The sequence below is a fragment of the Esox lucius genome, chromosome 14, assembly GCF_011004845.1.
Source record: "Esox lucius isolate fEsoLuc1 chromosome 14, fEsoLuc1.pri, whole genome shotgun sequence".
NCBI lineage: Eukaryota > Metazoa > Chordata > Actinopteri > Esociformes > Esocidae > Esox > Esox lucius.
In genome coordinates, this window is record NC_047582.1 from 12,384,414 (window position 1) to 12,528,592 (window position 144,179).

At 39.5% G+C, this 144,179-nt stretch overlaps 5 protein-coding genes across 6 annotated transcripts; 2 read left to right on the forward strand and 3 right to left on the reverse strand.

The window, feature by feature from the left end:
• Window positions 1–7,456: 7,456 nt before the first annotated feature.
• On the reverse strand, window positions 7,457–21,238 carry prodha (proline dehydrogenase (oxidase) 1a). The gene is made up of 14 exons (XM_010898955.5): window positions 20,675–21,238; window positions 19,886–20,094; window positions 17,242–17,276; window positions 14,594–14,743; window positions 14,366–14,430; window positions 14,161–14,277; window positions 13,738–13,817; window positions 13,549–13,630; window positions 12,799–12,891; window positions 12,018–12,164; window positions 10,478–10,653; window positions 10,176–10,274; window positions 9,863–9,951; window positions 7,457–9,425 (listed from the first exon to the last, which is right to left on the reverse strand). Exons 1-14 carry the CDS (start codon window positions 21,059–21,061, stop codon window positions 9,235–9,237), a joined length of 1,920 nt encoding a protein of 639 aa, XP_010897257.1. The 5' UTR covers window positions 21,062–21,238; the 3' UTR covers window positions 7,457–9,234.
• Window positions 21,239–24,171: 2,933 nt separating this feature from the next.
• Window positions 24,172–36,520, forward strand: LOC105027068 (scavenger receptor class F member 2; the record flags this gene model as incomplete). The annotated part of the gene is made up of 11 exons (XM_020053197.2): window positions 24,172–24,266; window positions 26,500–26,558; window positions 26,660–26,761; window positions 31,502–32,021; window positions 32,387–32,605; window positions 32,716–32,844; window positions 32,959–33,062; window positions 33,216–33,327; window positions 33,455–33,558; window positions 34,160–34,309; window positions 34,931–36,520. Coding segments are annotated over 11 exons (2,673 nt in total), but the record flags the coding sequence as incomplete, so codon positions are not given.
• Window positions 36,521–42,232: 5,712 nt separating this feature from the next.
• LOC105027066 (cytochrome b-c1 complex subunit 9) lies at window positions 42,233–43,090 on the reverse strand. Its single transcript, XM_010898957.5, has 2 exons — window positions 42,903–43,090; window positions 42,233–42,545 (listed from the first exon to the last, which is right to left on the reverse strand). Exons 1-2 carry the CDS (start codon window positions 43,041–43,043, stop codon window positions 42,498–42,500), a joined length of 189 nt encoding a protein of 62 aa, XP_010897259.1. The 5' UTR covers window positions 43,044–43,090; the 3' UTR covers window positions 42,233–42,497.
• Window positions 42,637–54,085, forward strand: zmat5 (zinc finger, matrin-type 5). 2 transcript variants are annotated; one of them, XM_020053004.2, is made up of 6 exons: window positions 42,637–42,743; window positions 51,026–51,187; window positions 52,688–52,750; window positions 52,839–52,919; window positions 53,214–53,322; window positions 53,432–53,860. In XM_020053004.2, the coding sequence occupies exons 2-6, from the start codon at window positions 51,061–51,063 to the stop codon at window positions 53,580–53,582; spliced, it is 531 nt and encodes a 176-aa protein (XP_019908563.1). In that variant the 5' UTR covers window positions 42,637–42,743; window positions 51,026–51,060; the 3' UTR covers window positions 53,583–53,860.
• A 15,223-nt stretch (window positions 54,086–69,308) lies between these two features.
• cabp7b (calcium binding protein 7b) lies at window positions 69,309–88,112 on the reverse strand. The gene is made up of 5 exons (XM_010898961.3): window positions 86,976–88,112; window positions 73,806–73,949; window positions 73,570–73,682; window positions 71,555–71,702; window positions 69,309–71,431 (listed from the first exon to the last, which is right to left on the reverse strand). The coding sequence occupies exons 1-5, from the start codon at window positions 87,088–87,090 to the stop codon at window positions 71,304–71,306; spliced, it is 648 nt and encodes a 215-aa protein (XP_010897263.1). The 5' UTR covers window positions 87,091–88,112; the 3' UTR covers window positions 69,309–71,303.
• Between the last annotated feature and the right edge of the window lie 56,067 nt (window positions 88,113–144,179).

Here is a 144,179-nt window from a genome sequence, read left to right on the forward strand (position 1 = left end):
AGTGCTGATGACAACTTGGGTTGTCCTTGTCCTCTTTAGTCCGGATGACATGGCGTCCCAGTTTTCCAAAATGAACTTCGTCTGACCATAGAACACTTTTCCACTTTGCCACAGTCCATTTTAAATTATCCTTGGCCGAGATAAAACGCCTGCGCTTCTGGATCCTGTTTAGATACACCTTCTTTTTTTGACCTATAGAGTATTAGCCGGCAACGGCGAATGGCACGGTGGATTGTGTTCACCGACAATGTTTTCTGGAAGTATTCCTGAGCCCATGTTGTGATTTCCATTACAGTATCATTCCTGTATGTGATGCAGTGCCGTCTAAGGGCCCGAAGATCACGGGCATCCAATATGTTTTTCCGGCCTTGACCCTTAAGCACAGAGATTGTTCCAGATTCTCTGAATCTTTGGATGATATTTTGCACTGTAGATGATGTTAACTTCAAACTCTTTGCAATTTATCTCTGAGAAACTCATTTCTGATATTGCTCCACTATTTTTCGCTGCAGCATTGGGGGAATTGGTGATCCACTGCCCATCTTGACTTCTAAGAGACACTGCCACTCTGAGAGGCTCTTTTTATACCCAATCATGTTGCCAATTGACATAATAAGTTGCAAATTGGTCCTCCAGCTGTTCCTTATCTGTACATTAAACTTTTCCGGCCTCTTATTGCTACCTGTCCCAACTTTTTTGGAATGTGTAGCTCTCATTAAATCCAAAATGAGCCAATATTTGGCATGACATTACAAAATGTCTCACTTTCAACATTCGATATTTTATCTATATTCTATTGTGAATTAAATATAAGTTCATGAGATTTGTAAATTATTCCATTCCTTTTTTACTCACAATTTGTACAGTGTCCGAATGTTTTTGGAATCGGGTTTGTAATATGTTGATTGGCCATGAAGCAAGTCTGAGTCTCATATATAATTTTCTTAAGGCAATGTTTCAAATGTGTAGCATAAACCTTGTAATCCACATTTAGAAGGGTTACAGGTCTCCAGTTTTCAACAACTAAATTATTATTTTTTTGGTATTAAGGTAATGAACCCTAGCTTCTCTGTAGTAGTTATTTCTTTTCTCTCTGTACATATTTTAAACAATTCTAATAGCAGGGTTTCAATAATGTCCCAAAAACATTAACTTAGTGTTCTATTTCTAATAGCCATGAATATTGTTATAATTTTCTTTTTAGCCAGTCATTCTAAGGGTCATGATCTTATAATCAGAAAAGGGGGAGTAACAATGTACGATCTCTGAGACATATTGCAAACAAACAGAGGAGATCAACCAAAGGTTAATTCTAGATTGAAGAGATTTGTTAGCGTTACTCCAAGTCCAATCCATCTGGGTAAAATAATTGTATCCATAAATAAATAAAAGTATCCAATAACATCAGCTCGTCACCTATGAACAAAGAAGCCTTGAAATGATGCTGTCGAGATGCTCTTGGTGGCAAGCAGCCCCTTAATATTTAGGTCCCCTCTAAAAAATCAAATATGCTTGTCTATATTTATCCTGGACATTTTTCAGTTTACTAATAGTCCATTAAACAGAGTATGGGCATGTATAATACCATTGGGTCCAAATACATTAAAAGCAATAAAATGGGAGTTGTCCAATTAAAACACAACAACGACACATCTACCCCTCCTCTGAAAAGAAAGAATCCAAAATATTACCTTTAAATCTATCTAAATAATATTGCAACACCTGCTAAATGATGTGAAGAATGTGGGAAATCTGCCTGATCACCCCATTGTGCTCTCCAGAATGTAACATAACTTTTACAAGAATTCATCTTCTGTATAAAATAGAGTGTTTGTTCCAACAGGAGGGGGCATAGATTGGGAGGAGGTCAGCTAGGTAGGGGGGTGCAAGGTTGTGGAGGGTTTGGAATGTGAGGAGGAGAGTCTTGAATGTGATCCGATATATCACAGAGAGCTAATGAAGTTGATCTGGTGTAGGTGAGAATTCTTGCTGCAGATTTCTGGACGAGTTGGAGTCGGGTAGATGACTATGGTTGGAATACCGGTAAGAAGAGTGTTGCAGTAATCTAGGCGGGAAGTGACAAATGCATGAATGAGAGCTTCAGTGGATGTGAGAGCGAGGGTCGGAGGCTTGAGATATTGTAGAGGTGTAAAAAAGCTGCCCGGGTGATGGTTTTTATGTGGGATTCAAAGGAAAGTATGTTGTCCAGGGTGACACCGAGGCCTTTTACTTTAGAAGTCAGGGAGACTGCAGAGCCTTCGATGGAAATGCTGAGGTTTTGCTGTTTGGAGTGTCGATTTGGAGCCAATAAGAATGACCTCCATCTTGTTGCTGTTTAGTTTAAGGAGGTTCATGTCCTTGAGGACAGTTAATAAGGGAGATGGGAGGCAGTTAATAAGGGAGATGGGAGGGAGGATGCGGCTTTGTTGGAGAGGTAGAGCTGGGTGTCATCAGCATAGCAGTGAAAGTGTTGGGGTGTCGCATGATCATCCCCAGCGGTAGGAGGTATATAATGAAGAGGAGAGGTCCGAGTACTGACCCCTGGGGGACACATTGAGTGACAGCTGCACACTGTGATCTATGACTTTTGATATGGACATATTGTTGATGGTCATTGAGGTAGGAGGAGAACCAGGAGAGAGCAACACCCATGACACCAACACCAACTAGATGTTCCAGGAGGAGTGGATGTGACATGGTATCATGCACTCAGGTCTGGGAGGCCGAGGATGGATAGCATGTCAGCTGCGCACAGGAGGTCGTTGGTGATTTTGACTAGGGCTATTTCAGTGCTGTGTTTGGAGGAGAAACCAGACTGGAATGGTTCATGGAGGTTATTGGAATTAAGATGGTTTTGTAGTTGAATGGCCATCACCCTCTCCAAGGTTTTGGAGATATAGGGCAAGTTGGAGATGGGTCGGTAGTTCCAACATGGGGGTGACAGCAGCAATCTTCAGGGAGGGCAGTACAATAGCAATGGAGAGAAAGGAGTTGATAAGGGGAGTGAGTAGGGGTGAGATGGAAGGAAGGCACACTTTAACAAGGCTGGTGGGGATGGAGTCAAGTTGGCAGATGGATGATTTTGAATTGCAGAGTTCTATAAAGTGTTTTCAGTGGTTGGTATGAAGTCGGAGAGGCAGGTGGTATTGACTGATCCTCCTGACATTTCATCCAAGACAGGCTATCTGAGGAGGTAATGGTTGTAAGTACAACCATTACTTATGGTTGTACTTACAACCTGTTGTTGGATGTTGAGATTTTTTTGTGTTGAATTGTAAGGAACTTGTTGGATTGTTCTGGGGAGGGGCCTGCAGGTAGGTTGAAAGGGGGCTGAAGGAGATGGTCGACTGTGGAGAAGAGGACTGTAGACTTTGCTCCAGAGTTGATGATGTCAGAGTAGAAGGATGTTTTAGTAGCTGAGAAGAGATTTTTATAGCTGATAAGGTGATACATGGTGAATATATCTTGGTCGGTGGAAAATGTCACTGTTAGCAAACAGGACTGGGGGAGCGGTTTTGCTCTGGGATGTAGCAGCTCTGCTATTGAGAATTTCAGCAAGGCATTTCAAGTAGACAGTAATCCACCAGAGAAATACATGGATCTACACAATGTTGTTGAGAAGCCAGGCTGGTAGCTTGAAAACACAACCTTGAGGCAGACTTTCAGTTAGGTAGTACACAGACCTTCCAAGGAGTTATCACCACATCAGAGACGAACAGAATCCCAGACTTGCTTCTTTGTTCTGTACCAGACCGAGATTGGAGTCGAGGCCTGTGGCGAAAAATGGAATTAGAGAATTAAGAGATCTGGTAGGAGATCAGACTCCATAGCGATTGTTTGTTTGTTTATTTCAGAAAAGAAAAAGACAGTACACGCACCAACATATAACTAAGAAAGTTTGACATTGCCGGGAAGGAAGAAGAGGCAGCCTGCTGCGCCAGCATTCTCTCCACTTGCGTGTGATTGTTCCAGATACAGCAGGACCATGGATGATGGTCTTATATATGCGTTTGATCCTCTGTATCCAGCTTTTTTCCCTTCCTTACGTGCATTACTAATCAGTGTTGGTCTCATCAGACCAGGTAATCTTTTTCCTCATGCTGTTAGAGTCTTTCAGTTGGCATGTCATATGCCTTTAAATCAGGAGTGGCTTCCAGCTAGCCACTACACCAGTGAAACTGGAGAGAAACACTTAAGCTCTGTTAGAGTAGCCATTGGGTCACTTCCTTGACCAAGACCCTTCTTGCGTGGTTACTTAGTTTGGCCGGGTGTCCAAAGTGTTAGTGGTTCAAAATATCTTACATTTCACGATAATGGAGGCCACTGTGCTCCAGCAGACTTTCAAAACTCGTTAGCAATAATTTATACCATTTCCCAGATGTGTGACTCAACACAATTCTTTCTCTGAGAGGTATGGAGACTTCTTTGGACTCCGCTTGGTTTCTGCTTCGACATGCACTGTGAAGTGTGACCATACACATGGTCATGTGTGTGCCTTTCATGAATCATGTCCAAATAATGGAATTTGCCAAAAGTGGACTCCAAACAAGTTCAAACAAGTTCCAAACAAGTAAATAAATTGGCACACGTCTAAAAATGTGTTTCTCATTTGTTATTACGTGGTATTGTGTGTAGACTGATAGCGAACATTCATGAAAAATATGTCTATGAGAAAGTGAAAATGAATACTTTCTGAATTGCCAGCTGGTTTTGTTGCACAGCCATAAGAGAATCTACGATTAATGACCATGAACTCACAATCCTATGGCAGTTGGTTGACTTCGAAATCCACAATGAATCAACATTTGTGTGTGTGGTCAAGGTGTTTGTGTACATGTGGGGATCTGAAGGTTTTAATATTTCTGAATTATTTCCATCTTAGAGGTAAGATTTAGGAAAAATGCAGTTAAGCATGACAATGTTAGGATTGGGGTTCTTTTTAGGTTTAAGTATTACCAGGTATGTCTTGGGTTAGGTTTCAGAGCTAAGTTTGTTACCTTTAGGCATAAAGGTTATGGTTAGATTAAAGTTAAGTTTTGGGTCAGGGGATATTGTGTTTCAGGTCAACACAAGGATGAAAAAACAAATGTGTGTGTGTGTGTGCTGAATCCACTAGCTTCTAGTTTGACTTGACTGACATCTTGTGGTTGTATAGCACCATACCAGAAAATGAATAAATAAATAAAATACAGTAACTTGCCATTATAATTTACATAATCTCAATTAATGTCTAATTGGATCTCAAGAATATGCTCATTATGAAGGGAACAGAAATATTGTGTTTGGGGAACATAGGGTATTCTAGGCCTTCATCTTTCTGGTCAATGTCTGAGATACAAATGCCAAATTCCTTGTGAAGTAACCTGGTTTCAGCCAGAGAAATCTCACAGTAAAATTTGTGCAATTTGCTTTACACTTTACATTTTCCTCACAGCTATCTATGTTGTTTTTTGTTGCTGTTCTGCCCAAGCATGTGGTCTGTTTTTTGACACTTCTATTATAGCCGGTCTCAGACAGTGTACCATCATCTTGCCAAGTACAATACAACTACAGAACGTTACAAGCTCAAAAACACATTTGTTAGCGCATCTGCAAATCATAAGGCGAATCCCATTTTACCCTCATTCATCACTCAGATGGCCCTGTCTGCCTTGTTTAATCTGTCATAATCTGTCGCCCCTGAAACCTACCATCTCCTAATCAATCTATATACTGCAGATTTAGTATAGAGAAATGAGTTGAACCACAGGGGTACGCAACACCTTTGCCATGGCTGAGTGTGCAGTCTTACCAAGGACACCTTGCCCATTAAGGTTGCCATATGATGATACAGCAGAACTGGAGATGATTCGAATTGGTATCCCCCCATGCGCTTCACTGAAACTATTATGACAAAGCTGTGCCAGTGCATGTTTGGTGCCATATTGTTTAAATGCTTGAATGCCATAGAACATCTAGTAATGCCGTGCGGACGTAGAATAATGTCTCTTTGTACTGTTTCTACCATCTGATGCTGTCCTTGGCAGATGTATTATGTCTGCCCTGTTTGGTCTAATGTCTGAAGCCTAGAACCACATCTAGAAAAGTAGCTTAAACAAATAAATCTGATTACAGAGAAGGAAAATATCTGGCAGGTGTATATTTTTGTCAGCTCCAAATCGCTAGATGTCATACAAACGTTTTGGTGTGAGACAGCCTAAAGTTTTGACCACGCGGGAGCGTCATAAGCCAAAGATGACAACATCACATGCATCCTGTAATGTTTTGCATGAATGGTTGCCTGGGCAAATCATCATTTTAGCTAGCCCAAACATGGTATGTGTACTCTTCACACTAATTGGTTCCAGTAACCAGTTACATAATCAGACTTATTTTATCTTATATAACAATCTCCATAAAGGGTCTAGAGGGAAAAACATGTTGTAACAGAACACAAGGGAGAACTCAAAATATCTGTTTCATTAAGTCAGCACTCATTATGTAAACTACAAGTGACCAGGTTAGACACTTTTGTATAATGCTTCAGTGCTGTTGATAATTTATCAGTGTTTCTTGCTTGTTATCAATTTTTATTTTATTTATTTATTACTTTATTTATAGTTACAGTTTTTTTTGTGACTTTGGTACTACTCACACAAGTCTGTGGTAATATTTCACCACTCTGAGTATAAAAAATATAATAGATCATCAATCCTTTTTCAAAACTCTAAACCCATTTGACATTGACTGAATACAACAAACAAGATCAAACATTGGTGTGTCATCTAGAAAGACATGTTTCACATTCAAATACATTGTTACACGCATAACATTTGATGGGATTTCATTCATTGTTCATTATCACTAAGCTCATTGTTCCTAATTGATCATCACTCAATCATTTGGTGAATATACTGTATATATTTTAGATTGTTTCCCCTACTACGTGTAGTTTGAAAAGTACACAATCACACAGGGTTAAAATTAAGAGACCACCGCAAATTGAACGCTTCTGTTCCTCACTCAAAACTTTCCTTTTCAACTTTTAGGAAAAGAAAGAAAAAGGTAGTGGTCAAAAATCTTTCCGGAGCTATAAATCATGAACACTGGCAATGTCTTTCAAAATGGAACAAGACAGACATCAAGGCAGAAGAGTAAATCAGATGCCCCTGGTCAGGGTCATAACTACAAACTGAGTATCTGTGAACCATCACAAGAACATCTGTCGATAAATCAGGTGCAAGAGTTGGTGCAATATCATTGACCAATGAGCAACTGTCCATGTGCCTGGACAACATAGGGGAAACAATGTGAAAACAGGGAAATAAACTGTAACAGATAACCTTCAGCACTTCAAATAGTCATTTTGAATGTGTCTGACATTGTTTGGTCATTGACAAACTGATTGTTGCACTGTTGTGTTTTGATGACATAACCAACTTCGTATTAAACCAAACACTTACTGGTAGAATTAATGTTCTTGTGGTGAAAGACATTAAGTATTTAATGGGTTACACATGTGATCAGTTTGATAACAGCATCAAAGCAACAAAAAAAATCACATGAGCAAATTATTTACAAAATGCCTTTAAAAAGGCCACCAACTATCCAGAGTTCAGAAAAACAGAAAGGGCAACTCTTCCCATAGTTAATAAAGACAGGTCCCAAAGCAGCAATAAATTAAAGCAGCAGTCAGTAGCTGCACAACCCATTTCAGTAAAAAGCTAAAGGACAAAATAAACCTCTGAAATTCAGAGCTATGGATGAGAAGACTGACCATCCATGATATCAAGTTCAGGTTTTAACAATTTTTTAAGCAATAAAATGCTTGTTTACATTTACTGTGTACAAGCACTGGAGTGAAATAACCTTGTACTTTTAGTTCTGATGAAGTCTGAGAGGTAAACTAAACTAAGGCGGCATTTATAAATTATGTTCCTGAAGAATCGATGGTCCAAACGTGAACTGTCGTTTTAAGATTTTAGTCAAGATTTTAATTTAACAGTTCACAGATTGAAACGAACGGTTACATATTGTATGTATAACAGTTATGAAGAAACAAATCTCAAGCGCACCAAGTTGAGGCAGTGAACACATTCTTGGTTTAAATCGTTTAAGCTCTAGAGCAGGGGCTGGCAACAAAACAGTTGTTTTCTTAGGGCCTGCGAGCCTGCCCCTACTGGCTCTCCAACACCACTTCCAGCAGACCAACAAGGACCAACACTGCTAAGCTTCAGAGGCAAGCAAACAGTGGGATGCCAGGTGCTAATTATGTTCCGGGCCCCCAGCCATCCACTCAAACTAAAATCACCCTGTGGCTCATTACTAGAAATAACAAGACTATGACATCCTGCTGTTCCTGTGCGCCCTTTATCCTATGGTCCTTATGGCGTCCTCTCCACTCTGCCCAGTGGGTACTTCTAAAACAGGAAGAACTTTTGACGGAGTTGGAGAAGAACATACTTTTTTGTGGGTAAGTACCAAGGTGGAACATCCCTGTTAGGCAAATAGTTCATGCTAATGTATAACGCAGTTGGGTAGAGGAACCACAGTAAAGACAAGTAAAAGCAGTCTCAGTAAAGACTTGAGCTAGCGTACAAACTCCCATACATACAGGTTGGGTGCATTCAGAAAGTATTGAACTCCCTTGACTTTTTCACATGTTTATGTGTGTCTTAGTCTGAATTTTAAATGGATTAAGTTGGCAAGAACATAATCTTAAAAAACTCAAAAACTAAATGGCGAGCTAGCAATGATCAACACATCTTGACAGAGCTTAAAGAGTGTTTAAGACAATAGGCAAATATTGTTCAATCCAGGTGTGCGAAGCTCTTAGAGATGTTCGTAAATAGTCTCACAGTGGTCATTGCCGACAAATGTGCATGGAACATGTTGACTTGGTGTGGAATAATTTTGTAATCAAGTTATCTGTTTTATTTGTTATTCATTTCAGAAAATACAAGTGTACACTGTGTAGACGGCCGACAAGTAATGACAATCAAATCCAACTTAAAGATCTAATGCAACAAAATGTGGACAAAGCCAAGGGGGATCATTACGTTCTGAAGGCACTGAATATAATGAGGACATTTTCAGCAGCAATGAATAGAGAAGAGAGCAGAGGTGAATATCTCTAGATACACCTACCTACTGTCCATTCTAAAGACATGGGGATTTGACCCACTGTGTCCAGGCCAGGTTCGGCCTGGATATTGGAATGTTTCAGAGGGGCATGGTGCCACATTGTCAGGGAGCTCAATAGACAGGCTTGTAGAGGATCTGTCCATTAAGGAACCTGCGTTTGAGTTCCTTCCATAGCAGGCTCCGCTCCCTCTGGGACCCCTTCATTATGCCCCGGTTCTCCAGGGCCCGGCGAGACAGGTAGGGGATAACCTCGTTGACTGGTCCGTACGGGACGTATTTGTACACTGGGAACCCAGCCTGGCCTGTTCTCAGACACAGAGAGGGAATGTGAGACATGGTACATGACTGGAGAAGCCAAAACAACAACAACTGGGAAATTTGTCTCACACGAGCACATGATAACATCGGAAGTATTGATTTATTAGTCTCTCCATTTTTTCCATTATGTACAAAGGACAATGTATAAGTAGAGCGGTGTGAGACCCAATTGACCTACACACTACAGATGATGTGGTAAGATATCAGGTGACTGATGAGAATGTTTGGGACCTTGAGGTTGATTTGTTTGAAAGCTATCTATGGAGACGGGCAGTTGTTATGGAGGCCTAGGGCAGTTATGGCTGTAAAAATCCTCATAAGAAATCTAATCGAAACGGTAAACAACATTCATTATCTTGGACTACAATCAACCCGCTGACTAAGTAACTGTCTATAATACCAGGTGTTGATATTACTGTACCTAGTGGGAAACTGATTTGGTCACACATGCCAAGCAGCTGTCCAAAGTAGACCTTGTTCTCTGTGGGGCACAGCCCCATCTCGTTCATCCTGCAGAGACAAAACACAGATGGGATGATGAAAATATTTAAAAATAACACTGTTCAATAATAAACATCACTGATGAAAGGATCTGTATTTATAATACATTTGGTTCCTAAAAAATCCATATAATACATTGTTTTCTTGTAAATTGTTGCATGTGTTATACACGTTTTACCCTAAACCAGTCTAGCTTGTTCGTGATATGAAAAAAGCCCAGAGGGTGGTCTTACTTTTCCAGGGTGAATTTAACCGTGTCCTCATTGTGAGATGCCACCATGACATTAGCCTTTCGGTTTTGGTTGATCTCCTCCAACACAAACTCTAAACACCTACAGAGGTTCAAGTGGGAATAATCCATTATATAATCCATTTAACTGATCTAATAACGTAATAATGCGTCCATATTCAGGCAAATAGATACTAAAAGTAAAGCTTACAATAGGTCAGTTTAGCAATTTCCACAGTGCTGATGGCTAGGATTAGGGGCGGAGACAACATGGAAACATCCCCGGGAGCAAAGAAGGGGCCTTACTTGTGGTACATCCGGTTAGTGGCTTCGTAGTCTGGGTTAATGGGGTCCTCATAGCCGATCTCCTTCGCCCTGCTCCGCTCCTGGTACATATAAGCTCCACGCACCAGCTTGGCCCCAAAGTACCATCCCTCACGCCGGGACAGCTCCACGTCCACTGACACGTTGTCATAGGCTTCCTGTGGTCGTAACACGTCACTGACCGTTACATCATGCACTGTTTTGAACCAGTCATGTGTTGCTATACATACAAACAAACCTTTTCAGGAAACCTCTAAAACTATCACTGCTTTTGGGAACGAAGGCTTGCAGTTTCCACTGTTATTTGTTATTCTCTCCCTTCCAGCACTGCTTTTCCTGAGCAAGGTATATTTACTACAGTTGAATTGCGTGGTTGTTTCACCCAGCTATCTTCAATGATTAGAGTATCTGCTAAATGACATGAATGTGAAATGTGATATTACTTTCCAAGGTTGGATTTGTAAACAAGATTTGTTCATGGACTAAATCCTTGTAAATAGGTTTTTCCAAGATGGTTAAGTGTGGCCTCAGTTATCTATATACTGTACCACCTTTACTGATACCCAATAAGGTAACAACAAATCATATTTTACATAATGGTGTTGCATTTTATGACTGAACCATTTGGCTTCATGACCCATTGAATCATGAAGCAAGACTGTTATCACATGTAAATTAACCTGTAACTGTTCCCTGACAACATGTTATTATGAGGAAATATTGCATCCAAAATATGGCCTAAGTTGGCCCCGCAGTCAAAGCCTGCTAGACCAATAATGCACACAAAAGTGCTTAAAAATGCATTTTATAATGGTTTGCATTATACATCTCATTAAAACACAAATACATGCTGTGACTCAGTTACTAAGCAGATTTTTTTTTACATGAAAGACTATTTGAGCAATTCATTGGCAAAGAATAACTAAAACATACGTAGCACTTTGATCCTGATTCGGAAAAGATATGGCCTTTTATATTGAGGAAGTGTGACTGTTAGCATGTGACCTAGCCCTACGGCCAACCAAACATATATTGCCATTCAAGCCACTTGGTACATAACACTTAAAGGGTCTATATGTTTGTCACAAGAACGTGTGATATTCGTGTGTGAGAAAATCCAATAAAATCCATATCGTGGTAGATAAGTAACACAATCACACTCTTATTTTTCGTTTTATGAATGTGTTTTTCTCCTAAATGGTTACTGCTTTGGACCTGACTGTTTCCTTAGGCCTGTGTGAAACTAATATGGATTTAAAAGACTAGGAATGCATTTGTAATATTCAGCCAAGAAGAGTACATAAGGCATATCTCTTAACAGATATTCTCATTCCAAGTTTTGTGTTCTCATAAAAACACACATGGCTGAAAGTCATATATTCTAGGTTGGGCTAGGTTACAGGTTGAATACGGGAAGCTTGGAAAACCTCTTTAAGATTATAAGCCCCAGGTTCTATAATCGTTATGAAAGGTGTTACATAAAAAGCTGTCATGATTACAGTTGGTTTCGTTGAGGCCTGACCTTGAGGTAGCACTGGTAGGTGTTGAAGATGATGGGTTTCTCCCTGTTAAAAATCCTCTGCATCTCCAGGGTCAGTCTGCTGATGGCCGGCTGGAAATATGTCTGCTCAGCATCCACCATCAGCCGCACCCCATTTCCCACTGCATGCTGGTATAAAATGATCAAAAACAACTGAATCGCCGCTAACAGTCAGTTATAACCCAGCGAACCTCCAGGGTTAACCTTTGTGTTGAAGGTTGTCTTTGTCAGACATTTGTCTGGATATCCGGAATCATTCCAGTGGATAAGTTGTCTTCTTTCAGTGCATTTTGTCATATTTGGTCATTGCCAATTGACCACAACCCATCCATTGTTGCTATGTAGTCCAGCCAAGCTAATGCAATCTCTAGGGAGCAAGGTATTTTTTATCTATAGAGACTCACTTAAGAGCAAACAGACTTTGGATACAGTTTGTTCCTGTTGAAGGGCAACTACAATTCAAACAGGGAGTTGAAACCGTTCCCAGCTATGATGACACATTGCTGAAAATGCAAAAAAAATACATCAATGGGAAAATGTGTAAAAACAAACACAACGACAGAAAAAAGGGTTATCTCAAATGAACTCAGTTATGGCCGGCTCACTGAGCAAAGGCTCAGAGTAAGAGATGTTTCCTGTAAAATGTTCCAGTGAATGAATGATTCCATTCATTTGTAAGGGTCAATATGCTGTTGAAAACAAACTTAATTGTAAAACAAAGTTAGCTAACATTACCATGTATTGATTTCAAGTAAATTCCTACCTTGGCGAGAACATCCACTCTCTGCAGCATTCTTTTCATCTGTTTCTCCTCTTCAACTGTGAATTTACTCAACAAAGGCTCCAGTTGACCAGTCTATAAGAAACGAATAATAAACTTTTAGCTGAACAACAAAATAAATGTATACATAAAACAATTGCATTTTCCCCATACATTGTAGTGGGATACAACAATTACTGGCACCTCTAGAAAATCTTATGAACAAAATGGAATTGACATATTTTCCAAAAAGTTTACAGGAACTCGTAGGTGGTCGTCTATGATGTCTTGTTGCACGGGGGTATAAATATGAGGTAACACACAGGCTAAACTCCAAAGGCCCTGGAAAACTTGTAAGACTCACGGCAACATTGACTCCATCAATCACCAGGATACTGATGGCAAAATCTGTCTGTATCTGGCTAAAACTGGGGTCTTCCAGCAGGACAACGTTCCAAAGAATACCTCCAAATGAAAATAGTAACTTTTGCAATGGCCATCACAGTCCCCTAACCTAAATTCCACTGAAAGCACTTGGGATGAGCTGACAAAAGATCAGAAGTCAGGACCAAGGACTCTGAAGTGCAGCAGTTCCAATAATTGTTAACTAAATGTTTTAACAATTTTTAATCAAAGAGATTCATAGAATTCTTTTTTGATTATAAGATCAAGATGATGAACAACTACATATTTTCAAGGGCTTTTGTGTTAATATTTACGTTGGGTGGAGAGCATTATAATTAACCAGATCACCTCATAGTTGGGAATGACGAGCAGGTTTGAGATGGATGTCCTGTCGTTGATCAAGCTATTCCAGTCCAGAAGGTCTATTGTTCTGGGGAACAACATGAAAGTCAAATCTAGTCCTGTACATACATACTATTCATTGTGTGTGACGTTATCTGTGTGCTAATGAAGCATTGCAGGCAAGTTGTATTTTACCCCGATGAGCCCAATTTTTCTCCAGTAAACCAGTTCTCGATGTCGTCTTTATTACCAACCCCCAGCTTGGTTAAACTCTCCTACAGAAAACAAAAGGTGTTCAAGAAAAAAACAATTAACGACTAAACATTTTAAAATGGAAATCACTAGCGGGGAAAATAATTAAAACATATTACACCATTTTGCTGAAGTCACAACTTCTCATGCGCTACTAACGTCAAAATAAGCACCTATAAAGTATATTCACTCATTGCGTTTTAGGGAATGTGATTTAATTAATAAATAGCTAAATTATATACAAACTTCATGATAGCTGGGATAGTAAATATTATGTTCACGCCAGTAGTCTTTTGGCCAACTGTCCCATCCTTGACATCAGTCACACTCATTTCCACTTGGTTTGCTGCTTCTGTCAACTCCCACCTTCAGCTGTCCCAGTTCCAGTTTCTGCTCCAGTGCATCCATGCCAGACTTCCCCTGATGTGCTGCCAGCAGGTTGAAGAACCTCCTCCATTTCACCAGTACCTCTGAGAACTGGAGCTGTATAGCGGAGAAGGAGGAAGGTCACAAAACCTGCACTGTCGTGTTCACAAAATGTAGGGGCTAAGAGTCTGACAGTTTATCTCACCAGGAACTGGGGGCGTCCCAGGGCCGTCATCTTAATGGCAGAAAATCCATCTACTGAGGCCCCCCCTGATAGGCATAACGAAGACAGAACATTACATTTAGTGCAGCAGTAACCACTGTGTTAATCTAATAATGTTTGTTTTATTCAATCTTCAAAAGAGACTGCCCTTTCAAGGAATAATTTGAAAATGCATTGAATTGTTGGATTCATCGATTTTTCCGTGCTTACCTGAGGCTTTGATGCAATTCAGGAAGGTCTCCATCTGGTTGTCACACTTGGCCTCATCAGCATAGAAGTATGTCCTGGCACTGATCACACCCCCTCGGCGATCCCCAAACTGACGGTGAGCCTTGTACTTCTTCTCGCGGTGGTCAATGCCTACAGTCAGAATAACAAAATGTTGTTATACAGTGAGGGAAAAAATTATTTGATCCCCTGCTGATTTTGTACATTTGCCCACTGACAAATAAATGGTCAGTCTATAATTTTAATGTTAGGTATACTTGAACAGTTAGAGACAGAATAACAACAAACAAATCCAGAAAAACGCATGTGAAAAATGTTATAAATTGATTTGCATTTTAATGAGTGAAATAAGTATTCGACCCTTCTGCAAAACATGACTTAGTACTCTGTGGCAAACCCCTTGTTGGCAATCACAGAGGTCAGACGTTTCTTGTAGTTGTCCACCAGGTTTGGACACACCTCAGGAGGGATTTTGTCCCACTCCTCTTTGCAGATCTTCTCCAATTCATTAAGGTTTCGAGGCTGATGTTTGGCAACTTGAACCTTCAGCTCCCTCCACAGATTTTCTATGGGATTAAGGTCTGTAGACTGGCTAGGCCACTCCAGGACCTTAATGTGCTTCTTCTTGAGCCCCTCTTTTGTTGCCTTGGCTGTGTGTTTTGGGTCATTGTCATGCTGCAATACCCATCCACGACCCATTTTCAATGCCCTGGCTGAGGGAAAGTTCTCACCCAAGATTTGACGGTACATGGCCCCGTCCATTGTCCCTTTGATGCGGTGAAGTTGTCCTGTCCCCCAAAGAAAAACACCCCCAAAGAATAATGTTTCCACCTCCATGTTTGACGATGGGGATGGTGTTCTTGGGGTCATAGACAGCATTCCGCCTCCTCCAAACATGGCGAGTTAAGTTGATGCCAAAGAACTCGATTTTGGTCTCATCTGACCACAACAGTCTCACCCAGTTCTCCTCTGAATCATTCAGATGTTCATTGGCAAACTTCAGACGGGCCTGTACATGTACTTTCTTGAGCAGGGGGACCTTGCGGGCGCTGCAGGATTTCACTCCTTCATGGCGTAGTGTTTTACCAATTGTTTTCTTGGTGACTATAGTCCCAGCTGCCTTGAGATTATTGACAAGATCCTCCTGTGTAGTTCTGGGCTGATTACTCACCATTCTCATGATCACTGCAATTCCACGAGGTGAAATCTTGCATGGAGCCCCAGACCGAGGGACCATTTACGAATAATCGCATCAAATGTTGTCACCTTCTCACCAACCTGCTTGGCGAAGGTCTTGTAGCCCATTTCAGCCTTGTGTAGGTCTAAAATCTTTGGACAGCTCTTTGGTCTTGGCCATGGTGGAGAGTTTGGAATCTGATTGATTAATTGTTTCTGTGGACAGGTGTCTTTCATACAGGAAAAAAGATGAGATTAGGAGCACTCCCTTTAAGAGCGTGCTCCTAATATCAGATTTTTACCTGTATAAAAGAAATCTTTCTGATTGACAGGGGATGAAATACTTATTTCACTCGTTAAAATGCAAATCAATTTATAATATTTATGCATTTTTCTGAATTTTTTTGTTGTTATTCTGTCTCTCCCTGTTCAAATAAACCTTCAATTAAAATTATAGACTGATCATTTCTTTGTCAGTGGGCAAACATACAAAATCAGCAAGGGATAACATTTTCCCCCTAGGTTGTACCCTCACAGAACACTTGATGTTTCTCTAGGTTGTACCCTCACAGAACACTTGATGTTTCTCTAGGTTGTACCCTCACAGAACACTTGATGTTTCTCTAGGTTATACCCTCACAGAACACTTGATGTTTCTCTAGGTTATACCCTCACAGAACACTTGATGTTTCTCTAGGTTATACCCTCACAGAACACTTGATGTTTCTCTAGGTTATACCCTCACAGAACACTTGATGTTTCTCTAGGTTATACCCTCACAGAACACTTGATGTTTCTCTAGGTTATACCCTCACAGAACACTTGATAGTTCTCTAGATAATTCCCCTGGTCGTCAACACCACTACCTAAACATTTTGACCAATATTTAAAAAAAAAAAGAACAATAGTGACAGCAGTATAATTTTACAAGTACAAGCCAAACATGTGCCTCTTGGTAACAAATAAGCTTATTAGGCTATGGAAAGCCCATACGCACTTGATTTAAGATGATGCATGCGAAGAACCCTGAGGCCCAGAACATGCAGTACCAAGGGTCAGCTGCTCTGTGGTTTAGTTAACATGCATACCAACTCCTCTCCCAGCCTCTAGACTAAATCCAGATCTAACCAGTTCCTTTAACCATGCAACTATTATGAAACTAACCTCATGTTACAGATATGTTGGCAATGCAACCCCACTGCTTTAACACACACGTTAAAATGTTATGTGAAAGGGTTTCCCCCTGACTACCTCCAACCAGATGGTTTCATACATAATTTCTGTCAAGTAAGATTACCGTGGTTGCACTCTTGCATTTCAAAGTGTTCTGTAGCTGGCAATTTAACAAATGTATGAAAAACAAACTGATCAAAACAAAATGCAAAATCAAAACCAAGCAAATTAATTAAAACAAATGTTTTGTTGTTATTCTGTTTCAGTCAACAAATACACACCTGGGCTTTCCTTTTCAGCTTCGGACACACAGGCGCTATAAGAAAAGAAACACTAAATGAACATGACATCAGAGATAATTTATTCCAACCACCACTACATAAACATATAACCTAATAACTGAAAGTGTCCAGATGTTCAGTACCATACATGATGTTGGAAACCATTTCAATGCATGCTGAATGGTAAGGGGAATACTGGAGTCCCAGTATTGAACTTCACTATGACTCATAAATTCATGGCTCACGATCATCCACTAAAGACTATCACCAGAAGCTGTTAATATCAAGTCGAGGTCAGTGTTTCACAACCTTTTTCAGGGTATGAGCCATGTTGACCGTACTATTTATGGTATTGCCACCGCACAGCGTGACGGGGGAGGCTGTCGTTTGTAGAAGTGCAAATGTCCGGCTATTTGATCTCTTGTGCAGTCGTGGACTTCAGATAACGGAGTGCTGACTGAGTCACAAGGAGGCTGTTTCAAAACATCAGTCCATCACACATGGTCTAGGTTAATCCAGCAAGATCCTGTCTAGAACTGCAGCAACCCTGAATGACATTAAAGAATCGGGCTTGTCTTAGCTCAATGCTTTTGATCTTTCTGTGCTGTTGGTTGTTACTGCGATTACAATAATGCTATCAATAGTTTAATATATACACTGGCTAACTGCTTAATTTAAATGGAAGTTTGAACATCCTTCAGTTGATTCCAAAGGTTTGAAAAAACATGGACTTCAGAAACGTAATCAAAACATGTCCTTTGTAACACATGAGGATGACAGGTGAATTACAACATTATACCCTATTAAATTATGTTAATGGATTATTGTGCTTGACCTTTTATTTTCTGTTTACTGACCAGTTCTAAAAAGCTAAAAATACACCATTTGTAAATAGATGTTTATGTTTAGGTGATTTGTATGGTCAAATGATTTTGCACTACTAGTTCTCAGAATCTCAATGGGCTCCACCATTGTAAAGTGTAAGAAGAATGTAACCACCAAGATTATTTTGTAGAGTTTGGTATATGGCTAAACAACGTAACCGGGCAAGAAGGGCTTTGTTTAGGAAGGTGACTAAGAAACCAATGGCCTCCCTAACAGAGATTCAGAGTTTCTCAGCAGAGATGGGAGAACTATTTCTGCAGCAATACATCAATCGGGCCTTAACATAAAATCCACTCCTGAGTAAAAGGCATATGATATGCCATCTGAAGAACTGAGAGAATGAGGAAAAAGCTAATCTGGTCTGACGAGATCAAAATTGAACTATTAGGTCTGAATGCCAAGCGCCACATTGGATGAAAACAAGGCACCTGTCATGACCTGGCTAATACCATCCCTAGAGTGAAGCATGGTGGTTGGAGCATTATGCTATGGGGATCCTTAGCAACAGTGAAGGGGAAGGATTGAGGGAATAATGAACAGAAAAAACAACAAAGAGGTGCTTGTAGATAGTACAACAACCTGAAGCACACAGCCAAGACAACACTGGAGTGGCTTTGGGACAAGTCTGTGAATGTCCTTGAGTGGCCCAGTCAAAGCCCAGACATGAATCAATAGAAAATCTGTGGGCAGACCGGGAGATTGCAGTTCACTAACACTCCTCATCCAATCTGACAGAGCTTGAAAGGATCTACAAGCATCAATGGGATTCAGGTTTGCAGGTGCGATAGAGGCATACCTAAAAAGACTCAAAGCTGGGATCGCAGCCAAATGCACCTCTACAAATACTCTTATGTGTGAGATATTTCGTTTTTTTTATTTTTATTAATTGACAAACATTTCTAAAAACATGTTTTGGCTTTGTCATTATGGAGTATTGTGTGCAGAGTGATGGCAAAAATAAGTAATCAATTATAAAGTCTATATAACAACAAAATGTGGACAAAGTGCGGGGTTCTGAATACCTTCTGAAGGCATTGTAAAGAGCTGCTAAAACAGAGTTATTTGTTGTGTAATTTTTTTGACGATCAGAACTTGTTAGTAGTAGTTTGTGTTGCACTATGATTTAACTTTTGTAAAGGAACTTTCCAGTTAGGAATTTTAAACAGTTCAACATTAAAATATTCAAGCTAAGTTCATGCACAACTGATCAGTTAACATTTATTTATATCAGAGCACCAATCAATCCCCTTCTTGAAATGTACACTTTAATTGGGATATTCATTGGAGCTTCTTCAGTGTTCCACCATGCTTGAATGAGTGTATAGTTAGTCTGTAAGAAAATCCCTAACCATAGAAGGGAAGGGTTTTTTCCTGAAACATATTGCATAACACTCCCTGGGTGCCCATTGAAAGAGTACATCAAGTAACCCAACAGGACTGGCTTTTCTCAATCCACCTCATGTGACCACATTCTCAAAAGGGACTGGAAAACTGTGGCTGAATGAGCTCCATTAGCACAACCAATCAGACGAGAGGGGTCTGTCTAAACTGACCAATGGTGGGCGGTGTTGGGCAACATCAGATGCTTAAAGTGACGCATTGTTTACAATCCATTCGAGGCCATTAAAAATGGAACAGACATGTATTCTCTATAGCACATGGTAACAAATAATGTATTTTCCCCAGTCAATAATGTATGGATGTAGAAGATGTGGGCCCAAAGTAGTGTGATCAGACTGGGATGACAGAGACTACTCACTCCATCTCCTTCTTCTCTGCCTCTTCTTGGGTCAGGTCCTCCTCCACACTGTAGTCTAGGACCGAACCAACGCCAAAGGCCTGGTTCTTATGGATCAGAGGCTTAATGGAGTTGTGGTCCTCACCAGCAACAAACTGTCCGTAGAATGTCATTTTCATAAGACTTTCAAACAGTTGCTGGCCAAAGACCTTCTTACTGAGGTCCATCAACTGAGGACAGAGGAAATTATGAACTCAATTAAATCCACAACCACCCAGCTAGGTTAGTATTGCTTTTATTTGAATCCCTCTATGATCTGGTTCACAAGATTCATATTAAATGGTTTGATATTAGGCCCAGGTTACTACTGTGACAGGTGTCTCCAAATTGGGGCTCCGTAAAGAAGGACAGACATAATGATTATTACCCCGAAACAAATCGTATGCAGGGGCCCAAATAGTTAGATCCAACTTTGGTCAGGTAGCATACCAAATAGCAAAATAAATAACAGGACATTGCATTATTTGTGTATTACCATTTAAGGAAATACAAATGTAGTAGCTAAGGGTCAAATTATATTTGGGGGTCCTTGACATTTTGAAAAGGTTGTGGACAGCATTTAGTCAAGGTGCAACCACAAAATTAAAACAGCATAACGAGAAAAAGGTGCAACACTGGCTCATTATTAAAAAAAATTATTAATATTGTATAACAAAGTTAAAAGGAAAACATTATTAGTTTTTTTCCAGAGTTCTACACAAACAACACATTAACAAAAGGAATGTACCAAAGCAATATTATTTAGCCTACCTCCTTGTTCTTGTCAACGAGGAAGTCGAATGTGCAAAGCTTGAAGACCAATAGACTTCTAAGCAACTCAATGTTATCTTTACTTTTGTAAGCTTCTCGAGTATTATCAAAGTCTATTGCGATCTTCTGTGTTGGACCATCTGTGCCCTTTTCAGTTTGGCTGATCAGATCCGCCTGAACAGCTTTCACTACCTTGCAGCCATCAACGTGTTGCTCTTTCCCTCCTTCAACCTCTTTAGGTTGCGTAGATGCGACCGAAGACCGAAATCTCCCCTGAGACAAGCATATTCTTCTGATGTTATCAGAACGTGCCCTGACTATAGCTGATAATGTTGATACTTTTGTGTACGACATTAATTTAGACGTATTAAACAACGTATATTTCATTATCTTTAAAAGCGCGTGGTTTCCCCAAACAGTTCTTGGCTATAATGAGTGTCGTGTAGTTGACAGTAGAAAACTCTGTCAGAACCAGTTTTAAGATCAGGGTTGCCAGATTTAGGTAAGAGTTTCGTCAAGTCTTCAGCAGCCCTCACAGAAAACCCGCGTAAACGCAGTATTTTCTACCCAACCCTATCTATGAATTAACCCGCCCATGCCCATTCTTTGCCGGCTCACAATCGTTAACAGCAGCTCAATTGTGAAAAACCTTCGCATCTGGCAACACTATTTAAGGTCCGCCTTCTTTCACGCTTACTCTGACGAGATCTGCCAGGAACGCCGCGGTCATACGATGGTGGATGAAGCAGATTCAATTTAGTTAATACGTTTTTTTTCCAGTGAATACAACGGTCAGCATTTACCACGTTATATTTCATAAATCACAATTCATCATTAGAAATAGAACTTCATAATATATACCATATATATTATTATACCTCACTTAACAAAGAGGACATCGTTTTTAAACAAAATAAAGAACACATTTCGACAGGAGATTTAGGTTACATGCAAAACAAAAAACTTTAAAAGGGAAAACATCGAAATAATCTTGAATACATTAGAGTACCAATACTATAGTACCAATGACCTCATGTGGATTTTTCAGAGATTTCGATTTCAGTTAAATTAGGCTTACATTGAACTCCTCGGGTTTTATAAATACATGAAAACAAAGAACTCAATAGATATAGTAACTTAATTGCCGGTGGTATAATGTGGTCAACAGTGTCATGTTAGTCTCTGTGGGGCAGGTCACCAGGTGTTTAAAATCTAGGTTTAAACACCATAATTAGTTTACAAAGAGGATTTTTTATGATTTTAGGTTGAAGCATTTGCATTCATCCAGCTGGTAAACGCCAGTGTCCCACGTTGTTCGGATGTGCTTCTCTTCCTCTCCTCCACAAATACAGAAGTCCAAGGCAATGGGTTTTTGAATGGGTTATTGAATGGGTTATTGAATGGGTTATTGAATACCCAGTTCTAATGTCACATGACGACACAACATATATTTCTGCAGAATTATAAACAGCATAAAATGCCAGTACTTTTTATGTTAACAAACATTGTGACTAAAATAGAAAAAGATTGGGTTAAGCCCATTGGCATGTTCTGCTCATTTGGCTGCCTTGTTGCTGTGACCTTCAAGTATAAAAAAAAAATGGATGTATCCTTTACTTCAATACTGTCTGGGATCCAAAGTTTTATTACCATAAGTGTTTTATGACCAGCCACTGTTTAGGATAACACACCTCCCAAGTCAAAACATATGCTTTCATTGCTCAGTGAAATGGTAAACAAGCTGACATTTAAATGAAATTAAATGGTAAGGATAATGCATAAAGAATGTCAAACAAGGTGACATTTAACTGAAAATAAAAGGAAAGGATAATGCATAAAGCATGTCAAACAAGCTCACATTTAACTGAAAATAAAAGGAAAGGATAATGTATAAAGCATTTCAAACAGAACAGATCTTTGACTTTTCAACAACAGGGGGAGCTATTGGCCAACTGTTAAATGAACTCTGTAACTGCCCTCTGTTTTCAGAGGGTAATCATTTTTACTGGGGGTGGGGATTTTTCGGCACTCATTAGCCATGTAGGAAATCTAGATAGGTCCCGCAGAGGTCTACAACTTATTGCCATTACTTCACAACAAATTTGCTGACTGTTGTTCATGCATAGTCTTTCAAGAAACAGCTTATCTGTAGACTACCTCATTTACAACAACACACCCTCTGGATTAGAAACCTTTTGGACAACACAACATTTTGGGGGGGTACTTTTGGAAGAAAGTCAGACATATTTCCACTGAAAAGCCCTAGGAGGGATGCTGTTCATCAAAACATGGAAACAACTCAAAATGTCTTAGTGTTTGTATTTCTAAATGTCTTCTTTTGTTGGACTTACAGCCAAGAACTGGTTTTTAAAGGCAGAAATGTATGTGAAGCAGGGTAAGTAACTATGTTTTAAATGTAAGGTTTTAAATGTATGATTTATTTGAATGAAGGTGAATAGGCATGCATTTTTTCTTTACTTATTTAATAGTCTAAATAATAGACTAAAGCCCTTCTACAGGCACATTCCTTGGATCTATGCTGATGTAGTCTGCTGCTACGTTGTTTGTTTGTGCCAGTAATTCCCTGCATTGTGAATATTGAGATATCTTTGCATCTGAATGTGATTAGAATAATGTTAATCAACTGAATGTGGTTAGAATAATGTTAATAGATTGAATGTGATTAGGATAATGCTATTAATTTCAATGAGATTAGGGCAATTGTCATAATCTGAATGAGTTTAGGATAATGTAAAATATCTTGATTTATTGCTGGTGTAGGATCTGAACTGTTTTTACAGGAAAATAACTCAGCAGCTTTAGGAAATGTGAATTAACTACATTTTACATGATTTTAGTTGTTTTAGATTTAAATAACAGAAAATAAACAGAATATGCCTAATATCTGTATTACACATACTCAGATCTGGCAACATCTGTTGTTATTGTCTTCTGTGGAATTCATAACATGGACAGGTCTAATGGTCTTTCTATCCAGTTCTTTTTTTCATGTAGTTAACCATTAAATCAGGAAATGGGGAGAAGACGAATTTAGAATTCTTGAAGGTGGATTTTGTCATGGAATTGCCATCACAATTTCCAAGTCGATCAGTGGTTTAAGTCACTTCCTCACAGTACAGCTACGTCATTGCTGCCAAAAGTTAAAATCTTGACTATGTTTTGGGGAAAAAAGTTGAGCCATGCAGACCTCCCATTTCTCTCTTCCTTCATTAAAGCATTCCTGACTACTGGCTTGTTCCCCTCAGACTTAAAGACGCTCCCCTCCTCAACAAAAAAATAACATCCCTTCCGTCTTTCCTTCACAAAACACTTGAGCGTGCTGTCTCTGACCAACTCTCTTGCTATCACTCCCTCAGAACGATCTCAACGACCCTAACCAGTCAGGCTTCAATAGATTTTTTCCAACAGCCCCAGCTGATTCTCTCTCTGTTCTGTTATCATCGATCTAGATCCATCCGCTGCCTTTGGCAGTGTGAACCATCAGATCTTCTTCTCCACCCTCTCTGGGCTGGGTGTTTCAGGATCGGCGCACTTCGGGATTGCATCCTACCTGGCAGCCCACTCCAACCAGGTGACATAGGAGACAATCTGAGTGTGCCCCAGAGACTGGTTTTAGGCCCCACTCCTCTTCCCGCTACATGCAACGTCACTCATATTCGTGATATCTTCACATAGTCTCTCCTATCCATGTTATGCGGATGACAATCAACAATTTTTCTCCTTTCCCCCTTTGGACACCCAGGTGGTGATGCACATCTCTGTGTGTCTGGCTGACATCTCTGCTTGACAACCTCTATAGTGTTCCCAGAATGCAAAGAACGTTAGCGTGACCCTAGACGACACCTTGGAATTACCTGGAAATATCAAGGCGCGTGTTGGTATGGCTTACTGCTTGTGCCAGCGAACCCCTGCAACTAATCCAGAATGCTGCAATGTGTCATCTAGTGTTCCTTCCCAAATAGTTTCATTTCACCCTGCTCCTCTGCTCACACAACTGGCTTCCAATTGAAGCTTGCATCTTTTAAATAACCATTGTTTTTGCCTACGAAGCAAGCAAGGGCAACATCCACTCTGTACCTTCAGGCAGTGGCTAATACCCTACATCCCTACCTGAGCTCTTCACTTTGTCACTTCTGATCTCTTAGTCGTCCCACCACCCCGGGCTTGGAACTCCCGCTCAGCCCAGTTAAAGCACTCCTCTGTCCTAGCGGTCCAGTAGTGGAACCAGCTTCCCCTAGAAGCTACAAAAGCAGAGCCTCTGCTAACCATTTCAAAAAGTGTCTGGAATAACACCATGTTGCTGACATCCTACAGGCACGGCTCATTCAGATCAAATGGTTGGAGAGAAGACCAATGTCTTATAAGCCCCACCCAAATCAACCATCTAACAATCTACTATTTGCAGGGATACTGAAACCGGGAAAGTTGGACCCTGTAGGATAATTTTGCCTGTTCCAATTAGCAAAAAGGGCAAACATTTGGGCTAGGAGTTTGATTTAGGGCCTGGAGTATAATTTTTTTTTTAAACATTAGTATTAAGGCATAGGTTTAGAGGTCATGATATTAAATGGGAAAAATATATGGTGTCCCCACAAGGATAGAAAAAAAAAGAATTTTTAGCATGTGGGGCATTGATCTTTGTAGTCACTACCATAAAGAAACAGAATAATTTGATCCCTTCTGGTCTTTTGCATCTTTGGCAAATTTCTAGAGTTAAGTCCAGTAATGCCTGTCAAATCATAATATCAGAGTATGATTCATCTGTATCAGGCAATAGGAAAAAGATAGATTTTTGGAGCATATCAGCAGACACGATACTGATGAAGTGAAGTAACAAGAACCATGTGAGATATCATAGCAGAATGCGTATCTTTCAAAGGGAAAAATTGCATGATACAATAATGGGAAAGATGGGCTGATCTGTGGACAAAGGAGGGTTGGAGTTGAGATGAGTTAGGTTAATTAAGGACACCATACCAGTGGTTGGTGGACGGATGTAGATGTCTGTTTTTCAATTGGATGGAGACGGAATGGGTGGAAGGAGGATGAATCATTGAAAGGAAAAGAAAAGGAAGAGGGCGGGGGAGAAGGGCAAAGGTTTTGATGTGGTCTTGGGGATTTTTATGCACAGAGAAAAAGAGAAAAACATTTAAAATAAATTAAATAAATGGGATTAGAATCATGCATTATCATGTTGCATGATAATGTATGAATGAATTAAATTAATTAAATAATGCATGGTAAAAGTTGTCAGTATTTTAGTCAGTTAAATCCATCAGTACAAATTTAGTTTACAAAAGCAGTGGAGTCTTGGTCTTGAATTGAACTTGGGGATTTGCAGTGTTTGGTATATTGGGGGGTGGTATATTTTATAAAAAATATTGAGGTCCATTATGGCTATTATAAACATGTTACCAATACAATTAACAGTAAAGCATATTTTATATTTAACCTGTGGTTGTTATTCTGATATTCTACAGCATTCAGGGTTTGAACCACTGGGTTCTTTTCACTGGTTGTGCCAAGGTCTTCAGTGTTGCTGCTGAGATCATAATCTGAAGATTTAAAGAGTCTCTGCTTTTGTGACCCCAATAAATTCATTGATATTTTGGTAAAGGTTCAAACGTTTTTCCTTTCTGAAATGTCAATGTACAATAAAAGGATCTCATGCAACAAATTAATCACACCCCACTCTTTGTCATGGCTGACATGTAAAATGTGTTCAAAATGTGGATTACATTTGTTTCTATAAATCAATTACAGATCATTACCAAACAAATCCTATTATGTTTCTTTCTTTCCAGATCCAACAGGCTCCAATGTTGTAGTGGCTGGGCACAGCAAGGAGATGAGTGCTTAATACGTGAGTACTTGGAACTTCCTGGAAGACTTAATCATTATATCTTTCATTTCTAAATGTAAAATTATTCATTTGTAACCAGTTGCCTGTATATTTTTCAACAGCAATTTGTGAGGGTAACTTTACCTGCAAAAGTAATGAAGTTTGTGTGCGTCCCAATGAATGCCGCTGTCGTCATGGTTATTTTGGAGCCACTTGTGACACCAGTAAGTGCCCTGTTACTACCTCAATGTGTTTTGTTTTTTTACATCCACATTAGTGGCCCCCTTGGTAAAGTTGGGCAAAAAAAGGCTATGATAAATGTTATTGTTATCAGCTGGATTTTACACTAAACATGAAACAGAAATCTAACCTAAAAACGTAATGTAAACTTGTTCAAACGAAAAATCAGGATATTTTTTTTCAAAACCATGCAACAAAATTATTGGTAGCCCTAGATATTCTTATAAGCTAAATCTGATAGATATATCTTCCCATTTTATACTCAGTACCAGTAAAAGGTTGAACACACATTCTTTTTAGGGTATTTCTTTAGTTTCACTAAATTACCCACATAGGAAAAAAAATCTAAAATATGAAATAGCACATATGGAATAATGGACCATCAAAAACCTGTAAAACAGATCAGAATGTACAGGGTAAACATTTTATAAATGTTAAATAGGTTGTGTAAATAAAACCAACCCCTGCTGAAATCTATGTTCAGAGACAAATAAACACACAAATGATCACAACCCTGTTTCCAAAAAGTTTGGACGCTGAGTAAAATGCAAATAAAAACAGCATGCAATGATCTGCAAATCATTTAATCCCTATATTTACTTGATAATAGTACAAGGAAAACATATCAAATGTTGAACCAGAGGAATGTTATTATTTAAAATAAAATATATGTCCATTCTGAATTTGATGCCAACAACAGACCTAAATGTTAGGGCCAGGGGCATGTTCATTATCGTGTTGCATCTTGTCTTCTTTTAACAATTCACTCTGTAAGCATTTGGGAACTGATGAGACCAATTGTCTCTAGTTTTGTAAGTGAAATGTTTTTGTAAGTGAAAGGATTTCAGCTGCTCAACAGTTCGGGGTCTCCTTTGTCATATTTTTCATATCATAATGCTGCAAATTTTATCAGTGTGACTCTTTTACTACAGAGCCATTCTGTTGTAATATGTGCAGAATATGGATTGGCATTGTCTTGCTGAAATAAGCAAAGCCCTCCCTGAATTTTTTTTTATCTGGATGGCAGCATACAGTGGGGAGAAGGTTTTCCTACTTACAAAGCATGAAGAGGTCCAGAAAATCACATTGTATGATTTTTAAATAATTAATTTGCATTTTATTGCTACCTACCAACCAGTAAGAATTGTAAAATTGTAGACCTACACAAGGCTGGGATGGGCTACAGGACTATAGGCAAGCAGCTTGGTGAGAAGGCAACAACTGTTGGCGCAATTATTACAAAATGGAAGAAGTTCAAGATGACAGTCAATCTCCCTCGGTCTGAGGCTCCATGCAAGATCTCACCTTGTGGGGCATCAATGATCATGAGGAAGGTGAAGGATCAGACCAGAACTACACGGCAGGACCTGGTCAATGACCTGAAGAGAGCTGGGACCACAGTCTCAAAGGAAGCCATTAGTAACACACTATGCCGTCATGGATTAAAATCCTGCAGCGCATGCAAGGTCCCCCTGCTCAAGCCAGCGCATGGCCAGGCCAGTCTGAAGTTTGCCAATGACCATCTGGATGTTCCAAAGGAGGAATGGGAGAAGGTTATGTGGTCTGATGAGACAAAAATTGAGCTTTTTGGTCTAAGCTCCACTCGCCGTATTTGGAGGAACAAGAAGGATGAGTACAACCCCAAGAGCATCATCCGAACCATGAAGCATGGAGGTGGAAACATCATTCTTTGGGGATGCTTTTATGCAAAGGGAACAGGAAGACTGCACCATATTGAGGGGAGGATGGATGGGGCCATCTATCGCGAGATCTCGGCCAACAACCTCCTTCCCACTGTAAGCGCATTGAAGATGGGTCATGGCTGGGTCTTCCAGCATGACAACGACCCGAAACACACAGCCAGGGCAACTAAGGAGTGGCTCCATAAGAAGCATTTCAAGGTCCTGGAGTGGCCTAGCCAGTCCCCAGACCTGAACTCAATAGAAAATCTTTGGAGGGAGCTGAAAGTCTGTATTGCCTAGCGACAGCCCCGAAACCTGAAGGATCTGGAGAAGGTCTGTATGGAGGAGTGGGCCAAAATCCCTGCTGCAGTGTGTCCAAACCTGGTGAAGAACTACAGGAAACGTATGATCTCTGTAATTGCAAACAAAGGTTTCTGTACCAAATATTAAGTTCTGCTTTTCTGATGTATCAAATACTTATGTCATGCAATAAAATGCAAATTAATTACTTAAAAATCATTAATCGGCAGTGTATCAAATACTTATTCTCCCCACTGTATGTTGCTCCAAAATCTGTATAAACTATATTGTTCAGCATTAATGGTGCCTTCACAGATGTGCAAGTCAACCATGCCATGTGCACTAAAGCACCACCTACCATACCATTATGGATGCTGGCTTTGGAACTGTGTACTGATAACAAGTTGGATGGTCCCTTTCCTTTTTAGCTTGGAGGACACGGCGTCCATGATTCCCAAAAATTATTTTGATTCGTCAGACCACAGGGCAGTTTTCCACTTCTCCTCAGTCCAACTTAAATTTGCTTGGGCCCAAAGAACGCGGCAGCGTTTCTGGATTTTGTTTATAACTGGTTTCTTCTTTGCATGGTAGAGTTTTAACTTGCATTTGTGGATGCACCAACGTACTGTGTTCCCAGATGCTGGTTGTCGGAAGTGTTTCTGAGCCCATGCAATGATGCCCACTACAGAATCGTGTGTGTTTTTAATGCAGTGCCGCCTGAGGGCCCGAAGATCATGGCCATCCAATATTGGTTATCAGCCTTGTCCCTTGTGTACAGAGATTTCTCAGGATTCTTTGAGTCTTTTAATAATATTTATACAGTACTATGATTTTGCAATTTTATGTTGAGAAATTCTTAAATTGTTGCAAAAAGGGATGAACCCCTCCCCACCTTTACTTCTGAAAGACTCATCCTCTCTGGGATGCTCTTTTTATACCCAATCATGTTACTGACCTGTTGCCAATTAACCTAATTACAAACCCGATTCCAAATAAGTTTGGACACTGTACAATTGTGAATAAAAACAGAATGCAATGATGTGGAAGTTTCAAATTTCTATATTTTTTTCAGAATACAACATAGATGACATATCAAATGTTTAAACTGTGAAAATGTATCACTTTAAGGGAAACATAAGTTGATTTTAAATTTCATGGCATCAACACATCTCAAAGAAGTTGGGAGAAGTCCATGTTTACCACTGTGTGGCATCCCCTCTCCTTTTTATAACAGACTGCAAACGTTTGGGGACTGAGGAGAGAAGTTGCTCAAGTTTATGAATAGAAATGTTGTCTCATTCTTGTCTAATACAGGCTTCTAGTTGCTCAACTGTCTTAGGTCTTCTTTGTCGCACCTTCCTCTTTATGATGCGCCAAATGTTTTCTATGGGTGAAAGATCTGGACTGCAGGCTGGCCATTTCAGTACCTGGATCCTTCTTCTATGCAGCCATGACATTGTAATTGATGCAGTATGTGGTCTGGCACTGTCATGTTGGAAAATGCAAGGTCTTCCCTGAAAGAGACGACGTCTGGATGGGAGCATATGTTGTTCTAGAACTTGAATATAACTGTCAGCATTGATGGTGCCTTTCCAGATGTGTAGGCTGCCCATGCCCCCGCACTCATGCAACCCCATACCATCAGAGATGCAGGCTTCTGAACTGAGCGCTGATAACAACTTTGGTTGTCCTTGTCCTCTTTAGTCTGGATGACATGGATTCCCAGTTTTCCAAAATGAACTTCAAATTTTGATTTGTCTGACCACAGAAAACTTTTCCACTTTGCCACAGTCCATTTGAACAGATCCTTGGCCGAGTGAAAAATGCCTGCACTTCTGGATCCTGTTTAGATATGGCTTCTTTTTTGACCTATAGAGTTTTGGCCGGCAACGGCGAATGGCACGGTGGATTGTGTTCACCGACAATGTTTTCTGGAAGTATTCCTGAGACCATGTTGTAATTTCCATTACAGTATCATTCCTGTATTGATGCAGTGTCGTCTGAGGGCCCGAAGATCACGGGCATCCAGTATGGTTTTCCGGCCTTGACCCTTACGCAGAGATTGTTCCAGATTCTCTGAATCTTTGGATGATATTATGCACTGTAGATGATGATAACTTCAAACTCTTTGCAATATTTCTCTGAGAAACTCCTTTCTGATATTGCTCCACTATTTTTCGCCGCAGCATTGGGGGAATTGGTGATCCTCTGCCCATCTTGACTTCTGAGAGACACTGCCACTCTGAGAGGCTCTTTTTATACCCAATTTTTATATGCCAATTGACATAATAAGTTGCAAATTGGTCCTCCAGCTGTTCCTTATCTGTACATTTAACTTTTCCGGCCTCTTATTGCTACCTTTTTTTGAGATTTGTGAATTATTCCATTCCTTTTTTACTCACAATTTGTACAGTGTCCTAACTTTTTTGGAATCGGGTTTGTAGTTGTGTGATATTTTTTTTTAGCATTACACAACTTATCCAGTATTTTGTTGCCCCTGTCCCAGCTTTTTAGAAATGTGTTGCTGGCATCACATTCAAAGTGGGCACATATTTTTCAAGAAACAATAACTTTTCCTAGTTTCAACATTTTATGTTGTCATTGTACTATTTTCTAATGAATATAGAGTTTAAATGATTTGCACATCATTTGCACATCATTGCATTCTGTTTCTTTACATTTTACACACTGTCCCAATTATTTTGGTAGCGAGTCTGTACAGTAATCTCATCCTTCCTGTAGAATGTCCATCCCAGTTCTGGGGGCCAGACTGTAAAGGAAAGTGTGAATGCCATCCCAATGGAAGGTGCGACGATGTCACAGGAGCATGCACCTGTAACCCCAATCGCTGGGGTCCAAACTGTGAGCGAGCCTGCGGCTGCCAGAAGGGCCAGTGCAAACCGGAGACAGGTGCTTGTACATGCTACGCAGGCTTCTGGGGGGCCCTGTGCTCCAACAAGTGTTACTGCAGCTTCAACTCTGTGTGCAATGTGAGCACGGGCCAGTGCCACTGCAATCCCGGCTGGTACGGGAGGAAGTGCAGTGTCCAGTGTCCATGCAGTGGCTCTCCGTGCGACCAGCCTACCGGCACATGCAAGTGCCAAGAGAGGACCTGGGGCACTCGCTGTGAGCATGCATGCCAGTGTATCCATGGACGCTGTAACCAGGGGAATGGATCATGCACCTGCAGGCCGGGATTCAGAGGGAAGTTCTGCAGGGAGCCATGTCCAGCTGGGTTCTACGGACAGAACTGCAGAAACAGGTGCGAGACTTCTGCAGTGGAAAAATAAAGCAAATGCCTTTACACGCTCTGTCAGGAGTACTGTGCCCTTTCTGATAAACATGTGGTGACGCTGACAAATCGAATGGGTTTTACAAGCTGAGCGTGGACCTACCATCAGGGTTTGGATATCTGAAACTGTTGGCAAAACAAAAAGTCTAGTCACATGCCAGTTTTAACCCCAATGGAACTAGCCTTGGCTGAAAGCTTTTGGCAGAACTATATTGGAACCAACTGCTTGGAAACACTAGTCTAGCATTAATATCACTGTATGTGAATCATGTTATTTGATGCTATTCATATTGTGTTGTAATAGTATTGAGCAGGTGCTCTCGCTGTCCTTCCAGGTGTGGTTACTGCAAAGGTCTGCAGCCCTGCAAGGTGGCAGAGGGACGTTGTATTGCATGTGAAAGGGGTTGGAATGGCACCCGATGTGATCAAATGTGTGCGCCTGGGTTCTTTGGTGAGAACTGCAAGAATATGTGCTCACCATGCAAAGACGGACACTTCTGCAACCGCATTGATGGCAAATGCCCACACTGTAACCCTGGTTGGATAGGTGATCGGTAATAATATGATCAAACTTATTATCAATCAAATGTAGAGGACTATACAGAGAATGTGAAAAGATGAATGTGTGTCGGTCACCGAGTTTCAATTGTTGTCTTCCTCACAGATGTGAGGTAAAGTGCCCAAACGGAACCTATGGAGAGAACTGTACCAATGAATGTAACAGCTGCTTTAATGGGATGTGTCACTTCGCCACTGGAGAGTGTCTTTGTGACCCTGGCTACTCTGGAGCTTAGTGAGTAGAAAAATATGTCAGCATGTGAAAGTCAATAAAATAACATGTGAATGGTATCAAGGCTAACTGCCCAATGTTGAAATTGCCAATGTAATTTCTCCTTTTTTCCGGCAGCTGTAATGAAAGCTGTTCAGTAGGTCAGTACGGGGTTAACTGTGCCCAAACATGTTCCTGCCATGACAACAACTGCAACCCAATGACTGGAGCATGCCACTTACGTAAGAACTTTTGCTAAAACAAACACGTGTTTTTCTGAAGGTTTTATTGTTAGAATATTTAGTAGCCATAAGAATGCATTTTATGGGAAACATATTTCGACGTATTTTTCAACACTGAACCAGAGACAGATGTGTGATGTCTGCTATTGACAGAGCCAAACCAGAGGATGGGGTTGTTAGCAGCCGGGGTGCTGATGAGCGGTCTGCTCCTCCTGTTGCTAACACTGCTCTACTGCTGTATCTGCAGACAGAACCAACACAAGCAGTAAGTTAAGTGGATGGTGAATTCAAACGCATGTGCTTTGTTTTATTACATCAAACAGAGCTGTTGTCACATCGGTTGGATTTAAACACTTCCCAGCTGACGTTGTTTCTCTGTTGATTGCATTCAGCCCAGGCAAAAAATCGAAAAGACGGACTGGCGGAAGGTTCACACGAATCAGCTCAAAGCTTCCACGGATACCACTGAGACGGCAGGAACTGCCCAAAGTTGTTGGTGTGTCCTACTCGTCATTCATTTTGCATGCTCTTTAAATCCCTGTGACAGTGAGCTCAGTGCCTGTTTAAAACCATACTTAACGTCCTAAGACCTGAGCTTTAATAATGTATGCATTTGTAATATTTCTTAGCTATGTGGGATTAGGAGGACCTGATAAGTATAATATCTAAGCATTGTCTTTGAACAGGAAGTACTTTTCTGAAAATATTATGTCCTGGTATGATAACACTTATTTTACTGAAACATAGTGTCCTCATGTGGACACAGTGTCTCAGGAAGTTAAATAACGTACTGCTGCCCCCTCTCCCCTCCTCACTTCCCTACATTCCATTGAGGGCCCCTCTGGACCACCTACAGGAAGTGGCAAAAATTATCCCAAACTAAAGTTTCTGGGACTGGGGGGGAAGGGGGAGAAGATGGGGGCTGGGTTGAGAAGATGCTTGACAAATTAAACTGAGTCAGAGGAAAAGTCCCATGTATAGCACAGTTTCTTTGAAGGGACAAAATGCAGCACAAGATTCTTGTCATAAGTTTGTTCAGCTTTAGTGGGTTCAAAGGGTTGGAAGCAAAGTGTTTTCTGTTTGTTTGTTCTACACAGTGTCCCACCATGACCCTGAGAATACTTTCAACTGTAGTTTTATCGAGCCTCCTTCTGTGGTAGAGCCACCAACTCCCTCTGGATCGTCCCGAGCTTCCTGCTCTTCCACAGACACCCCGGAGGATGGACCTGTCTATGAGGTCCTTGACAGTGAGTGTCTCAGACTCTTTCCTTGAACATTTTGTGGGTGCTGCAATTACGCACCCATGTATTCTACAACCTTCATTAATTCAGTTATTAAGATACATTCCTAATTAATTCATCATGAAGAAAATATGTGAATGGTAAATGTTTCACCATGTCCTGAGATGATCACAGCAATGTCATTCCAAGAGATAATTTTGGAATGTCAAAACATTAGACCATGATGGCATGCGTTGGTATTTTTGGTATGATTACACTGTATCTTGTAATGGTTCAAGAAACCTACAGGATCTATTTTCTGCAGTGAACAGACATTTTGTTTGAAACAACGGCTGTATAATCATATCCTGTTTAGAATGCCGGGTAGGACTGTGTACACTACAGTTGTTAATACAGTGTACTTATACCGATTTGGTCTAAATATACTCCCTAATCTGCTCCCATCTTACCCAATTGAAGCCCGGGTTTTAAAAGTACACATCAGAACAACAGAAAATGTGACTAATAACGAAAACATTCTGTTTCTTCAACATCATTAGAGCTGAGATTCAGCTTTCTTTTAAATGATAAAACAAAAATGAATTCTCTATGTTTTTGTGTCTCATTCTCTGTCTTTCCAACCTGGAGCAGAGGACAAAAAGAAAGGAGACAGAATCAACACAACATTGACTACATTACTAGCAGATGAGGATATCTTTGAGGTAGACACATTGCCAGAGGGCAGGGACATGACTGAGCTGGCCTCAGTTAACGCCAGTGAGCTGCCACTCCAGAAGTCCTCAGAGTGTATAGGCCCATGGAGTGACACAGAGTCTGAAGCTAGAACCTTCGACCTCAGGGCCATCGCCCATCAGCCAGTCCAGCAGTCCAGATCGGAGCCAGAGAACAGTGGAGGGTCAGACATTGTCCAAGATAATGGAAATCCTATAGCTGCTGAGAGGGTTAAGCCACGACCACCAGACCCCTCGACCAAGCCCAAGCTCTCCTGGGTTCATACCTCCCCTGGGCAAAATCAGAATCAGATTAGTCGGGAAGAGCCTATAGCTGAGGAACAAATTTGTTCTAGAAAAAAAGCCAAAAAGAAGCAAGCTCCCCGTGCCCCTGAATCTGCTGGTACCAATGGACTAAGTTCCTTAGAGGAGAAGACAAATAAAAGCGGACCTGGTCTGTTGCAGATAGAGCATATTAACGGGACAGTGCAGAGTGTCCTCAGGAAAATGGGCAACTTCCTTGCTGACCGTAAAACTCCAATCTCCAACGAGTCCCTGGGGGAGGGCCAGAGGGAGGTAAACCATTCAAACATACACTCAGAGGCAGCCTCCCTCTTAGCTTCTCAGCTGAAGGAGAAGACTCAGAGTCTGAACAGGAGTGAGCCTGGCAGCTATGAGGAGAGCCTTCCACACTTCCAGCCCCAGAGAAAGAAGCCCACCCAACCCCTAAAGACTTTGGGCAGTGAGCCTGGAAAAGCCCTGCTTCCTACTTCGACCAACTCACAGAAATGTCTGCCAGATTCACCATCTAAAGAAGTCAAAAACCCTGAGAAACAGGACTCAATTCACCATGAAAGCACCTCAGATAAGGAGGAGACGACAGTAAAGGTGACACCAATGAAAAAGCCTCCACGTAAAATGAGAAAAGATGATGTGAACTCAAAAACAAAGACTACTCCAAAGATTGCAGTGATGCCACCAAAAGCTGCAAATTAATTAACATTGACAATTGATTACCAAGGCTAATACATAAGCATGGCTAATCTTGAGGTTTCTGAGCTCTGGGAAAACAACCATTCACATGTTGGGATACCTGAAGTGCTTTTTGTACAAGCTTCACTGTTTTGCAACAATTGAACCACTGGGATACTTTCCCTTGGGTGGATGTTTTGGATATTTCAACTTTATATATCTGTTCACTTAGTCAACATATAATTAGTAATGCTAAGAGATATATAGGCATATTTACATTAATCAACCATTATTTTTTTCTATTTGTTCATATTGAATAAACTAAACACCCCAAAATCTGGATTTTGCAACGCATAAATGTTTTAATATCAATCTCATAGGCCAGAACACATAACAACAAGAGTTGTGTTGGAAACGTCTGGTGTCTGTGTTGAGGGCCCTGGGGCTCAGTCTAAGTTGTGTGCGTGCAGTTTTTGAGGGAATGATCGACTTTAAGGCAGCTGTAAAGGTTACATAAGATCATATGGTCTTTAATTGAAACCAGGCGGTTGGTGCCAGTTGTACGGAATCCATGCTGTGGCTGACGGAGACATCTCCCCTTGCTCCCAGGACAATGCAGACACATTTAGGTGTGGCAAGGTCTTGAAAACAGTTATTAAACTTATTTTGTAATATGGTAATACTGGCAATGATTTGAAATAATAATGTATGTCCTCACAGACTAGCTTATTTGTAATATAAAGCCTAGGTTATGTGTTGATAGAAGATCCAATGGTGAACAAACATGATTTAGGACTGGGTGTATGGATGCGTATACATCTTAAACTCCCTGGAGCTTGGTCCCTGGATGAATGCCAGGGTTGTGAGTTTCCATAGGAGTAGGAATCCTTGTTCCCCATGTGCTACAGGAAGGCTATTGCAGAATTTTGTTCCAACTAGGCACTCATTTATAAATTTAATAATTCCTACTCCTATTTGATATACATTAGATTATGTTTCATGCTCAATGCTGAAATGTATCTTAACATGTACTTGAAATGTATCTTATTAGCGGTAGAAATCAACAACATGGAGCCTAAAATTATGCTGAATTGTGAAATACGTAACCATAAATCTTACTTACTACCCAACACTTTATTACCGAACCATGTCAGGGGGGCTGGCCAAGAAGAGTGAATCTCTCTTACTGAGTGAGTGTCAGACTGACTGACTATGCATGTTAAATAGCGACTGTCACACAGGCAACAGGGGTTCGATCCTCACCACAGACAAAACAAATTAGGCATTCAGATTTGTTCAGGATAGACTAGAACTGTGTGTTATATTGCGATGGACAACTTCACTAGTGACTATTCAACTGTCTATTGGTTTTCTAAAGAAACGAACCAGACATGGAGTGATTTAAGTCATTGTTTTCATTATAGGTACTGTATAGCTATTAGCTAGCCATCTGCAGTAATCTCTTTTTAATTTAATGTGTTGAATGTAGTACAGAAATCCTGTTATACCTGTTGTTTGTTTGGATGTTAACTAATGTAGGGATCCGTGGAGTTTTGACTTATTGGTTTGACAATTTAAGTAAACAGACAACACATCTCTACACCTGCTGTTTAAATAGCATAGTGGTTAAAGACAGTCTGTCACATAGTAAACCGTGGATCGAATCCAGCTAGGGCAAAAACATTCATCCCTTCTAATGGAGTTCCAGCAGAACTAGGCTTGCCTGGTTCTTTTTCTTGTTTTTACCAAGGGGCACACTCCAAGGCTGAAAAATGAAGCCTACCTGGAAGTGACAAAAACTGCAATTAATTGACTGGCCACTTGAGGCTGGCTGCAAAAGGGAGCAGTCTCCATAGATCTCTATGGCAAAATGCCCAACTTTACATCAGAAATAAATATGTTTACAGCCTGGTTCAAAAAATGGTTTTGGTGTATATTGCTTATTTCCGTCTTTTTGATTTTGATTTTTTTTATAATTCACACATTTCAATTAGACGAATTCTTATTATTGGGGCGTGGCCTATTGAGTGACAGGTGTGGTGCTGGTGCTGGCACACCTAGCGGTTTGTCTAACACCATCATGTCACATCTGTGGGAGAAATTGGAACAAGGGAGCAACACCTCAAAATATAGATAACAGTCTTTAAAAAATGTAAATTGAAAATGTATATTTTAGCTGTCAAAATCAAGTAGCCAAGTCTAGTACTTTTATATTCATTTATATTTAAGAAAGATGCTAAATAGCTACCATCATATGTAATCTAACTATAGGAATCTAATGCTGGCTTCTTAATGTTATGACAAGTAACTTTATAATCAAGTTACATCCAAATAAATGTCGCAAAATTATTATTTGTATATTAAAACTGACAAATAGGCTGTGTAAGGCCACTCACAAATGTAATGCAAGTCTCAAATGTATAGAATTCAAGTGGCAATGCTGTAACATTCACAAAAAGCATGTTTGAACATTAAAACAGTCTTACATTTATTTGCTAACCATCCTTTGTTTTTGTTAATGATTCATAATTGTTTTGGGGATTTTGATACAGCTCTGGAAAGAATTAAGAGACCACTGCAATATTCAATTTCTCTGGTTTTACTATTGATAGCTATGTGTTTGAGTAAAATGTACAGTTTTGTTTTATTCTAAACTACTGACAATATTACTCCAAAATTCCAAATAAAAATATTGTCATTTAGTATTTATTTGTAGAAAAAAAACAACTGGTCAAAATAACCAAGAAAATATGCATTGTTTTCAGACCTCAAATAATCCAAAGAAAACAAATTAATATACATTTTTCTACAACAAAATTCCAAATTTAGGAAGAGTTCAGAAATCAATATTTGGTGGAATAACCCTGGTTTTTAATCACAGCTTTCATGCGTCTTGGCATGCTCTCTACCAGTCTTTCACATTGCTGTTGGGTGACTTTATGCCACTCCTGGCACAAAAATTCAAGTAGCTTGGCTTTGTTTGATGGCTTGTGACTATCCATCTTCCTCTTGAGCAAATGCCAGAAGTTTTCAATGGGGTTCAGGTCAGGAGATTGGGCTGGTCATGACAGGGTCTTGATCTGGTGGTCCTCCATCCACACATTGATTGACCTGGCTGTGTGGCATGGAGCATTGTCCTGATGGAAAAAACTATTCTCAGAGTTGGGGAACCTCAGAGCAGAAAGAAGGATGGAAGCAGGTGTTCTTCCTAGATAACCTTGTACTTGGCTTGATTCATGTGTCCTTCACAAAGAGCAATCTACCTGATTCCAGCCTTGCTGAAGCATCCCCAGATCATCACCGATCCTCCACCAAATTTCACAGTGGGTGCAAGACACTGTAGCTTGTAGGCCTCTCCAGGTCTCCGTCTAACCATTAGATGACCAGCTGTTGGGCAAAGCTGAAAATTTGACTTGTCAGAGAAGATTACCTTATTCCATTCCTCTACGGTCCAATCATTATGGTCTTTTGCAAACTTCAGCCAGGCTCTTCTTTGCTTCTCATTGATTACATTTTTTTCTAGCTTTGCACGACTTCAGCCTTGCCCCTAGAAGCTCGTTTCGAAACGTCTTCGCCATGCACTTCACCCCAGTTGCTGTTTGCCATTCTTTTTGTAGGTCACTTCATGTCATCCTACGGTTGTTGAGTGACATTTGAATGAGTTGATGTCATCTTGGTCAGTGGACAGTCATTTTCACCCTCTGCCAGTCTGTAGCTTTGTTGTCCTCAATGTCTGTTGCTTGACCTTGTTGTTATGAACCGCCGTCTTTGAATTTTTCAGGATGGAAGCAACCTGACGCTCACTGTATCCCCCTGCCAGTAAAGCTAGAATTTAACCCTTATTTTCCTCACTCAAAGCTCATAGTTATTTTTTATTTAAGTTTCCTTTGAGGTACTACTTGCACTGTTTTTGCCATCGAGTTGGTCCTATTGCAAAAGTATAGTGATGAGCACAGCAGTGGTTTTTATACTTTTCCTCGTTAAATTAGATTTGGTTCAGGTAATCACCTAATCAGTACCTCATTATGTAAAAATGAGGTGTGCCTGTGTTGGAATTTAACAGACACTGGAATGGAATGGCTGCCATACATGTAGAGATGCTGATTTAAGAAAAATGAGTGGTCTGTTAATTTTTTCCTGAGCTGTATGTTTGTGAAACGATATGCATATATTTCTTAACAGTGATTTTTATTTGACAGTTGCAGTATGTATTTGTGACTTGCTGCATATATTTAGTTATCGCTACTTACAAGTTCACAAAGTTCTGTTAGAAATCTCCATCTCCATAGACTTTATTTTAAAATATTCTACTGTATATTGGGCAAGTTTATTTTCCTCCACTGGCAGTTTGTCTGCATCACACTGGGTATGAACCAGTGATCCACTGTTTTGCATCACACAACTGCCTTCCTTGCGACTTTCCAACCATTTCAGATATGGAACCGATTGGATAGCCCTATCGCTGGGATTTCAAATCTAGCTGGGGAGTGAACCCACGATATGTTCTGTTACTCACAGCAAGCTACCCCACCTGAACCCAACACATGGGTCCCGTTATGTCTGAGGGAAAAAATGCATTCCATATTATTGACCCTGTATTAAATCAAGCATTGTTGTAATGTGGTCTGGTGAGGATGCTTGCTGCTGCAGGACCGGGAAACATTTACATTATTGAAAGAAGCATAAATTCTGCGCTGTATGTGAAAATTGAGAGGGAGAATTTCAGGTCACCCATTTGTGGAATGAAGGTAAAGCACACCTGGGATTTGCAGCAAGACAATAATCCAAACTACATAAGCAAGTCAACATCAGAATGGCTGAAAAGCCAACATTTAACATTTGGAATTACTCAATTGAGATTTTGTGGCAGAATCTACAAAAAGCAGGTCATGCTCAGTAATTCACAAACGCTGCAGATTTAAAGCAGCTTTGTATGGAAGAGTTGGCCAACATTCCAAGTGATGTGCGAGACTGATCAACAAGAAAGCATCTGGTTGCAGACATTGCCATGAAAGATGGTACAACCTGTTATTTAATGTAACAGGGAACAGGGGGATTGTGTTCATTTTATCATTCAAATAAGTATAAAAACATTTGTTTAGTCAACTTTACGGTAATGGTTAAAGTTCTGAGTAAAAGGATGCAAAATCCCAAAGCACATGTCTTAGGGAACTGTAAATAATGGCATGCTTAATGTTTTATGTACAATATGTGAATGATTCAATAAAATCAGTGCCATTTGAACATAGAATGGAAACCGTCAAAGCAACAAAAATAAATCATAGTTAAAGTTTGTCTCTTTAAGAAAGTTTTGGATTCCTTGTGTGGTATATATTACAGGGCACTTCTGTTTTCACAGGCTTATATATTGTTATATTGTTGCATAATATCCACTAAAACAATTTAAGGGCACAAATTACTTGTTACAAAAAATGAATTTGACTTAATTCCATTTCCTTCCTATCAAGTTAGAATTCTTGTTTACCACATAAACAAGGGGTTGTTTTGGCAGACAACGGCTAAAGCTGGTCTAGATCAAGTAAGATACGTTTTCATTTGTCTCTCTATCACACAATAATGTAGAATGGTGAAATGGATTTAGAAATTGTTCATGCAATCATGATAAAAGATTATTACAATCTATATAGGCTAAAGATGTTTACACTTACACTTGTCCACTATGGCCCTTTAACCCTTCGAGTAAAATGAAATAAAGTGAAATGCACCAACCATAGAAATGTATACTTCTAGATATCGTTAATTACAAATAATGAATCATGAACCCCTTTTAACGGAGGATGTTTTATGGTTCCTGGAATGTTGACAAGTTATAGACCCGTGGCATTATGGGGACAGTAAAAAATATATATATAAATGACCATTTATTCTCGCTCATGTGCCAGATTCTAATGAGATGGCCCCATCTGCTGGAGAAGGGTTCCTTGTGTTAGCCAAAAGAGCAGTGCAGGCTGTTACAAATGTAACCACAGCTAGAACTTCTCATGGTTGAGTGAAAGGCTAACAGAGTTATTTCAAAATTAAATTGTGACACCACTAGCTCTCATAAACCACATACCCAAATAAGACCGCAAGACAAAGTAGTTACGGAATATCAAATGATATCTTCCATAATGCAATACCAATAATAATGATACCAGCCGGCCTATTAGCAGGGAAGCCAAACATACTAATTTCAAGATTGCCAGTAAACTAAGTCATTGGTCGATTCTACAAATCAAAACGTGTATAGGTTGCTGTTGAATTTATTAATACAGTTTTTAACATATCGGAACATATACAAATGTTGAGGGACAGGACAGTGTTAGATCGACAGTAGCCAAGAAACCCTTCCGTGGTGTTCTGACCAGTCTTTGTCTAACTGCCATGGAGTTTCTGGTAACCAGCATTCATCTTCGTTGTGACAAATCCATGTCAATGCAGGTGTAGACTCAAGAGGGAATGGAACATTGAAGTCATGCGTTAGCTTCAATACTGCCGAAGCTGCCATCAGGTCACTCGTCCTCTTTTTCGTATTGGTGTTTTATGTGTTTCCAGAGTTTCTACGAATAGATCACAACAATGACGTTCAATGACACATAATGACGGTACTGTACTGTACAGTAGTTCTAACGATTTTTTTAGCTACGTTCAACCGAATTAAAAGAGTAATTAGCTTAGCTCCAGTTGTTGCGAAACGTCACATAGGCTAACAAAGACGTTAATAATATCGAAAATCATCATACCTCGGCAAAACTAAGGTAAGCTACTACTACCTCTATAGATGGCTAGCCAATGTTACCTACTGCTGTCACTAGTAAGGTAGCAAATATCAGTTAGCTAACCGCTAGCGGTGGTTTGTCCTTAGCAAGAAGGTCAGGCTAAAGCCAGAATACTACCGGAATCTGTAAAGGACTTACCCCCCGATTCAGTTGCTCAAATATGGCATCTCCCCCTTGGTCAAATACTCTTTCAAAAAACACTGCTCCGACCATGATCGTGACAGCAAATGTAGATGTTCTCTTGAAGAGTAAACTGTACACACTTTTCGCGAGCGACATGTTGGTAGACGGTAGAGATTTCGGAAAATTGGAAATTACGTCAGACTTACGTAAACCGAAGTGTGCGATGGGAAATTGATTTTTTTTCAATACATGTGCGTGCTGTTTAGTATAGATTTACCTAGTCTACTTTTTGGCCGTGCGGAGGGGTGCCCTGAACGAGTCATTCTTGTGTTGTCTTGGAGCTTGCTGTCGCTGATTTTACATCGTACAGCTCTGCGTTTATAATAACATGTTCTGAATAGTTATGTCCAATATGCAATGAGACCATATGTACAGGGCCAGCCCGACCAATTTGGTGCCCTAGGCCAGATTTTAGCTGGTGCCCCTTGCATTGCAGCCAGTTCCATGACCGATCATTCTTTTCATACACTCACACAGAAACTGCATAGCTTAATGTCATCGACATTTTCTTTAATTTAGTAACAAACAAAAAACCACACAAAATCAAAATAGTATTAAAGAAACAAGTGGCATAAAACAAATTATAAATACAATATAAATAAGAGTATTTCACGAAAAAATTATATTACAGAACCTATCATTGTTCTACGACCTTACTCACCTTACCTTTCTTGCAGCAAACAAGTGACATGAAATGAATTAAAAATAAGAGTATTGCACTAAAAACTATATTATAGAAACCTCTATATAATATGCCTCATCTAGCCTGAAACATGATGACTTTTATTTGATATGGTCCTCTGAGGACAAACTCTGTTCTTACCTTATCAGTTAAAACAAATGGCCAGTCAGTGGGGTCTATTGGTGCAGCCTTTTTTTAGATGCCTGATGCTCCGTCACTGGGCTGTGCTGAGTTACAGTAAAGGGGAGAGGAGCACTTGATGGAGCACCACTGGGCTGTGCTGAGGTACAGAAGGTGTCTGCAGGTGGCCCAGAATTTGCAAGGGCGGGATTCAAGTATTTCAAAAGTGCATCTGAAGAGAGAAGGGGAGTATGTGACCATTGGGTGTTGCATTATTTTAATAAAACATCTGCTGATGGTAAAACCATACAATAATGGCACCTAAGCCACATTATAGTCTAAACACAAATAGCAAGAGTAATTACACCCAGCATTCATGCATAATACATGTATTCAATGAGCACTTCTCTAGCATGCTGTTTGCTAAAATACGTAAGACTATAATGAAAATGCAAAGGCTTACAACTATTAATTACAAAAGGGGATGGGAAAGGAAAAGCATTTAAATTTGACTTTCACAAGCAGGGCTAACCTTGGCTAGCTAAGATGTCAATAAAATATAGGCCCAAACCTGGTTTCTTGAGGCAGACAGTGGATGGTACGTGCAGCATCATTGCTCCACACTTGCTCCACATTAACTACTAAGCAAAAAGAAACTATTAATTCATCACATCACACAACCTTTGTCCTTATTCTGTTTTTCCTGTTTTTCTCTTCTTTTTCTTCCCTGGGCCCCAGAGGGCTTTGGTCTTTCTGACATCGTTTGAAGTAGGCTACTGACGTGGATTTGTCATGGTTCACGTTCAGATAATGGTGTATCTACAATAGAAGACAAAAGGATTGGTCAACTAGGATGAATGACTTTGAGGTAGCAAGGATGAGGGCAGTCAAGCAGTTTTCATACAGGGAAGCTAGGCAAAAATAGAGGAAAGAGAGAATTTGTATGTTCAAAGTGTTGACTTAGTGGAATTCATTACAAAAAAATAGTTACTTTTTTTTTTTTTTATTAATTTATTTGTTAATTGTATGTGTTAGCATTCACCTTGTACAGCGGATGGCAGTATAGCCCCCTTCAAATAAGTGTGCAAATCGCCAAAACAAATTCAAAGTCAGGGAAATATTTAAACCTGGTATATTACATGATGATTATTTTGTTTTAGATAATTCATGTTCATTTTTTGTCTTTTTTTTCAATAGTCATATGATGTGTGTACTTGATGCTCTGTCTCTGTTTTTAGGGTGACATCTTAACATTCTGTCAATGGTCTACAGATGTAAAATAGCCTTTTAAGCTAATTCTGGCACGTTTACATTTATGTTTATTAAGGTGCATTGCCCCTGTAAATAAATAAAATAAAAATAAATAAAAAAAGAGACAACCAGGCTCTGGACCCTACAGCGTAATAGATGAATACCTCAACTCTCCTTTATCGTTAATATTTTCCTCATCCAGTAGATGGCGGACATACACCATTTGTAACGTAGTGTGCCCTAATAATGGAGCGACGAAGAAGACACCTCCAAAGACTTCCCTTTATTAGTGTCATGCTGGCAACATTAGAGATTCCGTAGCAACAATAAGACTTCCCGTTTTCGGATTTTGCCTTCAAAATAGCAGTATGCGGTAAAACGCGATTTTAATAATATTAAATGTTTCGATTTTGACACTTTGCTTAGTGTATATTGTAAAAATGTACTCTAGGAAATGTTCAGGAGAGTGGGTAGAATAATTATATGCAAAAGAAATCAAGGGGCACTCTATTTTGCTGGTGTTTTCCTCCGCCCACCCCATTGGCCACAATGTAACTCAATGGATATTAAATATATATTGGCCTATAAAAAAAAAAAAACTTTTCTATACGCCGCAGTGAATTTATTGTAGGAAATGTCAAGGAAGGTGGATAGAGTAATTATATGCAAAAAAATCAAGGGGCACTGTGTATTTGCAATTGTTGCTGTTGCTGTTTAATGTGTGAATGTGATACTGAAAAGGAAGGGTATGTTTGCATACTTTCTCTGTAAGAAGTTTTTGTTCCAGTTTTTAGCTCCATCAGAACAGTACCAAATGTTTTTACTACTGAAAACACCAACATGTAATTACAACGGGACAAAAAATATACTTCAACTATGAGAGACAGAATGAGAAAAATTCCTCTGTAAAATAAGTTTTTGGTCTCCTACAAACAAGCAAGATTTCTGGCTCTCACAGACCTGTAACTTCACTAGGTCACCCCGTGGGGTCAAAATGATCACAAGAACGGTGAGCAAAAATCCCAGAACCACATGGGGGGACCTAGTGAATGACCTGCAGAGAGCTGGGACCAAAGTAACAAAGGCTACCATCAGTAACACACTACGCCGCCAGGGACTCAAATCCTGCAGTGCCAGATGTGTCCCCCTGCTTAAGCCAGTACATGTCCAGGCCCGTCTGAGGTTTGCTAGAGAGCATGTGAATGATCCAGAAGAGGATTGGGAGAATGTCATATGGTCAGATGAAACCAAAATATAACCTTTTGATTAAAACTCAACTCGTGTTTGGAGGAGAAAGAATGCTGAGTTGCATCCAAAGAACACCATACCTACTGTGAAGCATGGGGGTGGAAACATCATGCTTTGGGGCTGTTTTGTGCGTGTAAGGAAAGAATGAACGGGGCCATGTATCGTGAGATTTTGAGTGAAAACCTCCTTCCATCAGCAAGGGCATTGAAGATGAAACATTGCTGGGTCTTTCAGCATGACAATGATCCCAAACACACCGCCCGGGCAACGAAGGAGTGGTTTCGTAAGAAGCATTTCAAGGTCCTGGAGTGGCTTATCCAGTCACCAGATCTCATCCCCATAGAAAATCTTTGGAGGGAGTTGAAAGTCTGTGTTGCCCAGCGACTATAAAATGAACTTGTGCTATAGTTATCCCTATCGTCCTTTCAGTTGCCAGGTAGCATCTCGTTCACAAATCTCTCATTTGATAGGCCTGTAATATTTAACCAGGTTAGTAGGACCAACCCCATTTGCAGACAGTCCTTGTTTGGACTCTGCTTGGATCAGCAGAGTACTGAATCACTGTTACATTCTTTTAAGAGGCTTCGTTTCTTCATCAGGTTGGCAATTTCTTCTCAATTTGTTGGTTTTGCTGTTTGATTCATGTTGGTATGCATATGTTGTTAATTTCATTTTCCTGAGCAAAATTCTGATTGATTGAATTATTTTTATAGCCAAATGTAGATACAGAAAATCAATACACACAGCTTCTCCGTATTGGCTTATTTAGATTATTATTATAAAACTCTTAAAAAGTATTCATAGCAATATTCCCAGAGAGGTCTTTAAAGCACCATGGACATCTCTATGTTAACAAATTTATAGCATATGTCTGCCCTGAATGTTGGTCGAATAGGGCCAAAACTCAGGTCTTCATTCTCACATTACTGACTTATTTTGACCGGGGATACCATCTGAGTACAGTTGAGTTGGTCTGAGTGCTAACTTCCTCTAAGAAACAAAACAGAAAAGTGTTTTGCCCTTCCAGGACCAACATTTTGCAGTCCTGTAATATATTTGTCTCCAAGCAAATGTTCTCGTTCTAGACAGCCGGAAATAATATTGACTTTTCAGTCATGACAGGAATGTCATGACTGCAAAGAATTGGCCACATTCGTAATGCAATGCCCATCCTAAGCATCATAAACTCTAAGACAGCCAAGACGGAAGGAGATCAACTTGGGTAGAAAGTTGAGTAACTGGTTTGATTAACTGTATGTACTGTTGTATGGGGAGTTGTAATGCCCCATATTAGTTGTATTTAGATAAAACCTAACAGCCCACATTCAGAATTTACTATGAAGGTTTTAGGATGTGCACATATTTTCAAAAAAATATATATATATAAAAAAAAAACGTAATTATTTGGATAAATCTCTAACTTTCTTTCCTTATAATTTGTCCTGGTCATTGGTAATTCTCATCTCCGTGCCTTAGTGGATAACATTGTCCCCATGCCAAATCAGGCTGATTCCACTGGTCAGTCTACCATGGCTTTTGGCTTCATGTCCACTCCTGGAGCAAGAGTTTCACATCTGATGGCAGATGTTTGTGAGGAGGTGTTACACAGAGGCCTCGTCCCAGTCATAGTATGTCTGATCATTCCTGGTAACAACCTTGAAGCCAGCCCATCCATCTCCCAGGCAATTTCCAAGAACTGCTGGCCCTGGAGTATGAAATCCAAGCATGGGATCTGGATGTGACTTACGGATTGGAGACGTCCAGGGCCTTCCAGGCCCTATGAGCAGTGGCTAAAAAAATTCATTTGAGCAATGATTTTGAGACGCCAATTATGGCTACCCTGATCAAGGACACTTTGTTTAAGGAAATACAGGTAATCGATACAACTAGACCTCGTTGTGCTGGGGTTCAAACTCCTCTTTGCAGATCTTCTCCAAATCATTAAGGTTTCGAGGCTGACATTTGGCAACTCAAACCTTCAGCTCCTTTCACAGATTTTCTATGGGATTAAGGTCTGGAGACTGGCTAGGCCACTCCAGGACCTTAATGTGCTTCTTCTTGAGGCACTCCTTTGTTGCCTTGGCCATGTGTTTTGGGTAATTGTCATGCTGGAATACCCAGCCAAGACCCATTTTCAATGCCCTGGCTGAGAGAAGGAGGTTCTCCCCCACGATTTGACGGTACATGGCCCCATCCATTGTCCCTTTGATGCGGTGAAGTTGTCCTGTCCCCTTGGCAGAAAAACAACCCCAAAACATAAGGTTTCCACCTCCATGTTTGACGATGGGGATGGTGTTTTGGGGTCATAAGCAACATTCCTCCTCCTCCTCCAAACACGGCCAGTTGAGTTGATGCCAAAGAGCTCGATTTTGGTCTCATCTGAATCTCCTCTGAATCATTCAGATGTTCATTGGCAAACTTCAGACTGCCTGTACATGTGCTTTCTTGAGCAGGGGGATCTTGCGGGCGCTGCAGGATTTCACTCCTTCACGGCGTAGTGTGTTACCAATTGCTTTCTTGGTGACTATGGTCCCAGCTGCCTTGAGATCGTTGACAAGATCCTCTCGTGTAGTTCTGGGCTGATTCCTCACCGTTCTCATGATCATTGTAACTCCACGAGGTGAGATCTTGCATGGAGCCCTAGACCGAGGGAGATTGACAGTTCTTTTGTTTCTTCCATTTGCAAATAATCGCACCAACTGTTGTCACCTTCCCCACCAAGCTGCTTGGAGATGGTCTTGTAGCCCATTCCAGCCTTGTGTAAGTCTACAATCATGTCCCGGACATCCTTGGACAGCTCTTTGGTCTTGGCCATGGTAGAGAGTTTGGAATCTGATTGATTGATTGCTTCTGTGGACAGGTGTCTTTTGTACAAAATCAGCTGGGGATCAAATATTTTTTTTTCCTCACTGTACAATACAAGCCTTCATACGTCTCAATTAAAACATGTATCTTTCAATATAAGGACAAATACATATTTATTTCTCAAATTAAGCTAAGGCTGGAATGTAGATGCAATAAAATATATCCTTCTAATAGAGTTGATGAAGTTGAACTTATTCTAGTATGTAATAGTTGGATATTGATTATGATTTGACTCAGTTATTATTTTGCTAATCTAAAAGGTATAAAATTGTAAATGGTCTTTTGGACTCATCTACATCTCTAAACAGGCTAATGACCAGTTAATACATGTCGTTGACAACAATCATTGGCTGAATTGTTAAGTAATCACCAAGTGGTGATAATCACCTCCATTAACAAAAGGAATGATGGATCTAAAGGCTATTCAGCAATTTGGAATGTGGCCAATGGGGTGGACGGAGTAAAACACCAGCAACAATTGCAAATACACAGTGCCCCTTGATTTTTTTCCATAAAATTACTCTATCCACCTTCATTGACATTTCCTACAATACATTCACTGCGGCATATAGAACACTTTTTTTATAGGCCAATATGTATTTCATATCCATTGAGTTACATTGTGGCCAATGGGGTGGGTGGAGTAAAACACCAGCAATAATTGCAAATACAGAGTGCCCCTTGATTCTTTTGCACATAAACACTCTATATAGTCTCCTAAACATTTCCTACAATACATTCACTGCGGCGTATAGAATCGAAGTAACATTGTGGAAAAAGAGGGTGTGGAAATATTGTGTTGCTAGATGTAGCACACCATTCCCCATGATCAGACAGGTTTGTCTTACTCTACACATTCTCCTGGACATTTCCTACACTGCTTTCTCTGTGGAATATTCAATAGTTTATGAGTTAGGAGGCAATATGTATTCCATATTCTGTCATTGGCATTGTCTTGAACCCTTGAACGTGTTTTAACACCCACTTTTTATCGAAATTACTCTTAAATATGATCATATTTGAATTGTTGTCAATGTTTTGAGAGGTACCTGTTTTCAAACAATTAATAAACTCAATTTTTCTCCGTTTTTAAGTAATTCGTTGGTCTCTTTTATTTTGGAAAAGTCCAGATTTTCTTGACCCGGAAGTGTTTCATTAATGTTGCTCACAAGACGCAGATCTTTGCTTTCCTATTTCGTCTTGTTGTCTCAAACCGACTCAAATGCATCCATAATTTTATGTGATATACTACCGGAAGAAATGGTAAAGGTTGTGTAGGCCAGCTGCATTACGGTGGTTGATCACGCTTTTCGAAATCAGAACAAGGTAACAGTTTATAACTAAAACATTTGCTAAATACACTAACAGTGACTTTCATTGCAAGTGCCACGGATTGTCTTTAATACTCACGTAAAGGGTTCGTACATTACTAATTTCACTAAATCCTTTGCATGGTCAACAGATTAAGAGTTGGAGTTGTTCATTTGTGATTTAAAAAGTTTGGGTCCTTGACCTATGTCAAAGGAAGGCCAATTTTAATTATGTGTATGCCAGTCTCTGGCTAAAGTAAAAATTCAGTGGTTGCATCACAAAATGTTTATATTTCGACTCTAGTCCAAAGTTGTCTTCACGCTGACATACGGCTAACATACCAAGCCATAAAACCAAGGTTCTATGTACAGTCCCTAAGTCTAGAGTAGAAGTATGGTAAATCACTATATACCAGAGCGCTTCAAGTATGGAATTATTTCCCAACACCGTCATGCTAATTGTATATTATCAAAAGATATATAGTTTGGTGATCTAAATAAAGAAATACACACAGAGGTTTATTCACCCTTGACGTGCTGCATGATTAAGCCATCATTTAGTGCTCATTACAGGAAACCTTGTGTGTTTTTGTTCTTCCCAGATACCACTGTCTAAAGTGGAGACAGAATCTCAACCATGGGGAAGCGGTATTACTGCGACTACTGTGACCGGTCCTTTCAAGACAACATGCACAACAGGAAGAAACACTTGTACGGTGTTCAACACCACAGATCTAAAAAGGCCTGGTTTGACCATTTCAGGGGTGAGTCATTATATCCCAGGTGTTTGCAGTGATCGTTTAAGTCAACTGGAACATTGTGAAAATTGTGACAAAAAAAGAGTGGAAAATGTGAAAAACTCAAACAATAGATTTTTAGTCGGTACATGAACATGTAGGCAAACAGTACATTTTATGTGCACAACAACATCACTCGGCTTTTATCTACAACATTTTTAGAATTTAGCAAAAAGAAAAAATATAAGTCTAATATTGTCTCTTAATATTAATTACAATTACCTCCTCATTTTGCCTACTCTAAAATGCAGGGAATTGAAAAGAACATTGAGCTATGCATGCAGTATGTGCTGTTTCTCATTGCTCAGTGGTTGTGTGGCAGTGTCACATGGATCTCTATGTGGAACTTGTTGTCACTCACTGCATAACGTTACTGTTGTGAAAAATGTCAGAAATGCCCTTCCGTTCAATTTACATTAATGGCAAAGTTTAGGTTTATGTTGTTTTTGCAATGTCTGCTGTTACTCAGATTCCACACAAAATGCTCACTCACTGCAGGCAGAGGGGCACTGTCAGAAAAAGAGACAGGAGCGCAGTCACACAGGTCTACCTGCCTGGTAATACTCTGTAATGGTTTGGTTGAATCTTATCATAACCCGTAGTCTTCATGGTTATATCCACCCTGGGTTTAGGCTCATAAAACTCAGTTTGGATTAAGTGAACTTACAGGAGAAAGTGTTGCATTGATTCTCCACGTGAAAGCTAATTGAAGCGCAGTAATGCCGGTTGCCATTCAAACAACCATATTTTTGTTTGGTATCCGTTGTAGGATCAGGATGTAAATGTTTACATGTAATGTTCTAAACCTCTGCCCCTCCCCCTGTAGAGGGTGCCCTACTGTGCCTTTCTCCTTTCAAACAGTACTGATGAATGAGCTTCAGTGGGAGTTACTTAATCTAGACCCTTGGAAATTGGATAAAACGATTAGAAAGATTCTACTGTCACTCCTCTTTTTTTTGGAATGATTACATGGTTCCCCCTAACTGTTTTTTGTTATTTATCCGGCAGAGGTGGTGCAATTGGCCAGCTCCATCCGAGTTTGGGGGATTAGTTATAGAATATGATTGCCTTGCTTCGTGATTTATTGACTCCTTGTGCTGGCTTGGATGCATGGGAGCTCAAGGTGGAAGACTGGAAAGTGTGTTCACTCTGTCACGTAATGATTACGGTCTAGACATCCTGGTTGAGTGAACAGCATGAGAAGGACCAGAACGGCAGAAAATGACAATTGGTTTTTAATTAACAATTAAATAAGTAAATAATCAAACAACGTTTAGCGTACATAAATGATTGGGGTTTAATTCAGAATCAATCTAAATTCAGTGAAATAAAACCTTTTTCTAAATGAAATTGACGATGACCCAGTTTCTGTAGCATATTGTTGTCCTCTGGCGTATTTGAGAAAACCGGCGGCAAATTTGAGTGCAGACAATATGACACCTCTTCTTCCTCCTTTTCTCTGCACAGATACAGCAGCCATCTTATATGATGAACAAACTAAGAAACCCTGTAGGAAGTTTCTTCAAACAGGTAAGAACAGAAATTGAAGATGCAATTAGCAAGTCACCTAAAGACTAACAGTGTGTGTTTAATTTCTATCTGATATCTTTTGCATTAGGCCAGTGTGTGTTTGGAAACAACTGCAGGTTCTCTCACATGTCAGAGACAGACATGGAGAACCTAAGAATGCAGATTGAAGGTGAGTTGTTTCCACAAGATGGCACTGTTTGCCATGAGCATGGTTTATATGTTGGATGTATTCATATGAGCTTATGATGCTGTTATTATACCTAGCATGATAACATTTTAAGAGTAAAATTCAGTCCGCTTGGTGGTAACTTACTCTGGTGTTTAAACTATGAACACACCATGCCACTATTTGGAGGTTCAATTAAATCCTTTTTAGTGAACATCTAATTTCACTCAGAACTCAAAGTTGCCATGGTGATAGTGTTAATTAGATTGAAATTAAGTGGTGCAGTCTAATTTTCAGATGAAAGGCGAAGCAGAGAGGACCCGGAGCACAGAGTATCTCCTGAGCGGAGTATAGAGGAGTGGCTCACCAAGATGGAGAAGAAGAGAGCTGCCCTCAAAAGTGGAAGGTACAATATTAATAAATGGTCAGAAGCTGTCCGTTTATGTATGAGGTTAACTTCACTTGCACAGAGGCAATCTTTCTGAATGTGTTTTACTTTATTTCACATCCTACAGTGTTTTAAAAGATGAAGATGAGGAGGATGAGGCAAATCAACCAGAGAATGACATACCCCCTCATTTCCTTACTATTCCTGACCTCCCTCCATCACTCCTGCCCCCTCCACATGGTGGATGGAAAATTAAAGCTAGAATTGAATGGGGTTAAAGCAGGTTGACCATTTCTTGGCATCATATGGTGATGGAAGAAGTCATCAGAATTGTTCTATTAGGCAACAAACATTTAAGTGTTTGACATGAGTACATTTGTAATCACATTTGAATCGATTTTCATCATTGTGGATTATATGTTTCTTATGAATTGTTTTATTGAGTAGGCCCCTGCAGGTAAATGTACTATGACTAGACATTTGCATGTGATATTGTAATGCTTTAACTTATTGCCTCTGGAAAGCTGGCTACCATAAAATACTGTACTGTGCAAAAGTGTTAGGCCTCCTGAATTTCTTTTGAGCAATTTATCTGGGCAGTATGTTTTTGCTAATAAAAACACTATATATAATATTTGAATGAATGCAAATGAACATCCACCCATTTAAGCCAACCAGCAACAATAATTAGTTCTCTGTATAGTTTTAATTTTTCTGTTTCTATTGTTGCAGATCCTATTCATGTTATCTCAATGAGATGCAAGTAAAAAACCTTAAAATTTACTTTTGTCTTGTCAAATTATGTTGTCATCTTCCTGGAAGCTCACAGACAAACCTTCCTTAAAAAAAATAAGGAATATATATACACAAACACATTTATGTCCGGAAATAATTGGACAGGGTCATGCTGACAAGTTTTTTTATTTTGGTTGTTCACCAAAACATACTAAAGTTACAGTTAAATAATTAATATTGGCTTAAAGTGCAGTCTCTCCGCTTTAATTTGAGGGTATTCACATCCAAAGGAGGAAGGGTTTAGTAATTACTGCTTAAATATGTAGGCCCATCTTTTTCAAGGGACCAAAAGTAATTGGACAATTGACTCAAAAGCTGTTTCATGGACAGGTGTGGGCTATTCCTTCATTATTTCTTCATCAATTAAGCAGGTTCAAGCTCGAGTTGATTCCAGGTGTGGCATTCGAATTTGGAAGCTGTTGCTTTGAGCCCACAATATGCGGTCAAAGGAGCTTTCGATGCAGGCCATCCATATGCTTCAAAAAAAAAAATCCATCAGAGAGATAGCAGGAAAATTAGGAGTGGTCAAATGAACAGTTTGGTACATTCTGAGAAAAAAAGAATGCATTGGTGAGCTCTGCAACACAAAAAGGCCTGGACATCCACAGAAGACAACAGTGGTGGATGATAGTAGGATCCTTTCCATGGTAAAGAAAAATCCCTTCACAACATCCAGCCAAGTAAAGAACACTCTCCAGGAAGTAGGCATATCATTATCCAAGTTTACCTTGAAGAGAAGAATTCACAAAAGTAAATACAGAGGGTTCACCACAAGATGCAAACCATTCAAAAGCCTCAAGAATAGAAAGGCCAGATTTTGCCAAAAAAAAGCAAGCCCAGTTCTAGAGCAGCATTCTTTGGACAGATTAAATTAAGATCAAACTACCAGAAGGATGGGAAGGAAAAAGTATGGAGAAGGTATGGAATGGCTCATGATCCAAAGCATACCACATCTGTAAAGCATGGTGAAGGCATGGGCATGCATGGCTTCCAATGGCACTGGGTCACTAGTGTTTATTGATGTGACAGAAGACCGAAGCAGCCGGATGAATTCTGAAGTGTATAGGGATATATTGTCTGCTCAGATTCTGCCAAATTCAGGGAAGGTGATTGGACAGAGCTTCACTTTACAGATGGACAATGACCCAAAACATACAGCGAAAGCAACCCAGGAGTTTTTTAAGGCAAAGATGTGGAATGTTCTGTGTTGCCTGAGTCAATCACCTGATCTCAACCCGATCAAGAATGCATTTCTCTTGCTGAAGACAAACAAACAAGAACAGAAGACAGCTGTAGTAAAGGCCTGACAAAGCCTCACAAAGGAGGAAACCTAGCATTTGTTGCAGGGTTCTCTGCAAAGTATTAAAAATGAGCATTTTATTAATGATTCTGTTAATTTGTCCAATTACATCTGAGCCCCTGAAATAAGGGCACTGTATGATACTGGTTGCAATTCCTAAAAGTTTCAAACAATATTTTTGTTCAACCCCTTGAATTAAATGCACTTCTATTGCACCTTGGTTGTTTCATTTCAAAACCATTGTGGTGGCATACAGAGACACAATTATGAAAATTGTGTCAGTGTCCAAATATTACAAGGTGTGCGTGTGTGTGTACAGTATAGATTGCATTTAATCGAAACATACTTATATACTGCATATCTATAGCTCTTCTTAACCATAAATGTTGCAGATACATATTAGTATGTTGAAAGCTGTTATTCTGAGATTATGTAGGCCCTGTTGATCTTGATTTTGGATCAAGAGGATAGGATCAGACTGATAGAGGGTTCAGTTTTGGGTCTCTTCCAGGATGACAATGCTCCCATCCTCAGGGAATGAGGGGTCACTGATGTGTATGAAAATAAAAGGAATCATATGCCATGGTCTTCGCAGTCACCAGATCTGAACCCAACTGAACACCTATGGGAGACATGGGCTAATGTGATTGAAAGTGATCACCACCATCCTCAAAACACCAAATGAGGGAATATATTTTGGAAGAATGGTGTTCCATGCCTCCAGTACATTTCCAGAGAAACAGAATCTATGCTGAAGTGCATTGTAGCTGTTCTGGCAGCTCCTGGTGGTCCAACATCTTACTGGCACACTTGATGCTGGTAATGTGTTACTTGTCTATAGGACAATATTAACAACACTATATGAATAAATCCTTTGGGAAACATTGTGCACAAATGGGTTAAATTAAGGTAAATGTTTTTTTTTAAGGAACTGGGCTAGAGAAAACACAGCTTCTGATGAACAGTACTTAAAGGTCACTTCATTGAGGGTCTGAAAGAAATCCAGTGAAGGGCTAGCTCTTATCTGGCAAAAAAGTAAATGCTTCAACAATGAGAAGTCACCTCACAAAAAATGGCCATCTTCGACTGATTGGCAAAAATAAACTAACCTTTAGTTTGACAATGACCCCAACCACTCTGCAATAACAGTTATTGTAAGACCTGCTTGGAGTTGAAGATGGCAGAAGGAACACCCACAATATTAGATTGGCCTCCTCAGAGCCTTTATTTGAGCGGTGTGGGATACATTGGACAGAGAGAAGCAGCCAAGTCAAAAGACAAGTTATGTAAAATCCTACAAGAAGTTAATAGAATTTACCACTGGACTACTAAAATTACAATTAGTAAAGATAATCACTTCAGCTATATACTCTAAGGGCGACCACAATAAATACACATACTCATTTTATTATGTTTCTTTGTGTTGACCACAATGGTAAATAGGTTTTTAAGCAAATAAACATAAAAATGCCTTTCTATTGTATGTTGTGCTATTGTATGATGAGAAAGTGCTCCGATCATTTTAGGATACATTATTCTGAATGGATGATTGTCACTGCAAACAAAGGATGTGACTATGGGTAAATCCATTTGAGTTCAATCACTTTTGACAGCAAGCCTTATTTTTTAACACAAACTTAGCATATCAATTCCCATTGTAGTAGTGCTGTGAGTTTGCATACCATTAGACATCCATGTCTCCCACTGAGGAGTGTAACATTCAAGATTTATATTTATATAGATAATTTAAACTCTTACAAGCAGAGCTGTTTAATATATTCTTAAAAATGTCTTTATATGTATTTAAATGCATTTACATATTTTCAAATATTTTTCAATATTTGCATGTATTGAAACCTGCCATGGTATGAGAGACAATATGCTACTGAATACAGAATGGGTTTCTGCTTTTTAGCTAATTAATAGGCAATTTCACTATTTTCACTATTTTCTGTGCTTGATCCCCCAAAATGTTACTTGTTTTACTAGAGAGAAAATACTGTATGTTGTGACATTTTGCTGTCATCACTTGCTACAATTCATTATGAAAATGTGTGACAGGTTTTAAAACGTGTTAAAACACTTCAAACCAACACTTCAAAATTATGTTTTTCTGCTCTACTTGCACTGGTAACTGGATAGCAATTACTGCAGGCATCTCTGGATTTTGTGGTATTTGGGTGATATACTAAGGGCTGTAACCAAGCATGTATACCAATGCCTTATTGAACCTATACCACACCAACATGAGATTTAAAAAAGTTCCCTGATTTTTGGAAGATGAATTGCAGGCATATGCAGTCTTGTGTTCTCCTGTGTAAGTAAAAAAACTACGATTTTAACACTGCCTTATGGAGATAGAATACTGCCAAAATGTTTGTATTCACAGCATATAACTCACAAATGTGAGCCATGATTTGTAAATACACGGCATACAACACACAAATGTGAGTAAACTGTGATCCGTGAATCCACTGCCTACAATCCACACATGTAAACCGTGATTTGCAAAAACACAGCAGTGAATTTATAATTGTAAACCATGATGTACATATACACAGCATTAAACTCACAAATGTGTAGTAGGAAACATAAAATAAATTCACAAATGTAAGTCACTATGCACAAACAAACATTACCTGACTCCTATTTCTAAAATAGCATTTCTATAAATGCAAACAGATTGGTCAGTCAACAATTTCGTGTTAGAATTGTCAAGTGTGTTTTTGTGGTTTACATTTGTGCACAGAATTTTGGCAGTTACGTTCCGAGTTCAGGTCAACTAATGTATACACAAATGTGAGTGAGACCTTTAGTCAACACATCGTAATGTAGTAGAATTTTCAGCCAATCATCTAAGCACACATTAATGACGTCATCTACTTTTCGGTTTCAACAAAGATGTAACCAACTGTGTCGTTTAATGTGCCATGTAAATTAACAGACAGGTATTGCACGTTTGCTAAATAATTACTAATGGCATACACTGCAACTATAGTTTAAACATACCAGTAATTTGAGATGAACAACCAGTTGGTTAGCGAATGTTAGTTGGCAGTGGTACTCAGTCTTACAGTACTGTTCTGTCTGAAGCTACTGTAGCTAGCTTTCAGCATCCAACGTTGGCCAAGACACCTTCTAAATAACAGTCCATTTAACTTTTTTGAAATTTGCTAAACTATCTATTTTTTTTGGACACTGTGAAATCTATGCATTTAATTTGCTCATTTATGTGACTGACAAGGGAAAAGGGTAATTATTTTAACACATGTACATCAAGCAACACAGTTGGTTGCATCTTTGTTGAAACCAAAATGTTTTTCATCACTGTGTGCTTGGGTGATTGGCTGGAAGCAATGGGACAGGGTCCAAGATGGTGTTGATTAATTTTCACTGCCATTTTAACTAATTCCTGTTTCATCAGCCCATTTCCACCGAAATGTAGTATATGTGTACCAATGTGCACTAGCATTGGAGTCCTGCCGAGCACAGCATGAACGGACAAGAGCCTGCATGAGCCAAGCCAAATTAACATTTCTTTACCACCTAACATTTTTTAAAGCGCCATTGTCAGTTAATTTGGTCTAACAACCTTAATTACAGCAAGTCAAAAAGCAAATTATCGTTTAAAAAAATAAAAATAAAAAGTGATACAAAGCTATAAATAACCTCTACAGTAAGTTATTGTTTTAGAAATATGTTTATGCAGTAGCTAGACTACGTTCTATACAACATGTATAGGAATTAATCATAGTAAAGCAGCAGGCCTTCAAGCTAGTTGATGGTGTTAGTATTACTATATTGCACATTATCTTCCATTTTGCCACATTTCATGATAAACACGCATCTTAGAAAAATCATATGTTGAACACAAAATCATAACGCAAATCCAAAAAACAACTTACTTGAACTGTTGAATCTTCGGCTGCTGCAAATCCGAACAGTTGGTGCATTTGGCAGCAACACAGGCATGCCTTTTTATCTTCTAGTGCTTCTTGCTTGATGCAAAGTAACAGGTGTGAAAACCCACTAAAACCGACCAAAACACCTTGGGTAATCTACCGCAATCTACCCAACTCTACCGTTACGAGATTACAATCTACACTAGAGTGCGTGAGTGATTTCCTGTTTTTCCTTCTGCGTGTGCCTGTGACTGAAGCTTGTTCATGTTACAGAATAAACCTAAAATGTTAGTACATTTGTCGGTGAGAAATGAAAAAAAAAAAGATCTATGGGGAGTTACACAAAAAATAATTAAAACGTATCGTTTTGGGAATTTCAGAAAATGACTTCTCTACGGGACTTTGTGTTTGAACTGTCTTTTTGGACAAGATAAACTTGGTTGCAACACCCATTCCGACCACCGAGTCCATGAATGTACAGGATTATTAGCAACACCTGTTCAATTTCTCATTAAGGCAATTATCTAATCAACCAATCACATGGCAGTTGCTTCAATGCATTTAGGGGTGTGGTCCTGGTCAAGACAATCTCCTGAACTCCAAACTGAATGTCAGAATGGGAAAGAAAGGTGATTTAAGCAATTTTGAGCGTGACATGGTTGTTGGTGTCAGACCGGCCGGTCTGAGTATTTCACAATCTGCTCAGTTACTGAGATTTTCATGCACAACCATTTCTAGGGTTTACACAGAAAGGTGTGAAAAGGGAAAAACATCCAGTATGCGGCAGTCCTGTGGGCGAAAATGCCTTGTTGATGCTAGAGGTCAGAGGAGAATGGGCCAACTGATTGAAGCTGATAGAAGAGCAACTTTGACTGAAATAACCACTCGTTACAACCGAGGTATGCAGCAAAGCATTTGTGAAGCCACAACACGCACAACCTTGAGGCGGATGGGCTACAACAGCAGAAGACCCCACCGGGTACCACTCATCACCACTACAAATAGGAAAAAGAGGCTACAATTTGCACAAGCTCACCAAAATTGGACAGTTGAAGACTGGAAGAATGTTGCCTGGTCTGATGAGTCTTGATTTCTGTTGAGACATTCAGATGGTAGAGTCAGAATTTGGCGTAAACAGAATGAGAACATGGATCCATCATGCCTTGTTACCACTGTGCAGGCTGGTGGTGGTGGTGTAATGGTGTGGGGGATTTTATCTTGGCACACTTTAAGCCCCTTAGTGCCAATTGGGCATCGTTTAAATGCCACGGCCTACCTGAGCATTGTTTCTGACCATGTCCATCCCTTTATGACCACCATGTACCCATCCTCTGATGGCTACTTCCAGCTTGATAATGCACCATGTCACAAAGCTCGAATCATTTCAAATTGGTTTCTTGAACATGACAATGAGTTCACTGTACTGAAATGGCCCCCAAAGTCACCAGATCTCAACCCAATAGAGCATCTTTGGGATGTGGTGGAACAGGAGCTTCGTGCCCTGGATGTGCATCCCACAAATCTCCATCAACTGCAAGATGCTATCAATATGGGCCAACATTTCTAAAGAATGCTTTCAGCACCTTGTTGAATCAATGCCACGTATAATTAAGGCAGTTCTAAAGCCGAAAGGGGGTCAAACACAGTATTAGTATGGTGTTCCTAATAATCCTTTAGGTGAGTGTACGTGCCTCACCGGGTGTAAAATACCTGGCCCGGCACTGGTGGATAGTGACTTACTGTACAGGTTTTGAGCGTTAAACGCTGTATATATATGTGAATCATGGTTTACAATAATGGATTCGCTGCTGTGTATTTACGAATCATGGCTCACATTTGAAAAATACAAACATTTTGGCAGTATCCCATCTCCATTCTGCCGGCCTTATATTCTGGACTTGACTTGATTGTATGAAATAAATGCAATGATATGAAAAAAATCTATTTGTTATCTTTCACCACGTGGAAACGCAAAGCAAAAAAAGGCACTTTTTAGTACAATGGGTACTTAAGTTCAAAACCAGTGGAACAGTGGTAAATCGGCCTGATAAGCGCATCTTGCCTGCACACCAAAACATGCTTCGAGAGATAAGGAAGAATCCAAAGGTCACATGTCTCACCCAATGGCTGGCACAAACACAAAAACTCAGGTGGTGTAAAGTAAGGGTTGAACTACATTATGTGCAATCAGAATATATATATTTTTTAGATAAATTACAATTGAAGTTTAAATAGTTTTTTCAGATATTTTAAATCTTTTTATTTCCCTTTTTGTTAGCTTTTCCAACATGTCAACCATGTTTTCCAGTAATAAAGATATGGATGTCTAATTGTTTCATGGGATATGCAAAATAGATCAACTTGGTCACAATCTTAAGTTCCAGTGTCATCCTAACACTTTTTGATTTTAATTGGTTTCGGCTTTACCTTGCCAATATGCTACATACTTAACAGATGACTGGCTACTTTTATAGTAACATTATTTAAATTTTCTCTTTGAGTAAAAAAGGATCATTACATTTTTTATGACAACTGGGGGAAATAGTGCATTGTATTCAGGACCTACAGTGTCACAGCTGAGATCCAGACCAGACAGTGCCTGGACAGCATAAGACCCTGTTGAGGGAGACTCTTTGCCAACAGCATCTGTCTCTCCTGTGGCATTGACACAGATTGAAACCCAGTCCACAACAACCTAGAATAACATTTTCAATTTGTTTCAGATTGGCTCAGTAAGGGAGAGGCCAGGACAGTTAAGTCCTTTCCCGGCTTGTTGTGTGCTCTGATGAATATTATGGTTGTGTTGGCAGTACTACAGGCCTGGGCTCTGTGATAAAAAACATGCAGGGCCAATATTGGAGTAGTGGACTACAGTTAATGACTTGTCTCAAAGCCTTAGTGTCTGCCTAACTGCCACGAGAGACCTGGGATTTCCACGCATGAAATCACTCTTCACATAACTAATGTTTTTAATTTCTATGATGTTTATACGTTTTTAATGTAGATTACTTATATCCACGTTTGAAGTTGTCCATGTATTCAGAGTATTCACTAAAATATACACTGTCTAAAACCTTTACCTAAATCAAATTCTAAGTAGAAAAGTATAGCTGTGGCTTATGGTGGTCCAGTAACATAAGGTACCGCCTCCAGGGCACATGTACACATGCAGCATGGAGAATTGGACCGCCTGCTATTCAGCAAATACTGTTATCTTTCCACACTGTCTCCATCCTTAATAAAGTATAAAATACTGAAAATCTTTCTAATGATGTACTAGCAGTAGCTTGCAATTCCATTAGTATGCAGCATGCATAAGTTGCTTAATTACCAGAAAACGTATCCTTTATACCGTATCTGCATTGCCGCTTAAAGGGGAAGTGCAGTTTTTTTTTGTAGTGGGTGCACCAGTTTTATCTTGTGGCCTTATTTTTATTCTTCTTGTGCTCGTATTTGATCCCCAAACAGATATTTTTTTTTTTATACACTACAAGTTAACTAATTTAATTACAATCCCATTCTGACATTTTCTTTTGACAAAATGTTCCAAGGTGCCATACTGTAGATCTGTGTTTGCAATGTGTGTGGTTGTTTAAAAAGGTAAGATATATTTGTTGTTATATTAAGAACAGTGTGGCATAAATTTGCATGGGTTTTTGAGTAAATTGAGTTAACATTAACTTTATAATGCATTGTATTCAACAACAATAACTCAGCAATATGAGCATTTCTTATGTACTGAACAAACATACATTAAGCTACATGTCTTATGAGGTGTACTTCCCTGTTCACAAAAATTATAAATAATGAAAAATGTATGGAAATAAAATCATGTAAAAATTGTTGAACATCACCTTTAAGACCATATCCTCCTTTCATGAAAAAGTTACTGTGCTAAATTCTGAGCCCATTCCCTACTGAAATGTGACACATTAGCACGGTTCAAGTACCAATGAAGCTTGCTCAGTACATATAGATGCTGTAGTCCTTGAATCAATTTGTTTTTGATAGCCCTGTCATTCAAAAGTCAGACTTACCCTTCATTATTTTGTGTTGGTAAAATCCCCAAGAGAAATGGTTCCTGAGCAGCATGTATTCAGTTTCTCCAATAAAAGCATATGCAGCAGGAATTAATGAGAATAAGTCTTTGCCAGTCATGTTAAACTTAATTTCACTGATTGGTCATTAATAATGAATATAATGTGTTTATTGCTATTTAATATATTCCTGTCGTAGACAACTTGGAATTAGATTTAATTTTGTGGCAGTGGTTACTGCATCTGAACACTAAACAAAAAGTTGCTTGATTGAATCCCAGAGCATGCAAGGTTGAAAAACTGTTGTTCTGTCTCTGAACAAGGTGGTTAACCCAAATGAATTGCCAGGTAGGTGTTGTAATTGTGAATGTGTTCTCAGTCTTACTGTGTTTAGCTGATAATCATGATAAGAATATAGACATTCATCAAGTTGGAGAAAACAGAAACATAAAAGAAAAAGTACATTTGTATTTGGCTGATCAATATCGAATAAACATTCCATTGCATTGTTCTGAATCAAAGATTGTTGGAAAGTAAATGGAAAAGAATGATAGATTTTTTTGCTTTATTCTGCAGTAACAGTTGGTAATGATGAAGTGTAATAGTGTTTTTCCATAGTGTTTGCAGCTGCTTGTTGGACCCATCGTTGGTATGCAGACCTAGATGCATGAATTAATCATTATTGAGGCTGGACACATTCTCCCCTCCTCTCCAGACAAGCAACACAAATCTTAAAGGGCTACCGCCATAGAGAAAAGAAAAAATTGGTTTTCCTGGGAAAAAACTGTCTGTAATTCCAACCTGTTCAAGAAATCTTGGCCTAATTTGTGATGTCATAAAACACAATCAGATTATAATAGAAAATATGACTGTTCATATGGGTTAAGGGGATTGGCTTTAGACCGTCCTATCAGATTATGTATGTAAATTGTCACACCCTGATGTGTTTCACCTGTTGTCTTGTCTCCACCCCCCCACCAGGTGTTCCCGGTTCCCCATTAGACCTCTGTGTAGTTCATCCCTGTTCTCTGTTCTGTCAGTTGCCAGATCATCTTGTCCCATACAGTCGCTTCCAACATTCCTTGTTTCCAGTGTTTTCTCGTTACCCATAATGACTTTCTGCCTTCCTGGTTCTTTGATCTCCGCCTGATATTCCCTGACCAACGAGCCCCTCTGCCCCCGTGTACCTCTGCCGTTCTGCCCCTGTTGCCAACCACCGCCTGCCCACCCCAGTATAGCTCTGCCCCTGTCGCCAACCACCGCCTGCCCACCGACCAACGAGCCTGCCCACCCAGTGTACCTCTGCCGCTCTGCCCCTGTTGTCAATCACCGCCTGCCCACCTACCAATGCGCCTGCCCACCCCAGTGTACCTCTGCCACTCTGACCCTGTCGCCAACCACCACCTGCCCACGGACCAACGAGCCTGCCCACCCCAGTGTACCTCTGCCTTTCTGCTCTGTTGCCAACCTTCTCTAACCCATTGAGTATGAGGCCGCCTTTTCCTGGTTCTGTCATTCAATTCTTTGTACAGATTTTGTCCTGCCTCCGCGTCCGCATTTGTGTTCACAGGTCTGCCTGGTGTCAGTAAATATTATGGAAATATTGCCTACATCACAAAATACATTGTGAAAAACATATCTTTTGTATAACCAAAATGGAATTTCATAGTGAGCAACAAGCGCACCCACAGATTTACCATAACATAAAATGGCTAAAATCACAGTCGAATCATGTGACCAAAACCGCTGCAAATGATTAGAGAATTAGAGAGTTGGGACTTTGGAGCCAAGTTTGGAGTACAAATCTGGGAGGATCCAGCCTTCCATAAGGATTAGAAACTTGGTTTGCTTTGTGTATAATAACACATAATGCTAACATCAAAAGATATATGAAACGCTATTCAAAGTATATTTCCACTGTCTGACAGATTATCTACAAATCAAGGAAATTCCAGCCCACTGGCAATCAACATAAGACAGGTAGCCACACCAGATTCAGGCCAAGAGCTGACCAAAAGATGCTCATAGAAGTGTCTAAGAACACCAGGATAACATCAAGAGATCTACATGCCTTCTTTGCCACAATCGGTGCTCAAATGCATAAACCAACTATCAGAAAGAAACTGCCTACATGAAGCAGTATTGGCTCACCTGTTTTGGCGTTAGGGGAAGAGCCCCACTTGGGATTGTACAAAAAATATATGTTCTATAATGTGTGGTAAATGTGTTTAAATTTCACTGTTTTTAAAAGAATTGTTAAACACACATTTTGCAGTAACCTATTACTATGCATCACAGAAGCTCTGGCCACTGGGCACAATGCCCATTACTGGGATTACATATCAGCTGCTTGCCTGTGGGGGAAATATGCAGCTATGAGATGCTAGGGATTTCATCACAATTTTTGCAGCACAGTTTTAATGGACCACTCGATATGAACGGTCGGGCATTGAAATGAACAACAGGGTCTTTATGGATTCGTGAAGGTAGCTCTCCATATCAACTATAGCCTAGATAGCACCAGTGAGCAAGTAATATAGTCACTCAGTCACTGTCATCATGGCGACGCCACAGGGCTATTAAAATACAGATTTGACAAGATAAACATTACATCTGCAACAAGCTGCGGCCTCAAATTACAGAAGACAGAAAAAATAAATATGCTTATAGCCGCTTGGAAATAATGCTTGTGACTGGTGTCGTGGAATCGTGTTCTAGTTAATTGCCAACAGGGGGCGTCTTTTATGCAAGAATAGAAAATGACTTAGTAGGGGGTCAGAATAAGAAACATGGAAATGTATAATTAACAAAATAATGTTCCAGCAAAGTTATGTGTGTGTTCTGAGTGTTAATTAAAGTCAACGTAAGACTTCTACAACTGGAATAGAAGAAATCATGGCTGTGTGGCTGTGCACTTTGGGAATACTTTGCAAAGGTAAGCTAACTATTATGAAAGCTAGACTGGCCTGGAAGATTGTTGAAACATTTGACTGTTAGGTTACTTTCAAACTTGTAGTTAAGAGACAAGAAACCAAAGAATTAGAGAACCAGGACTGTTTTGGGATTTTGATCTTCAGAATTTGCACAGTATAATCAAAGAAAGACACTTAAAGAGCCAGCTGGACTGTCCTCTCGCTATAACACAAGATAACAACTAACTCATTGACCTATTGTCCACCCATCTGTGCACTGTCAGAGGCCTGGGGCAGTTGATTGATTGATGGGACCACAAAATACTTTAAGTCTGTTGATATGGAAATGATATCACCCTTTGGCACTATCCCTTTTTTATTTGCATACATGGTTTTAGAACGTAATTTTGTTTGTGTTGTTTATTCAATTGGGTCACCATTTTCAGAGAATGTGGTTGGAATTTTGCTCAGATATCCATGTGCCAAACACATTGAAGAGCCAAAACATTATTACCACCTGCAAATCCCACAAATGCACAATCAGAATTACATCTGGGGAATTTGGAGGCCAGAGCAACACTTTGAACTCTTCATCATGTTCCTCAAACCATTCCCGAACAATGCGTGCAGTATGGCATGGCACATTATCCTGCTGAAAGAGGACACTGCCATCAGGGAATACCAAGAGGGGTGTACCAGGTCTGCAATGATTGTTCGGTAGGTGGCATGTGTCAAATTCATGTCCACATGAATGCCTGGACCCATGGTTTCACAGCAGAACATTGCCGAGAGCATCAAACTCCCTCCACCGGCATGTCATCTTCCCACAGTGCATCCTGGTGCCATCACTTCTCCAGGTGAACGGCGCACATGTGCAGGGCTGTCCATGTGATGTAAATGTTATGTTATGTTCTGAGGCTATGCAGCCCCATATGCAGCAGGCTGCGATGCACTGTGTGTTGTGACACAGTCGCTCCTTAACCATCATTAAAATGTCCTGTGACTTTTGCCACAATAGACCTTCTATTGGTTCGCACCAGACGCTATAGCCTTCGTTGCCCTTGCCAATCGAAGATAATCAATGTTATTCGCTTCACATCTGAGTGGTCATAATGTTCTGGCTCATCAGTGTACATAAACAAAAGACAACGTTCCAGGGAGTGTACTTACTTTTTCACATAATTATTGAGTCCACACAATCCAAAAACAAAAAAAAAAAGTGCCTTGGTAATAGATTCTTCTCGCTGGAAAGCTGCCTAACTGTATTCAAGATGATGGTACTTATTGCTCGATTTTGTGGTCCCCTGGAATATCATTATTCAGGCTCTTCTCTTTCTAGTATGTGTTACAGACTGCGCAGGGTGATGTGGAGGTAGGATACCTGCTATGCAATAGAAAAAGGTGGAAAAGGAATGAAGCCATTGTTGAATTTTAATGTGTCTCCATACCTGCACTGCTAAAATACACCCATTATAAACTGCATCATCTTTTAGACAATTTGCCAAAAAGTGTTTGTTTAAGCTATGATTTATCCATTTATAATCATTAAAATTCCCCTGATGTAAACAATGTCCTTATCCCAGACGACAAAGTATACAGTCGGCAATATGATCCAAAGTATGTCAAAAAAGTTGAAATGGTCTCACCTGCCACATTCATCCTCTTCTGTCTTGTCATCTTTGGTACACTCCCTCAGAGCCATTGGAGTCCTTTGGGAGGTCTTTGGCCAGCTAACACCGCCAACTAGTGTCTGCTTGTCTGCCATAATCCCCTGAGGGGAATGTTATAGACAGTCCGCCAGACGTGTGAAATGGAGGACCCTTTAGGGAGAAAGGGAGGGCTTTCCCTGGGTGTGTCATAAACATGTCGCTGTCAAAATGGTTAAGAGAAGACATGACTTGTTTGGAACTGAACTCAGAATTCAGTGACTGCATTCGTGTCAGAACTTCTCAGGTCATCAGCTTGTCAAGACAGGATATCATCAAGCAGTAGTCTGACATGTAAACAACTGGAGATATGGGAATCCCTTGGGCAGTAGCTGGTGAAATCACAATAAAAAAAAGTCACTATGTTTGAATTTGAATATGTTTAGCTTACTTACAAGGTTTCAAGGGAACTCCAGCTGTGTGATAAAATGACATTTAATGTTGCTGCTATCCCTTTATTGTGGTGATTTGCTTTATATCCATTAATCTATTCCTCAAATGTATTTTCATGCAACAACATTGCCATTCATTTTATTGCAGAGTTCTATTTCTGATAATGTGTAACTTTATCACTGTATGTAATTTCCTTCCTGTTATTTGAATTTCAGGTTTGCTGGCATGTCACCATATTAATAGTTTATGAACAATTATCTGGTCACTTAAAACACATCTATCAATTCACTCTCTTCTGGTAGGCTAATTGGAGGCTAATTACTTCATGGGATTATTCATGTAGGCAGAGGAGAACACAAAACAAGACATTTCTGATTCCTTATCCACCTCTGTTCTTTATCCACCTAGTCTGTTTCCTTTTCTGCCCTGTCTGGTTTACTAAGTGTGTAGGTGTCCTGTCGACTAATGGTAAGATTTTTCTCCAGGGATCCAGAGCTACTGATGTCTGGCTCATGACAGGGCCACAATATGGCCCGTTGGGATTCAACTTTATAGCCACATTACAGCCATGACACCAGTTGTCACAGGAAGCAGCCAGGAGAGTCATATTGAAAATTCATTGGAAAGCAGCTAACTAATTCATCACATCATTTCTGTCACTTTCTTGTACATCTAGTTGAAACTGGTTCTCATTCTCTATCGCTGTGTAGTCTGATGGATGGGTAAGCCAGTCTACATTCAATAATTTCCGAGGGTAGATTTTAAGGCTATCTTCATTGAATGAGCATATATAATGTCCTTGCTAGCAGAAAATACAGCAAATGTCAGGAGCTGGTGCTTGTACGTAATAACATTTAAAAGTATTGCACAATTTAAAAGTATGCTTGTTTCCTAAAAAGATACAGAAACTTTCCGTTAGGAATAGAAACAACCATTGACAATCATATTACATTTGTGTCTGTTTATTGGACAACATGCATCCAGACATCACTTTTCTAAATGGTTATTTGATGTGTTGATGGTTACATGTGCAGTTATAGTGCATAGGATGAGTTTACTGATATGCTGAAAGAATGCCATAGAAATCTCAACAAAAGGCAACAATAGACAGTGCAAGGACACCTGAAGGTTCACATAAGGGATACTTTCCACTTACCATCCATATATACAGTATTGCATTTATATTTGCAAGACATTTATTTCTGACAAGAAATACATTTGTTGCAAGTTATTTTTCCATAAAGAATGGTTGGTCCATAAAGCAGGTTATTCTGAAATTATTGATATGTGCATTTCCCCCTGCATTTGACACAAAGTATTAGAGCTGCATTATGGTTTCCATGACAATCACAGTCACATATAGAGAACAAAACTGCTACATATGACATACTGAGGGATATGAATAAACAACACTCTCAAACTGTACAGAAATGCAACGTAACATTGGTCATATACGTACAATATCATTGCTTTAATATTTTTGTTTGTAATGTCTATTACACTGGCTATTTCACATTTGCACAAATGCATAACATCATATAGTTTTAATTTTCATTATAAATATATGAACAGATAATCAAGCAACACTTTGTCAACAGCCAGGTAACTATTGCAGGCCCCATTCTTTTTCACTCTTGGATATACAGTATTATTCTCAGGTATGATATATTCTTGATACATTTTGTAATAAAAAAAAATAAACAAAATATAACACTTAAAATTGATAATTAACTTCATAACGATTGATAAAAAACTTGAACATAAATATATGAAAAAAACAGTATGGCCATGAACATTAAAATGTATATTGATGTTCCAGCTTCAGTAACCCTGAAAATCATACAGTAGAACCCTGATTTTAAAAAAATATCATATGTTTACATTCTTGATATCATCTTTGATGTCTCTTCTTTCATTAAGAAAATAGAACCATGTCAAAATTTAAACAATAGCTGAATGTTGTTTTGGTAGACAAAAGCCAAACAAAACAACATTGTCCTCCATGATATGTTTTAATGTCTTTCACAGCATACTGTAAAACTTGTAGAGCTTTTGAAATCTTCTCCACATTCACAGAATATACAGTACATATTATTTACAGTAAACTTTAACGTACAACGTACTTTTAATAACTCTAATTTGCATAATCATTTCAATAAATACATCTGACTTAGAAGTTAAACACCACAGAGGAATTACACAAAACCTATTACTTGGTATTATTTACATGTACACATGATGTGTGTTGAGATGGAGAACTGAGCTAAGTAAACTTGGAATTGGCAGATGCATCTTAGGTTTAAGGACTATAATTATTAATACTATACATGCTTAAGAAGTAAAACAGAAAAACATTATATAATCATGTAACATCTCAAATATCATTATCTTTAGCAAATGTCATTGGCTACCAGCTTTGTTGTAGGGGCAGGATCTAATACCATAAAATATGTACCAGTAATGTAAATCATGTTTCAAAAGAGTGCCAATACTAGGGCTTTACTCAGTTTTCTCTGGGAATACTTGAAAGGAGGCTAACAACATTTGCCATTTCTCTCCAATAACAAATGGTATACGCCAACAATACAGGGATGTTAATCTATAGATGCTAACACTGCTTTGTATGTTTTCAGTACTCTTTGTTACAAGCCATTTTTCTCATTTGGTGGTAGCAACCTTTAGGACATCTGAAACTAATGGTAAACCGTAAACAATGCATTTTGTGGCTTAGGTTCCTGGCCTGTGCCGATTTGTCCAGGTGACAGTTTTTGTAACCGAGTCTTTGCTCTTTACTCAGGACATAAGGGTCATTGAAAATATTGTCTCTGGAGAAAAAAATGAAGTGTAATTTTGGTTCCTTTTGTCTGCTAATTTTGTCTCTGCTTTGTCACTGTGTGGGTGAAAGGACGACGAAGAAAACAATTTTCCCCTCTGCTTGTGGTGGACAGGGCTTCCTACTTCATACCTCTACGGAGCATCTGGTTAGCTGCAATAAGCATTACACTGATGATGAATGCAAAGGCGAAGGCACAAATCAGGCTCTTCCGCACACATGTGTGCTTCACCTGTTGTGTTGGGCTCGCTGTGAAGACAGACACAGAGAACAACAGAGAATGTGACAAAGTGGAAAAGGGATAAAACATTTCCCAGTAAAACAATGAATTTGCTTATTGCTTAGAAGGATGTACTGTCTGAAAGCTCTTACTGTCAATGTCCACCTGGCACTCCTTACTGTCCAGGTGGCTCTCTTCAGTCATGATGATGTTCTCAATGTCTTTCATGGTGAGGTGGTCACAGAAGGTGTCATAAAGCAGCCTCTTCAGCTCATCCACAGTCAACTTGGACATGTCACACTGGGGGGAGTAGCACAAAATACAACTTCTGTCTGTTGGTGTATCAATGTTTCACACAGGTTAAACAGAGGAGCATGTCTATGGGAGACGAATGAAATGTGCAAGGAGTGCTGCAGCTCCTATATTGGTTTTAGATTTAACATATTTTATTCATAAAATATATGTATGTTTTATATGGTGAACCAAAAACTTAAATCCCTCCCTACAAGATTAAATGATTTTAAGGCTACAAACTATGTCAGAGCACTTAATGACCTTCAGAAACACAGCGAATTCCCCCCTTTCCAAAGACAAACAATGGAATTTTTTAAAGACGTGTTGAGAGTTTAAACGTTACCTATCTTGACTACTAATTGTATGTCCATGCAGAGTATAATGTACAATTACAGAAAGCAAATGTTTATTCATTATGTAATTTATACATTATCTGTTCATTATTAAACTTATTCTTAAGAGCCTTTTGTTATTAAAATATATAGAATGATAACTTTTGTATGATAACATTTTTACATTTGTTGAAATAAGAAGCATCATCAGAAGCAACATGTTTTTAAATTAATTCATGCCAAAGTACACAGGAACAGAAACAAAACATATTTATTTTTTTTGGTCTTTACTACACTCGACGTGTTTGGAGGAAGAAGAAGGATGAGTACAACCCCAAGAACACCATCCCAACTGTGAAGCATGGAGGTGGAAACATCATTCTTTGGGGATGCTTTTATGCAAAGGGGACAGGACGACTGCTCCGTATTGAGGTGAGGATGGATGGGGCCATGTATCACGAGATCTTGGCCAACAACCTCCTTCCCTCAGTAAGAGCATTGAAGATGGGTCGTGGCTGGGTCTTCCAGCATGACAACAACCCGAAACACACAGCCAGGGCAACTAAGGAGTGGCTCCGTAAGAAGCATCTCAAGGTCCTGGGGTGGCCTAGCCAGTCTCCAGACCTGAACCCAATAGAAAATCTTTGGAGGGAGCTGAAAGTCCATATTGCCCAGCGACAGCCCCGAAACCTGAAGGATCTGGAGAAGGTCTGTATGGAGGAGTGGGCCAAAATCCCTGCTACAGTGTGTGCAAACCTGGTCAAGAACTACAGGAAATTTATGAGCAAACAAAGGTTTCTGTACCAAATATAAAGTTCTGCTTTTCTGATGTATCAAATACTTATGTCATGCAATAAAATGCAAATTAATTACTTAAAAATCCTACATTGTCATTTTCTGGATTTTGGTTTTAGATTCCATCACTCACAGTGGAAGAGTACCTATGATAAAAATGACAGACTTCTACATGCTTTGTAAGTGGGAAAACCTGCAAAATCGGCAGTGTATCAAATACTTGTTCTCCCCACTGTATATGAATATCGACTATATATATTGGCAAATCATTTCCTTGCCTATGCATCCCTGTTTGTTATTATTTGTACTGCTATGAAGTTTAAACCATAAACATATTCATAACTATGATGACAGCCACTGGAATGATACAGTGTTCACAAAGTGATAAAGATTTTATAGTATTTACCTGCCAAATCATGATTTGTGTTAATTGTCTTACCATGAATTTGGAATAGACTCTGGTGAAGAAACTGAGCAGATATATGAATCTCTGGGGAATGCTTAAAACATAAATTCCAAATATAATACAATATGTCATACACAGTGGAATTGCCCTTTCTTTGATGACCATTTAGCTCATATCATGTTTTTTATGGTAATTTTAATTAGACTGTGGTTTATTATCACTAATGCTTAAAAAGCCCTCTGGAAAATAATCTCACTCCAACGAGGACTTATGAAAACATAATTAACTGTGATAAGGAATGAAGGAAACACGTTGGATGAGGGTTGCTGATATACTCTACCTTCCAAAATACAGAGTCAAAGTTTGCCCCATGAACCTTATCAGGCATCCCAGCAGCAATAAGCTTTGGTCCAAGCAGTGCAACAAATTCCTCAAAGTCAACCTGGCCATCGCCTGCAGGGACAGCAGTGTAAATATTTAGTCAATATTATGGTCAGCCAGGGACTTCTACACATGCACAGTATCTTAAGTGATCTCAGTGGACTGCATTTGAAATGGTGTATGTTTGTGACTCACCATCCATGTCCAGCCTTTGGATAATAATCTCAAGCTCCACCTCATTGGGCATGTATCCCAGCGACCGCATGGCCACCCCCAGCTCCTGCTTTGAGATGTACCCGTTTCCATCTCGGTCAAACACCTTGAAGGCCTCGCGTATCTCTGTTGGGAAATTGAGGGACACATTTCAGACAGGAGTATTGGAAGTATTATTATTTTTCCCAAATTTCTACACCACTTTAGCCCATTTCCCAGAAAGTCAAAGATCGGGATTTGCATTCTCCGAAACATGTCCCATCAAGGAAATCTGCTTCTTGTTACACTATTCACTCAGCCAGAAACAGACCGCTCCTCTGGTAAATGACAGATTGATTCATAACAGGCCTGACTTGCTACAAACAGTCATTGGCATGATGTGAAGGCAGCCTATAATAAACATACCTCCCCCTAACCCAGACAGAGATGAACGTTCAGCCACAAACATTTCTTGGCACTTTAAGACCTCGGCTCACATGACACAATCACGGAATGAACCCGCCCCATGACGATGCGCGTTGAGCCTAAGACCTTTGCGGCACTTGACACTGGTTTGATATTCTAATGTGCTAATAATAGACCTTTTCCATTTCCTCACTACACAAAAGACTTGTCCTGACCTTTAAAACCTCTTCGATAACTGGTAATATTGGTCAGAGAGCGTTTCACAGCTTTATGTTTAGTTACTTATCTTTATGTTTACTATCTTAATGCAGCTGATATATGTTCTCCTCAGCTAATTCAGTCAAATTTGCATCAAACAGCAGTGTGGTATCTTTGATGCCAACTGTACCCTTTTCACTTCAAACAGAATACATTAGCATAGGAGAGGCTAACACCCTAGCGGAAGTAGCTAGGGGTCGAATAGATTCCATACCAGATCTTGGAGGTTACAAGTAAACAAGATGCTCATCGGAATGCTAAGAGACTTTATTAGTTGGTAATAGGTTAACTGGTAGGAGCCTACCTGAATACCCAATCTCGTCTCCGTAGGATAAGCAGACTATTTTTCGTACATTTTAGCCAGGGGATTTCGTAAGATATATTACATTCAGTAAAATAACGTTAGAGTCGGAATGGAGAAGAAAAACAAACGGGCGACCTTCCGCATCCCAGTGAGGAACCTGTAACCAGTGAAGGCGAGTGGTAGTGTCACAACATTAATATGTTTGAAGTGATTTTCTTTGTAATCCTAAACCAAACCATAACCCTAATCTTAACCCCAGTGCTGTGATACATAACCTTAACCCAAACCCTAACCTGAACCCCATAGCTGTGAGACCTAATCAAACCTTAATCTAACCTTTTTTGTTTCCTAACCGTAGCCCAAACCTTAACCCTAAGATTAACCCCAGTGCTGTGATATCTAACCTTAACCCTAACCTTAACCCCAGTGCTGTGATGCCTAACGTTAACCTAACTTTAACGATAAAATTTTTTTATAACATATTCTAGCGACCTTGGTGTTGCTGTTACTCATCTTAAATCTGTGTATTCAGTGGGGTGCAGTGGGTAGGGTGGCTGCCCTCTCATCCAAATGTTGCTGGTTTGAAACACAGGTCAAACACTGTGTTAAAATGTCATCATTATTTATACATTTTCATAGCGTTCGTAAATATCATACATTTGTCTGGCGTTTGTATGTTTTTTTACGTTTTAATAGCGCTCGTAACATTTGATATGTTGTAAATAAGTTTCAATAATTTTGTTATGTATCAAATGTTTTGGTGGCGCATTGTAATGTAACCTAACGTAACGTCACATATCATATGAAATCAGGTGCCATGGATTTTAGTAAAATAGTCTACGTATTGTCCTGAGACCATGTTGCAACACCCGTAAGCACATCTTGCCTACAGACATTTTAAGATTTGTGCTCGCATTAAGTTATACTACTTTCCCTTTTTAAGCACAATTTAACTAAAAACACAATTTAACTAAAAACACAATCCATGCAAATATACACCTTCTGTTTTCGCATGACTGGTGCCACTTAAAATCTACATTTTGTTGTAAGTAGGCCTTCCAGTGCCGAAGAGGCTTTAAATATTGCAGTTAACAAATGTTAACAAGACTCAAGGGGTTTAATGACATACTATAAAGTGGAGCATGTGTTTCCAGGAACTGGTTCTTACACGCCCCTGCAGAATTCTGAATCCAAGGAGAATTAGTTATTGACGCAGTAACACAATTGAATGTATCCCCTAAATCAATGAACAACTGTGTGGCTATACAGTAGGCCATTACAGTGGGGTGAACAAGTATTTGATACAATGCCGATATTGCAGGTTTTCCCACTTACAAAGCATGTAGAAGTCTGTAATTTATATCATAGGTACTCTTCAACTGTGAGTGATGGAATCTACAACATTGTAGGGTTTTTAAGTAATTCATTTGCATTTTATTGCGTGACATAAGTAATTGATACATCAGAAAAGCAGAAATTAATATTTGGTACAGAAACCTTGGTTTGCAATTGCAGAGATCATACGTTTCCTGTAGTTCTTGACCAGGTTTGCACACACTGCAGCAGGGATTTTGGCCCAATCCTCCATACAGACCTCCAGATCCTTCAGGGTTCAGGGCTGTCGCTGGGCAATACAGACTTTCAGCTCCCTCCAAAGATTTTCTATTGGGTTCAGGTCTGGAGACTGGCTAGGCCACTCCAGGACCTTGAGATGCTTCTTACGGTGGGGTGTAAGATCTTGCGATACACGGCCCCATCCATCCTCCCATCAATACGGTACAGTCGTCCTGTCCCCTTGGCAGAAAAGCATCCCCAAAGAATGATGTTTCCACCTCCATGCTTCACGGTTGGGATGGTGTTCTTGAGGTTGTACTCATCCTTCTTCTTCCTCCAAACACAGTGTGTGGAGTTTAGACCAAAAAGCTCTGTTTTTGTCTCATCAGACCACCTGACCTTCTCCCATTCCTCCTCTGGATCATCCAGATGGTCATTGTCAAACTCCATACGGGCCTGGACATGTGCTGGCTTGAGCAGGGGACCTTGCGTGTGCTGCATGATTTTCATCCATGACGACATATTGTGTTACTAATGGTTTTCTTTGAGACTGTGGTCCCAGCTCTCTTCAGGTCATTGACCAGGTCCTGCCGTGTAGGTCTTGGCTGATCCCTCACCTTCCTCATGATCATGGATGGCCCATGAGGTGAGATCTTGCATGGAGCCCCAGACAGAAGGAGACTGACCGTCATCTTTAACTTCTTCCATTTTCTAATAATTGCGCCAACAGTTGTTGCCTTCTCACCAAGCTGCTTGCCTATTGTCCTGTAGCCCATCCCAGCCTTGTTCAGGTCTACAATTTTTTCCCTGATGTCCTTACACAGCTCTCTGGTCTTGGCCATTGTGGAGAGGTTGGAGTCTGTTTGATTGAGTGTGTGGACAGGTGTCTTTTATACAGGTAAAGATTTCAAACAGGTTCAGTTAATACAGGTAATGAGTGGAGAACAGGAGGGCTTCTTAAAGAAAAACTAACAGGTCTGTGAGAATTCTTACTGGTTGGTAGGTGATCAAATACTTATGCAATAAAATGCAAATTAATTATTTAAAAATCATACAATGTGATTTTCTGGATTTTTGTTTTAGATTCCGTCTCTCACAGTTGAAGTGATAAAAATGACAGACTTCTACATGCTTTGTAAGTAGGAAAACCTGCAAAATCGGCAGTGTATCAAATACTTGTTCTCCCCACTGTATATGAATATCGACTATATATATTGGCAAATCATTTCCTTGCCTATGCATCCCTGTTTGTTATTATTTGTACTGCTATGAAGTTTTAACCATACTTCTCCCCTATGGTTTGTAGGTTCTAGATTCACAGACCCTTACAAAATCCATAAAAAGTGATCGTATGAGGCTTTTATTAGTGTATGAATGGGGTCTGAATTTTGACGTAGTTTATTAATTAGAGGCAAACAATTCAGTGTCATTTTGACTGTGGTTTTGGAAAATGAAAAAAGCATGCAAACAAATGTATCGAGACTCCTATTACTTCAATTGATGTATAATTTGAGCAGTTCTAATGTGGTCAGATCATTAGTGAACACATTCCTCAAATTTCTGACAGTGAATGCGTTGTTTTAATTGTGTCTTCTCTCGTCAATATAAGAAGTCTGAAACCAATATCAGGGCCACAATGCAATAAAGCGCTGTTCATAATAATGTATGGTTCAGCACCTACAGTGATATACAGACTGTTAAAACAACATTATGTGTGTGGATCTATAGCTTCAGCTGTGTTGACAGTCATTTGCCACTAGAATCATTGCTGAGTGTGTTATCTGGGATGCAGACTGCATGGTTGATGTTTGTATATTCTTCATCTCCCTTAAGCATGGCTGTGTTTGTAAACAGTGTTTGATCTGCTGTCAGGTTATCACCTGTGTATTTCATTCATCATCTCAGTGAATGAGACTCTCCTGCTATCTCCTGTAGCCACTCAAGACTCACATAACCCATTTTTGATTGCAGGCAGATCGTTGCATGACTTCGACTTCCACCCGGTCAGCACTGACAGAGTGATGGGGTCACATTGACCTGGCCATCAGATATCGTTCAGTCCTGCTCAATCCTGCCTCACAATAAGTAGAAAATAATGTTTCACTTCCAACTAACCTGTAGGCGGACTCAAAAATATTCTCAATGCTCATAATGAGGGATTTCCTTCTGCACATAAACTGTTAGGGGAACCCGCCACAAAAAACAACTACAAAAAACAATTACTATACTCCAGCCTCAATTTCCAAAAGGCTTTGTGCTTAAAATTATTTTCATTATGTAAGTCAAAAAGCCTTGTCATCCTAGCTAATCCAGCCAGCTTCCAATATTGTAGTAATGAAGTCCAAATACTAACTAGACACATTAGGCAGGTGAAGGCCTCCCCTTGATCTTGTTACTCATTATTAAATATCATGTTAGCATTGCATGTACTTGAAAACTATACATTTTTCTCCACACAGTGGTACAATGTGTGTACTTTAAGGATGTTTTGTCAAAATGTGAAAATAAATCCCTTTACCTGAAATGTGCACCTTTTTCTTGTTAAATGCACCACCTAATGCATTTAACAAACTACCAGGAAATTAGCTTTGTAAGTCACCTTTTCATCTTCCCATCAAGAGGTTGGCTACTAAAGCTGTGAAGTAGTACGCACCCCCAATCAAATCTTTCCTAGGATCTCCAAAATGCCAGAGCCTGCCCTGAATCATAAAGTTAAAACTCCTGGTTTTTACTGTTTATGTACATATAAAAGCAAATGCTGACTAAAGCTAGATCCTCAAATAATGTCTTGACTGTGGAGGCAGTCATTGGTTAGGGCCCTTTGTTTGGGCAGCAATACATCACATACTTGCCTAGAGTATTTGCTTTCTATTTCAGTATAGCCAAGTGGATTTAGATCTCAATATGTTCATTGACAAATACTGAATATTACAGCATGGATTTGTTAGCAACTGACCTTGGCTGTCAGCTATGAGTGTAAATGAGTTATTTTGGAGGAAGAAAGGTTGAGGGTAATAGATTCTTGAGTAGGATGACCTTCTTGGTAATTGAGATTTATTTTACTCCTTGATTTAATGTGTAAGGTAGGCCACCACATTTGTCCTCTTCCAAGAAGAGTTATGCTTTAACAATTTAAATACCTTTTACAGTAAGTTAAGAATTTTACACCTGGATATATATTATCTATAAAGTTATAATCAGTTTACTTTGAGAATTGAAAACTACAATGACTAACAGTCAATTTATTTCAAAGCAATTGCATAACTGCAGATCATTGACTGCAGTGGATATCTCACATCGACTCTCATTATAAATCACACAATACATGTCTGATTTATAGAATTGCTGAAATTCCTCAGAGGCAACAGCCATACTGAAAGAATCTACACCAAATCAAATTCCATTAGTGTAGAATTAATTTTCAGTCATGAATCTATCTCTGATATAGTAAGCCTGGCTGCGAAACGGGAATCTCAACAGGGGTATTTCTGCACCCTTCCCCCCAAAAAAAGATCACATCCGACCCGGAGCCTTGTTCCTCCCCAATCCCTAAGGACCATTGATTTCATCCCTGAAGAATACTTTTCTGCTTCAGTGTCTTACTGGACAAGTAGGTCTTGTTTGTTCAGTATAGCTTTGTGCTGCTATGTTCTGAAAGCTTTCTTCACCAAAGACTAACAACAATCAAGCCAAAAAAAAGGGCAAGGAGGGTTGGTTGCCAGAGGTGTTGTCACACAGCGCTTACTTAAAACCTGGGGGAAATCATTTGAAGTTAAAATGTGTGACCTCAGTATGATAAGGTCATCCATGTTGTCAATTCGGGTAAGGATGACAAAACATCAAGATACAAGGACTAAATGTTCAATCAATCAATATTTGTATGATCATTCTATTTATAAATAATTACTTATTCCGAAAAGAGAAAAGGGTGAGATTTTCTGCAAGATGTGTGTTGCTAGCATAAGCCCATGGGAAACCATCATCTTAAATAGCAAGCAGTGTTGGTTTGGGGAAGTTGAGGTTGTTTCACACAATATTAGTATCACCCTAAATGTAGAAATGTAATGGGACATGACAGATATTCCTGCCATTATGTTCATGATGGTGTATCCTGCATGAACAGGGTACACATAATGTTACTAGAAGTGGCATTGCAGGACCAGTCAGCTTAGACCGTGAGATGGATTTTCAGTGCTCTAGGGGCTGTGAAGAAGACGTTGCCCTGTGTAGGGTGCTGTCTCTCAGATGGGACATCAATTGGAATGATGACTCTCCATGGTCATTAAAATCCATAGAGAGTAGGGGTGTTAACCGCTACATAAAAGTAGGGGTGTTAACCTCTGCATCCTGGCTAGGTTCCCAACCCAGCCCTATTCCCATAGCAGCCACCTAATCATCCCCCTCCTTCCATGGCTTGCATCACTTTAATTACACAGTTTATATAGATGTTTGATGAGCGTTCTGGCACAAGCTGGCTGCCGTGCATCACCCAGGTGGAGTTACACATCGGTGGTGGATGACCAGGGTTTCCCCCTATGTAAAATGCTTTGAGTACCTCAATAGGTAAAAACCCCTATGTTAATATGAATTGTCTTCATTTTTTATTCTGATTATACCCGGTAGGTGAGCTAAGAGCCCATTCATATTTAGAGCAAAGAGCTGGGAGCCATTAAGATGAACTGTCTTGCCCAGGGACAGAGCAACAGGGTTCCCCCCTAACCCTCGCCATGTCAGGTTGGTGACAAGCATCGGTGACCTTTCATTTACCAGCCCAACTCTGTTGCCCATGAGACATATCCAGGTGACATCCCTAACCAGGAAGGAGACAGAAAAAACTGGGTCTGCCACCGAATATCGAGGACATCTGGTTACCATTGTGTAGCAGAGGCCTTGCCGAAGTGGCTGCGATACATTAGTTTTAGAGGTGAATGAAGTCCAGTCTACAAAGAGGCTGGGCTAAGGACCAGGATCAGCAAGCCAACTCCATCACCATCACTTGTCATCATGTTACTAAGGCTAGGAATAACATCAGAGCTGGCATAATCAATTGATCAACCACTATTTCATTCAATTTAGGAGCTTGAGATTGTTAATCTATTGAGGGAGTCCTGGCTTGGACTATGACAGAATTAAAAATTTTTTGCCAACTATTTCCATGTTTGTAAACGTTTTTATAACCAGGACCGCAATGTAACTAAACAGAAGAAAAACAAATCTTATGCACTGATCCATTTTTAAAACAGCCTTAACAATTCTACCTTGGCTATTTCCCATGGTTTCCAATCATATCTTTGTCAATCACGCTACACCGACTGAAAAAATATGAAAACCATCCACTATCTCCCCAGAATAAAAAAGGACTTTATATTGTCGTCAAAAATCGAGGCAAAACCTCTTTTTTTTTTAAGAGCGTTCATGTGATTTCTCCACCATTCAAAACACTTTTATGATAACGCATGTGAACTTGCACCGTGACATTTGTTCAGCATTTAGTGAGACTGCAGCTAATAGAGAAAGAGAGGATGAGAAGTGCTCTCCTCTTCTAATAGCATTCTGTGAGTCATGACTTGGCCTTTTTTATGACATTAGCATTAATTCGTCCACTTGAGCACATAACTAGCCCAGATGACCTACATGAATTTATAGATGCTAAAAGAAACCCTGCATCTTCTGATACAGCGTGGGATTTGCAGTATAATCTGTCCGCTGATATACAGTGTTGGTGGGCTCTATGCCGCGGTGGTGAGGCGAAACCAGGAAACCCCTTCATGGTTCACAGTATTCTGAGATTCTGCAGATGTGACTATTAATCACTGAAGGAAAAGCCTCCCTGTGCTAATTTAAACTGCAGGTGGAGTTCAATGGGACACCACTGCCTTCCATATGTCGGATTAAATCCTGGGAATGTACCAGTCTTATTAATCCTGTCACCTGTCAAAGTAACAACATGGATTAGAACAGTACTCTATACAACTGTCTTTATCTGCTTACAACAATGCTATGGCACTTTGTTTGAGAGCATTTAGAAATTCCTGCAAATATTGCTCAACTAAATATAACACTGATGATTATTTCTGTTATCTACCGTGTCTGTAATATCACAACGCTGCCCCATCGTGTTCGCCTGTGTCTATGGCATTATTTGTAAAATCCTCTAATGCCAAAGCATTGTTAGCATAAAGAGGGCTATGACCGGGTCTCTGCCATTGTTGGCAATGCAACAAATTTCATTCATAATGATCTGCAGATGTGCCACTAGTAGTCTGAGGCCTCCATGCCCTTTATGTGAGGTGCTTACAGCAACATCTTCACATTAATAACCAATTGTAACCAATAGCCATTAATGGGGAATGCTTTGCATACTAAATGAAAGAGATCCGAGCCATCTACAATGCCTAGTGTTTGGGGGATTTTCCTACAGGCTGTGATCATGCCCGTTTTGTCAGTGGAACTTGAAGAAAAAGGGGGTGGAAACTGAGACCTGGGGAGTGACTCTACACAAGTCAACGCATTGTGGTGAAACCACCAGTCTTATCTAAGGCAACAGACTGTCACATGTTCAACAGTGAACATAACTGGCAGTAAAATGACTTTGCTGACGGTGCAATAACTGACAAAGTACTCTTGAATTAACAGTTGCAGCCTGATTATTTTGAATGTATCAAGAACATTCTATATTAACATTTGTTTTACATACATTCTGCCTGCCGTGAAGCGGCCCCGACAGCCAAGCCCGCCCCATCTCTGCCCTACTATCCCAAAAAAGGAAAATAAAACGAGGAACCCAAAATACAAACATCCCCGCCCAACCCAACAACAAACATCATCCTATCTCCTCTCCTCTGCTCCTCCTCCACACAAAGAAAAAAACAACATAAGAAAACAATTGTAAACAAAAAAACAGATTGAAATGGGAAGCCCAGCTGTGTGTATATGTATGTTTTGTGGTGGGATCCAGGTCTATGTTTACATTTAGGGACCCCGCGAAGATAGTAAAACCTGAACAATCAGTACCCCATGGGCGTGTGTGTTAGTGTGTTTGTGTTTGATGTATCAGCCTCAGGCAATAGGCATCCATTTAACCATCTCCTTTCAGGAACTCTTATATATTTTGGTAATTATTGACATATTTGTTGCATGTTTGTTTATTTTTACAGTCTTGTTTCCCTTCGTGCAGCAACTTCACTGTAAATCTTCTTCCCAAAATGGACTTCTTGCACACTTCAGCCCAACCCACTTATTATTGATTGGCATCCTCTTTTAAACATATATATTTTACCGCCCTCTCTTCTGGACGAAATAAAATTGTGAATTGAAGCTAAATACTTTTGCTAGTAGTTAAAATAAAAGGTGTTACGATTGTACATCTTTGCAGCGAAGTCTGCAGAGCTGAGATTGTTGTTTGACCCATGTTTTTAAGATTTGGTTAGTGGAGAGTTTTATACCATTGTTTTAGTTGAAAATAAATTTTGAAATAATCGACATTTATTATAATCGACACATTCATCTTATACCATGGACTTTCTACAGTAAGTCTAAAATATATTCCTGGTTGCGTTGAAGCCTGTATGACATAGCTGCTCACATATTAGTCCTCAAATAAAAATTATATATGTACTGTACATGTCCTCCCTCATATAATAGTAATAATAATAATGATATAGAGCCATTCTCTGGGATCTCAATATCTTAATATTTTCAGAGATAATGAACTTTCACTTCCACGTTATATATTTTAATACATATTTTAATGTATTTTTTCAGATAGTAAATGTTTTTTAAAGTAAATAATAACAATTTTACTCTATTTTCACCCCTTGGTTCTCATAAAAAAATGGTCATATCAAATTATCTGTACACTATTTGAGGTGTCAAAGGGCAACACCAATGTCTCAGTGAGGCCAGGAAATGCCTAGTGACAATGCCTCCCCAATCTCTACCACCACCCACCCCAGGCAATACTGGCATATTTGAGTAGCCCATGGGGGCTTGAACCTTGGCTGTGGTGGTCAGCTTGGTGCCACCTGGAATTCCTTTATATGTTTTTTCAACATATAAATGAACGATATATGTATACCTATTGATCCATGACGAATATATTATGTATACCTATTGATTGTTTAAACTTTGTACCCTATCAGATCTCAAAATATCCGCTTGTTAAATTCCAATGTTTTCAGACAATGTGAATTATTACAGTCAAGAACAACCAAGGATTGTAGTATACAAATGTGGAGACTCTTGTAATACAGTGTAATCAGTCACACCTGCCAATATCCCAGCGAAAGAAAAAAGAAAATTACATTAAATGGCAGAGAAAAGACAATTGGCATCTGTCCAAATTTTATTAAGCATGTCGCTGTTTTACTATCTGTCTATTTCCACCTGTCCTGTTTCCAACCCATGTCTGAATTTGGACAGCTTAGTGTGCCTATTACATTGGATGAGTAAACAGCAGTCAACAAGCTTCCCGTACCAGTTCTTTGTTTGCTACAGAGCTCTGTCTGCTGCAACGTCACTGGCCTGGCCTTTTCCACTTGCAGCACTTTGGCATCTTGTCCTTGTAGTTCCGATTAAATGTTTATCAGTTGGGTTAAATCATGGTTTTCTTCTGAATAGAGTCTTGAAAATTTAAGGAACTAAAAAAAATTTAAGGAACAACCTTGAGAATACATTTTCCTGTTCCAAAAACACTAGCAGTTTAAGCAGTTGTTAAGATTTTGACTAACGAACAGTATGTTACAAGAAAATCTCTATTCAGGCTTCCAAGAAAGTTATGAAAACACATTTTTTCAAATGTATGTGTTTCTGGCCATTGTAGAAACCACAAAGTTGCCCTTTCAGACAGGAGGAATGGTATAACATTCTGGCAGGAGTTTTGTTGTTTATCCAATGTGCAGCAGATGATCTCTGTATTGATAAGATGTAGCTTTACATCAAAATCCAAGGAGATTGTAACTAATAACCTGGCTTTTTAAAACAAAAACATCTTGTTCTAGAGGCTGTCTGCCCTGAGGGCAGATATAATTTGATTGGTTGCCTCAATGGTGAGGACGGACCATTTTATATATATATATATATATATGTATTTGGCTCAAATTCTATATCTCCAAGTAGTATTAATTTCTGCCTGCTCCATGTCTTTGTTCCCTGTCAATCATCTATGACCTTCATAAAAACAATGTCATGAATATATTCACTTTTAATTGGCTGCTCTGAGTCATACTCATCATCAGCAGTCATCACGTATTGTCAGCTTCAATGTCATACCATGTACACAGTGCCCAGTAATGGACCAACATGCACAATGTACAGAAGTTCAGGGTTAGAGAGGACCTTTTTTTACATCAGGTTGGACATGCACTGTATTCTAACTCCTCAAATTTGTTTTTCAAAGTACATTTGTTCTCAGTGATTTTAAGTTGGAAAAGACAGATCAACACGTAATGTTCTATCCTAAGCACGTCTGTTGTTTTTTTGCTACCTTACATTATCTCCGGAAAATATGGAAATTGCATTTCCTAAGAAATGCAGGTGTTTTTTTTGTTTTGTTTTGTTCTCTCATGCTACAGACGTCCTCTTGGTGATTTCCATTCCTTCTGTTTTTACTCTATAGTTTGTATCTTCCCTGCAGCACCAACACATTAATGGTAAATCACATAACTTTTGTTGAAATACCTCAGAATATGTTTAAGAGTAAGACTGACAGATAGATCATTTTGGTGTTTGCTGGGTGGCCAGTATAGTAAAAAGCTTGTAGCAAGCAATTTCTAGGCTATACATTTAATAAATATACTTCTGAGTGTAAATTATCTGTATCATACAAATGTTTTGCCGGATATATTGATAAAGAATGAATATTGCGAGTAAGAGAGAGCTATACCATTTATTGCTTGATATAACTCACATTTTGGAGGTAGGTATACTTTTGTGAAACAGTATTGATAAAATCCAAATGTCATTACATACTACAATAGGGTATTAGATAACTAACAAATCTGTATGTAAAAAAGCAAGTAAAACGACCTGGATATTGTCAAGCAACATTCAAACACCCATTGTCTAGCAATAGTAAATGATTACGTTGTCCAGTCTTTAGCATAATGGCAAACACTTCCAAACTTAGCACACATTCCGATTGGCATGAATATTAGCACCCATGTTCTACATTCTGCAGGCTGAAGGATTCCCATTATTTTCCAATTAATTTGCAAACATTGAAATTACCATCAAAACGGGATCATTATTAAATTGCAAAACTTTAGTGATAACAGATTTCTCTTTACTCAACGAGGTTAACAGCACGTTGGACGTTCAGTTTTAATGTAGGTATTTCAATTATAATTTAGGTAGACATTTAGGTTGTCTTAACAAGTGAATGGGGGGACAATGGTGATAGAACATGCTTGGACATAAAACGTTTGTTAATTTGGGTTGGAAACTTGGTTGCTTGTGTGAGAGAAGTGTAAACGTTTAGCCGTGTGTCGCTCTCCGAGGTGCTGAACCACTGGGACGGAGTGACATAGTTCATTGGCAAGGCGAGGCCCATTTTACTTCTCCTGGCTACATCATACCGCCACGTACATGACATGCCAAGACATTATTAAACAAATATACAAATTATAACTCACCTTCCACCTCATCCTCGGGCAGATTAATGGGGGTCCGGTATGATAATATATCTGGAATAGTGCAATTTCCCCTGTACATGAACCTGGTGGCTCGAACTGGCATTCGCACTGGCATTTCTGCGAGGGAAAATCTGTGTCTCGATCTTCATATAGCTCACTGTAGTTTGCTGACCGAAACTTTGCTATAGTCCACTTTGAAGAATAGAAGTTTGAAGGAAGAAGAAAAAATATCTCTGTTCGGGATATGTCATTTGACCGTTTCTGCTTTTTGTTGCAGCATGTTGAGATATCAGTGAAGATTCCGAAATCCCGGACGAAGTGGCAAGTGTTTCTGCCTTTGTTTTCAGTGCATGTAATGGCTATACACCAAGCTTATGTAGCCTATCGCCAAGTTTGCTTTGCAATTACAGAAAGATATCAAGACTGTTGCGGCAAATATTATTGTGCGTAATTCTCTTTCATGTCTCATAAAACGAACATTACAAAAAAATATTTTTTGCATCAAATGTTGTCCGGGAATGAATGGAAAATTAATCAAATACATAAAATAGATCAAAATACAACTAGACCAAAATCCTTGTCTAAAGCATATAAACTGTGCGCATGGGATTCGAATACATGCGATTCCACCTTTGTGTATACCTCTACTGAGCGTTTGATAGGATTAACATGCAAAGATTTTTTTAAAGTCCTACAGGTTGTGGTTATATATCATAGATCAACAAATTGCCTCCATTCTCCTTACACTTTCTTTCCCGTTTCCTTTGTCTTCACTCGAGACCAGTCAAAACTGAATGTAGCCAATAGCCCAGAACAGCTGCAACAGACCCGTTATGTTATAGAACATATTTCCGTCCTTAACGTTATCAATGAAAATACCAATAGCGTTTTTTTTTGGCGGCAGAAATAAAAAAAGGTATTGTCTAACAACTTAATGAAAACAAAACTGAATACCATCAGTCTCTATATATTTAATATTCATGGGATTTCCTGGACGACCCATGTCTCTTCAAATGGGGAAACACTCCGTTTATAGATTAATCCTTGAGCCGACTGCTATGTACTGTTGTCTCATTTTGGTTGCCTCGATCAGTCCAAGCTCCCTAAGCTTTCCACTCCCCTTAAGTGATGACAGCCCCTCCACTTCCTCCTCTGTAGACATAATTTCATTCAACACAAACAGTGTCTCTCAAGGTTGATGAGTCACTTGTTTAGATCTGTAGTAATACCTGAACACGCTGGTCATTGCATCTTGTGATTAGGCACGCAATGCCAAATTAATAGATGGAGATTGCCCTACCCATAAAGATCGCAGTAACAGTTGTATATTCATTTTAAGAATATTGTTGCCAATTGTCTTTACCATTTTTCTTTTTCAATGTGGTTTCAGTGAAGCACCACTCAAGTCTGTGGTTGAGACCAACTAGACATATGCAATATTTGTGAATTATTATGCAACATTTGTGAGAACAACACTAATGTTGTTTTAAGGCCAGGTGTTTTTGTCAAAGCACTTTGTGACAACTGCTGTTGTAAAAAGGGCTTAATAAATACATTTGATTGATTGAAAAGATATTCAATATTGAATGAAACATGTAAGTATTTGTGTGCGTGTGTGAGTGCGCACAAGTGTTTGTGTTTCAGTGTGCATCTTCTTTGTAGGCACGAGTTTTTGTGTTTCAGTGTGCATCTTCTTTGTAGGCACGAGTGTTTGTGTTTCAGTGTGCATCTTCTTTGTAGGCTAGGTGTCAAGGTTGTTTCACATATATTTGAATGGAAAGCCTGTGGTGAGGGCTTTCTGTTCTGTACTGGTTTGGCTGACAGGTCTACTCCCCTCTGGATGCAGGGGGATTGTCTCTCCCTGCTGCACCTGAGTCCCTCGGAGAGCCACTGTCTGGACGCTGCCTGGGATCTGACAGTAGCAGGCTTAATAGAAGTGGAATAATAAGGCCCTATTATTCCAAACCCTTCCACTGTGGGTACTCAGATCCTGTGAGAAAACCAAGAATGACAGACTCACATTTAAAATTACTTAAATAATCAAATAATCTCCTGAGGAAAACATGATTTCCTGATCCCATTAGAAATTGATGCAAGAGGATCCACAGCTAAGCATCTGTTTGTGAAACTTGTTTCATTTTAAAATAGAATGCTACATATTCCAATAGAAACCCCACAACCTAGTATTACTGATAGCTTGAGGTACCTGGGACTGCATGTTTGGTTATAATTTGTAGTGTTCGACCCATTCTCCATTCTGGTCTTGAGGGCTGTGGAGAGATTTCCTGTGGCATGTCTTATGTGTGATTGGTTGGCTTCAGAGTTGTGTTTTAACTGTTTGAACAGACAGTTCATACCATCAAAGGACAACTTCACTAATTAGGGTCCTGAAGCCGTATGTTTAATCAAAGATCCATGATAAAGATATGCAAAGTCCCTTATTTCTTAGCTGAATTGGTCTTGAGTAACTTATTACCTGTTGCCGTGCATTTTTGAATACCAATTTGAAGCTGCTAGGACATAAAAAAACACAAACAAAGGCTCCAAATATATACGTTTACAAACAACAAAGTTCTTGTCATCATATTGCAGGACGGTAGATGCTGTAGAAACAACAATGTGTCGTGTAAAACCTTCTGGCGCTGCTTTACTGTATTTTAGTTGTATTGTTTTTTATATTGTTCGATATACATCATTCCTGAAGTGAGCATATGGATGCACTTTAGGGAACACGCTTCACTGTCAACAAACTAAGCTAGTGATTGTTAACTTGTACATCAAAACCTCTTACACAACCCAGTGGTGAAGAGGCCAATCTCTTCACTACTCTAAGCCAAATGTGCTCAAAATGAATGCCATCGACATTTGCTCTCCATGTACATTTTAGGGCTGTACTTGTCCCTATGTTCTGTGCCAACTGCAATTTGCACATGTCCTGATTGAAGCAGTTAAACATATAACTGGGCAGTAATCCAGGTGTGATAAAATCGGGGTCCGTAAGTCTTGTTTAGTCGATTGTGAAGTCGTTGCTTTATCTGGGACCTCTCCTGATCCTAGTAACAATGAAGTCCAAAACTGTTTGCCATCTATTTCACCACACTCAACCGTGTCCTCTTTAGAGAGGTCTCCATTAATGAAAACCCTTAGTCTTCTATTTCTATAGATAAATCTCAGTCCAAAATATAGAAAAAAAGCTTAAATTCACATCACATACCGGTTATGATCAATAATGTCAAAAGCTTCACTGAAGAGTAGTAGCCCCAACCATTCTGTTTTAAATTTCTTTAAGCCAATCATCAATAATTTGTTTAGGTGCAGAGCATGTAGCGCATTGAGTGTTCCTTCCGCATGCTAATAGTCTGTTGTGAATTGGCTTATTGTGAAAAAGTGGTGCACTTTTCACTAATTCAATACTTTCATCAGTGTTGATCTCTCTACTAAGACGTCAGCCTTTGCTCTATGTAACATACTGTGGGGAGAACAAGTATTTGATACACTGCCGATTTTGCAGGTTTTCCTACTTACAAAGCATGTAGAGGTCTGTATTTTTTTATCATAGGTACACTTCAACTGTGAGAAACGGAATCTAAAACAAAAATCCAGAAAATCACATTGTATGATTTTTAAATAATTAATTTGCATTTTATTGCATGATGTAAGTATTTGATCACATACCAACCAGTAAGAATTCCGGCTCTCACAGACCTGTTAGTTTTTCTTTAAGAAACCCTCCTGTTCTCCACTCATTACCTGTATTAACTGCACCTGTTTGAACTCGTTACCTGTATAAAAGACACCTGTCCACACACTCAATCAAACAGACTCCAACTTCTCCACAATGGCCAAGACCAGAGAGCTGTGTAAGGACATCAGGGATAAAATTGTAGACCTGCACAAGGCTGGGATGGACTACAGGACAATAGGTAAGCAGCTTGGTGAGAAGGCAACAACTGTTGGTGCAATTATTAGAAAATGAAAGAAGTTCAAGATGACAGTCAATCTCCCTCGGTCTGGGGTATGATCTCTGTAATTGCAAACAAAGGTTTCTGTACCAAATATTAAGTTCTGCTTTTCTGATGTATCAAATACTTATGTCATGCAATAAAATGCACATTTATTACTTAAAAATCATACAATGTGATTTTCTGGATATTTGACGAGTTGACGAGAACCGTTGACGAGAACCTATGATAAAAATTATAGACTTCTACATGCTTTGTAAGTGGGAAAACCTGCAAAATTGGTAGTGTATCAAATACTTGTTCTCCCCACTGTATATAAAGCATTCACATGCTGCAGGAATATGAATCATTTCTATGTGGCTTAAATCATTCAGTGCATGGCTTCATGGGGCATCATGGGGCTTCATGTGTCTACTGACTAACATGGTTCACACAGTGGAGAAGCGATTGCGTCAGAGCCTAAAAACTAAAAATACTCGGCATGGGCCACTCAGATCCTCAAAAAGTTCTAGAGTTGCAGCATCAAGAGAATCTTGACATGCTGCATCACCGCTTGGTGTGACAACTGCACAAGCTCTCCATCTCAAAGTGCTTCAGAGGGTGGTACAAACAGCAGAGAGTTCACTGGGGCCAAGCTGCCTGTCATCCTAGTTCTGTACATCAAGCAGCGTTAACTTCATTAAAAGAGTAAAAACCTCTACCCCCTCCACCCCAAGGCCACAAGAGTTTATTATATTAGACTGCCAAATGGAGAGAATTTATATTGTAAATTGATTTTAAAAGTCACCTTTTGCAATTTCCCTCCCTGTATTGAATATACAGTACTGGTCAAAGGTTTGAACAAACCTGCTCATTCAAGGATATTTCTTAAGTTTTACAATTTTACATGTTGCAGAATTATAGTAAAAACACAAAAACTATGAAATCCCGGATATGGAATCATGTACCAATGGAATAAGTGTTGAACACTTTGCATTCTCTCAACCAGCTTCATAAGGTAATCACCTGGGCTCCTTTCTTAAGTCTTGAAAGAGTTCCCACATATGCTGAGCAATTGTTGACTGCTTTTCCTTCACTCAGCGGGCGACACATAGACACGTGCACAAACGTATTCATACACAATATACTAAAGACATGTATACTGACACCACATATAGATAGACTACACTACTAAAACCAAAATATATAACTTCTGCAACAACCTGTCTAACTTAATACTTATAGTTTATGTTTCAATACAACTAAGAGTAAAAGTGTTATTTACTGTCAGTAACACTTTCATAACAACATTACTGAACAACAGATTGCATTTTTTTTGCTGAGATTATTTTACAGTTGAGGAGTCCATTTGCCTTCCCCACAGTATGTGTCATGTCTATGTATACATTTTGAGTGTACCAAATATGCATTGATATACAGTATATGTCATCTTGTCAACTTGTGGTTTTTGCACTGTGTGGCCAATGCACTACATGCATTTATTTGCGTCTCCATGCATGTAATTGTGCAGGTTTCCCCTCATCCTCATTTACTGTTGTCACCCTTGTCCACAGGAGGTACCGTATGCAGTGTTTTACATCCAAACCTCTTTCATCAAACTGCCACCATTGGTTCTTCTATTTTTCTGGCAATATCTGTAGTGTTCCCGACCATATTTGAGACTAAGTTGTGACAATTATACAGCTCTGGAAAACATTAAGAGACCACTTCAAAATGAGCAGTTTCTATAAACTACTGACAACATTACTCCAAAATTCCAAATAAAAAATAACAACTGGTCAAAATAACCCAAACAAGATGTACTGTTTTCAGACCTCAAAGAATACAAATAAAACAAATTCTTATTCATTTTTCAACAACAAAATTTTGGAAGATTTCAGAAATAAATGATTGGTGGAATAACCCAGATTTGTATAAACACCTTTTATGCGTCTTGGGATGCTCTCCACCAGTCTGCCACATTGCTGTTGGGTGACTTCATGTCACTCCTGGCACAAAAATTGTCCTGCTGGAAAAATCAACTCTCAGAGTTGGGGAACATTGTCAGAGCAGAAGGAAGCAGGTTTTGTTCCAGGATATCCTTGGCTTGATTCATGCGTCCTTAATCCGATTCCAGCCTTGCTGAAGCATCCCCATATCATCACTGATCCTCCACCAAATTTCACAGTGGGTGCGAGACCTCTCTGGGTCTCCATCTAACCATTAGACGACCAGGTGTTGGACAAAGCTGAAAAGACCTGTCAGAGAAGAACCGTAATCCATTCTTTTACGGTCCAATCCTTATGATCTTTTGTAAACTTCAGCCTGGCTCTTCTTTGCTTCGAATTGATGAAGGGCTTTTTTCTAGCTTTGCACGACTTCAGCCCTGTCCCTAGGAGCCAGTTTTTAACTGTCCTCGCCATGCACTTCACCCCAGCTGCTGTTTGCCATTCTTTTTGTAGGTCACTTGATGTCATCCTATGGTTGTTGAGTGACAATCAAATGAGTTGACGGTCATCTCGGTCAGTTGACAGTCATTTTCACCCTCTACCAGTCTGTAGCTTTATTGTCCCCAATGTCTGTTGCTTGACCTTGTTCTTATGAACCGCCATCTTTGAAATGTTCAGGATGGAAGCAACCTGATGCTCCCTGTATCCCTCTGCCAGTAAAGCCACAATTGAACCCTTCTTTTCCTCACTCAAAGCTTTTCTTTTCAACTCTTCTGTCATGCTGAATAGTTATTTTTTGATTGAAATTACCTTTGAGGTACTACTTGCACTGTTCTAGATAAGGTATTCGATTGTATGGATTGAGATCTTTTTTGTTGTTGTCTTTTGCCTAAAGCGATCAACCTCTCCAACGTTTGCACTTAGTGTTATAGATGCACTGTTGCTCCTCCAAAAAGTATGAGAAAAAGCTTGAACATGCATTAAGGTGCCTTTTTTATTACATAAGAGAAAACATCTGTCTGCAAATTCTTATTCTGGTTGTATTTGGTTTTACTATTCAGCACACACACACACACCCATAGTATTGATGTCTGTTGTTACCAACAAATACTCTGATATGAAGAAGTCTGAAGAATGGCTGATTACATAGTGTAAGAATGACCAGTGTAAACTTCATTCAAATCTTTTCTGTCTTTTTTTGTTTAGCTAAAGAGCCTATTGATGAGGATTAAATAAATGCAACTAAAATACCAGCTTCTTGACATATTGTTGAAAACAGAAAATGTTAATTATTTGTAAATCAAACAAATTAAAATAGATTTTCCATTGGTGTGAAATGCAATTTGTAGAGCTATCAGAGCAGAAAGAAGTCCTTCCAAAATGTAATCAATGGGTCCTACATTTCAACAGTTCACCATGGCCTATTCTATTGGCCATATTGATTGCTTCTGTAATTGACCACAGGACCCTGTGTTACAGAGGATAAACTACTCTGACACTGTGTTGGGTTCCCAACCTCTAGACTGGGACCCCCATTAACATCAATAATCGGAAATGTATTCAGACCCCTTCACTTTCTTCATATTTTGTCGTGTTAGTGACATAATTCTTCAATTATTACATTAATGTCGTCTTTGCCATCAATCTACATACAGTACCCCATAATGACAAAACAATTGGTTAAGTGGCTAAACAGAATCTCCTTCTGAGTAAAAGACTTATGACATACTGTCTATAGGACTCTAAAAGCCTAATGAAAAATATAATTTGGGCTGATGAGACCAAAATCAAACCGCACTGCTCAAACAAATGGATGCGCCATCCTGGAGGAGCTGGACTACCTGTGCAACCTGAATGGGCTGCAGGTACTGCCTCATGCTACCAGTAGTGACAAGTACACTAGGAAAATGCAAACTAGAGAAGAATTATTCAGCAAGAATAAAGAGAGACCAATTGTCTGTGGCCATCACTTGCAAAACCATTCCCTTTTTGAGGGTGGTCCAAGCATGTTGTCACTTTCATTTGCACCAAAACAGGTGACATTGATACACAATTGCTTAAGATTCCTAACTGGACAGATTGATATTCCTGAAGTTTAATTGACTTGGTTTTATACTATGATGACTATGAGTTCCTTAAAAAAATGTTGAGCAGTGTTTAAATGATAAGTGCAACACTTTGCGAAAACAAGGTACCCCTCATCACCTGACTTCTAACTTTCCTGTGGTGAATTATGGTGGTGGGAGCATCAAGCTATGTGGATGCTTCTCAGAAGCAGGGACTGGGAGATTGTTTAGAATTGAGGAAAGGATTAATACTATTTTCCACATCAAAACTATGAAACAACACAGATGAAATCAATTAGTAACCCCCAAAAAATATATAATACATTTATACTTTAGTTTCTCCAAAGTAGCAACCATTTGCCTTAATGACAGTTTCATGTCCATTTTTGGCATTTTCTCAACCATTTTCATGAGGTTGTCAGCTGTAATCCTTTTCCAAAGGTTTTGATGGAGTTTTCACACATTATGCTGAGCACTTGGTGGCTCCTTCACTCTTTGGTGCAACTCATCCCAAACCATCTCAACTGGATGAAAATAGCCCTTAAACAACCTGGAGGTTTGTTTTAGTACCTTGTTGTTTTGAAAAACAAATTATAGTCCAACTAATCACAACCCAGATGAGATTTTGCACCACATTCCAGAACTGTGTGGTAGTCATGCTGGTTGAGTGTGCCTTGAATTTTAAATAAATCACTGACAGTGTCAAAAGCAAAGCACCCCCACACCATCACTCCTCCTTCTCATGCTTCACAGTGGGAACCACACATGCTGAGATCATCTGTTCACCCATTTTGTGTCTTAATGAAGAGATACTCTTCAATGAGTTGATCCTCATTAGGTGCAAAATAAGAATTACCATTACTGTTGTTCCAATTTACAGATGGAATACTAACTCACAGGTGTTGTGTGAATCTCATGGTTAACAGCAGTTTATTTAATCAACTTTAATCACTTAACCCACAGGATGTGTTGTTCTAACACTGCCAGGTAAGAATGCCAGGGCAGTCGTATTACTTAAACTGGTGTCCACGGTATTAACTTCTGCTTTATTTCAACAAACAATAATTTGGGGTTTCTATGTGAATAGTGAATTCAAGTGAGAGACCCACCTCCCATAAATGTATACATCTAAAGCCATAGAAACATAGTTTGAGGCAAGAGCACAACGACAATCATTCCATGTTTGTAATAATGTGACTTACACAAAATATCTAGTTTATTTCCAATTCTTGAGCAACAATGCATATTCATTTTATCATATTATCAGATATAATCTTTTAGTAGGTGATCTGCTTAGATATGCCTTGTCCGAAACTAAAAAATAACGTATACACTTACCTAACCTTTTCTATATTAAAAACGAATGATATGTACACAGCACATACACAAGCCTATTTGATGACTTTGAAGTTCAGCTAAATTCTTTAAACAAGACAAAACAAGCAATGGAATATTTAAATGTTTTGCCCATTCAGTCTGTACTTTAGTATAGGCCTGTGGAATGTTGGTCCACTCCTCTTCAATAGTTGTGTGAAGTTGCTGGATATTGGCAAGACCTGGAACATGATGTCGTATACGTCGATCCAGAGCATCCCAAACATGCTCAATGGGTGACATGTCCGGTGAGTATGCTGGCCATGCAAGAACTGGGATGTTTTCAGCTTCCAGGAATTGTGTACAGATCCTTGCAACATGGGGCCGTGCATTATCATGCTGCAACATGAGGTGATGATCGAGGATGAATGGCACAACAATGGGCCTCAGGATCTCGTCATGGTATCTCTGTGCATTCAAAATGCCATCAATAAAATGCAACTGTGTTTGTTGTCCATAACACACACCTGTCCATACCATTACCCCACCACCACCATGGGCCACTCGATCCAGAACGTTGTCATCAGCAAACCGTTCACCCACACAATGCCATACACGCTGTCTGCCATCTGCCCTGTACAGTGAAACCTGGGATTCATCTGTGAAGAGAACACCTCTCCAAAGTGCCAGTCGCCATTGAATTTGCCCACTCAAGTCGGTTACGACGACAAACTGCAGTCAGGTCGAGACCCCGATGAGGACGAGGAGCAAGCAGATGAGCTTCCCAGAGACGATTTCTGACAGTTTGTGCAGAAATCCTTTGGTTATGCAAACAGATTGTTGCAGCAGCAGTCCGGGAGGCTGGTCTCGGACGATCTTGGAGGTGAAGATGCTAGATGTGTAGGTCCTGGGCTGGTGTGGTTACACGTGGTCTGCAGTTGTGAGTCCGGTTGGATGTACTGCCAAATTCTCTGAAACGCCTTTGGAGACGGCTTATGGTAGAGAAATGAACATTAAATTCACGGGCAACAGCTGGTGGACATTCCTGCAGTAAGCATGCCAGTTGCACGTTCCCTCAAAACTTGCGACATCTGTGGCATTGTGCTGTGTGATGGAACTGCACATTTTAGAGTGGCCTTTTATTGTGGCCAGCCTAAGGCACACCTGTGCAATAATCATGCTGTCTAATCAGCATCTTGATATGCCACACCTGTGAGGTGGATGGATTATCTCGGCAAAGGCGAAGTTCTCACTAACATAGATTTAGACAGATTTGTGAACAATATTTGAGAGAAATAGGCCTTTTGTGTACATAAAAAAAGTATTAGATCTTTGAGTTCAGCTCATGATAAATGAGGGCAATAACAAAATTGTTGCATTTATGATTTTGTTCAGTGTATATTAAAGAACACAAAACCATAAAAAATTACAAGTAATCAGTTTAATTAGATACATAGGCTATATTCAAATTTAGTATATTAACAATTATTGAGTTTATAACTGTTGAGTTTTTCCTTATAGGGGACTTTTCCCAAATATTTCTCCTAACAAGCTAACATTCATGAAGTGAAAGAATGCAGTAAGTTCATTATTTCGTCTTTGGAGAGGTTATACATGTAGAGTTTTGCACCAGTCAGCCAGTCAGGAGAAAAATATTTTTACCAATAACATCTGGAGCAGTTTGCAGAAGAGCGCAATGACAAGTTCAAAAACAGATTATGTAAGAGAAAGCCTTGAGGTTTTTCTGGGGTTCTTTCAGATTCATGCCCCATTAAGAATTGCTTCGCAGGATAAAATACTTCCTTTCCAATGTGTTTTTCCCGTTCCCTTTATCTGCAAAGTAGTCAACATCCAATCAGCCAGTGTGCAGAAGAGACGTACAAACAGGAGCCTGCGGTGGTTCACCAGATCACTTTTATTCCAGCAGGGATATGACAAGCCTCATCCCGCTACACAATATAGAGCTGTTTCGGAGCAGCTAAATCAATACTGGGGACAAAGAGTTTAACACCTACGTCTTGGAGATCTTCCTTTTCTCAAAAAAGTTTCTCGAAAGAAAATCACTCTAACAGACCTACTAGCACACTTAAAAGAAAGTGAACCTCGATGGTATTCTGAAGCACAACTTCACTAAGCAAGGTGTAATAAGCAATAATGAAACAGCTTTGTCATAGTTTGTGGTAAGGAATGAAGCAGCATTAAAGCCTTGTGAGACAGCCCACAGACCATCCTGTCATTGTTAGTTCAGCAATGGAGAGATGTTGACAGCATAATTGCCCCATAAACTGTATATTACACCTCTCACTGTAGGTTCATTTCCCTGATTTCACATTGACAGCATGAGGTACAGAATGCTATATCGACAGACGGTTCCAAACAAATTAAATTGACAGTTCAAATGTTGTATACATGTACATATTGTCATCAGATGAATTACTTGAATGCCTGTATAAACCGGTTTAATCTGGTTTTATGGAAAAGATCAGAACAGTCAATATGTTGATACATGCTCTGCAGCTGTTCCCTCCAGAAGCCCTCCAGATCCCATCCAGTGTACCGCCGAATAACAAATAGTGTTTGCAGGAAAACATGTCAGGAAAGGATGAAAATAAACAGTCAAAGTGTTTTCTTTCCAAAACCATGTTTACTTGTCTCCGTGGGAGAGTTTCTGCTTACTATCAGTTGTTAAAGAATGTACATGGGCGTTACAAGTCGGGTTGAGGCGTTATTCAACACCTGCAGAGTAAGTGGGTACAGAAGGTGTAAGACTGACCCCCCCCACCCCCCCCACCCCCCCACGGTGACTGGCAGAGTCATAAGGGACTCCAGCGGCCCAGAAAACTTTCTACTTGATTCAATAACTGTAGCTATAACTCAATCAGAGCCCGGGCCCCATGTTTGCCTGGAATACATGAACCACTTTTGCCACCTTACTTAAGATTGCCCGTGGCATTAATAAACCATTTGTATATCCTGCTGCTGTTGAAAACGAAAAACGTAGGCTGCTCTGCCTCCTGGGAATGGTCTCAATTCTAAATTAATCTAATTTATATGTGGATTTCAGCACGGTAACCATGCTGGTATGTTAATGTAATTAGTTGTGAGACAACCATGATGTTATGATTATTTAAATGTATGGTCAACTGGGTATTTGATTATTGGACTGAATCATTTATTGATCAGGTGATTGGTTGAGAGGAAGGGATATTTATTTGTTTTTGAGAGGGTGTGAATGTATACTGCTGTTTTAGCTAGGAAATAGTTGGAAAGTGGTTAAATTATCGTTATGTCATCCTTTAGTCTATTCTCACAGACAGCAATTGTTAAGTTAAAATCTGTATGAAATTTGTCCTTACAAGCATCAATGCTTGTAAGGACAACAGAGTTGTACAACAGAGAGACTTTTTTATTTTGTTTTAGTGTAGGCTATGTGTTGACAATACACTTCCTGTACTGTATCACTGTATCTGATCACAGGGCCTCATCTCTTCCTGCTATGCGTATATTCAGGTACAGAGAGAAAGAGAGCGAGAGGGAGGGAGGGGGAGAACATCCCTGTAGGATGAGAACATGACTGCAGAAGAGCCAAGGTCATTTGGATAGAGACACTACAACAACCTCCAGAGACAAACTAACATTACATTTCACTAAAGGCTTTCATTTACCGTTATGTATCACTGCTTGAATGCTGAATGAATGAAATTAGCATTGCCTTAATATGGAAAAACGGGCTCTCCGTAAGAAATGTCTGCAAAATAATACAGTACTTGACTGTATCGCAGTCAGTGTGTTTGTTTTTTATATTTTTTTATTAATAGCAGCATTTAGTTGATATCTCATATTCAAAGTGCAAGCACACATTGTGACTGAAATCTTGCGAATATTTCATCAAATCAGATAAAAGTAGTATAGTACATTTATGCTGTACCCATTGTCAAACATATCGATACCTTACATTTGGCAAAGGACCACATGTCCACAGTCTGTGGTGGACGGCCAAAATCTAAGGACACTGCAACCTCTGACACTTAAGAAATAAGATATATTAGCATTACTTTTAGAACACTCTAAGACATCTTACATTGAATGTAGACTTACATGCCATCAGGTGCAGGACATAAGATCATAAAATCACAAGTATCTTTTAAAAACAAAAGACCAGGAAAAAAATCAGAAAAAGGGTAATGGCAACACATTTTTAAAATAGGGTCTTTATGCGAAGAGTTTAGGGTTATGGGCCTTGCTGAAGGGCACAACAACAGGTGTTTCACCTTGTCAGCGCAGTGATCCAAACCAGCAACCTTACTGTGACTGGCCTGATACATAGACTATTTGTCAGGCCTAAGTTACAGTACACATACTGGAGGACTCAGTCAGTCATAGACCATGGCCAATAGGTTAGGGGTTTCTTCCCTTTCATTAATGCAAAACGTCACAAAATCAATGAATGAATTGTATGTGGGCTGTTGCGGTTGTTTAAAACTGTAAACCTGTCTTCTCTATCTCCCTTCTGCAGAGCAGAACAGCAGTGCAGACTTGCAATTCAATTGAACAGGGTGTTTTTTTTTCTGCATGTGAAGGGCACACAGTCACTCTGTATCCAATTAGGGTTACCTTCTGGAGCTTCCCAGCACACTCGGTGAGAAAGACAAAACGGCATAGATACATAAATTACACAGTACTTTTGTGCTGTGCTCCTGGCACTTGGCAGCAATGCTGAGCGAGAAAGGTCTTCCACAGTGTAACAGAGGTTTCAGTCTGTTCTAAAAAATTGACCTTTTACAGATACTGAACACTAATACACTTGAATGTCAACTAATAACTCACTTTGTCTATTTGCTGTTTGGAGTACAAATGTAAGACCTTAATTTGACCAAACTGCTGTAGGACATCTTCCCTTCATAAGATGCAATGTAAATTTCTCAAAAAATCAACATGCAAAAAGTGTAATAATAATAACTGTATGTATATATAACACCTTTCATACAAGAAATGCAATTCAAAGTCCTTTACAATAGAGAAATTAAAAACATTGAGTGCTTCACCATTTTTTATTTGCTTTCCTGCTATAGCAATTTAGCTCAAATTATGATTCTACCGCTGCAATAGTGGATTACATGCACTATCAGAGTTTTTGTCGATTTGGGGTGGATTCAGACTAGTCTGGGATGAAATTAAATAATTTTTCAACTCTATCACATCTGCGTGTGAAACTCTGTTTAAAATGTATGTGTTGTTTGAATAACCTAATTATTTTCATCATAAATGCTGGAAACAAGTTAGTGCGTAAATCCTGAAGTGAAAACTTAGAGAATGAATGACAATGCTTCATTCATGATATGATGTAGAACGCTTGTTAATGAGTATGGTTGTCTTCAATGACACATAGAAATCCTTTTTAATTGAAATTCCTGACAACGGCAGATCATTATCCTAAGAGGAAGAATGAAGGAAGATAAGCAAGGTTTTTCACCACACAGTAATTTGGAAACAAAGGAAGGAACTAAGTTCAAGATGTCCTAGAAATAGTTCAAAATAAAAGGTCATTAAAATCTTGTAATTGCATGGACAGTATGTTTTAAATCTATTGTGCAAATCCAATATAAACGACTAAGGAAAGCATGTTCCACACTGTCATTACTCATGGACCTTGTTAAATAGTAATATTTTGGCAAGACAAAGAAACAAGCAAAATATTATTTACACGCTCCATATACTGTAGGTTATAAAGTCGAAATAAACCGGTTCTTTACGGATCTAGGTTGAGTAGACAAATTGAATCAGGGATAACAAAAACTGGTTTAACAATTCATTTTATTGAGGCATGGTTTTTCATTCTTTGTGTATTTCAGGGTAAATTAACACATTCACATTCCTTCAAAGGTTTCTGTTGTCATCTTCCATAGATACGGTAATAAAGATGTTGTCCCAAAATAAACTGGCTGTTTTAAATCCGGTACAATGAGAATAAACAAGCCAAACAAAAAAAGCCACAGGGAGTAATGCAGTACAGGAGACAGGCATCCACCATATTTGTCTTTCCATGTTCCAACTACGCCAGGTGATCTTATCAATCATTTATTTCAACAGCAAAAAGGATCCACCATACCTCCGGACTCAATCTCACTTACAACAAAACAAGGGGGTTTAAATAAAATGCCTAAAATCACATGACCATCCAATCAATCAATCAAATTGTGTTAAGATATGCAATTACTAACACCTGGGATTTATCCAAATTTATGGTGTTACTCGCAAAAAAGTAAAATTTAAGTATTTAAGAATAAAGTTTTTCAGCGTAAAATTGCAAAGAGTTTGGGGATCTCATCATCTACGGTATATAACATCATTAGAAAATTCTGAGAATCCGGAGGAATCTCTATACACAGGGGACAAAGCTGAAAAACAATATTTGATGGCCGTGATCTTTGGGCCCTCAAAAACAGACACAATTCTGTAGTGGACATCATTGCATAGGCTCAGGAACACCACTGAAAACCATTCTCTGTGAACACAATACGTTGCTGCAACCCCAAATGCAAGTTAAAACTCTATATAAAGAAGAAACCATATATAAATAAGATCCAGAAATGCTGCAGCCTTCTCATGCCCCAAGCTCATTTAAGATGGACTGAGGCCAAGTGGAAATCTGTCCTGTGGTCTAACAAATCAAAATATGAAATTGTTTTTGGAATCATGGACACCTCATCTTCCAAATTATGAAAGAGGGACCATCCGGCTTGTTATCAGCACACAGTTCAAAAGCCAGCATCCGTGATGGTATGGGGGTGCATTAATGCATATGGCATGGGTGACTTTCACATCTGTGAAGGCACCATTAATGCTGAATAATATATACAGGTATTGGGGCAACATATGCTGCTATCCAGACAGTCTTTTCAGGGAAGGCCTTGCTTATTTCAGCAAGACAATGTCAAACCACATTCTGCACGTATTAAAACAGCATGGCTCCATAGTAAAAGATTCAGGGTGCTAAACTGGCCTGCCTCATTGGCTAGGCCCTCAAGCTTTGAATAGAAGGCACCAGCCAACGGCATTGATATTGTCTTCAATTAGAGCAGCATTTTGGAAGGACAGTAGAATCAACCAATCACATATTGTCTTGAAATAAGTGGGACAATTGTATGATGCCTCAAGGCCCTCTAGAGCCTACAGTAAGTGCTTTTTCACGATTGAGCCTAGCTGGCTAGCTTTTTTTGCAGTGTGTAGGTAAGGATGGCGATGGCACAGCTGTCAGCCATAGCTTTGGTCTCAATCAAAAAATTAATTATTTTCAGATTTTTCCCCTGTCATTGTCGTTATCATAAAGAAGGAGAAGTTCCTTTTTTTATTCTAATCATTATGGTGACTTCTACAAAATCTGTAAAATCTACGAATACAGCGCAACTTTTTTCTTTCTGACAGCATATACTGTCTGTGGTCTTAAAACAATGTGAGTAGTTGTGTGGTTGAGTTTACTCCATTTGAGTGACTATTTTGGCAAATGTTTATTTTTAAACAATATAACCGTATATTTGTCTAATGTGGTTCCTGCTATCAGTATTTGAAACCGTTGTGTAGGTTTGCTGCTTCTGAGCCACAGCCAAGGTGGCTTAAGACAGTTTTACTCTGTCATCTAAGAATTGTTCCTCCTACATTGGTCTGAAAAAGAAAGGTCTCAAGTCATGCTCTTTATACACAAGTATCCAAGTTCTATATCTACAGTGGGGAGAACAAGTATTTGATACACTGCTGATTTTGCAGGTTTTCATACTTACAAAGCATGTAGAGGTCTGTAATTTTTATCATAGGTACACTTCAACTGTGAGACACTGAATCTAAAACAAAAATCCAGAAAATCACATTGTATGATTTTTAAATAATGAATTAGCATTTTATTGCCTGACATAAGTATTTGATCACCTACCAACCAGTAAGAATTCCGGCTCTCACAGACCTGTTAGTTTTTCTTTATGAAGCCCTCCTATACTCCACTCATTACCTGTATTAAATGCACCTGTCTGAACTCGTTACCTGTATGAAAAACACCTGTCCACACCAGTGGGGATTTCTTTAAGACTGCAAGGGAAGCTCGGCTTCCCCTATAATGTAAAAAAAAATAATGGTCAAATATGTAATATTGTGTAAATATTTTATTGATAAAAAATTTGTTAAAACACGTTCATCTCTAAAACTAGATAGTTCAGAATCAGCTACAGATCTGTACAGATCCCTGTGGCTTTTTTTCAGTGCTCCGAAAGTAGACAGTGATTGGATAAATGCTGCGATTATGTCCCGCCCACGGACGATCAGAGTCTCTGGGGGTGAATGAGGAGTGGGCTGGCCCGGACTCCGAGCTTCCGCGTGATGATTGGGGGATCTGACGATCTGTCAAAATGCATCTCCTTTTGACTGACAGCGGTCTGTACTATAGTCACTGAATCTAGCCGATTTGCATCATACATTTCACACAATTATAGGCTACACCACAATCCTTGTTTCAGTTTTACAAAGTTTAACATATCATTTTTAGATAGTTCATTCATTAATTCCTATACAGTAGTAGGCTAGGCTAGCGTCGTATGCTGGTGAAACTGCGCACGATGGCTGACAGTGCTAATATTGTCAACCTGATTTTAGCGAAGCCATTAATAAACAGAGTAAAATTATATATATATATATATTGTTCTGTTACAAAATTAAATTTTATTGTCTGGGGTCTAAAAGACCCCAAAGACCCCAAGTGTCACTACAAATGAAGATCATCAGAGGGTTATAATGTAGGCCGAAAATGAGCTTCCCCTCTTTGAAAGACCAGCAGCCGCCACTGGTCAACACACTCAATCAAACAGACTCCAACTTCTCCACAATGGCCAAGACCAGAGAGCTGTGTAAGGACATCAGGGATAAAACTGTAGACCTGCACAAGGCTGCGATGGGCTACAGGACTATAGGCAAGCAGCTTGGTGAGAAGGCAACAACTGTTGGCGCAATTATTAGAAAATGGAAGAAGTTCAAGATGACGGTCAATCTCCCTCGGTCTGGGGTTCCATGCAAGATCGTGGGGCATCAGTGATCATGAGGAAGGTGAGGGATCAGCCCAGAACTACACGGCAGGACCTGGTCAAAGACCTGAAGAGAGCTGGGACCAAAGTCTCAAAGAAAACCATTAGTAACACACTACGCCGTCATGGATTAAAATCCTGCAGCGCATGCAAGGTCCCCCTGCTCAAGCCAGCGCATGTCCAGGCCCGTCTGAAGTTTACCAATGACCATCTGGATGATCCAGAAGAGGAATGGGACAAGGTCATGTGGTCTGATGAGACATAAATAGAGCTTTTTGGTCTAAACCGTAAAGCATGGAGGTGGAAACATCATTCTTTGGGGATGCTTTTCTGCAAAGGGGACTGGACGACTGCACCGTATTGAGGGGAGGATGGATGGGTCCATGTATCGCGAGATCTTGGCCAACAACCTCCTTCCCTCAGTAAGAGCATTGAAGATCGGTCGTGGCTGGGTCTTCCAGCATGACAACAATCCGAAACACACAGCCAGGGCAACTAAGGAGTGGCTCCGTAAGAAGCATCTCAAGGTCCTGGAGTGGTCTAGGCAGTCTCCAGACCTGAACCCAATAGAAAATCTTTGGAGGGAGCTGAAAGTCCGTATTGCCCAGCGACAGCCACAAAACCTGAAGAATCTGGAGAAGGTAATCCCTGCTGCAGTGTGTGCAAACCTGGTCCTAATTGCAAACAAAGGTTTCTCTACCAAATATTAAGTTTTGCTTTTCTGATGTATCAAATACTTATGTCATGCAATAAAATGCAAATTAATTACTTAAAAATCATACAATGTGATTTTCTGGATTTTTGTTTTATATTCCGTCACTCACAGTTGAAGAGTACCTATGACAGACTTCTACATGCTTTGTAAGTGGGAAAACCTGCAAAATTGGCAGTGTATTAAATACTTGTTCTCCCCACTGTATGTGTATGACGTCAGATCTTTATCCGCTGGCATCAAATTCAAAATGTATTTTTTCCAAAAATAGCATAATAAAATGCCATGTTCTTGTGATGTAAAAGCATGAGACAAATATAAATAATGCAAGAAAAATTTCCACCTTTAATGTGACCTATAATGTGAACAATTACATTGAAAAACAAACTGTTATCTATGAGGGTGAAAAATTCAAAACAAAAAACAATAACCTGGTTGCATAAGTGTGCACACCCTTAAACTAATACTTTGTTGAAACACCTTTTGGTTTTATTACAGCACACAGTCTTTTTGGGTAGGTGTCTATTAGCATGGCACAACTTGACGTGGAAATATTTGCCCACTCTTCTTTACAAAAGTGCTCCAAATCTGTCAGAGTGTGAGGACATCTTCTGTGCACAGCCCTCTTCAGGTCATCCCACAGATGTTCAATTGGATTCAGGTCTGGGCTCTGGCTATTCCAAAACTTTAATCTACTTCTGGTGTGCTTTGGGTCATTGTCGTGCTGAAAGGTGAACTTCCTCTTCTTCTTCAGCTTTCTAACGGACGCCTGAAGGTTTTGTGCCAAAATTGCCCGGTATTTTGAACTGTTCATAATTCCCTCCACCCTGACTAAGGCCCCAGTTCCTGCTGAAGAAAAACAGCCCCAAACATGATGCTGCCACCGCCATGTTTCACTGTGGGTATGGTGTTTTTTGGGCAGTGTTGTTTTTGCACCAAACATACCTTTTGGAATTATGGCCAAAATGTTCAACCTTAGTTTCATCAGACCATTACACATTTTGCCACGTGTTTCTGGGAGACTTGACATTGGTTTTTGAAAACAAAGATGTTTTTCTTTGTAAGAAAAGGCTTCCATCTTGCCACCCTACCCCATAGCCCCATTCATATGAAGAATACGGGAGATTGTTGTCACATGTAGCACACAGCCAGTACTTGCCAGAAATACCTGCAGTTCCTTTAATGCTGCTGTAGGCCTCTTGAAAGCCTCCCTGACCAGTTTTCTTCTTGTCTTTTCATCAATTTTGGAGGGACGTCCAGTTCTTGGTAATGTCTCTTTTGTGCCATATTTTCTCCACTTGATGATGATTGTCTTCACTGTGTTCCATGGTATATCTAATGCTTTGGAAATTCTTTTGTACCCTTCTCCTGATATCTTTCAACAATGAGATCCCACTGATGCTTTGGAAGCTCTCTGCGGACCATGGCTTTTGCTCTGAGATGCAACTAAGAAAATGTCAGGAAAATCCTACTAGAACAGCTGAACTTTATTTGTGATGAATCAGAGTCACTTTAAATGATGGCAGGTGTGTAATGACTTCTATTTAACATGAGTTTAAATGTGATTGGTTAATTCTGAACACAGCCTCATCCGCAGTTAAAAGATGGTGTGCACACTTTTCAATTGAATTGTTCACATTACAGGTCACAGTAAAAGTGGAAAACGTTCTGACATGATTTCTCTTTGTCTCATTCTTTTACATCACAAAAACCTGGCATTTTAACCAGGGTGTGTAGACTTTTTATATCCACTGTATGTTGTCTTTTTTACAATTTTCAATAAATATAGGGATGCAATGATTTGTACATCATTGTATTCTGTTTTTATTTGCTTTTTATGCAGTGTCACAACTTCTTTGGAAACAGGGTTGTATAAGAATTTTAAATTGATTTCTGTTTTTAATCTTGCCATGTCCAATTGCCTAAGTCGAAGCTGTTCTGCTTCTTATCACACTGCTCACTCAACCAGGAAGCATTATTCTGATATGAGAAAAGAATACATTCCATGGCCAACCTCGCTGGCTCCTGACCTACCCCAAGGAGTTGCCAGAGTGTGACTAGACAAGTGAGCCCTGTCTGACATCCAACTCAGGTGGCCCTGATCCAATTTGTGGCACCTTTTGCAGGACCCCTGTTCATGGTTGGTGTGCTGCGACCAGGATACAATGTGCAGCTGTATTGCCAGGCTGCGACTTAGACCACTGTGCCTCTCAGAGGCCCATGGGGCACGTATGTCTGTTTCATGTGTATTATTCAAGGGATTAGGATATTCAATAGACAGATGTTTCTCAAAAATACTAGAAAAAGAAGTCTCTCTTAATTCCTCTGTTGTGTATAGACTATGCATTCTGTTGGTGCTGAGGCAGTTAGGCAAAAGGTGTCGCTGCTTTGTTCTGAAACAGTTACAGTCTTTCTTTGTTTCACGTGACCATATTACTGGACAGTAGCCAAAATGAGACAAGACCGTGAACAACTAGAACAGTTGATTTTTGCATAAAAAAATGTAAAGCATTTTTTTTTACAGCTGATGTGTCATTGTCATAACTTTATTATTGTTGACCATGATAACACGATAACACCCCCCACCCCCTTGCTGAGTAGGGGCAGATTTTATACACAACTTGAGGTGCCTTTGGTGAATGAAATTGTTGAATGCCAAAACTAATGTTAATATATATATATATATTGAGTTTTTTTAGGCAATCAAAAAGTATTGCATTATATTCATCAGATGCTGAGACTTGCTAATAGACCAGCCTTCTCTTTGACATGCCAATGGGCCCATACATTGATAAGGCTGTGGCAGTCGTGACAGAGAATTAACATATTTGTTAGATACAAAGAGACAGGAAGGGAAGTATAAAAGAATGACAACAGGAGAGATTAAGATATGTCACTTCATCCCAGTCTGACCGATATAAGGGAAAATTACATCTCAAGGGCATCCTTGTGGGATTCTCTGTGGGAGTGCTGCAAGTGTCAGTAAATATCATTTAAACAATTATATTTCCACGGAAATGGTTTTCAAACGTTAGCCCCTTCTCTGCAGTCTTATGCTGTGACTCATATTGGCAAGATTTTAGGGCGACTTTAAGTAGGAATTCAAGGTCAGGAGGCTCAGTCAGGTTAGTTGTTACTCTGTTAGATAGAGCATATTATTCCTGTACAACTGTTTCATAATGTATGCCCCCACCTGGAGAAAGAAGAAACCAGTCATATCTTCTACTATATTATGTTTGGGCATTACTATCACCATCATCACGGATGGCCTATGACAAGTTGAATGTGTGTTTGTGGTAAGTGTGTAATTCTCCTCTTGGATCACTGTGATTAGGACCTGTATGGTTCAAGGTCACACATATGAATGGTTTTTATTATCAGATATTATCAATTTTCACACAATTTCTATACATTTCTCATTACCAAAAGTTTGATGAGGATATATATAAAAGGTCAATTATGTTAAGTTAACTGAGAATTTAATTGGGACACATTTTGGTAATAGGAATTGAAGAACTTATCAGAATGGTATTAGATATTTTGAGCGATACATCATACAGTAGTTGTGTACCTCAGTTTGCTACAGATATAAACTGTTTTTGCAAGTATTAACCTTACATGAGGGTATCTCAGAGTATGATCAAACTGAAAAAGGCCATCTTAGTTTTGGTTATCCTTGCTTATTCTGAAACCTATTGTCTATGCAATGGATATGCATGATACACAGGACTTTGCACCAGTTTATGTTTTAATATGAGATTGAGAATGGCTTATGCAAAACCATTACACTACAGAATTTAAAATGCTGTAAGAATTTATGTTCCGGTTTCATGTGAACCTTTGCATTAATTGGAGATCTTCCCCTTTCTCATATATGTTTTAAGATTTTGTTTTGCTATTATTGTTGACAACTGCTTTTTTTCCTTTTGTTGAATCCTACACAGCTATTTTAATTTGGTCAGTAAGATGGAAGAACAGTTTCTTACATTCATCAGCTCATAGTTGTGTTTTGTGTAAAACCATTAATACATGGCTGGATCTGTTACTTGTCATGATATTGCTATTTACTTCTACAGAACCTCTCTGCCGTCCTTTAAACTATAATATAAAATCAGATGTTGCTACATATCCACGGCAAAGAATGGAAAACAAAACAATGACAGTAATGTACATCAAATTCTATATTAAAATGAGTTCACAAACATTTTTGTTTTATTGATACATTTGAACAACTTTCAACTCAGAGTACTTAATGTATTGAGCTTTTTTACTTACACCATCTGAAATTGTGTTGGTCTGCTCAATTGTGTTTGCTCTTAAAACCGAGAAAAATGTTCAACAGGTTGTCTTCATTAGAAAACAAGAATCAGAGCATGCATAGTTTCTCATTAGGAGAGGCAGAACGACATGGCAAGAAATGTTTAGGATTTTTGACAAAATAATCACCCAGCAGTATGAAATAGTTTCACAGGGTGCAGGGCAACATACACAGAGATACATATGATGGAGGTAGTAGGTATGTCTAAAATGGGCAACTACAATGAGTATAAAATATTATCCATGTGTGCCAACGATGTTACAAACAGTCAGAGGTAATGAGTGCAAAAAGTAAATGTCTGTAGCCCTGTATCAGTTAGGGGTGGTGATGAAATCTACAATACTCACACGACATAATCACTGATGAAAAACAGATTTCTGCCCCTCCCAATAGATATAATTTGTACATAACTAGTCCTTCACTGGGACACATCTACAAAAAGAGCCACACTAACCTGCTGAAATGTGATGAACTCCATCCATGCTGGTGGGATGCTCTGCTTTTATCTATCAAAATAGCTAGAGGGATGCTCAGCTTTTATCTACCAACATACTCTAGACTAAAGCCTAACTTCTTTAGCCTCATCATGAGATAGGGTGCTGGCCAGGCAGTAGGCTGTTACCCAACTTAACGGATGCCTCTAGCACTGTCAGCATATCCAGCTCAACCGCAATCTAGGTCAAGGCTGCCGAACACTGTTCCTGTTGAGCCACTGTCCTTTAGGTTTTTGTTGTTCAACCCTTATCCACCATCCCTGATTCTAATAAAAAGACTGTGATAATACTGCACATCTAAAAAACAACTAAATGTTATATCCCTTACTTCCAAGGCAATCACAGTTAAGGGATTACTGATAATAAAGTTGATGCATTGAGTCAAACCAGGCTTAAGCCTGATGATTTTCTTTTTACCATAAATGAGACCTCTCCTCCTGTAGACACCAGTGACCATGCTGCCTTCAAAGGTGGTGCTAACATAGAAATTGTATTATAAAATGCACCTATCTGCCATAACATTATGACCACTGACAGGTGAAGTGAATAACACTGATAATCTCGTCATCATGGCACCTGTCAGTGGGTGGGATATATTAGGCAGCAAATATTCTGTCCTCAAAGTTTATGTGTTAGAAGTGGAAAAATGGGCAAGCGTAAGGACCTTTGACAAGGGCCACATTGTGAAGGTTAGACGATTGGGTCAGAGCATCTCCAAAACTGTATTCTTTGTGGGGTGTTCCTGATCTGCAGTGGTCAGTACTTATGAAAAGTGGTCCAAGGAAGGAAAAGCGATGAACCGGCAACAGGGTCATGGGCGACCAAGGCTCATTAATGCATGTGGGGAGCGAAGGTTGGCCTGCATGATCTGATCCAACGGACGAGCTACTGTAGCTCAAATTACTGAAAAAGTTAAAGCTGGTACTGATAGAAAGTTGTCAGAACACAGTGCATCGCAGTTTGTTGCGTATGGGGCTGCGTAACGGTAGACCAGTCAGGGTATCCACTGCAGAAAGCACCTACAATTGGCACGTGAGCATCAGAACTGGACTACGGAGCAATGGAAGAAGGTGGCCTACTCTGATGAATCACGTTTTCTTTTACATCATGTGGATGTTACTTTGACACGTACCACCTACCTGAATATTGTTGCAGACCATGTGCACCCTTTCATGGCAACGGTATTCCCAGATGGCATTGGCCTCTTTCAGCAGGATAATGCGCCTTGCCAAAAAGCAAAAATGAATGGTTTGTGGAACACAACAACCAGTCCAAGGTGTTGACTTGGCATCCAAATTCCCCAGATCTCAATCCAATCAAGCATCTGTGGGATGTGCTGGACAAACAGGTCCGATCCATGGAGGCCCCACCTCGCAACTTACAGGACTTAAAGGATCTGCTGCTAATGTCTTGATGCCAGATACCACATCACACCTTCAGAGGTCTAGTGGAGTCCATGCCTCGACGGGTCAGGGCTGTGTTGGTGGCAAATGGGGGACCTACACAATATTAGGCAGGTGGTCATAATGTTGGGCTGATCGGTGTATATGTTATATTTCTGTTTTGCCATTTGTTTTATAATTCCTTTCTGTGCACAGTAGCAGCAATTTCATTGTAATTTCAAATAATTGCCTATAATGTTTAGGGTATACATATATTCTAAAACTCCACATAAAATTGGTAAATAATCAATGATATCTCCATCTCACAATGATTCCATATATTACCTTAGCAAAAATAGCAAATTAAGGACAAAGAAGGGCAATGACATCAGTCGCAGCTAATTCACTAAAAGCCCTACAGGGACATTGAAAGGCCAAGCTATAAATTCTTGGACATCCCAAAGATTCTTAGATTCTGTTCCAAATTCCGTAGTCCTAGCCAAGGATGTCAGAGAAAACAATTTGTTAACAACCTCACAGAGGATCTAAATAGTCATTTGTACAAAAACATAATGATTTGAAATAAAATTATCCTCCCTTAATATGCATATGTTCCCAAGACTCACAGTTTTCTTGACACTGTATAGAAGTACCAGGACCTCAGGTTAGTGGGGAGACTGAATCATAAATTTTCCTCCACCTCATGACACATTTACTGATAGTCATGGCCTCTCAACCTTCCTGGACCCAATTATAACTACTAGGAACTATAATTCCAGTTCTTGTCCCTCCTATGTTAAATAAAATACAGTTTTCATAATGACTCTCCTGAGAAAGACAAATGTGTTTCATAAGATCCAGCCTATTTCAAACATACTATCACCTGACCAACTTTCTGAAGGTAACTTATATCACAGGTGAGACCAAGTGTCAACTTCAAGTGCATCAGTCACAGTGGATATAAAAAGTCTACACACCCCTGTAAAAATGCCAGGTTTTTGTGATATAATAATAATATCCTGGTTGCATAAGTGAACCCAATTGAACTCTTTACTCTTACTCAGTATTTTTTTTTTTTTATAAATCGTACTCTTTACTCCGTTAAATTTCATCTACTCTTTCGTAACAATTTTGCTGTTGAGAGTTTTTTCGTTTCGTGATTTGAGTTTGGGTGTTCCCTCCCGCTCCTTTAAATCTACATATAATAACACTACAACTTGTTAGTATACTTGTATTAGTGGTTCATTGGGCTTGACTTTAATTTTATTATTTAGTAATGCACTTTAGTTAGTAGCAACAAATATTTGATTGACAAGATGTACTTAGCATTACTACACAAGATAATTTTTTGTTTTTGTTTTACCATTAACATGTGTGATGGCCTTAATTTGCAATAATTTTATTTGAAACACAGATTTATAATAGAAATACAGTAATATTTACTTTAGCTATTTATTACATTTTTCTGTTATGCGTTGCTATATGCTCTGGAAAACAAAGTCCTATTCAAACATTAAAAAGGCAGTTTGCGTTTGCACTTTCTTAAATAATTTTCTCTTGTTGTTACTATGGCGTTATAATGTGTTGAACAAAATATGTAACTAGTACTCAAGTAATTTTTTTCAAGTGGTACTTCAACCTTTACTTGAGTACATTTTAGGATGTGTAACAGCACTTATACTTGAGTACAGATTTTCCGTACTCTAACCACCCCTGCGTGTATCACCATTGTATGTACAGGGAATGTACTCGGATGATGGTTTCTTGCTGGTCATGTGGTGTCTGAACCATGGCTCATATAATAAATGAATTAAACATTTATTTTTTGGTTTGGTCTCTGGTTCACTCTGCCTGCTCAATCCAGATTCGAAAAGAACATGTCATATTTCCTGCCTCGTTACAACTAACAAAACCATAATGGTCCAGTACAGTTTTAGACCCCATTAAAAGTATTGAGACAGAACTAATTAATGTGGTAAAAAAAATAGATGTATGGTGTCAGAACAATCCTCTGTCTGTCCTAGTGCTACTTTCAACACTTTCAAGTGATCATTTTGTGTTTCGTCAGATACTGGACCCACATTGGTCCACATGGACAAATTCTTGCCTGATTTCCATCCTAGCCATCGGAAACATACTGTATTAGACATATCAAAGGTATGTTTTGGTGTTCCGCAGTGTAATGTTTTTGCACCACTGTTTTTACTGTCTGTGCTACCTTTTGTTAACAGAATTCAGAAACACAATTTTACTTTTCATTGCTAAGCAGATGACACCCAGCCGTACATTTTGATAAGACAAAGCAAAGCCCCAAATTTAAGGGGGACGTATAGCCTTGCAGTTAAAGCCTAAAGGGTTACTAGATTGAAATTCAGAGCAAGCTGACAATTCTGTTCTGTTCCTCAGTTAACCTGTTGCTGTTAATTAGATGTGTTCTTAGTCAAGGTTAAAATGAAAATTTCAAATTGTTATGAATCTTTTACAGATAGGATCAAATGGAGACTGAAATGTCAAACTCCCCACCCTATGCATTGGTTCTCAAAATGTTTTGGTCCAGCGCCCCCCCATCCATTATCCAGGTCCCTTACCGCCCCCCATCAAATAAGATGCAGGCTAATTGCCCTGAATATTAATGATTATTATTATTGTTGTTATTATTATTGATGTTACTATTGTTATCATCATAAATCATTAAAAAAAACATAATTGAATGACAAACAACAGATTTATTAGTTTCCCAGGAAAACTAACAGCAGCCAATCAGAAGCAGCTAGCAATTTAACATTCAAATCCAAATTAAAAAACAGCCAATTAAAAATGCCAAACAAAAATAATTCTTATTAATTGTTCCAACAGAAAACAAGCTGGCACTTATCAAGGTGTAAATTCAGAAGGATTATCTTTCAAATGAAATACGTCAAAATCTTTGAATGTTAGTAAGATCCCTACGCCTAGTTGTACTACAGTCATGTCACCAAAGCCACTTGTATTGAATAGTGTTTTAATGTGTGTCTGGATGCTTGACGCTAAGTTGCTTTCAGGGGAAGTCAGACAGCGGAATATCCCTCTTATAAATGTGTAACCACTGCGATAACAACCCAGCAAGCAACACGCCAGTGGCCCACCGGCGGCCCACTAGCTTTTTGCTGCTGCAACCGCCGAGCTTTTCTACAAAGCGTCCTTTTTTTTATAGCGCACGTCGCAGTCGGGCTGCCGGTGGGCCGCTTTCATGACAATGCCTTCTATCAATACCCTGATCAGCGACTCACCAGTGGTCCAACGGCAGCTAGCCGCTTTTATGCAATAAACCCAGCGGGATGCCCCACGCCCCAATATTAGGTTTTATTTATAATAATACTTTATAATAATTTTGGTCATATCTCAAATGACAATGAACGGAATAAAATCTAAACAATTTATTTCTTGATAACCAGGTTATTTTATGTTAGCTGTATAATACAAAAAAAAAAAAAATTAGAATATCATCCAAAAGTTGATTAATTTCAGTAATTCCATTAAAAAAGTGAAACTTGTATAATGTATACATTCATTCCACACAGACTGATATATTTCAAGTGTTTTTTTCTTTTAATTTTGATGATTATAACTGACAACTAATGAAAACCTCAAATTCAGTATCTCAAAAAATGTGAATATTGTTAAAAGGTTCAATATTGAAGACACCTGGTTCCACACTCTAATCAGCTAATTAACCCCAAACACCTGCAAATGGTCTCTCTGTCTAGTTTTGTAGGCAACCCAATCATGGGGAAGACTGCTGACTTGACAGCTGTCCAAAGGACGACCATTGTCACCTCGCACATGGAGGGCAAGACACAAAAGGTCATTGCTAAGGAGGCTGGCTGTTCACAGAGCTCTGTGTCCAAGCACATTAATAGAGAGGCGAAGGGAAGGAAAAGATGTGGTAGAAAAAAGTGTACAAGCAATGAGGATAACCGCACAATGGAGAGGATTGTGAAACAAAACGCTATCAAAAGTGTGGGGGAGATTCACAAAGAGTGGACTGCAGCTGGAGTCAGTGCTTCAAGAACCACCACGTACAGACGTATGCAAGACATGGGTTTCAGCTGTCGCATTCCTTGTGTCAAGCCACTCTTGAACAAGACACAGCGTCAGAAGCGTCTCGCCTGGGCTAAAGACAAAAAGGACTGGACTGCTGCTGAGTTATGTTCTCTGATGAAAGTAAGTTTTGCTTTTCCTTTGGAAATCAAGGTCCCAGAGTCTGGAGGAAGAGAGGAGAGGCACATAATCCACATTGTTTGAAGTCCAGTGTAAAGTTTCCAAAGTCAGTGATGGTTTGGGGTGCCATGTCATCTGCTGGTGTTTGTCCACTGTGTTTTCTGAGGTCCAAGGTCAATGCAGCCGTCTACCAGGAAGTTTTAGAGCACTTCATGCTTCCTGCTGCTGACAAACTTTATGGAGATGCAGATTTAATTTTCCAACAGGACTTGGCACCTGCACAGTGCCAAAGCTACCAGTACCTGGTTTAAGGACCATGGTATCCTTGTTCTTAATTGGCCAGCAAACTCACCTGACCTTAACCCTATGGGGGTATTGTGAAGAGGAAGATACGATACACCAGACCCAACAATGCAGAAGAGCAGAAGGCCACTATAAGAGCAACCTGGGCTCTCATAACACCTGAGCAGTGCCACAGACTGATCGACTCCATGCCACGCCGCATTGCTGCAGTAATTCAGGCAAAAGGAGCCCCAACTAAGTATTGAGTGCTGTACATGCTCATACTTTTCGTGTTCATACTTTTCAGTTAACCAACATTTCTAAAATGTAATACTCAAATTTTCTGAGATACTGAATTTGGGATTTTCATTAGTTGTCAGTAATAATCATCAAAATTAAAAGAAAAAAACACTTCAAATATATCAGTCTGTGTGGAATGAATGTATACATTATACAGGTTTCACTTTTTGAATGGAATTACTGAAATTAATCAACTTTTTGATGATATTCTAATTTCATGACAAGCACCTGTATACAGCAAGCATACAAAATAAACATGTGCAAATTATTTGAAATAAAAATGTTACAAAATCAAATAGTGCAAGAAAACATGTCCAGCAACAGATAGTAAAATTACAGTATTTGAATGTGAAAGTACAAAATAAACATAATACAATACAAAATAAACAAGGGCTAGAATGGCAGTAATATACATAAGTATGACCTAGCAGCAATCAGTAGGTATTGAATATCATAGATACATCAGTGCAATAAGCTTATGAATGGTGGCATAGCACACTACAACTACAGTCAGAATTAAGAACATTCACACAGAGTTATGAATATAATATATAAGAGGATAATGCAATCATATATACAACACTGTATATAGCAGCAGTAAAAAAAAAAAAAAAAGAAATACAGTACTGCAGATTAGCAGCAATATTAGTTGTGCTGGAGATGTCATTCATATTCACGGCAGGTCCCTTGTACCGCCGCAACATCTCCCACCTGCACGGTCAGCGGCCCCTTTCTGGTACCTGGGGACCTGGTTCTGGACAGCCTCATCAGTGGAATCCCGGTTGGAAAGATTCTTCCTTATCGCTCCTGTAATACAGTAATCAGATATTGTACTTAAATGGTCTGACATGATTTTGAGAATTGCATGACATTCAAGACAAATGAAATGTTTCATGAACACAACATGCTAGCGCAGCTATAGTCTTGTTTTTACCTGATTGTAGAGCCAGCTGTGCCCTCAGTTCGACCTTCTCTTCAGTCAGCCACTTGATCTTCTCCAAATGTTCTGAAAGTAAAGAAAGACAGTTAATTATTCAGTCCTAAATATCTGGTTATTTCACAATCAGAACTCAAATTGCAGTGTCTGCCAAAATGTTCATTCTTACCTTCATGTGCGGAGCTAAAACTTTCCCTACCTCTGCCTTCTTGCCCTTAAAAATACATTGAAATTGACCAAAAAAATTGGAAGCAACATGCTTTAATAACAAGTTAAGTATCTGGGTTAAGTGAATAAACCCACACTTACCTATGTAGCCATCCTCTACATGGTGGCATGGAGTATCTCTCTGGTGCCTTGGAGTACTGTGCTTGCTCCATCCTAAAAATAAACATTAAAGTTGGTGAACAGGTAAATATCGTGAAACCAAGTAAACATTTCAGCAATTACGAGATCAACATGTAATTCACATACCTCCAGGGCTGCAATCCACAGGGTGTTGTGGTGTAGATGTGCGTCCTTGGGGTGGTAGGGGCCCATGCTGGAACGATTTTCACTCCTCTGGCGATACACGTCCGGTCTCTCAAGTGTCTAGGAAAAGTTAAGGTTTTGTAAGCATTTACCCTGCAAAACATTTTCATTCCAAGTTTCAAATTGTTATTATGTTTTCAAATTCACCTGCATGCTTGATGAGCTTATAAGGGACAGCCTCCCAGGTGTCTTGAGGTGGTGAACAAGTTCTGGCAAACTTGTCAAACTTGTCATGGCTGAAGGACTTCCTGCTGGTGATGCTGTTAGGTGGCCAGTAGCAAAGTCCTCCTTTGAGCCACAAGCGTGGAACTGCTGCCACACAGTCATCCTCCTCCGGGAACAAAACTACAGAAAACGTCATCACCTGAAAGCAGTGTTTAGAAAATATGTTTAAAAAACCGGCAGCATAAGACACACACAGGCTAGCTAAGAACAATGTGGATACACAGACACCACAGTAACGGAATTACAACAAGTCCAGGTTTAGCTAGTCTACTAAATTTACTGCCAAGAGTAACGTTATCCACATGATGTGGATAACGTTACACAAAGAAACACGATATAGCAAACGTTACTTATCAGTTGAAAAAAGTTACAAGGAGTATGCACATATAAAATTCTAACTTGTTGATTCCCTAAGAAACACGATTTAGACAAGTTAGCTAACGATGTTACCATACCTGTTCAACTGTTGATACAAAAACATCGAACTTGTGGATAAACAAAGAAACTAAAAATAGTAAGCAACCAAACTTGTGGACACACGAAGAAACAAGGGTTACTGTGAGTATTTAATCTCAGGCCAACGCTGTTTTTTTCAAGCTCGGTTTCTATATAACTTGTTTTCCCGCCAATGGTTTAGAAATTGCGTTCAGCTACCAGTAACTTGACTAAAGAATTCAAATGTTAATAGAATATTGCAAACAGTCATTGTTTAATACAAAACAGTCATTACGTTCTTACTCAGTAACCTAACAACACAGAGTTATTTATAATAGAACAGAACTCACCATAGCTATGTAGGTGATTCAGCGTTCAACAATGTTCGGTCTGATGTCCAAAAAATCCTTGATCTTCGTTTGTTTCGGGAGTTCATCAAATTGTATTAAAACAATGTGATAATCCACATGTTGTATTGCCCAATTCAGAGCATATAGCTTATACCTTACACACTTTGAACAAGAGTTGACGAGAGAACCAAGTCGCTAAAATGAATGTTCCTTCTAGTTTTCACGTTAGCGTAGGATCCAAATGGCGATTGTCATGCCTTACACATGTGCAATTCGCTATAGCGCCATCTATGGATACAGCAAGGTTTAAACACAGTAAAGAACTGTCCCCCATGAAGCATTAAAGTCGAGGCTATAGACGAGTAGTTGAGCTGGTACCATGCAGTGGAAAATGGCCATTAGTTCGGGAAAATATTGTGGTAAGCAATGGCGAGATGTCTGCACAAAGGTCCTTTACACAAGCAATAGTGCTATAGTCAAAGTCTATTTTATTTATAAAATACCAATGTTGACCAAAATTCTGTACACAAAGATTTAACAATATTAAAATAAATCAAATAATCAGTACAAGAATAAAAGGGTTACAATAGCATCTCTGCTGGAAGAAAATGGCAACACAAGCAGATACAGCAGATTAAAGCGCACGCCCTCTTTTCGGCAGCTAGCCGCCAGCGTAACGCAGTTGGGCTGCTGGTGGAAGTGTTGCAGACCACAGTTTTTTGCAAGTAGTTTAAACTTTAAACTCGTACTGTTGTGAATCTTCTGTGGAAAATGGCCTTAAAACAAACACCTCCCAAGGGCACCTCAATGCAAAATATTGCTTCCAGCGCCCCCCGTCATCCTCTGAACGACCCCTGGGGAGGCGGTATCGCCCCGTTGAGAAACATTGCTATAGAGACTAGTACAATGATATTGCTGTAGAAGTTGCATGCTGTATTTTTAGTGGAAAGGGAAAGAACTGTATGGATGAGTCATTCTTGCTGTCTTAGGCTGTCCAGCTACCCTCTCTCCATTGGGATACTGTAACAGTGGCTAAGTGCTTTACGATCTCTCATGCAGTCCCAAACTGGGTGCATCCTGTCTCCATACTCATTGTTAGTGGTTTGCCTCACAGACAAAAACTTTCTATTCATATTTGTGTCACTTAGATTCATGTTCATTTTGTATTCCCTTCCTGGTCGGCAAGTCCAGGGATGTATTTTTTTTTTTACTTCTCCTGTCTTTTTTGTGTTTGATCTTGGATATCCTCCCTTTAATTTCCTTTCCTTCCTTATATTTGTCCGAGTCTCCATCTGCCCTTTTCTGTCACTCTAAAGAACCATGCCTCATGACTACCAGGTCTGAATAATCTTTATGCTTAGTCACCTCATGCTATCTTATCCAAAGAATATCACAGAATTCTCAAGCCACTAGATAATTTTTTTTGTTTAAACTTTGTTTAATATTGCTAGCTTGAGCCATCACCTTTTGTCTCCTCTTCCTTTATACAGATTATTTCTTAGCCACTGTCCTGCGACATCATATTGCTTGCTCTTTGGGGTTATGGTTGGGTATGATATGTTTGACGGTGATCTCTTATCAACAAATGTTTGACAATAGGCCGATATCACAAAGCTAACAGTTTGTTAGGTGGTCTCGTTGTCCTTCAGCTCAACATGTTCCCATTTGCTAGGTTTTGTTAAAATAAAATCTGCAGGGTCATCCACTTGTATGTACTTTGTGTGTGGCCCGTCTCCACGTGATATTATCATCATCACCCACATCCCCGGTGCTGACAGAGGACCTGGACTTCTTTAATAGATTAGGACTAGACTCAGGCAGAGTAATTGAATTACTGGAGACCCTGACTGCACTTGGCCTTGAACAAGGGACAGTCTCTCTGCCAGCTCTCTGCAAATTATCCACAACAAAGACACATGGCCATATGAATGGATGATGGACAGATATACAGACAGAGGCACGCAAAGAAACACACACAAATGTACACAAGTGCACAGATGAAAGCATGCATGAATGCAAGCACATACACTCACACACACACGCCCACACACACATGCAAACACACATACACACATTTATGAATCATCACTTTTCAAAGGCTACACAGTAAAACTTCACAAAGATTGGATAGTTGGTGGTGCTAGCTGGGAATATTAAAATACAAGTATTGCACTATTAATAGCCACGCTGGCGCCTACAGAGTTTAAAATATTTTAATTGCAACTTGAATAAAGGATGGCAGGTCACTAACCAGAGGATAGGCCATAAAAGACACTCCCAGATTGTTTTGTGATTACATTTGAATCATGTCACGCTTCCCACTTCCCCCCGATTGCATTTAGGTCCATCTACTATTCATTCAGTTCTTTCCTGTATCTACCTTATCATTTATCATTCAGAGGTCATTAAAACTGTCTAATGGTCCCATAATGGCTTCTTCATTTACACACAGGGATGATGCCCATCATCAGCCCCAGTTACCGCTCTCTTTTCTTTGTCTTTACGGCTGAAAGGTAGCATGGACATCCTTCTAGTTAGATAAATTGCCTTGCCAGTTCCGTTGAACTGTTCACACACACCGATGTTAGCCTGGTTCAGTTAATAAAGTCAACCGGGTGTATGAAGTACATGTCTGCTCTGTTCACATTCAAATATCGTGAAAAGCGACAGCACGTGCATAGACAGAGGTGAAATATAACACTTAAGTGACCTGTTGCGGCGGCAGATGTCTGGCTTTGTCATTAACCCAAACACATGGGATTAACATGGCTTCCTGATTAGACATTCATCACAGATTTTCGGACTAATGGCTGTGTAATTAATTTGTTCCTCCTTCCTGTGAGGACAGATAAAACGCCCGAGCAAACAGGTCTTATTGATGTTTACGTCTACCAGTGTTAAAGTGATGTATTAAAATATAACAAGTGCATCAATTGTTGAATCCGCAGGCAAAGAGGAACTAATGATGTGTGTGTGATTTCCTAATTGTCGCTCATTAGACCTCTTCAAAATAAAATACAGGCACATCAGTAATAACGATATGTGGACATTATCATCTTTGTTTGCATGAAATCGTCTTACAATCTGTTCTGTGAAGAGACGCTTTTTTATATGTAAAAGAAATAAAGAAGGAATTTTGCTCATTACCCTGATCAGAATTCTGAATGAGCTCTCACTCTCTCATAGTCTATTCAAAAAGAGTCTATTATCTGATTACTGTTAATGGAGGTCATTGGATAAATGTTAATGAGATACATATGTGAGGATTATCTCTTTTTGAGTCTTCTGGGAGAACATGCCTTTGTCTGAGAGTTGCCTTTGTATGAAAGAAAAGATCAATCAGTAAATCTGTAAAAATGCATTTTTTGATGGAAACCAGACATTGTAAGCTAAGTAATACACATAAATATTGTTTTATTCATTCTGACAGTTCATTGCAAAATTTTTGGAGACAGGGAACGGTTGAAGATCATAGAAGACTCTTGGCCTGCTGCTTACTGAGTGTTAACTTCAACCGAGATTCTCCCCAGGACAGCCTTGGTTAGCAAGGCCACCTGATTGGATCTTTGAAAATATTTCACTCTGTAGAAATAAAAGCAATCAATTAGTGATAACATGGTCCAATATGTCTTCCCCTCTTTTTTGTGCAAAGTTCATGTTGGTTATATTTTGGAAGAGTGTTAGGTCATCTGGCTGGGACAGCAGTTTGTCCCAGGCTGCAGGTGGCTATTTACATCCTGACAGTTTGCTGCTCTTTTCATCTTCCCTGACACCTGCTCTTTCTGGAATTGCTTGGAGAAGAGTACTAGCGTTAGCAGACATTTCTAAAATTACATCATATGAAATTACTGGAAACCAGACATTCTCACATCATTCACATGGCGTGGAATCCTAAGCACCCAACTGAATGATTCTGCTGTCAATAACGACACGGTGGTTGATTGTTGATCCTGCAGCTACAAGTGGATGGTCTGAGAAGCTCTCACACACCGGGATTCTCTTACACCCATTCGCTTTCTGTGCTCAACTGCAGATAGTACTCAAAGCAGCATCCATGCGTTCCCAGCATGTTTTGTTAATATAAAGGTTATAAAAATAAATCATGTCCATTAGTCATTGGCGTTGTCACAGATGTTTTGGAACTATTAACTTTTTGAGTGCGAAGGAACATGAGACCCCACTGCTGAGCACTCTGAGTGATGGAGCAATAACGTTTTTTCTGATCACAGGTATATATGATTACGGATTCGAGTGTGACAAGCTCAAAAAAAGAAGGGTGTTTCTCAGAACTTAAGGAAATTACAAGGATCCGAAACGTTTGAGTACTACCCTTAAGATGTGTACCAGAGGAGGAAAGATCTTATCCAAGCCTGGAATACTGATAGGATTGTGGGGATGTTGCTAACTTCTACAAATACAGGATTTGAATGCCGTCCATACTAGGGGGCCAGTACAAAAACAAATGCACTGACTACTCCAAGTTGCTCTATAGTGTGAAAAATGACATAAATGTAATGGAAATGAAAACTGTTCACCAAACATAAGGAGTAGCTGGAGCATTGTCATAACATGCTCCAAGGGACAGACCTGTGATTGTGGATTCACCAGAGCGTGCAGCCTCTTAAAGCTGTAGGTGACAGAAATGTTTATTCCACTAAATAATACTTTAACAAAGTGATCGTATTTCCAGTAGTTTAGTATTATATAAACATGACGCACATTACTGACTCATTCAGATTACCCCCAGTCTTATTACAGTACTGTATTAGTTAACTATCTGGCTGCGCTTGTCTGTAACTATGACGCATTGAGTGGCATAGGTGTTAAATGTCCAAACGTGGATACCTACAGTAACTTAAAAAAATAACTAAGATGGCAGATCAGGAGATGTACTCATTATATTTATAATCGTTTCTGAGTGAGAAGTTCCAGTAAGACACCTTTCACAAAATGTTTAAAGTTTAAAATACATCTATGTGCATTCCTTAATATTTGTGTGTAATAAATTAAGTCATCAGTACTGTAATACTGTAAATCAGCTGTGTTCATCATTTCTTTGTTTTGAATAACATGAATGAGTAAAGGGGTGGCCATGCACTCTAAGATTGGTTCTGAGAAGCGATATTGCCTTAGTGTGCACTTGAGTTCTATGCTTTGCCTGCATTTAAATCACAAATCTGTTTATTTCTGCTCACAAGTAAATCTGATTGAGTATCAAGTGGGATGAAAATTTATACATTTATGGATACCAGTATGACAAGTCTATCATCACTGAGCATCGCAACTTTTCCTCAGCCAATCAGCTGTGAGTGAGTGTGACCATCTTGAAGTCAGAGGGGAGTGACCAGCCAGTGGTCAGGAAGATGATGAGGAAGGTGAGGAAAAGGACAAATAATGAATGGGACCTACACACAACATATCAACAAAAAAGAAATGTATATATATAGTAGCCTTTAACATTGTGTTCATGTCTATTACTACATCTGTTGTTTCCCATTTATTTTGGACCCTAGGAAATGTAACAACTGCAATGGCAGGAGCTAATGGAGATCCAAATAAAAAGAATAATCAAAAGACTGATTGTCTTTCCCTTTTTCTAGATGTGTGGGGTGGCACCGCCTCAAGGCTCACTACAAAAACAGGTGACAGCACACATATTTGTCTGTGGGATTTGGAGAGTTACAGAGGCAAGCAAGCAAACACTTAGACTAGCCAGACTTTTTTCTTCACTAAAAGATACAGTATTTCCCACCTTCTTTATGTTTCAATGGACATGAAAGTGTGAAAAGATGGAGGCGGGTTTTTCCTGAAAGAGCAGTGGGGCAGATACAGACCCATGCTGCTGCAGTAAATGTGTACAAGAGGCAGCAGCATAGAGCACTAGACCACCTTAGGTTACCGCTTCAGAAATGATGTATTCAACTCTGGAAAAATGAATTATTTTTGTTGCATTCATGCCATGGGGGTTGGGGGTACACTGGAGAGGAGCACCCCATACACAAATAGGGAACCAGAGGAGCTGTAGAAGAGCTGTAGAAGAACTGTAGGAGAGCTGTAGAAGAGCTGTAGAAGAACAGTAGGAGAGCTGTAGGAGAGCTGTAGAAGAACAGTGGGAGAGCTGTAGGAGAGCTGTAGAAGAACTTTAGGATAGCTCTAGAAGAGCTGTAGAAGACCTGTAGGAGAGCTGTAGAAGAACTGTAGGAGAGCTGTAGAAGAACAGTAGGAGAGCTCTAGAAGACCTGTAGAAGAACAGTAGGAGAGCTGTAGAAAAACTGTAGGAGAGCTGTAGAAGAACTTTAGGAGAGCTCTAGAAGAGCTGTAGAAGAACTGTAGGAGAGCTGTAGAAGAACTGTAGGAGAGCTGTAGAGGAACTGTAGGAGAGCTGTAGAACTGTAGGAGAGCTGTAGAAGAACTGTAGGTGAGCTATCGAAGAACTGTAAGAGAGCTGTAGAACAGCTGTAGAAGAACAGTAGGACAGCTGTACAAGAACTGTAAGAGAGCTCTAGAAGAGCTGTAGAAGAATTGTAGGAGAACTGTAAAAGAACTGTAGGAGATCTGTAGAACTATAAGAGAGCTGTAGGAGAGATGTAGAAGAACTGTAGGAAAGCTGTAGAAGAACTGTAGGAAAGCTGTAGAAGAACTGTAGGAGAACTGTAGGAAAGCTGTAGAAGAATTGTAGGAAAGCTGTAGAAGAACTGTAGGAAAGCTGTAGAAGAACTGTAGGAAAGCTGTAGAATAACTGTAGGAAAGCTGTAGAAGAACTGTAGGAAAGCTGTAGAAGAACTGTAGGAAAGCTGTAGAAGAACTGTAGGAAAGCTGTAGAAGAACTGTAGACGCATAATTCGACATGTAATCCGAACCGCTAAATGTGGCAGCGGGTGCATTTTGAGTGGTTTTCCCTGAGAGGTTTGAACCAGTTACACCTAGAGAGTTACCCTTCAAAGCTAAGACCGTTTTATCTCTGAATTGTACACATGGACCGACCGAAATGGGACTTCCACTTTATCCCAACCTGTCCAAAAGACACACATGCATACACTAAAAAGCACAGATTGGAAAGGTTTGAGTTGCCAATCATTATGTTTCACTTTGGAGTAGCCAATCAGTATGTTTCAGGCTGGAGTAGCCAATCATTACGTTTCAGGCTGGAGTAGCCAATCATTATGTTTCAGGCTGGAGTAGCTAATCATTGTTTCAGTGATCAGGGAGGTACAAGGGAGAAACGCAATTTAATTGACAAGTGCAGGTCTCTCTGTCAAAGGTGATTTGGTTCTTGTGTGTGTGAGCTCTATTAATCATCTCGCGATGAATGGCATCTCTGTCCTAATTTTCTGCAAGGCCATAAGTAAACTCCAACTGTCTACTGTATCTCTCAATCAGGATGCTAGTACAGGAAGCCCAGAGACATACACATCCTGACAGGTGGAAAAGAGCTCTAAGGGGACCCTTAATGTTCAATAGCCAGACCCTCATTGAAGGGTGGTCTCATTGGGACACATGGAGAGTCTGCCTGGAATGATAAACATATTCCTGAGTCTTTACTTACTATTCTCTCACCCTCTGTTTCCTTCCACCCATCTTTCAGTTTTTCAGCCCCAAGGTACAGTATCTGCCTGAAATGTTTTTCAGTATTCAGGGTCTCAAATCTGGTCTGACTCTTTGAGATTACCCCCAAGGTAACGATCCTGTTCACCTGGCATTAACCCGATTCATTCAAATAAATTACTTAGAAACCAGGGATGCCTTACTTCAAATAATATACTACACAATGGTAACTACTTGGTAGAGAATGGAATGGAATGCAGCTAAAATAAAAAATGACATTATCACTGTGGGAAAGGATTATGGCATTCCATTAAATAGTGGCCTTTGAATATAGGAGAAGGTTGTTTGAAGGAACTTTTTTGGTAACCTGCCTGAAGCTAAGTTCAATGCTTTGTTTTGTTCTGACTAGGGCTTTGAGTTTGTGCGTGTGCGTGCGTGTGTTTCCACCCTGTGTTATCTAGCTGTGACCTATAAGCAGCTGTTTTCCACCTTCATTCTATCCTATAACAATGCGGCTCAACCATTCCAGGCTCTCCCTCAGTATGTCTCAGTTGCAATCGAAGTGTAATGGAAAATCCCCAGCTGTCACATACCTTTCATTGAAATTCCTATGCGTGTCTATGTGAAATCCATGGGAGGGAGGGGTCCTTCTCTTGGTTGTGTATCCCTGGAGGGAGATGGGAGATGGAGGAGCAGAGAAGAGAGATATGGGTCTTACCGAGTGGGGATTATGGAACTCTAACAGATGCCCTGACAGATTTCTGTGACCCTGGTTGGTGATCTTTACACCCTCGCCACTCATCACTACCATGTCAGATAGCTCACACTTGGTCTCATTTAGTATGCATGTCATCATGCTGTGTGATGGCACTCAGCGACTCTCTTCCTCCTAGGGCTGATTGGTGGGTGCTATGGCTGCTTTATGAATGACGTCACATGCGATAGATTGAGACGTACTGATGAAATGTAATTTCATCAATGCTTGCTGGTTAAATGCATACTTCCTGGTTCCTTCACAATGGTGAAACACCGTCAAACACTTCATAATAGCAGCAGATAATAATCATAATAACGAATACAATAAAAAGGTGTGAACGTGTAGTTTAGAGTGCAGTAAATACTGTTATATCTGACTGTGTTTGTGGGTGTGTGCGTGAGTCCATGTGTTAGTGTATGGAGAGTCAGTCTATGTGTTTAGACAAGTTGTGTTCAGCAGTCGGATGCCTTGTTAGCAGAACCTGTCGGTATCACATCAAATGTTCTAATTCGTGGGCTCCTTGATGATGACGCAAGCCTTTGTCAGGCATCGCTTTGAGCAGATGATCTGGATTTGGTGGGTAAAGGTCACCAGTGATGTGCAAGATCATTTTCGCCACCCACCGAAGTGCCCTGCCGTCTGAAACCACCCGGTAATGCAGCCAGACAGGAAGCTCTCGACTGTGCAGCCCTAGTATTTGTAAAGGAGCCAGGCCGGCAAGCTGCATTTTATCAGGAATTACAGGCAACTGTGAAACTTATTGACAGGTGTATGGTTGTTCCATGATGTTGAGGCAGCAAATGGGTTTTAGGTGTTGCTCTTGTTTACATTTTTGCTCGTTAAACTTTAGAATACAAACAACTTTAGCATTTCTTTCACCCAGAAGGCTGTACTGAACATAAGAGACAAATTATTTTCAACAGCTTTTTTTTAATAACCAAAATAGGACTCAGCTGACAACACACTGAATTTCATGCCGTGACACTTCAACTTGGATGTGGACACAGAGGTGTAAGCATGCCGGGGCTCTGGTTCAGATACAATTTGTTTAGTTCAGCCCTCCCAGGTCCTTTCATTAAAACTACTGATGAATTAACGATAAAATGGAAAAAGTATAAATACTGATACAGTGAAACCTTCAGCTACACCATGGTGACTGGGCCATGCTGAGTGGGCCCTGCTGAGTGGGCCATGGTGACTGGACCATGGAACTATACAATGAATCCAAGGGTGGCTTGTGTTTTAAGTAAGCTTGGTTTAGAGCAGGGGCGTGTCCAGGAGGTGGCCTCGGGTGGCAATGGCCACCACTTAAACCTTTGGCTGTTGTGCAACTAAGAGCTGATCTGATGTCAGTATTATACCTTTCTCAAGAAGCATTCGGAACGGTAATCCGATTCCGGTAAAGCCACCTTCTAGACACGCAGAGCGTACCTGGAGTTTCCGTTGCGACAGCATCTAATTTTGATATTAGACTGACCAACAAACACCAGCGAACTGGTCAAACTGAACAGGTTGGTTGTTATGTTATACTTGACTAGAATGGATTACTTTTCCTGTAACCTTTAGCTGTATCATGTTGGTGTTTTAACTAATAATGATAACTAACAGACTTAAAGTCGTTTTGCATAATCATATAGTTCTTCCGAAATACAACATGCTACCTCTCTGGTGCTAATGGTAACGGTATACCCAGTGAGCAATCGCTGGTGGGCCGCCAGCGGCTATAATGTTGTACAGCCAGCAGGCCACCAGCTTTTGCGACATTTCTCCTGATCTCAATTTGCATAACCAAATTTAAGCAAAGCAATTAGCTGCAGTACACTAACGTAAATGAGTTACCTCAGATTAGTTAACAGCTATTTAGCTATTTTTGATTTGTGCGCCAGTAAAGAAAGGCAACATTAGCCTTCCTTTACCCATAGAATAAGCAAACCAAGAATACTTTAACAATATTAAATGTTAAACACCGCATTCCACACCAATTATTTAATTGTCATGTTTTAGTTAAGCGAAATATTACAGTCTTAGCTCTAATGCCTTGGCCAGACCAGATCCGCCAATTGTGTTGTGAATGCATCGTTTTGTTGCAAGCCCTTTCCATTTCGCTGCGCATTATATATTTTTTTTTATGACACATCTATAAATAGAGGCTGATATGTGCGGTCACCGGTAATCCTGCACTTTTCGATTTGTCTGACAATATTTATAGAGACATACATGCTACAAATAATGCACAGAGGAAGATTTCTTCAGATGTTTGGCTACCATCTCCAAACTCCAAGCTACCAAACCCGATGCATCCGCCAAAGGTACGCATACTGCTGTATGACTTCACAATCATAACGCACATGTTCATTGGAAATGACTGAACTTCCGTTGTTTACGCATATGCTACTGCTGTCATCATAATGGTTTCCATTTTGCTCTTAAGGCACTTTATCTGGGAGTGACCATCGAGTTGATGGTCTCTCCAGGACAATCTCTCCAGGACAGACTGCTGTGGAATTTGTGGATTAAGGTGTGTTAATATGGGGTGCCGAATGTGAAAGTTTGGTTAAAGATTTTTAGCAGATACATTTTCAACATTTAGCTCACTTTCCTCACATTTGAGACAGAAATGTTATATATATATATATATTACATATATACATATTATATCTAAATGTTAAATGTTAAATCTAAATCTAAATGTTAAATGTTAAATCTAAATGTTATATCTAAATCTACATTTGAAATCTAAATCTAAATGTTAAATATATATCTAAATGTTATATCTAAATCTGTCACGGTCGTGGGATGAAGAGGACACAGGCGCAGAGTAGAGGTAGGTAAGGTAATCCATGTTTAATGCAAAATAAAGAAAGAAGGACTCCAACAAAACAAAAGGCAGCAACCAGTGACGTGGGTATTCCTTACACAGGATAAACAAAACTAAAATTAACCACGCCTTGGGGCCTACAAACTAAACTTAAATAGGGTCCCCAATTGGAGGCAATAACTAACACCTGCCTCCAATTGGGGAAACCAAAAAAAGGAGTAGAGGTGGCTAAAGGCCACCTCCTGTCCTGTCCTGGCTATGCCCCGAGCCCAGCGCAGAGATGGCTAGGGGCACAGCCAGGACGTGACAAAATCTAAATGTTAAATATATATCTAAATGTTATATCTAAATCTAAATGTTAAATCTAAATATTATATCTAAATCTTAAATATATATCTAAATATTATATCTAAATCTTAAATATATATCTAAATGTTAAATGTAAATGTCATATCAAAATGTGTTGCCAAGTGTAAAGCTAAATATTTAGAAAATATTCAAATCCCCAAGGAAACCACGCCCACTGCAGTGGCTTCAAACGGCACTGCACCACCCCCTCCCCCGCTCCCACCCCACACTAAGACGCTGTGGTGAAAGCAAAGGACCTAAGTAAAAGGCAGGCATCTCTAGATCTGGGAGACGTTGAAGGGTGGTCATTGCAGGTGTGCGGGCTGCACTCCATGGTGTACCTCCCCCGGTCCAGTCCACAACATCAACGGTAAGTTAAGTTGTTTTAATTTTAGTTCTTTATGCATACTGGATGGGGTAAGCCACTGTTAGCTAACCCAGCCAGTTAGCTGTGTGATGGATGCTAGCTAAAGTTTTGTTATCCACTTTCTGTAGTTAATGTGACTGAGAAAGGTAACTTAATTTACCCATAACTTAGTTGACTTAGTGGTTACCAGTGACAAAACTGACCACTTACTCTATGAAGCCTGTGCTGTGGTCAACATGTGTTATATTAACGTACTTTGCCGCTATATGTGACATCTAAAATGCGGGCTTGTTTCAGGTTTCAACACCAGCGGTGCCCAGTACCATAGGCACTTCCAACTTCACGTCAGACCATCAGTATAGTGTAATTTGTTATTGGTGGCTAGCTGCATACCTCAAAACGGATTTCATGACTTCACTATTTGCCTTTTAGCTCGTTTCAGCAGTAATATGCACAGACATGCAAATGTTTCATTTGATTTGATTGCAATTTGATTAAACACCACTTGCAAAAAAAATATTTTGCTTTTCTTGTCCAATATCAACAGGTGTGATAAAAGTTCATGGAAAAAAATCCATGAGAGTAATTTATAAGAAAAAAAGTCATCATCATCTTCTTCCACTTATCCGGGGCCGGGTCGCGGGGGCAGCAGTCTAAGCAGGGATGCCCAGACTTCCCTCTCCCCAGACACTTCCTCTAGCTCTTCTGGGGGTGGGCAGAGGCGTTCCCAGGCCAGCCGGGAGACATAGTCCCTCCAGCGTGTCCTAGGTCTTCCCCGGGGTCTCCTCCCAGTGGGACGGGCCCGGAACACCTTTCCGGGAAGGCGTTCAGGAGGCATCCGGAACAGATGCCCAAGCCACCTCAGCTGACCCCTCTCGATGTGGAGGAGCAGCGGCTCTACTCTGAGCTCCTCCCGGGTGACCGAGATCCTCACCCAATCTCTAAGGGATCGCGCAGCCACCCTGGGGAGAAAGCTCATTTCGGTCGCCTGAGTCCGGGATCTTGTCCTTTCGGTCATGACCCAAAGCTCATGACCATAGATGAGAGTAGGAACGTAGATTGACCGGTAAATCGAGAGCTTCGCCTTACGGCTCAGCTCTTTCTTTACCACGACAGAACGATACATCGACCGCATTACTGCAGAAGCTGCACCGATCCGTCTGTCAATCTCCCGTTCCATCCTTCCCTCACTCGTGAACAAGACCCCTAGATACTTAAACTCCTCCACTTGAGACAAGAACTCTCCACCAACCTGAAGTGGGCAAGCCACCCTTTTCCGACTGAGGACCATGGCCTCGGATTTGGAGGTACTGATTTTCATCCCAACCGCTTCACACTCGGCTGCAATTCGTCCCAGGGCATGCTGAAGGTCCTGGTTTGAAGGGGCCAACATGACAGAATAATCCGCAAAGAGCAGAGATGAAATCGTGTGGTCCCCAAACCTGACACCCTCCGGCCCCTGGCTGCGCCTAGAAATTCTGTCCATAAAAATTACGAACAGAACCGGCGACAAAGGGCAGCCCTGCCAGAGTCAAACATGCACTGGGAACATGTCTGACTTACTGCCGGCAATGCAAACCAAGAGGCCAAGTCCAGTTTTATCTTTGACTTCCACAAACTGCAAAAAACTCTCTGTCACTGTATTGTCAGGCAATGTATATCACAACACAACCACCATTTGTGATTTACAGGAGACATCAGTTGTCTCATCTGCCTGTATGGCAACAAATGATTTCTCGTCCACTTGCTTGGCTATCTCCTCCCTGTACACTGGAGTTTGTGAAGCTAACAAGCTAGCTAAGACAATCTACCGCTCTTCTTGCCAACTAATGTTGGCGCAAGACAGACAGACAGCCAATCAGGTCTGAAATACGAAATGACGCTGTAGTGGGGCTACCGGCTGTCAGACCCACTTGGCATCAAATTTGTGTGTTCTACATTGATCACACTCACATTCTGAGCATGCGTATTAATATATTTTCACACGTACAATGTACATTGCATTGTGAGAGAGGGGCTAGCCCCACATTCACGCTTAGTCTATGATCTACTACTGCGAACTCGAATAGGCAGAACAAAATCTGGAGCAGCAAGGCAGGGACCAATGAACAAAATGAAATAAAATCCTAACACAAATGATATGCAATTTAGGAAGATGCTATATTCATAGATAATAAATTATAGGATGTAATCTTCGAGGAATAAAAATAACAATTTAGTTGCAGTTCTTTCTGTTGACAACAGGTGGGGCTGTGCCCCATCTGCCCCTAATGACCAGTCACCCCTGGATGTAAGCAATACTTACCAGTAGGGAAATGGACATTGAAACATCTGGCCATTAGTGCAGATCGGGAATAGACCTGCTTGAATACTTTAATGCAGTGGTTATCAAACCTCTCATGTGCAATTAAACATACATAAATATATTATATAAATAGTAAGGCTGTCAAAGATACGTGAATGCATGTGATTGATTTAAAATGCTTAACACTTTTCCTTTTTTTGTCTCATGCCACTTACCTCTGAATCCTGCCTAACACATCCGCTAGTACAGTGAATGTGCTGCTCCAAGTTGTCAGAAATTGGAATATCTCTTTGAGTCCCCCATCTCCCTCCAAAAACCCATCAAACTTCAAGGTCAATGGGACCTCCCCTATGACCAGTGGCTCCAACTGATACCTAGATACTGTGTGTGCTCGAATCCACCTGCTTACATGGAATTGCTCATTATTTAATGTGCAAGCTATCCTAAGCTAATTATCAATATCGTTAGCAGGGGTTTTTCCACCAAAACTAATTCTAATAGTGGAATTAACAATACTAATCGATGCCTTTTTTCAATTACGTTTACGTGATATACTCATCTACACTGGCTTACAAAATATGTTCAGAAATCCATATAATTCCCTTTTAACATATTGTTTGTATTTTAAAAGATTAGGACACCTGCCAAAATAATTCAAATCTTATGGAATTGACATTATCACTATTTTACGCAAACAGAGAATTTTTATTTTCATGGGGAAAGAAATTGCACCGCATTGTAGGAATGACCCTGGTGATAAGCTCTGTTTTTCCTTCCTTTCTCCCAAGTCAGTCACATTACTCATACTTTTGCCAAAAACAGGCTTGATCTCCATAATAAATCTTAATGTTGCAATATCCTGTGATATCTCTAGAAATTGTATCAAACTCTTCAAAGCATTTAATTCAAACATTAAACATTTGAAATAAGGATATTCAGTTAAAACGTAATCAAACAACACACCTCTACTGAAGCCATTGACTGGTCCAATGTGCTATTCGCAAGTTGCCTATGAACATTATAACTAGTGTACTGACCGTATACCTAAACACTGATTTCTACTTTCACCAGACACATTTTTTCATGTTCTATTCTTCAAATCAATACACACACATCATTCTACTACAACATTGTGATACATGTCAAACTGCAGAGGGCACACTCGGTAATCTTGGAGGTTTTAGGGACCCAACCTTTCTTGGTACTCTCAGAGACTCTGGAAAACTGAAGAAGCTTACAAAACATAAACATTTTTACGGTCTAATTTCTGTCTAAAAAAGGTTCCTAAATTAAGTAATTGCTCAATGAATTAGCAAATACCCTACATTTAAAATTATTTTGACATAGACCCCTATAATTAGACTTCCTCTACTATTGGGATAACTTTATAAATCTACATTTACATGAAAGTGGGCAACAGAGCAAGACATGAGACCATTCATGCAGAATCTCAAAAAAGAAATCCTTTCTTGTGGATCTGGAGGAATGCTTTGGATCTCTGTTCTGCTGGAAGATAAAACGACAACCAGGTTTCAACCTCCTGGCAGAGACAGATATGGTTTAGAATCTTCTCCATTTATTCTAAACTGGTTCCCAGGGATTTGGAAACACTGCCCCACAACATGGTGAACCCCAGGGATTTGGAAACACAGCCCCACAACATGGTGAAACCCAGGAATTTGGAAACACAGCCCCACAACATGGTGAAACCCAGGAATTTGGAAACACAGCCCCACAACATGGTGAAACCCAGGAATTTGGAAACACAGCCTCACAACATGGTGAAACCCAGGAATTTGGAAACACAGCCCCACAACATGGTGAAACCCAGGAATTTGGAAACACAGCCTCACAACATGGTGAAACCCGGAGATTTGGAAACCTTGTCCCACAACATGGTGAAATCCAAGGGTTTGGAAACACAACCCCACATCATGGTGAAACCCAGGATTCAACCAACTTCTGCCATTCTTATACACATTTTTGAGAAAGTGTTTCTTGATTAAGATTGAGTTTTTTTCTTTGAAAACATTGACTTCACTTTTTAGGTTAGCTTTCTCTCTTATTTGAGTACAATATTAAGCTAATAAACCACAATGTTTTCTTCTCGTTTCTTTTATAACAAGCTCATCTTCACCAACGGGACTCATCGTATGTGCTTCCAACTGATTTGGTGTCTCAGTGCTGTTTGTGCTGACACCTGCAATGAAAGACGGAATGGAGCTGGTAAGGGATCGATAGGGAGAAGACCCAAGCACAGTTGTGCTCATATGTTTGCATATCCTGGCAGAAATTGTGGCATTGATTTTGAAAATATGACAGATCATGCAAAAAAAAACTTTATTTAAGGATAGTGATCCTATGAAGCCATTTATTATCACATACTGTAGTTGTTTGGCTCCTTTTTAAATCATAATGATGAACTGATCAAAAGTATACATACCCTTGAATGTTTGGCCTTGTTACAGACACAAAGTGACACACACAGGTGAAAATGGCAATTGCAGTTGAATTTCCTACACCTGTGGCTTTTAAATTGCTATTAGTGTCTGTGTATAAATAGTCAATGAGTTTGTTAGCGCTCATGTGGATGCACTGAGCAGGCTATATACAGAGCCACGGGAAGCAGAAAATAACTGTCAAAAGACCTGCGTAACAAGGTAATGGAACTTTATAAAGATGGAAAATATTATAAAAAGATATCCAAAGCTTTGTAAATGCCAGTCAGTACTGTTCAACCACTTATTAAGAAGTGGATCATTCGGGGATCTCTTTATACCAAGTCAAGGTCAGGTAGACCAAGAAAGATTTCAGCCAAAACTGCCAGAAGAATTGTTCAGGATACAAGGAAAAACCCACGGGTAACTTCAAGAGAAATACAGGCTGCTCTGCAAAAAGACGATGTGGTTGTTTCAAGGAGCACAATACGATGATACTTGAACTAAAATGAACAGCAGAAAAAGGTGAAGGTTCTGGAGTGGCCATCACATTCTCCTGACCTTAATATCATCGAGCCACTTTAGGGAGATCTCAAACGTATGGTTCATGCAAAACGACCAAAGACTTTCCATGACCTGGAGGCATTTTGCCAAGACGAATGGGCAACTATACCACCTGCAAGATTTCAGGTACTTATAGACTATTACAAAAGACTGCACGCTGAAGGTGCTAAAGGGTGCTAAAGGGGGCAACACACAGTATTAAGGACTAAGGGTATGCAGACTTTGGAACAGGGGTCAGTTAATTATTTTCATTGTTGCCATATTTTTGTTTATGATCGTGCCATTCTGTTATAACCTACAGTTGAATGTGAATCCCATAAGAAATAGTGTGTTTTGCCTGCTCACTCATGTTTTCTTTACAAATGGTACATATATTATCAATTCTCCAAGGGTATTTGAGCCCAACTGTATAACTTGTTTTTCTGTCATTCTTTCTTTCCCTTTGTATACGGTTATAACTTTTTTAAATGCTACTATTGATGCTTCAACATACACTTTTTCTTTAAAAAAAGAGTTTAAAATATGTTTTGGTCTTAGATGTAATAGTAGTGAGATTGGGAATTTAACAGTGTTACAGTATAATAACTGTTGGTATTTCTGATGTTCTCTCATTAGGGATGTATGGATCATGATCTATACCTGGGCCAGTTAGGAATTGTTTGCCCAATCAACAAAATGCATTACACTAAATGTTGCCTTCAATTTCCCTGATGTACTGAAATCGAGCTGTGGCCCTGTCACGATTGTAGTAGGTTGCAGGACACTGGCACCGTGGTTTTCCAAATAGGTTATTTTACTAATCAAACTCAATAAACCAAGGACTTGGAAAGGACTGTAGCAATGAAACTTGCAACAATGACAGACAAGTAACACTAGGACAGGAAGAACTTAAATAAGGACTTATTGAGGGGTTAACGAGACACAGGTGAAAGCAATACACTAATGAAACTGAACATAGAAACAGGAAAACCAGAACTGAAACACACAGAATGTAGAACTGCAATGACTGGCAGTCATTGCAGTTCTTCAATGGGGTTATTGCAGTTATTCAATGGGGAAAGTAAAATGATGTTGCGCAATAAATTAACAAGTGTATTTGAAAAAAGTATTTTCAACTCAATGTACCCCTACCACAACACAGGAAAAGTGTGCTGATCAAAAAATTTAAAAAGGATTGATCTATAACTGCAATAAAAGTTTCCAGTGAAGATGTTGATAGTCAAGGCAAAAAAACATTACCAAGTGAGTCAGGGATCTGTCAGTGTTCTTGACCGATTTGTCACAAAATGGCAGCACCAAGTGAACTGCAACAACATTGCTAGGTATCAGGATTCACATTAGGCACAGAGGCTGTCGTTTGAATAAAATATTTTCAATAATTATATCGCTGCTAGGTTGTGCTTTGGCACAGTTTCATGCCAGGGTACTTCATGTCACATGGCTTGAATGCAAAAGACATTGTAAGGCATGTCTATGTGTTTCTGTGGGTGAACCATTATCTCCTTTGACAAAGGAAAGCAAAGAGTAAATGTTGGTCATGAACGCACAATACGGGGAAAATAATTAGCCCTTTTGACTCTGAGAATAAAGAGGATGCCTCAAGGATTCAAGGATTCATCTAGTACTCTGATATTTTAATGACAGAGTTTGTGAAGATGCTCACATAAGGCCAAGGGTGAATTTGTATTCTATATTCTTGTCACATCCACCTCTTGAGGAGGCCATTAGCAGTGAAGAGTGACACAGTGGTATGCTGTCTCTGCAATGCCATTGGATGCCAGTGTGTGACTATCAATCATGGTAGGAAGCATAACGGACTGACAGATGCTTGATGGGTGCTGACACTAAATACGTTGTCACTGGGCCAGGAAAGAGAGCCAAGCTCAATTAACCAGCCTGCCTGAAGAGTGAGAGCCCAGTTCATTGGTCCCTGGTACCTGCTGCACACTTCTTTTGTTTTCTGATGGACTGGAGGAATATACTCTTGGAGGGTTCACTGTTAACCATTTCCTTCAGTGTGCTTTTACAGCTTTCAAGTGTTTTCATGAATTAGGCAAGGAAAAGTTGGCACACCTTGAGTTGTTCAGCGAAGCATACTGAATAATTGAAAACAGGAACTCTGGAAACACTAGCTGGCATTGCTTTAAAACAATGTTTTGGACAGCAGACCTTGATAAAGTGTTTCGTTTTTCAAGTTTAATGAGAACATACAGAACTGTGGGCCAAATTCAAGTATTTCGGAGCAGGCTATGTCCTGGATATCCAACATATGTTACGCTTGTTGCACATTTCCATTCATGTACCCGCCCAAACAATGTCTCCCGGGTGAGACAAATATGAACAGCAAGTCAAAATAAACATGCATTATTAAACACAGGAAGAACAGTAATTTACTTATAATATTACAGATTACAGCATTTAGTTCAAGAGGGCTTTGGTTTAGTTTTAAGCAGCTGAGAGGGTTTTGCATTTTACAAATGTTTTTTTTGTTAAGTCGGTCTTCATATTGGAACATCTTGACACGAACATCCTCTTAAGGATGTTGCTTCCTGCACAAAACACTGACCTTGTGGATAAAGCATTAGCCCTTGGGGATCTTGTCTGCCACTAAAGTCAATTATGTACCAGTAATGCATTACGTAGGATTACATTCTCTAGGCAATCAGTCATTGTCCGCGCAGATCGGTTGGGCTATCCGACTCATCCCAATCATCTCCCATCCAGTTTTATCCCAGCCTAGGTAGGGATACGTGTCAGGACCACCCGGCTTCCTCCAAGGTGACTCTGTGGAGACGTATCCATGGCAACAAGGCAGTCCATTTTTCTTTTACCGTTACACGAGTCAGTGTAATTGACGGAAGCTTTGAGCCCAACCACACTCCCAGGGGATTTGCTCAAACGAACATACCTTCGCAAAGCTGTAATTACCAACATTCGTCCAAGTTATATGACCACATGGGCACTCAAACCACCATTACAGTCATGTTCTTCAACAAAATCCCTTTTTAAATGGACTATACCAGAGGTGTGCTATTTCTTCTCCATCACAAATATAGGCTTTAATGTTCTAAATCCATATTCATGTGATAAATGATGTGCAGTAAGTGGCTTAGTGTGGTCCAGCAGTCTAATTTGCTGCCTTTGGTGCACATGTCTTCAAGTAATTTAGATCACAATATATTGTGCATTTTTGTTAAAACATTTTAATTTGAGAGTTATAAAGCAACTGAGGAGAATACAAATGTTACTTAAATGAAGAAGAAAAATGGGAAGCACTAGTATAACAACATGTAGCAAAGCATTTGTAATAGATTTGTTAAATATGTATTTATTATGCTTTTAAGCTTTCATAAACTTAATTGTACCATACATAAATATTTGATAAATACTTGATAATTGTACTTTCATACAGCATTTATTAATAAAATATATATTATTATTGTTTGAATTATGTATTACATATATATACTGTATGAATTGCAATACTGTATATATAATACATTCAATATTTAGCAATGAGTAAGTTAATACAATTTTATGAATCGTTTAAGTAAGAGACACCAAACCAACTGTCCCATGTTCACAGAAATGGGGACAAATGCAAATAGCGAGTCAGCCTTTGATAATCTTTTGACGGTTGACAGGACATGCATGACATTACTTCTGTTCTACATCACTCTGCCAAATCTTTTCAGCTTCCTAAGGGGGAAGAGGCAGTGATGCTGTTTATTCTGCCACAGTTGTGTCGTCAGCATACCTGTGTTGTTGAAGTTATGTGAGGTAGAACGCAGTTCTAGAAGGTACTGGGCACACACCCCTGCGGGGTCCCCTGTGAGCGTAGGGGATGTGTCATGAAGTCAGGTCTCTACAATACATTCCATTGACTCACATTTGCATTTTGCTATGAGGTGACAGACCAAACTATGGAAACAGCTTCAAGGTATGTTGTGTAGATCAAAAACTCTGTCAAAAGTTTACATCTATTTGTGAGGAACCAATTGCTTTTAAAACTAAAACTCATCTTTTGGGTGACCATTTCCTGGTCTTGACTTGGAAGTGTCCATGACACAGTTTGACATCATTCCCAGCGCTGCTTTTGTTTCCATGGTCAGAGAACCTATAGCTTCTGTAGCCTATAGCAAGGGTATTCAAATCTTACCCGAAGAGCTCAGAAGCCTGCTGTTTTCCTGTTCTAGCTCATCCTTAATTGCACCCACCTGGTGTCCCAGGTCTAAATAAATCCCTGATTAGAAGGTTGCAATTTAAAAATATAACTAGCTTTGAGGTCCAGATCTGGATACCACTGGCCTATAGTGTGTCCACACACCTGGAATGTATTTTTGATTGCATGCAATGGACTATAGCGTATACAAACGAAACACAGAATACAACAAAGAACATTTAGATCCAGAGGTTTTGGCAGGCATGTAACAGAACACATGTTGGGGGCTGAGCACCGTCTCCTAAACACCAGAGGTCTGGTCTCCCTCCCACTTCTTGGTACAAGTGTTAGCGTAGAGCACTGTAAATGTGTGTGTTTCAGATGGTGTTAACATACTGTTAATTCAGTTTCTGGATGTTGGTGTTTCATTTTATTTTTTAATCAACAATTACAAGACGTTCTCTTTGCATTTTGTGATAATTGATACTTTGGTCTCCTATTTGTAAAAAATATTTGTATATTCTGTGTGAGTAATTTCTCTCACATGATATCTAAATGTTGATAACAGATTAAATGTTTATTTTCTGTTAACACATACTAGGGAAAAGAAAAAACACAAAAAATTACCTGAGATTTAGAATCAGAATCACCTTTTTCCGCTAATTACATATCTAAATATGAATGGAATGGTGCTGCCAGTGTTAGACAACTAAATACACAACATCTATGTAAAATTAAATATTCTATGACACAAATATATCAGATATCAGATAATTTTTTAAAGCCAGTGTCAAAGACGCTTTTGTACAATACTCTTTTCTGTTGTCTAGAGAGGATCCTAACAAGATAATATATGCACAAAACAATGTGTTCAATCACTGAGACTACCAGGAACATGGAGGTTGGTTGTTTTGCTCTAAGACATCCCCAAAATTCCCAACTGTTTTCTCACAAAACTGTTGAGACTGATCATACCTAATGAAAAAGATTTGTGAGGAAAGTGTTATGGTAATTATATTGGTTAATATTTAAAGACATCTGTAAACACTGCAAAGTTACTTTATTATTTAAAAAAGAAATTCAAGCATCCCTGTGCTGTAAATGAGAACTTGTTTTCTAGGGCACATTATCTTGTAAAATAAAGATTAAATATAAAATACACCTTCTGTACAGTAGTATAAAACCCACTGAGCTTATACAGCAGATTTAAATTGTTTCTCCTTAATAAACTTTATCGGCCATGAGCTTACATTCCTAAGCATTTCTATGATCAAAGCAGTAAGGAGAGATACCCCAGAAGGAGGAGGCTGTCACAGGGGAATTATCACACAGATAGTGTTGACAGTCTGGTCACCACTGTGCTGCTCTGAGAGGCTGGATCAATACCATCTCTGAGACCAATTTTACAGTTCTCTGGGTCGGTGACCTCTCAAGTAATGAAGCTGTTCACTTTTTAGCAGAATCAAACTCGGCTATTGAGGATAAATATAGGTGACAAGAGATTAGTAAAGAGCCGTAGTTAAGGATTCATTTTATAATAATGTCTGCATTACCTGTGTTATAATATTACCCCACTGATGTGTGTATAGATGTGTAGATGAGTATAAATGTGTGAAGATGAGTACAGATGTACGCAGATGTGCAGGGATGTGTATAGAAGCATGCAGATTTAATATTGATTAGTACAGATGAATATAACAATGTAGAGATATGTATTATACAGTTGTGCGCAAAAGTTTGCATACCATTGGATAATTGGTAATGTATGTGCCATTTGTAAAGAAAACATGAGTGAGCAGGCAAAACAAGTCTTTTATTTCTTATGGGATTCACATTCAACTGTAGGTCATAACAGAATGGCATAATCATAAAACGGGCAGTCTTTTGTAATAGTTGTCAATGAAGCCCCGAATTCTTCCAGGTGGTATAGCTGCCCATTCGTCTTGCCAAAATGCCTCCAGGTCATGCAAAGTCTTTGGTCATCTTGCATGAACCGCACGTTTGATATCTCCCCAGAGTGGCTCGATGATATTAAGGTCAGGAGACTGTGATGGCCACTCCAGAACCTTGATCTTTTTCTGCTGTAACCACTGGAGTGTCAACTCGGCCTTGTGCTTAGGGTCATTGTCATGCTGGAAAGTCCAAGAGCGTCCTATGTGCCGCTTTCATGCAGAAGAATGCAAATTGTCTGCCAGTATTTTCTGATAACATGCTGCATTCATTTTACCATACATTTTCACAAGATTCCCCATGCCTTTAGAGCACACATATCCCCAAAACGTCAGTGAGCTACCACCATGCTTCACAGTGGGGGTGGTATTCTGTTCACAGTATGCCTTGTTGACCCCTCTCCAAACATAGCGCTTATGGTTGTTACCATAAAGCTTTATTTTGGTCTCGTCACTCCAAATTACAGTGTGCCAGAAGCTGTGAGGGTGTCATGGTGTTGTTGAGCATATTGTAACCAAGCTTTTTTGTGGTATTGGCGCAGTAAATGCTTCTTTCTGGATATATTTTTATATCCTTTTTCATTTTTATATAAAGTTCCTCTTTGTTACGCAGGTCTTTTGACAGTTCTTTTCTGCTCCCCATAGCTCAGTATCTAGCCTGCTCAGTGCATCCATGTGAGAGCTAACAAACCCATTGACTATTTAAACACAGACATTAATAGCATTTTAAAAGCCACAGGTGTGGAAAATTCACCTTTAATTGTCATTTTCACCTGTGTGTGTCAACTTGTGTGTCTGTAACAAGGTCAAACATTCAAGGGTATGTAAACTTTTGATCAGGGCCATTTGGGTGATTTCTGTTATCATTATGATTTAAAAAGGAGCCAAACAACTATGTGATAATAAATGGCTTCATATGATCACTATCCTTAAATGCATGATCGGTCATATTTTCAACAACAATGCAAGATATTCACTATTTCTGCCAGGGAATGCAAACTGGGGCACAGCAGTCAGGCTGGAAGTCATGTTCCCTCCTTGGAAGTTCAAGTGAGGATGTAGAACAAACTTTTCCTTCCAGGAGGCAGCCTCTGTCTCAAATCTCAGCCAGTCACTTAGTTTAAGAGTGGCAATAAAGCCAGATGGTCACAGTAGTCAGAGCAGATTTAATAGCTACTGTCATAGAAGACAACCAAAGTTTTCCTTCAAAGCTTTTGTCCATGTGTCTGTTCAATAAACATAAGAGGATCCGGAGACAACAGTGTTCACAAGATCATTTGAAACCCCAAAATGTTTGAGCTTGGATTTCAAAATGAAACTATCAGGAATATGGTGTGTGTTGCTTTACTCCATGATGTCCACAAGACTCCATATAGGTCTTCTCACAAAACTAACTGTTGGACCAAGTTACAGTACAAACTAATACAATGCCACAATTGAAAATGTATGT

Bases quoted from the DNA above. Each gene is read 5' to 3' on its own strand.
- zmat5 (XM_020053004.2), top strand. From the start codon at position 51,061: ATGGGGAAGCGGTATTACTGCGACTACTGTGACCGGTCCTTTCAAGAC. The intron at 51,188-52,687 runs GTGAGTCATTAT...TTCTCTGCACAG, and splicing joins CTGGTTTGACCATTTCAGGG to ATACAGCAGCCATCTTATAT. The intron at 52,751-52,838 runs GTAAGAACAGAA...CTTTTGCATTAG, and splicing joins TAGGAAGTTTCTTCAAACAG to GCCAGTGTGTGTTTGGAAAC.
- cabp7b (XM_010898961.3), bottom strand. From the start codon at position 87,090: ATGCCAGTGCGAATGCCAGTTCGAGCCACCAGGTTCATGTACAGGGGA. The intron at 73,683-73,805 runs GTGAGTCACAAA...CTGTCCCTGCAG, and splicing joins CCAAAGGCTGGACATGGATG to GCGATGGCCAGGTTGACTTT. The intron at 71,432-71,554 runs GTAAGAGCTTTC...CTGTCTTCACAG, and splicing joins GTGCCAGGTGGACATTGACA to CGAGCCCAACACAACAGGTG.
- prodha (XM_010898955.5), bottom strand. From the start codon at position 21,061: ATGAAATATACGTTGTTTAATACGTCTAAATTAATGTCGTACACAAAA. The intron at 13,631-13,737 runs GTAAAATACAAC...GTTGTTCCCCAG, and splicing joins GAAAAATTGGGCTCATCGGG to AACAATAGACCTTCTGGACT. The intron at 9,952-10,175 runs GTAAGACCACCC...TTGTCTCTGCAG, and splicing joins GTTAAATTCACCCTGGAAAA to GATGAACGAGATGGGGCTGT.
- LOC105027066 (XM_010898957.5), bottom strand. From the start codon at position 43,043: ATGTCGCTCGCGAAAAGTGTGTACAGTTTACTCTTCAAGAGAACATCT. The intron at 42,546-42,902 runs GTAAGTCCTTTA...ATCTATTCGTAG, and splicing joins TTGAGCAACTGAATCGGGGG to AAACTCTGGAAACACATAAA.